This window comes from Manis pentadactyla, chromosome 18, assembly GCF_030020395.1.
Source record: "Manis pentadactyla isolate mManPen7 chromosome 18, mManPen7.hap1, whole genome shotgun sequence".
NCBI classification, from domain to species: domain Eukaryota; kingdom Metazoa; phylum Chordata; class Mammalia; order Pholidota; family Manidae; genus Manis; species Manis pentadactyla.
Window position 1 is genome coordinate 30,939,447 of NC_080036.1, and position 103,572 is coordinate 31,043,018.

A 103,572-nucleotide genomic window follows, 5' to 3' on the forward strand; every position below is an offset into this window, starting at 1 on the left:
TGAAATAGTGCTTTCGTATGTTTTACACACCTTATTTTCAAAAAAAGGTGGGGAACCAGGTAGGTTTGAAAACCACAGGACAAATGGTCTTTTGAGGTCTTTCAATTCCACAGATCTCCACGGGCCATGTCTGGATTTGCTTTCAGAGCCTCTGATTCCATGAGATACTAACTCAGTGACAGGACAGAACGGAGAATCAGACAAGAGCTGGAAAGCATGGCATCTAAGCAAGAGCAGCCCTGGGCTTTAAAGAAACGCCAACACCTTCAATTCACAGGAATGTATGATTACAATTTATCGTCATAAGGTTAGTTGTAAACAGATGTGAGATGAATAAGAGAAGTGCTCATAAAATTAATAAAGTAGAAAACTAAAGAGCCGGAAGTCAAAATGAACTACCAAAAAGAGTAAAAGAGAAAAGGTAATAAATACAAGGGAACCTTGTGGTTTTCTGTTTTATTTAATCAAAGACTGGTGAATAAACATAAATACAGAACAATTACTTCAGATCATTCTTCATATTGTACACACACAGACCGATGAACGTAATCTGAGAGAAACCTTCAGTCAGCAATGAGATGCGCACAGCTCTTCCTCCCCTCCCTCGAAAACAAACCTAAAACACACAAACTTAGAACCTCATCAGCACACAGTTTCCTGTGACAAATGACTCAGACATAAACAGTGGGCGCAAACTATATGCTGACACATGTGTGACCTTGGTTAATGGAAAACAGAAGCAGCCATAGCGATTGGGATACATTCAGCCACGGTCACTGGATATGCCCCGGAGGGCGTCATCAAGAGGAATAGTGCTGCGGAGAGAAGCTATACACACACAATGAGAAATAAACTGCGAGATTAACGCATGCATGTTTAATACTGGAAAAATCACACCCTCCAAAATTTCTCCACGTTTGTTATAAAAGCCCTCTGCATTCAACTAAAATTAAAATGATCTGAAAAGGATAATACTTGTAAAGTTTACTTAAGTCTTTTTAGCCACAGAAACTGCAATGGACATAAATGTTCAGAGTCATTTTCAGAAAACAAAAATCTATTCTTCTGATGACATGCATGATTAAAAGGTCTATGCAAGATACACTGCTCTACATTCCCAATGACTAGGAAAAAAAAATCTCAAGTCAGTTTTTAGTTTGCAGATGGTCAAAGGATTTTGTATTCCAGCAGGAGTTCAAATCTTCTGGATCTTTTCGCCAACAACTACTGGATTTTCTTTTCTGATCTTCTCAGCAGCATCAGCTCTGTAATTGTAAGAGCAACTGTGCACGTCTGAGTAGCGATGCGCACTGCAGTAAACATTCCCGCACCGGCATTCAAACCCTGCAACGGAGTGGCACACATGTGAGCGGGATGGAGGTCTGGATGGTAAGTTCCTTACATGATTTATCTTAAAATGTCACGTATATAGGGCAGAGATGGGAACTAAAGAGTAATTCTAAACAAGCAGTTTCATGACCTAATAACGTCCCAAGACTCACTGACAGCCTCATTTCTTGTGCTCACACAGGCTTGTACCAAAGCAAGTGACAACCACCCCTCCAAACTCAAGTCTCTCCGTCTGTGACACGGCCACAATTACAGCCTGTCAGCAGAATCGCTAAACTGAAAATGTGAAACATTTCTCAAACCCAAATGCTAAGATGAAAAATAAGCACAGTCAGCAGACAGCCTCAGAATCCAAGGAAGTTGAAACGAAACTTCTGATGGAATGCTGATAAACACGCAGCACCCACTCTAGCTTCCCTTGGCTGTGCGCCACCACGAGACGTGAGCTGTACTTGGCTGAGTGGCCAGGGCACGAGGTCTACAGTTGGCTGCTTACCTGCCAGCATATAGGCCAGCCTTACACCTCTTTGACATCAGCTGTAACCTTTTTCCTCTCTACCTACAACCTATTCCTCAGCCAGAGAAACCCCCCTACAACGTAATATTGCACTCTCTCATCAGCTCATCTGTGAAAGTTTTCTGCATTCAGCACAGTGCCTGCACACAATGACAATCAGTGGTAACAGCTGTGCGTGCCCCCACCAATCACCCACAGCCCACCAGCCGCCTCTTCCAACCAGCCACAGCATCCATGTTCTCCTCCACCTGTTCTGTGCTTTTTCCCCCTTCAAGGTCCATTCCAGGCCACTGTTTCCTTTCTCTTGAGCTTTCCTTCGGGCCATTCTTTCTGCCCAAAATGTCCCTATTTCCATCAGTTACAAAGCCTCCTCATCTTTCAAGACCCAGCTGAAACAGTCTGCCTTCATACATTCCTCGATGGGCCCCTGATCCCCTCCCTCTATATAAATTAATTACTGAACCAGTCCCTGAATTCCCAAAGCAATCAATTTGACTGCCATTAATGAACTTTTTTTACTAAACACCCAAGAAGCAGCTTGAATATTGTCTCCTCCCTCTCTCAACAGCAACCCCACCTAGCAGCTGTTAAGAGTCAGCACGCACTGCTCACTCCTGTGGGGCAGCCCCAGGCCCCCTGCCTTCCTGTGTTAACTCACTGAACTCTCCCAACAACTCACTACCAGCCATTTCACACCACGTACTTCACCTCATGCCCCATTTCTGACTCTCCCATGGCAGGAGTCACATGTCTGCCAGCAACTGGCATGCTGACCTTACTTGTCTAATATGCTCAAATTCAGGTGAAATGCTTTTTTAAAAGAAAAGCTAATTCATTTCATTTTTAGGTATATAATTAAAGCTACTTTTATGCCTTTAAGAAGATTCAGAAGCTGAAGTGTATCCAGGATTAACTGTCAGGGGAACAGAAACAACCTTAATTGAAGCCAGTAATAATAAGGCATGCATTGTTTTAAAATGTGATCTTAATTTCAAACCATCTGATCTAGGCCCTTACCGGTAAGTCCCACTTTCTTCCTGCACATGAAACAGCGGTTCTTTTTTTGTTTTTGTTTTTCCAGAGACGTGCTTTGCTCTTCAGACGGCGGCCGTGCCGTGTCTGGCGCTGATGCTGACAAAGACAGGAGGGTGCGAAACCTGATCATTCAGGAAGACTATTGGTATGTGGGCCTCCCCCACTGATCTGTTATTCAGCGGGTAACTGAGGAGTTTATGTATTCATTGGCATGGAATAAAGATGCTCACATCAGTTACCAAGTAGGTCACATAACACGCCCCCTTTCTGTTAGACACGGGGTAGGTATGGATGCATGTATGCACACGCAGGAAATCTGGAATACACACTGAGTGTTAACAGTGACTCCACAAGTGCTATTCTTTCTAATTTCTCTAATGAGTATGTATTTGACCAACATGAGACACATACACACAAATGTCACTTGGGTATTCTAGGGAAACTCAAGACAATGGCCATGTGCAAACTTGCAGACATTGCTGGTGTTGGGATGACGTAGATTTCTTGGAGAACAAGAGGAAAATGCTGAACCCAGGAGTCAGACTACTGAGCATGTTTAAAGTTCTCAGAATATTCCACCTAAAACCTTTAAAATGTTAGGAATAAGATATATTGATTAAAATGTTATCATTAGGATAATAAATTGATGCATTTAAGTCGTGAAACCAAGGCCAGCTGCATCCAAATTCAGGTCAAGCTCCACCCCTAAATTCTAACAGACGTGACCCCCTCTTGTCACTGACCGCCTGGCCTTCCTGAACGCTGTCACCAGAGTTGGCAGCCATAGTATGCCCTAGCAGACGTGACATATTCGTGACCTCTCCGATGTTACCGCTTTGGGAAATGACTCTCAGCTAACTGTGCCAGAAGCCGCCGCTCACACCGTTAACAGCCGATTCAAAAGGGTTTCCTTTTTCTCCCTAGTCTCACCTGGGTCCTCTTCCTCTCTTTTGAGGTTAAGCTTCAGTATCTCCCTCCAGGAACCCAGTTTCCATTCTCTGCAACTTTCGCTCTGATTATCCTGCACTCCCTGAACGGTTCTACCCAATAACGGGACTGCACATGTGCCCCATCCCAGTCCTTACCACCTCTGCACAGCCTCCAACCCCTGCCCACAGTGAAAACCTAATGATGCAACCCCCCCTCATCCCGTGATACTCCACCACCTCCCCACCGACCTCCGGAAAAGGCCCAGGGGTCCGTCCTCATCTTTCTCCAGCTTCGTCTCCCCCCGGCTACCCGGAAGCACCTGGAGTGCCCTGTGCACCCTCTGGCCTTTGGGAAGGCTGTCCTTTCTGTGCAGAGAACTTCCCCATGCCCCTCCCATCCCCCTCTCTGCCTGGCTACCTCCAATGTGTCTTTTCTTGTTTAAGCTTAGTACCACCAACTCTTACTCCAGCCCGCCCACCACGCCACAGGCTGGGAAAGCTGCTGCCCCCTCCCACAGCACGCGCAGACTGCCGCATCTCCTCTCGACGGAGCCCGGCTGAACCGCGAACTCCCCCAGGGTGGCGCCTGCCCAGCGTTCCTACTGCTCGGCGGGTGCTCAGGGCAGAGCTGTCGGACTGAGAACCGAATTACTTCACTATCACGGTTATGGGCCCCTTCTCCGCAGCCACACTGTAAGCCCACTGGGAGGGACGGTATCTCATTCCCCTCCAACCTCCAGCACCCGTCACAGTGACAGGTACAGATGCTCAAACATCGTGATGTAATGGATTCTAACCTGCTTATGTTAACACATCACCTCATATTTTAACAAAATATGACCCAAGGCACAACACCGCAAACTAACAAGGAATGCAGAGAATGAAGAGCCTCGTAACATGATCATCCAACTAGATATTTTCTAGACGGGGGACAGTACTAAAATAAACATTTTTGAATAGAATATGGACACACAAAGCCCTTTTTTTTTCCTAAGTAGATGCCCCCTAGAATGTAAGCGCCATGGTCGCCCCCAGCCCCTGGAACAGCATTAGGACAGGAGTGTGTGTGAGTAAAGAGCTCAAGAGCAGCTGACCTTGCAATCAAACAGTCTGTTTTATTTACTGTCTGATACCTACAAGCCTAACATCTAACCTGTTCTCCCAAGGAACTCTGATAATCAAATACAGCAATACAAGCAATGCTTCAATGGCAGCAATGACACGTCTGCAAGGTGACATTTTAAACAAAACTTGTTTAACTACTGAGACACAAACCCTGAATGGTACAGGGAACTGGAGAAGAGCAAAAACACACCTATCTGCTACCCACACCTCGACACAGACCTTTCACAGTGCCAGGCCTCAAGACCTGTCCAGGGAAAATAAACGGTCTCTTTCTAGCTGAGGCAAATGCACAATCTTTCATTTCAAGTCAAGGCTCGGCAGGAAATCTAAAAGCTCATGAAGCTAGGGCTCAGATCTGGGGCCCATCGATGTCCACTAAGTCTGCGTGAGACTGAGGTGACCTCTAGTCACAAAGGCAGTAGGTGAGGGGCCAGTGGCCTGGGCTCAAGACATTCACCACGTGAGCCCATGGGCAAGATGACACAGCAGCGCCCAGGAACCCACGGTTCCCAGAGATTACCCCTAGTTCCTCGGTTTACGTGTGAGATTTAAGACTAAAGCATGCCTTGCGACCCTCTATGTAAAAGGAACAATTCATTCTTTTAAAAGGACCCAAGGACCATACAGGGGACCAAAGGTCAAAGGACTACAATCTTATCGACCCTGAAGCCCAAATAAGGACAGTTTCCTTAGACCCAGGCAGTTTTCATACTGTGAAACGAGAACTGGAGAGCTCACTGGTTTGTTAATGATTAAGAAGAGGTGGTGACCTATGTTTAGTCTACTGACCCTACAGGTCTATTTGGGAGACCTATGCAACGGGGTAAAGGCTGTGAGAGAAACTAAACAGCACTTGCTAACTTCGGTTCTAACTCGAATCCCAGCCGGACAAAGTCCGCTGCCCACCCCTTAAGACACGTCTAAAAGCACCAGGCAGGCAACACTGGTTTAACCACCCACACAGAGGACCACACTCAAGAGGAACAAGGCCCTCTGCTCTGGGACCTGTAAGAAAAACAAAGAAAAGAAAAAAAAGTACAAATACAACGTAAGTACATAAAGCCATTTACACTACCTCTGGGGCCATGTTCATGAAACACCATGAAAAATAAAACTGAACGCAAGGTGACATTAAAAGGCAACCCCACCTTACCTTACGGTAGACGCAGCATCCGTGACCGTGACGCGTGGCCAGCCTCCTGCCTCCAGGCCAAGGCTGTTTCCGCCCCCTCTGCTCACCCCGCACGCAGTGCGGACCCAGGGCAGCTGCTCAGTGGTTACTGAATGACTGAACATGCACCTCTCCAGTGACCACTGGAATAAAACTGGTTTCTCTATTCTGGACCTTACTTTCTCATATGTAAAATGAGGGCTTGGACCAAATGATTTAAGTTACTCCTAGTTCAAATATTCTTTAAAAAATGAGAAAAATTTAAGTATTCAAGAGAAAAGCCTGTATAGTAGCAGGGTCCAAAAGAAATATGAGAGTCAAGCATATTTTCTAGCAGCCATGTTAAAAAGTAAAAACAGGTAAAATTAATATATATTAATATTTAAACATGTAATCAGTATAAAATACACAGAAAGATCTTATATTTTGGGGTATGGGTACTAAGTCTTCAAAACCCAGTGTGTACGGTGTAGGGGAGCAAGTATGCAGTAATTCTCCCGGTTTACTCGCCACATCTCCAGGGCTCTGCAGCAACGCGGGGCTGCAGGTCGCCTTACGGGCAAGCAGCCCTGTCCAGGGCAGATGAGGCTGGTTTCTATTAGCAGCTACCTGGAGGCAAAACCTGTTGAATTAACTCTCTTAGATACAACCTGGTGTCATCTTCAAACAAGCAAGCAATCTTCAAAATACCTCTCTCCCTGTGCACTGATGAGAAGCTGGTACCTGAGGGACTGCCCACGATCTGGCACTGCACCTTCTGGCTTTAGTTCCACATAGAGCGGAGCTGGCTGCTGCGGCAACCCTCGTCCTTCCTCACTGCCGGCCACATCCCCCACCTGAACGCATGTGCTCTTGCAACCCCTCTCCAGCAGGGCAGCCCTCGCCAGTGCCAGTCCTTCCATGCAAACGAATTCCACGGTATGTGGCCTTCTGCACCTGGCTTCTTCTATTTAGCATGTTTTCAAAAGTCATGTGTGTCGTGGCATGTATTAGAACCACTCCTTTTTATGGCTATTCGAATAACATGCCTATGTATGGATTGGCAATGTTTTTTTTTTTTCCCATCACCTGCTCATAGCCATCTAGGTCATAGCTACATTCTACTAATTGTGAATAATGCTATTATGAACATTCTTATGCAAGTTTTTCTATGGATACATGTTTTTAATCCCTTGGGAATTAGCAATGGAATTTCTGGGTCCAGTTAACTGTTTAACTTTCTGGGTTAACTTTTTCACTGCCAAAGTGTTCCCCAAAGTGGCCTCACCAGTTTACATTCCCCAAAATGCAGGAAGGTCCCAATTTCACTATATCTTTAACAACACTTGGCCATTTGTGTAGCTTCTTCAGAGAAATGCGCATTCAAAACCTTTGCCCTTTTAAAAATCGGTTTGTCTTTTTATTTTTAAATTATATTTCTTTATATATTCTTACCATGTATATGATTTGCAAGTATTTTTTCCCATTCTGTGGGCTGTCTTTTCACTCTCTCAACAGCATCCTTGGAAGCAAAAACAATATTTGATTCTGATGTAGTTCAGTTTTTCTCTTCTTTGGTCGCTCACGCTTTTGGGTGTCGGGTGTACAGAAACCACTGCCTAAGCCACGGTCATGAACATTTACACCTGCTTTCTTTTAAAAGTTTTATGCAGTTTTAGCTCTTATCTTGAGGCAGTCTTTGATGTATTTTGGGTAAATTTTTGTCTAGTATGGAGTAGGGCTCCAACTTCACTTAAAAACAATGTCCCAGCATCGTTCGTTGGAAAGACTGCTCTTCCCGTTGAGCGATCTTGGTGCCTGTGAAGATCAACCGACCATATACTATGGTATATTCTGGACTTTCTGTTCTATTCCATTCACCTGTGTGACTATTCGCATGCTAGTACCCTGTGGTCATGACTGCAGCTCAGAGTAAGTTTTGAAATTGGGAACTGTTAGTTCTCCAACTTTGTTCTACTTCTTCAAGATTGTTTTGGCTATTTTCACCCATTACTTAAAATCAGAAGGAATTTCTGATTTTTACTCCTAAAACAAATGAGTACAAAGGAACTATTCCTCTCTGATGGTTCTGAGTAACTGACTGACTGACAGGTCACCTTTGTGTGGAGCCGGGGACTCCCAGAGCTGCCGAGAGCCTGGGAACCCTGCTCACCTGCCCCTCGGCGCCGCAGCGCCCCTGCTCTGATCCGGACCGCGACTGGGCTTTCATGCGCTGCCTCAGTGGTGCATAGCTCACCACCTTGGAAATGGAAAATCTGACATTCCTAAGTGATACCACTAAGTGACGCACTGCCATTTGTTAAAAAGCATCATTAAATGAAAAGCATGTGTAACATGCTAAATTCTCAGTTAAACATGAGAAAATTCTTCAGTCATGAGGATAACATGAAAGCACTACCACCCACCTGGTGGCACCATATCCTAATTATAAGCAGAATACAGGTGTATCTGAGAGAGACCATGGGTTTAGTTCCAAATCACTGCAATAAAGTGAGTATCACAGTAAGGTGAGTCAAATGAATTTTTTGGTTTTGCAGTATGTGTAACAGCTATGTTTACACCATACGTGTAGTCAATTCAGTGTGCAATGACATTCTGTCTAAAAAAAGTATTTATCTTTATTCAAAAATACTTTACTTGCTAAAAAGCTGACCATCACCTGACCTTTCAGTGGTCACACTGCTGCCAGGGAGGCTCCTCCCCGATGCTGATGGCTGTGGACCATCAGGCTGTGGCAACTTCTTAAAGTAAGACAACAATGAGGTCTGCCCCATCAATCGACAATTCCTTTCATGAACAATTTCTCTGCAGCATGTGACACTGTTTGATAGCATTTTACCCACAGAACTTTTCAAAATTAGCCAATCCTTTCAAAATTGTGCTATTGCATCAACTAAGTTTATGTAATATTCTAAATCCTTTGTTGTGAATGATCTTCACAGCATCTTCACCAGGAGCAGATTCCATCTCCAGAAACCACTTTCTTGGCTCCTCCATAAGGAGCAGCTCCTCACCTGTTCAAGTTTTGTCATGAGACACAGCCATTCAGTCCCATCCTCAGGCTCCACATCTAGTTCTCTTGCTGTTTCCACCAAATCCGCAGACACCCTCCACCGAAGTCCTGAGCCCCTCAAAGTCATCCAGGAAGGCTGGGATCAACTTCTTCCAGAATCCTGTGAATGCTGATATTTTGACCTTATCCAATGAATCACAAATCTCAATGGCATCTGGAATGGGGAACCCTCCCCAGAAGACTTTTGACTGCCCAGATCTAGCAGGGGAATCACCATCTACAGCAGCTGTAGACTCAAAAAATATATTTCTTAAGAAGACTGGAAAGCCTGACTCCTGGACCCATAGGCTGCAGAGTGGATGTTGTGTTAGCAGCATGAAAAAATTATCTCATTGTCCATCTCCACCAGAGCTCTGTGGTGACCAGGCACATTGTCAATGAACATTAAACCTTTCAGTAAACCACACTGTAAACAGCTGTGCTGTCATCCGGGCTTCCTCGTCCACAGAGTACAGAGGGGGTTCAGCATGACTCCGAAGGGCCCGAGGACTTTCAGGACAGTAAGTGAGCACTGGCTTCAACCTAAAGTCACCAGCTGTACTAGCTCCTGACAGGAGAGTCCGCCTGTCCTTTGAAGCTTTGAAGCCAGGCACTGACTTCCCTCCAGCTGTGGAAGTCCTAGATGGCATCTTCTCCTAATAGAAGCCATTTCATCTGCACTGAGAATCTGATTAGTGGGGCACCTGCGTGAAGGATCTCAGCCGGGTCTTCTGCTGCTCCACCTGCACTTTTCTGTTGGGAGAAGCTTCTTTCCTTAAACCTCACGAACCAACCCCTGCCAGGCTTCACTTTTCTTGTGCAGCCTCCTCCTCTCTCTCTGCCTTCGTGGAATTGGAGAGAGTTGGGGCCTTGGTCTGGATGAGGCTGTGGCTCAAGGGGATGTTGTCGCTGGTTTGACCTCCTGTCCAGAGTCTGAAACTTTCTCCACATTAGCAATAAGGCTATTTCACTTTTTATCACTGGCATATGCACGGAAGGAGCTCTTTCAATTTCCTTTGAGAACTTTCCCTTTGCTTCACAACTAGCTGACTGTCCCGAGACGCCCAGTGTTGGCCTATCTCAGCTTTCAACATGCTTACTCACTGGGCTTAATCATTTCTAGCTTTTGATTTAAAATCAGAGACATGCAACTTGTCCTTTCACTTGAATGCGTAGAGATTACTACTGTATGGTTATCAATTGGCCTAATTTTAATAATTTTATGTTTCAGGGGAATAGGGAGGCCCAAGGAGAGGGGGAGAGAGAGAGAGATGGGAGACGGCTAGTTGGTGGGACAGTCAGAACACACAATAATTATCAATTAAATTCAACATCTTAATATGGGTAGTTTATGGTGCTCCAAATAATTACAGTAACATTAAGGTCGCTGATTGCAGATCACCAAAACAAAACAATATATGATAACAAACAGTAACGAATGAGTTTGAAATACTAAGAAAGTTACCAAAACATGACACAGAGACATGAAGTGTGCAAAGCTGCTGGGAAAATGGTGCCGAGAGACGTGGACGCAGGGCTGCCACGAGGCCTCAACGTGTAAAGCGTGCAGCACCTGCAGAGCACAATGGAGCAAGGTCTGCGTGTATGTACAGAGAAAAGGACAATGTTGTGAAAACTGCAATTAAAACTGTTGGAAATTCTGGCTGAGGCCCTGCTGCTACTCAACCCATCTGGAATGGTCTTCCTCCTTCAGGAAAGCAAATGCGGTGTAAGGAGAAGCAGATCTGTGGGTAGGTCACTGAACCAGGTGACCCCACCCCATGTGGCAACAGGAAGGAACATCCCTGCCCACACCTCAGCCCAGGAAGTGAACAGCCGTCTGCTGCAAACAACGCTGGCCGAGACCCGGAGCCTGGGCTCAGCTTCAGCTCTAATGACCATAGACCTTGGGCCAAAATCCTTTTCTGTCTCTTTTCATCCATCTACTAAGCAGATGGAAAGAAAATCCCCTGCATTTGTTCCCATCCCACAGGGAGACCACAAATGCATGCATGTGCTTACGCATGCAGGGCACGTGCACACACAGAGGCTTCCACTACCTACAAGTCCACTTTGTGCCACCTTCACCTCTATAGCAGACCTGCGTTAGTACCTGTTTCACTAACTGAAAGAGACTCAAAAAAGGTTTTCACTTTTATGAAGCAATAATTGCTTCTGTGTGCCACTTCAGTTCACAAAATGCTTCACAGAAATGCTCTGCTTTCAGACAGCGGAGGAAACCTGTGTTTGTGTGCATGTTTATAAGAAAAGAAGACATTCTTAATTTGGCAGTATAAGCAAGCTCTTTAAAAACTAGGCTGTTGAGATTTTACACATTGAAAATCAATCCTCTCACACACAGATGAAACTTACACCTGATTTTCTGAAGATTCTCCAATACTGAGATTACGAATGAATGCTGTTTTAAAAAAGTACTTACATGTTAATACAGTTTAACCTGAAAGTCACTGAAATCATACATGAAGAAAGGAGTCTATACATTTTACAAGCCCTACAATTCTTCCTGACAGGCCTCAACTACGGTCTGCGCCGACGTACTCAGGCCAGGCGCGGGGAGCTAGGCTGTCCCTGTGCGCCGTGCGTGGCTACAGCACTTGCTCTGCTGGCCCATTGGACCCTAACCTTTGCTCTTTAACGAACTTGCACCGCGGCTATCGCGCCCTTCAGGAGGCGCCTGTTCCGTCCCAACATCCTAACACGGGTCCCACTGCGAGACAGAGAGACCCCTTCCCCCGTGGCAGCCCGGCTCCTTGTCCCTGACAGAGCCTCTGAGCCTGCTGGTGGTCCTGGTGCTCCTTGACACCTCCCCGGGCGCCTGTGGCCTCACACTAACCGGGACCCACAGGACGTCCTCCCCTCTGCTGGCTGACTCATTGCCTTCGTGCTCCTCTTCGTTTTGGCCTCTCATTTCTTGACCTGTCCCAAATTTCAGAAATACTGTTCACAAATTTAAATACCTGTTCTCTACCTACAACCACCAGTGGAGCTCTTTCAGTTCTGAAATCTGATCATTGCGGCGTCCTGCAGCCACAGCCGACTGACCGCGTGACCTCTTCAGCCCACCCGCCTAAGGCAAGCAGTCTGTGGCCATGGCGGCAACACCGAACACCTGAGTGCCACGCTTCTCAGGAATTTTTCTATTTCTGCTTTTAAAATATCCCTCATCTTGCCCTTCCTTAAACTTTCCTACAAAAAAATTACTCACTTGTAGTATTTATGAATTTAGAGCAATATGCTGTGTGGACTAAAATATTTATATTGGCCAGATAGTGAATTTTTTTTGTATAGCAAAATCTCCAACTAGGCAAATTATGTCAATCATTTGCTGGGCATAAATCAGAGCAGGGACAATTAGCTACTTTATCTGAACAAACTTCAGCAAACTTACACCTGCTGTTACACTCACAAGGTGGCAGATACACCTGCTACCACCTTGTGAGCACCATGGGTCACAGGAGGCCCCCACTGGCCAGGGCAGCTGCTGCTTTACATCAGGCCGCAGGTAAAACGACACACTGCTCATCGTCGTCTTCGCTGCCCACTGGTAGAGTGTAATTAGCTAAGCATAGATTGTTTAGCAGGCTCTAGTGCTCCACACTCAGAAGCCTTCATGCACATTTCCAGCTCTTCCCAGGTTACTCTGGCCCACAGAATGGGCAAGAACAGGAGGCACCGTGCTGGAATAGATACAAGTAGCTGAATGTGACGCCACCACCTGAATCACAGACGGGGAAAGCGGGGCAGCTGCCAGACTGAGTCAGTGCTCTCTTAGACAGTCTGGGTCCAGCAAGAGAATCCTATCAAACCAGCAGCCACAATTTGCTTCAAGAGGAAACAGTGTTTAGAGTAAACTGGCCAAAACAGTAATTAAAGAGTATAATGTACCATTCACCACTCATTATTTCTCAAACTCACTTATTCAAATGTCACCACTCACTTATTTCTGAAACTAAACAAATTTTTAGTCTTCTGTTTATGTTGATGATATGATTATATACAAGTGGGAAATGGCTCCCAACATCTTGGTCAATTAAATACTTGAGGATTTAAAATATTCTACTCATAAAGAATAATAAATCAAAAATATGTATTTTAGGTAGGTAATTTAAAAACTACATGCATCCAGGATAGTGCTTGGCCTCTAATACTCAAATGTTAAATAAATGACAAATAAATGCTGGTTCATATGCAAACCTGGCAGGTCTTCTGTTTCAGGTATTGCTTTGTCCACAGATGAACTGTCCACTTGGGAAGATGCTACGGATTCTGATAAAAGTGACTGATTTGATACAGGGCTAGAAAAGCAAAAATATTTAGATTTTAAAAGATGGCCTCTATGCATGAACAGTAACTACGGTGATATAGTAAGAGTTTGAGATACCTAAGTACATCAGAATTAACACAGATACTTTTTTGTCACGTAAACATAACCACAGAGCTTTGAACTAGAGACCAATTTGGACCAGAAGTTCACTGGTTTGGAAATAAAATAATAATGTGTGTCCTTGTATATGAATTCCCTGAACAAAAACTAGCATTCTACAGACATCCCTAAGAGCCCTGACAAAGTCGTGATGATGCATCAGCACAGCAGAGCCGAACACCTCCTGCCACCAAGTGGAAAAAGAAACCGTAGAGTACAAACGTACTATTTCTAGGAAACCACTGTTTCCTAACAGTAGAATAAAATTGGACCAAATACTGCTGTATTTTCAGGCTTCTAAATGATGTAACTTTGAAGTTAAAAAGAAAAAACACACTACAATAAATGTGAATACCACAATACTGAATAAGAGAACGTGCGAGAAAACTGTTAACACTAAGTGCTAATACTCGCAGAGGAAGACTGTATGTAAGCAGAGCTCAGAATGCTTCAAAGGACTTCCAGAGGGACTTGCATATATTACAAGGAAGATAAAGGGAAAACTGTCTGAACAGGGGACTTAAAAGGCAACCTCTCCACCCCCACCCCAATGTAAAAAACAACAAAAATCAGCCTTTTCTAATTAGTTCATATAATAATGAGACATACAATTTTAGGTCAGTTAATCCTGAAATGACTACGTAGTTTTCCTTAACAGACCTGGATGGATGCAGAACACATTATTTCTTGCAAGCCTGCCCACCCCACCCGGAGCCCACCTTACTTACCTTGGCTGCGCAGCTGGGGATGTGGCGTCTAACGCTGACTGAGCTCCCGGGACACTGCCTTCTGTGCACTGAACAGGCAGAGACTCAGACAGACTACTGACAGAGGCTGCTGTAACAGGACCACAGTTCCCATTAGTGACACATCTCATCTAAAAAAATCAACACCAGTTTTCCACAAAATAGAGTACATGCATTTTGCCCTACTATATAATATGCTGGCTGATTACTTTTAGTTTTTTATCAATAGTTTTCCAATGGGAAAATGTTAATTGAATCAAGAAGGAAACCATATACAAATTGTATATAGTAATAAACTCTACTCCTATTTCTCAGGATGAGTATTGCCCAAATGCTTTAATTCACGAACATTTTCCAAGTATTACTACAGAAACGAGATACTTATAACAAAATGTAATTTAGTGACCAGGCACATACAGGTTCAGAATTAAAACCTGTGCTCAGCATGTTAGGTAATATTACTTTCTGTTTTTCATACTGCAGAAATGTAGATGATTTAACTTAAAAACAACAATTTATATTCATTTGATGTTAGCCTTAAGAAAACTTGGACAAGTTTTGATTAAATGGTTCTACTGTTAGCTTGAACATGAAGACACGAAATTTTAAACGGATTAATTAAGTCTGCCCTCTAATTAACCAAAAAACCCTATCCATTTAGGCACTAATCTATAGAGGAACTACCCTAGATGATTACTATTAAGTCTGTCCTCTTGCGAAGCTTATTTCAGGATCCTGATCCTTCTTACACAACTACTGGACAAAAGCCCACCTCAATTCCAAAAGAATCCTTTGACCCAGCAGGCTTCAAGGCTCATGTGACCTGGGGCTGAACACCCCCGAGTCAGACTGCCACACCTCTCTTTCCTGAGGGAGGAAGGAGTTCTCTAAGGGCAGCCGTGGCTATCTACAGAACCCACTCTTCCCCACTCCATGCGTGCCCTGGCTTCACACGTCACATGGAAGCAGCAGGCTCCTCCCGTAGCCTTCACTCCCTCACGCCTTCCCTGCCGAGGCACCTACCTGTACTGCAGGTGCGCCTCCTTTTAATATAGGAACCGAGTTCTGAGGCACAGCAAGTAAGACTATGGAATGGATTTACAGCAGGTGTTTTCGGTGGGTAAGGGCCCTGTTTCCCCACCACCGATAATCACAATGATCACGTAGTGAGAAACCTTCCTGACACGAAAGTACAACATGATAGCAGAAAAGGGCACGGGGTGCGTTGTGCTACACCGCTGTGTCTCAACTGCAAATACTGCCATGTTTTAACAGAATTACTTACCAGGTGGGCTTATTCTACCATTACTACTGTTCTGCCTTTGAAGGTGTTCTTTATAGCACACTGAACACATGCCATTTGTGCGAGGGTTTCCATAAAATCCGCAGCCAGTGGAACAAAGCATAGGCACTTGGCTGTGATTAGTTTCTTGAGCCATGTTCTTCTGCAGCACACCTGAAATTTGCATAAAATTAGCAAAGAACTCACACACACACACACACATCACAATCATGCATTTTCCAAAATTTTTAATGTAATAAAAGGAAAACCCACATGTACTCCTCCCTAAATCACTCTATGCAGCTATCTCTAGACCCTGGGCTAAGGCAGAGAGAAAATAATGACCAGAAGGATACAAACTCAACTTTTAATCTTTAACTCACTCTACAAGAGCAGGTCCGTACTGGCTCGGAAAGTACAGAGAACCCCTAGACACAGGTGTATGTCCCTTTAGACTCCATGCCAGCAGAATGTAAAGAAACCTTGGAGTCCGGGCTCAGTTTTGGACTCCTAGTAGAAGAAATACACATTATATATTATACTATTCATTTCTAAGCATTGAAACTTTTGCTCAAAGTTTACATTTTAATTTGTGTAATTTATTCTGTTTAAAATGCATTTAACATAATATCAATGCTGGTGAAGATACAGAGAAATGGGCAAAATGAGAAATTGGTTCAGTATTTTTGGAAAGCAATTCAGCAATTCACCTCAAGGTCTTATAAAAGATTGCCCTCAGCCACTCTCTACTCTAGGGGTCTTCATCAGAGTGACGAGGGCACAGGCAGAAGAAGAACAAAGAATGACCCAGAAGGGATGTGCTTCACAGCATATCTGTAACGCTAACAAATTAAAAATAACTCAAGTTTCCAACATTAGGAGAATGATTTCTTCCCCAAAATCACACTGTCATGAAAAATACTTTAGAATACTTTTGACAGAGGCAAATGCTGAAAATGAATGAAAAGGCACAATATGAAATGTATATACAGTATACTCTAGGACAAAAAGAACATCTATTAATCATCAAAAAAGACAGGGAAGGACGAATCCCAGGATGGCAAGACTCATAATATTTTTCCTGATTTGTATACCTTTTCTTTATCTTTAAATCCTTTTAAATGAAGACAACTACTGGCATAATTGTGGATTAAGTATTTTTTATGTATTTAAAATGTGAAAACTAAGAGTACAGAGGAACTGTTTGGGAATCGCATGAATGGTCAATGACAGCAGACGAAGGAACCCTGAGCGCCATCTCCCCCGACAGCAAACGGACTGAACGCGGCGACAGGAGGCAGTGACGGGCTCTCTGGGCTCCCCGGGCGGACAACGCTCGGCTGGCGCCACTTCCTACAACTGATAAACAGTGAAAGGACGCAATTGCCATACCACTGACAGATTTTTCTTCACCTAACTTACTTGCAAAGACTGTTGTGAGGGGGGATTTAGCACACATTTCAAAACAAATAACAGTAATGTATTTGCCTGGGTTATTAAACAAAGCAGCAGGTTCAGCATTTGCCTTTAAAAGAAATGTCCTAAGACTGCGGGCAGTGTTCAGACTCCCAGTCTAGGGGACACGACACGGGCTCCAGACAGACGCCTTCCTTACTGGGGACGGCAAGTCAGTGCGGAATCCAGTCTCTGCTGCTCTGTTCTGTGCATATGCTGCCTGGGATTTGTCTCCCTCCTCCCCGCAGGTCTGTAAATGTATGTATGAAATTTAAAAGAAGATGAGATAGAAAAGCTCATGTCAAACATGTGCTGATTTTTCTGGCCTGTGCTCCTGAGGGACACTGTGCTTGTCTGGTCTCGCTAGGAGGGCGACTGCCCAGGTCACACACGGAGCTAAAAGTGCTGGAGACCAAGCACAGGTGGCCAGATCCCAAAGTCCACACAGGAAGGCGGTAGTTTTCAAAGTGCTCCTCAGCCCCCACAGAGGCCCCAAATGCTCACACTAGCGCTCACTAGTGCCCTGCCCTGTCCACCGTGCTGACGTGCACTGCCAGGGGTTCCGGAGCCCATCAGGCAGCCAGGCTGAGCAGCATCCAATACTGTGGCTTGTGCTCCTCCCACACATGCTCAGCCACATCACCAACTGTGTGAAATCGTGGCCCCACAAGTGTCGTGTTAACACTGTGTGAGGAACTGGGAAGCACACGTTAAGCATCCCTGCAGCACAGAAGGAAGGTGCCTGTGTGAAGAAAATGAGCCTGGGCCACACTTGTCGTGGAACACAGCTTCTGCTTCAAATAGATGACAGTTCTTCAGACTTGAGAACATGGCAAACATTTTCTCCAAAATGAATGAAGTGCACCTGGCACTCCAAGGAAAACTTAACAGTATTTATTGCCAAAGACAGCTCGAGTGGAAAAGGCTTGATAAGTATCCCCAATTTTTAGAGCATTTCTGATAAAAATCAGTGCTGATAATAGTGACATGTGAGTAACTGGTACTTCCCCAACGTTTGGAACATCTGCATGAGCCAGTGAACTGTTATTTCCCCAGCAGCCAAGACATGATGGTACAAAGCTGTTCACGAACAGAAGATCCACTCAGAGTGAAAGACGGCCCAGCAAATTTTCAGGTAACAGGACCGAGAGCTTTTTATACTATTAGACTCTATGCTGCAACTATCCCTTTAAGAAAATACAACCTGTTAAGTTTGGTGTTAACATGCAAGAACAACAGCCTCTATCATCTGGACAGGCTGGGAAGCCCCTGCCTTTTCTGCACGTCGTGTCGCATCCGGCTTTTCTTTACCACACGGCCAGACCGATGACGACTATGGGAATCCTGCTGTTTGCTCTCGGGCCAGACCTTCCACAAGGTTGCAGAAATGCGTGACACCACCACTTCTCTTGCTAAACCAACTGGTTAAGGAGACGGTTATTTTTCATAAGATATTTTAAAATGAATTAATAAACATTTTGTAATTTTTCTCAGCTTTAATTTATAGTATAAATACTGCTGGAAATAACACAAAAAGCTGGTATCAACCCAAAGCAAAAGCTCTTTAGGGTACTCAGTAATTTTAGAGAATATAAGGCCCTGAAACCAAAAATTCTGAGAATCTGCTGCTGTAAACCATGAATTCTCAGGGCAGGTAGTGTCACGGTAAACACTGATCTTTGGAGATGGGACCACAGAAGAACCGTACTATTTATGTGTAAAACAGATACACATGTAAAACATAAACAGACAGTACACCTGTGGCATTAACATTTTTATGGAGGTGGGAGGCCAATTAGGAAAAAAAACTATTTAAAAAGGCTCCTCAGAGAAAAAAGAATGGAGAGGCACCGTTCGGAGCCGCCCACCCCTCCAGCTGCCCATCGGCGACCCTGAGCACCGCGGGGCAGGGCGCGGGCACTTGCTGCCCGCCCTCACCAGTCTTCCAGAGCAGGGCTCATGGTCAGAAGGACCCAGAAAAGATGAATATACCGTTTCTATAAAAATTTTAATTAATAGTTCCAGGTTAAAAGTGCAATATGACCATTACGCCTTTATTCCACAACAGCAGCTTGTGAACAGTAAGGTTAAAGTTCAAAGTATGAAACACCAGCAATCTCCTCAAGCCAAACTGCCCTGCGCAGCAGCAAATTAACAATGGCTTTCTAGGCAGATAAGAAGTGCAAAGGATTTAATTGGTTAGTTAAAAAGAAAAAGAAAGAATCAACTATACTCATTATCCTTAGGCCATAAAATGTACCTTTCTATGAATGCTTAGAAAAAGACCAAAAACCATAAAGGGCACCTTTTGGTGGAAATGAGTGGTGGCAAAGCTGGGCACCTCTGGAGAAACAGGGAGGCCTGCCCCCCGGCTCCTGCACCCTCCTGGCAGATAAACAATTTGCCGGCCCCAGTCTGGCATTCAGGAAGGAGAAGGGGCACGGGGAGAAGAGCACTTGTCGGAGTCCCAGCTCTGCTGTTCGTATCACGTGTAAGAGCTTGGACGTGCCACGCAAGTTCTCTTAAGTCGCAGCTTCCTGAGGGATGCAGACGTCGTCCATCTAACCCGACAGGAGCAGCTCTCCGGTGCCTGGCACGGAGCAGTCACTGTCCTTAGCTCCGTTCTTCCTGGAAGCGGAGTCCTCTGCCCCCATCTGTTTTAAACAAATCACGCTCACTGCTGGACACGAGCTTCTGGCTCCCCCTGCTCCCTCCTCGGTGAACGCTGTCTGCTTCTGCCTCTGCTGTGATGACCCAGCCTGTTTCAGGAATCAGCTTGAATCCTATTTCTTCCAGGTCCATTTCTTCTGCCCGCCTTGGTCTCCTCTGCTTGTATTCCTAAAGAAGCTACTTGCAACACCCTTTTGGGACGCTTAAGCTCACCACTACTCGATCACTTTGTAAGTAGACAAGTCATTTCCCAGCAAAACTGCAAATTTCTCCTTCAAATCATCTTCATGCCTAATATGAATCCCCAAAATATTTCTTGAATAAACACTGCATTAGCATCAGACGTATTCATGTCAGGTCACTTCCCACTGTAACAGGGAGAGAACAGACCGCGGAGAGATGGTCGGCGCCGCAGGGCGCACGCTGTACAGAGACAGGCATCCCCAGGCAAGGACAGCCTCGGGCATTTTGTTCATTCCACTGTTCTTATCCCTCCTCCTGAAAGAAACAGGGAGGAAATACGCTTCATAAAGGTGGGTCAGTCCACTCTGAGCTGGTGCTGCAGGCGTGCAGTGGTAAGACAGGCTCCCCCGTCCCTGCCTTTTCAGTCACTGGAAAACCTCTCAGCACTGGCTCTTTGCAGTTCCACCAAACGGAGATCCCAGAAAGAGCAAGGTAGAATTTATGGTGTGTCCTAGTATCTTTTTTTTAAAAATAATCGCTCAAAAGAGGAGTACCCCTCCTGGCATAGGTGCTTAGATTTGTATTTCCTGGCAGAATACAGTTATTTCATACAGAGTTCTGAGCATCGGATCTACCAGCTACCAAATGGGCAATAGTCCTGTATTCTGGGGGTCAAGAATCTTTGCAGAGATGAAAAAAATCCAGCAGAGCATAAAGCAAACAGATGAGAAAGTGTGGCTGTATGTAAGGCACCTGGGATGAATGCCACTCACCCGAGTAACCACTGCATGGGACTCTGGGGCAGGGTCCCTACTGCGTGGGGGGTGCTGTGCGTCTGGCCAGCCAAATGAGGACATTGTCTCTGGGGACGCCGCGCCTTCTCTCCTAGCCAGTAATTCCCTCATCATTTTCGCACATGAGCTCATATAAAGGTGTGAGGCCCCAACATTCATTCTAGTAAATACAAAGCTCACTCTCCCAGTTACTGCTTGAAGGCAAGTTCCCATTGAGTGGTATGATTTATCTCACACAAAAGAGCCACTATTGTCTGCAGCTCAAGATGACAGGGTTTAGAAACACTCTTACCGGCATTCCCACCTGATGGATCTCACTTGTTGCATCCTGCCTAACAATGCTGAAATCAGAGGCTGGCAAACTTTTCTCTAAATAACCAGTGTTTTAAGCTTCACATGCCAGTCTCTGCTACAACCATTCAACATTGCTGTTGAAGCACAAAAGCGGCAGACAATATGTAAACAAATGAGTATGGCTGTGTACCAACAATTACTTATGGCCATTAAAATTTGCTTTTCAAGTAATTTTCACACCACCAAATGCTACTCTTCTGACTTTCCTCTCAACCACTTAAAAATGCAAAACCCATTTTTAGGTCATGGACTGAAAAACAGGTGAAGCAGGAGTTTGCCAACCTCTGGATTAAGTAAGCAAATGGCTGAGTGTGATCAGCACTAGAGACGTAGGAGAGTGGACAGACCTGGGCTCACCACGCAAAGGTGCTACTGTTAGGATCCTCTAATCCAAAGCTGCCTGTAAACTTTAAATATTACTTAATCTTGCGTAGCCTCATTTCTTTAGTGCATCTTCGTCACCCAATAAGGGGAAAGGACTAGAACAGGCCAGCGTCTCGTCCCGACCTGTACCCCAGGTGTGGCTTCCATGGAGAGCTGTAGCTGTGACCTGAGAAATGAGAGCGATGCTCCTGGGGTGCCCAGCACAGCTAAGTAAGCCCTCGGTGCCTCAGTGATCACACACTCACCTAACCGCTGAATCTGGAGCCCTGCTCCAGCTGCCAGCTCCCGTCTGCCGCACGCCTTCCCCCCTCACCGTCCCGGGACAAGCCTCTGTCGTGTGGGCAGATCCCAGCATCGGCTTGGGATGGGCCTCTTCCCTCCCCGGGGCCGGCCAGTCCGGCACCTCAGGAGGAGAGAACCTCGTCCTGTGGAATGGAGGCCTCTAGCCGTCAGCCATGTAAATGACTTGGAGGTGAACCCTTCAGCCCCAGCCAAGTGTTCAGACGAATGCAGCCTTGGCTGTCATCTGGACTGGTCTCTCAGGAGGCCCTGAGCCAAACCAAGGAGCCAGGCCATTTCGGGTCCTGACCAAAACTGTGTGAGAAATAAATGCTTGCTGTTTTAAGCCACTTAATTTTGAGGGACTTTGTCTGTAGCAACTGATGACTTATACAGCGCCTGGTATGTGCACTTCCTTGCTGCAATACTCGCCCTCCCTCGGTCTGTTTCCAGCACAGCAGCCAGTGGACCTTGCTGCTGGCCTAACCAAATCCTCCAACGGCTTCCCAGCTCGCTGAGGGCTCCTCCTGACCCCGTCCCCGCCACCCCACCTCGGCCCCTTCTCCTCCCAGATCCTAAGCACACCTCAGGGCCTTCATGCCGACATAACCTCTACCTCACCTCCCAGAAATCCTCAGGGCAGGCCTCCCTTGCTTCCTTTTGGTCCCTGTTCAAATGCCATCCTCAGGGACAACTTCTCTTACCATCCTATTTAAAACTGCCCCCACATCCTTTGTTACCCTTCCCAGTTTTTCTTTAGTACCCTTATCTCAATCTTAACTGACTATTAAATTACACTTATCAATTCTACCTCAGCAAGGGATTTTATCCGTTTTGTTCAACGATACTTAAAGCTTACCCACACGGTAGGCATTCTATATCTGTTGAATGCATGAATCTAACTGCCTGCCACCTTCCCATTACACAACCTGTTAGCCAAGCATTTACCACACGGCAAGAAATGAACAGGCTCTTTTGAAAGAAATTACTTACTGTTCAGGTGAGACCTAAGTTTGCCAGCAGGGGCCGCTACATGTGGTTATGCAGTTTGGGCACTGAGCAAAAGGGCCTTGGCCTGATGCTCCAGGGTCCTGGGCATCTTTTCCAGTTGAGTGCACTCAGAGAGGGGTTCATTTAGCAAGGTGCCTAGGCCAGCATGCCAAACACTGTAACTCTACAACTAACTTAAGCCGTAGTCAACTTCCGTACTCCCACACTGACCCAGGGTCCACACCGCTACACCTTAGAGAATTAGGCATAGTAACCACAGAACAGCCCAATACCCTTATTTGCAAAGGAGGAGTGCCCCACATTTCCACATTCATGCCCCAGACGACTGCAAGATATTCCATGTCTGTTTGTGGTTAAACATAAACCCTGGGGGGAGGGACGGTACACGGTGGGGAGAGGCACAACCACAGACCACTGCCAACACAGCCATGACACACTCAGGACACAGGGTGTGACGTGTGGTGTGGAAGAGTGGACGGAACAAAGAAGGGACTGAATCTCAGGCTGGCTCTGATCCTGCCACTCCACCTGGGGTAAACGGCCCGCCTCGGCCGCCTCAGCTGCAGAGTAAGAACGGGAGCCTGCCTTTCCTCATCCACAGGGTGTGGGAGGACCAGATGAGAGTGATGCAAAAACAGTTTTTAATCCATTCACAGTAACACTAAGTTCGTAATTAGGTGGCTTTTGAAGTCAAACACCTGCAGTTCTCCATGAGAGGAACATACGCAAAGTATCAGGTATTTAACAGTAGCTGCGCTCATAAATCCAAGACCCCTTATTTACCCACAACTCACAAAAGGCAGCTACATAAAAGGCCTCCCTGTCACAGACAGTGATCGCCAAGTAGGAGCTCTCAGTCTGTCTCACTTTGTGCTGAGATGACACAACCGTCTTAAAAGTGTGAGGGAACGACTTCTAACTTCCTCCTCACAAAAGGTTACGGAAGGACACATCAATTATTCTGAATAGCTGCCAACAAAAATTTACCAAGTGCTTATCCTTGGTCTTTATAATTGTGGGGGGAATAAGCCAAGCACAGTCACAAGGAGCAACTTACGAAGACTGCCTGGACGATGAGCATGCACGGAGGGTCCGCGCACGGGCTCAGCTGCCTTCAGACTGCTTCTGACTGGCCCCTTGCAGACTGGCTGGTGACTGCAGCAGGCCCCGGCACTACTGGTTCGCATCGCATGTAGTGCCAGTAAACAACCCCAGAAACTTCCATTTCACTTCACAGATTTTGATGACCATATCAAATTGTATTCAATTCACAAACTATAGATGAAACACTTATGCCATGTGAATCAAGACTGTCCTTCTGAGTAGCTGATTTTTGTTTTCTTTTCGATTACTGCACCTCTTAACTAGTCATATTCTTTACATAGGCTGCTGTGAGGAGCAGAGTCAAACGAATGGCTGACAGCCACATGCCCTTATGGGCACGCACTCCGCAGCGACAGTGTGCTTGACCACTGCCTGCTTTTCTCACCATGTTTACTTGGATACAGCATGCACTTTTAGACCTCTAAGTCTTTTCAGAACAACATGAGGTATATAAAAAATGACAGTGAAGTGTTAATCGTGTTTAACAGCCCTTACTAAACCTTCTGCCAATTCAGGGGGATGGGATTTCCCACTGCCTACAGGTTTAAATTCATACCTGTCAGCCAGGACACAAAGCCTGCAGGATATGGCCGTCCTGTTTCTAGGATCAGTTCCCACCATCCCCTGTGCCAGGCACCCAGGACTCCCTCTCCCGGGTACTGGATAACCCAAGATGCACCTGAGATGACCGGTCCAAAAAGGAAAAAATTGGGGCAAACTGAAACTTTGAGTTTTTCACTCCTTTTGAATGCAACTATACATATCTTCTTTTCTGCCATGTACCCCCTGATTACTTTCCTAAGATATTCATACATTCTTCATATGCTTTCTGATGGTTGTCTCACTCAGATTCTAAATATAGTCAATTTTTATTTTCTCTCAGCTGAGACATTTGTGAGAGTATACTTACTATTAATATTAACAACCTGACTTAAAAACAACTTGGGAAACAGCACCCAAACACTCATATTTCAGTCTACTTTTTAAAGTATCATTAATGCTAAAATATTTAATGCACATTGGCTATGCTACAGAAGACAACTAATGGTCTTGGGACTCACTGAGAATAACCCAGATGTTTCTTTATAAACTTACATTGTACACGTAAATGACTTAAGACATAATTCAAAAGCTCATAAAAGTTGTAATTTGACAGAGTAACTTTCACACAAGTTGGAATATTTGTCTAAGAGTCTAACTGTGCTTCAGCAGAACTCATCAAGACTCCGATTTTCACCGAAGGTTTCAATGAGCCTACAATACAACACAAGAGCTAAAAAATAAACTGTATCAACCTCAGGCTGTAAAACAAAAGTGTACTTTCTGTGTAATAATTAACATTTAACGAGTGATTATTGTGCAATAGGCACCATCCTGACAATTTTACCCGCACATTCGACCCTAGAAGGGAGTTGGTGCGGTTATCAGCAACTCTTTATAGATCATGGAACTGAAGTTTGGAGATATCAGAAATTCGTTTAAAGATCACACAGCTAGCAAGTGTGATCCTGAATCCAGATTTGTCTCCAAGACCTGGTGCTCCTAAGCATAGAGCTAGACGGATCACGTGCCACAGCGATCCACTGTACCGATTGAACACCTGGATCTGGTGCCCTAGGTTAAGCACAGTACTGATGAAGGCGTACTGTCAGGAAACCAACAGGATGGTACAAACTGAGGAAGCCATCTCTTACAATGGACTGCTGGAAATGAGAGTAAGTGACCTAGAAAAAAGACAGACATACCCTTTGAAGGGCTGTTAGAAAGAGCAGGGTCATCTCATGAGGCACAAGACGGCAGAGCTGGAAACAACGTGCAGGAGGCTCACAAGACAAACTGTTTCATCACTGACAATGCCTGATGGTGAGGAGTCGGGCAAGGGCGGCCTTGCTCCTGCACCACCGAGTTCACGGGACTGCATGTCTGACCCTCACCCGCCACAGCACCGGACTCAGGCACCGCCAGCAGGCATGTTACGATTCTTTACGGGCGGGACCAATGAGGAACAGTGTACATGGAGTCTCAAGGCATCTCCCCACAAATTACCTATTACAAAGGGAAGAATAACTTGTAAGAGGAAGAACCTGGTAGGAACCACATCAACCAAAAAGAACAGGGTGCGTGTCACTGGTAATGGAGACGGCGTGTGCCTCTGGTGCTGGCGCCCAGGAAGGGGAGCACCCGCCAGATGCAGTGTTCCTGCCCAAACCACGCTGCCTCCAGATCACAGGGACACCTGGGACAAACCCAGATCGAGGGGGCGTCTGTAAATAAATGGCCTGCCACTCTTCAAAAATGCCAGTGTCATACAAGACAAAGGATAAAGAAATGTCCCTGCTTACAGGGGTGTAAGGAGACATGACACCGACACAGTGAATTCTGGCTTGGATCCTGGACTGGGAGAAAAATTATTAGAAGAACATTACTGGGAAAACTCACGAAATGTGAACGTGGACTATATATTAGAGAATTGTATTATATCAGTGTTAAATTTCCTTAATTTGACAATGGAAATGTCTTTGAAAATACAAGACTGCCCCTGATAGAAAAGGTACCTAAGTATTACTTAGTAAACAGTTCAGGAAAAAACAACGCTGGAGCAAATGTGGCAAAATGACTGGGATCAGCGAATCCTGCCAAGGGGTGTGGGGGATTATGTATTATTAATGCAACCTTCTACATCTGAAATTATTTCAAAATAAAACTGGAGAAAAATAAATATGCGAACCTGATCTCCTAAGGACTCTGAATACCAAATAGTGAACCATATTTCCTCTTATCTCCATACGCTCGAACTCAAATCCAACAGCAATCTGATCTGTGATTATCTATTAAATGAATTATAAGAAATAGTGCTCGTTTAAAAAATCGAATACTGAGTGTTAAAATGACACGCGCCATGGTGTGACTCAGTGGATCCGAGTGGAGTGGACTCTGCCCCCTCCCAGCCTGGCTGCCCTCCTGAGACCTGCTCCCGGCACACTGTGAGCGGGGGCGTCTCTGCAGCATGGCGCTGCTGCCCTCCCCCTGGGAACGTGCCAGCAGGTGGGTCTCCTTGCTGAACACCCCAGGCCACGTCACTTCCTGGGTATGCCAGGCAGCAAGGCAGAAGCAAAGCAAGAGATAACGAGCGACCAGTAACGCAGGGAAGATACTAGGACACCCCACTTTAGACAGAACTGTCACACTGATGAAAGCGGACAGAACACACGCACTGCAGAGCACCTGGAAAAGTCAGGATGACAGAATGTTCATCTGAGAGGCTTAATACACAAGATCTCAGTGGCGTAAAACCCTACAACAAATTAAAGAGAGGGAGAAAAGAAAAGCAGGAAGAGAAAAGAGAAAACACAGAGAGGGAGACCGAATGAAAGAAAGTATCAAAGAGAAAATCCTGACGGCCAACCATCACTGTGCTGATTTCAAGTCCTCCTTCAATGGTTTAACATTTTTCCTCCACAACTTGACTTCTGCTTATCTTCCACTGCCTTCTACCTCACCCATCAGCAGAGTCAGTCTTTTGTTGAACAGCACACCTGTAGCCACACTATTTGCATTTATACCCAAACTCCATTTCTCACTCGCCAAGAGGCCCAGAACTGCAGTCTAGGAGGAAAATCTCAGGAGCAAGTCAGTCGCAAAGGGGCAGAATGATAGAAAGTCACCTACCTCACAGTCTAACAGAGAAAAAGGCAGGTAAGAACGCAGCAAAATTGAAGCTGGGCCTGGCCAGAGCCAGCCTGGGAAGAAGGGACGGGTTTTGGTGTCCCGTGTTAGTCGGGCCATACCACCTCCACCGGGTGCGAGCGCCCAACGGCACAACACTCACTGGGACTGCAGCCAGTCTGAGGCCAGGAGCCGCCCCGCGGGGCAGGCTGCCTGAAGGGGGCCTCTGGAAATCCTCTCTGTGACCAACCGCACCAGCGCAAACCCACAGGTGTAACAGGGACAAAACGGGCTAAAATGCAGAGATAAGATGTAGATTGACAGGTGAGCCGTGGTCACTGGTCAATTCAAGAGGTAATACCTGGAAACCAAGTATGTGCCGGATACTGCAGACATAAAAAATAAAAGTAAAAATGACCTGGGTTCAAATGCCTGCTTTATCACTTAACAGCCACGTAACCGAGTACGGTTCCAGCTCATTCCAAATGATTCATAAAAAATGCCCATGTATTTGTACCCACACACACAAACGTAACAGACACAGAAACAGAATACGATAAAGCAAATGAAACAAAGCATAAACATTTGAGAATCAAGGAAAATGGGATGGGAGCTCCATCACTATTCAGGAAACTTCTATATAAGTTTGAAATTAAAACTAAAAGTTACAGAAAAATTCAGTGGTATCAAAACATAAAATTATGTGACTTTCTTGGTAGCACTCAGCAACTTACTTTTAGAAGCAGAGTATATAAATGCCAGAACTGGTCCAAGATTAGAAGAATACTGGGAAGATAAGTGACTGGAGACAGAAGAGGGAGGGAGGACAAGGAGGCCGTGGGACCGGAGGTCTTGGCAAAAGTTTAGGAGTGGCAGGAATAGGAGAGTGAAAATCAGAATACCAGGAGGCTGGAACCATAAAGTAGGGTATTAGCATCCAAAATGAGAGTTATTAGTCATTTAAGAAATGCACATTAACCCCATGAGATACCATTCCACACCTACTAGAATGGTTAAAATGGTCAAATTTAGAAAGACCGACCACACCAAGTGCTGGAGACGCGGAAGCAAAAACAAACTCTCTTGCATTACTGGCTGCAATGTAAAGGCTGCGGTAATCTAGGAAAACCGTTTGGCTTCCCTTAACCATGCAGTTACCACATGACCCTGAAATTCCATTTCTTGATTTCTACCCAAGAGAAACAAAAACGTATGCCACACAAAAACTTTCATATAAATGTTCACAGTAGGAATAGTCAGACTAGCCAAAACCCAGAAACCATCCAAATGTTCACACCTGGTAACGGGTAAGGTGTGGTATTTATTATCTACATGATGAATACTACCCAGCAGTATAGAAGGACCAAACCAAGACCATTCAGTGGTGGAAAGGACAGTCTTTCCAACAAATGTTGCCAGGAAAAATGGATGTCCACATGCAAAAGAATGAAGTTGGACCCCTACCTGACACTGTATACAAAAACTAACTGGAAATGGATCAGAGACCTACATGTAAGAGCTAAAACTATGGAGCTCCTAGAAGAAAACATAGGGCAAAAGATTTGGCATGGATTTGGAAATGGTTTCCTGGATGTGATGCCAAGAGCAAAGGCAATAGAAGAAAAACCAGAAAATTTGGACATTATCAGAATCAAAATCTTTGTCCATCAACAAACTTTCAACACAGTAAAAAAAACCCGGCAGAATGGGAGAATATATCTGCAAATAATACATCTGATATGGGATTATTACCCAGAATATATAAAGAACTCCTACAACTTCACAAAAAACCCACACAACCCAATCCAGAAATGGGCAGAAGACTTGAACAGACAGGTCCCCGAGAATACACACCAATGTACGGCCAACAAGCACATGAAAAGATGCTCAGCATCACTAATCATCGGGAAATGCAAATCAAAGCCTCAATGAGTTACTACTTCATATCATCAGGACAGTTATTTTCAAAAACAGATTAAGGTTTTGGTGGGGATATGGAGGTTCCACCACCTTCTGCACTGGTAGTGGGAATGTAAAATGGTGTAGCCTTTATGGGAAACATTTTGGCAGTTCTTTAACAGGCCAGACAGGGGCAATCCCACTTCTGGGTGTACATCCAAAAGACGTGCAAGCAAGACCGAATAGGTATTTGTACACGAGTATTTACAGCAGCATTATTCACAACAGCCGAAACATAGAAACAATCCTAATGTCTGTGGACAGGTGACTAGATAAACAAAATGTGACACATATACATACAATAGAGTATTATTTAGCCCTTAAAAGGAGTAAAAATTTCCTACATGCTTTAACATGAACCTTGAGGCCATTATGCTATGTGAAGCCAGACATAAAAGGACAAATACTGTATGATTCCACTTATATAAATAACTTAATAATAGTCAAATCAGAGAGACACCAAGTAGAAGACAAGTTACAGGGGGTGGGGATGAGAGGCAGGAAGCGGGAATGGGGAGTTATGGCTGAATGGGCACAGGTTCAGTTCGGGATGACAGAAAACGCTCTAGCGATGGACAGGCAGTGATGGTTGCACAATGTGGATATACTTAATAGACTGAACGATATACTTAAAAATGGCTTAAATGGTAAAAAAAAAAAAAAAAAGATTTTATAAGAGAAAAAAAGGCCCAAGCTAATGAAAGGTGTTGAATGTGGATATACCTCAAAAAACATGCTACGCGAACCGAACTCAAAAGACCACATATCTTATGATTCCATGTGTATGAAATGTTGAGAAAGGGCAGATCTACAGAGACAGAGAACAGATTATTAGTTACCCAGGACTGGGGATGGGAACTGGACTGACCTGTTTACAAATGGGCTCAAGGGCTCTTTATGGGTAATAGAAATGCTCTACAACTAGAGTGTGGTAGTAATTACACAATTCTGTAAATTTATTAAAAATAATTGAACACTTATTAAGGGGGTGAATTTTACCTACCAAACTGGCAATCACTAAAAAAAATTAACACACCTAACTAGTGTGGGTACATATAAACCAGCTTTTATATACTTTCCTAGTGAGAATATACAGTAAGGCAACTTCTCAGCAGAACAAGTTAAAAATGCATATATTTTTGTACCCACAATCCCAATTCTATGAATTTTCCTAAGGATATAATCATGATAGCACTGTTTCTAATAAAAAAATTAGTCCCAAAGTAAAATGAGTAGGGGGCTGGTTAAACACACTATGCTATTTCATACAACAGAACACTCCATAGCCATTACAGTGATGCCATCACTACTAGATCACCCAAGCATCTTTAACACAGGGGCCGCTTCCCTGAATGTTGTAGCAACTGGCTACATACCTTGCACAGAGCAAGCATTAGTATGTTTTGGGTTAATAAAGAACAATTACATGGGAAGATTTCACAATACACCCTAGAGTTAAACACACACTCCACCTGGATTTTTAAAACAGTATGTACGTTGACTCTTCATTCAAAAAATTAAAAATATATATGCACATTCACAGGGGAAAAAAGCTAGAAAGGTATATACACAGAATATCAATTTTCATTTCTAGGTAATTAGATTATGAGTGTTTTTTTGCCTATCCATTTGCTGTATTTTTAATAATTGTGTATTATAATTCTGTTATCAGGAAAAAATTTCAGAGGTAGTATTTATTGTTTTGAGCATAGTAAGAGCAAAGGGTTAGTCTCTGGAGTGGAATGGTAAAATTCTGTGGAGACAGAGTCAAGGGAGTTTTTAAAAATTAACTTATTTATTTAGTAAATATTAAGTACTTCCTTTGTGCCAGTGGCTGTTTCAGGATCTGAGGATACAAGAAAAAACAAAACAAACCAAAACCTGCATTCACAGAAGTGGAAACTTCCTGAAGGGCCAGAGAAGGTAAACCAGGGGCCAGATCCTGAACCAACGTGAGGGTGTGTGGGGAGGGGTACGGGCAGCAGCGGCCAGGACAGAGCCAGCACGGGAGGAACGGTCTGTGAACAGCAGAGGGAGTGGGAAGCACAGGCCTCCTCCCCTCAGCCTCTGCTGAGTACAAAGAACCAGCAGGCACCGCCTGCGAGGACTCCAGGGAAGTGGCCACCTCTGGGGAGAGCAAAGCTGCAGTTAGGCCAGGCGACACAGTGATGTGTGCACAGTCAAGTATTGAGTCCACTAAGGGGGAGGAGGGGGCACTGAATTTGGGATGGGACCCGAGGGGGCACAGCAGGAAATCAATCTGACCTCAAAATTCTTAGCAAAGTTCAGGCTGCAGCTTGGAGGTATTTTGAGGCTCGGTGATGAAATGACACTGACATGGTCCTCAGGTGCTAGGAGAACATGTCCGTCTATCCCTGTATCCCCAGTCTAATAGAGAGCAACATCTGCAGGCTAATTCAAGCAAAGGCCCTTAACTGGAAGAGAAAATCCTGAACATAATTCAGTAACTTGGGGTGGTTTCTTTCAAGGGAACTATCATTATCCCTGCCAACCTGGCTTAACACCTTAGTCATTTCTGACCTCTCCGAATTCAAGTCGGTCATTAGGTCCTTAGTATTTCATATGCCACAATTTTATGCCATTATACCTGGTTTAAGCCCTCATCTCTCCCAACTTCTTGGCCAGTTATCCTTCAATCATTAGATGTATTTCATGATACATCTCAATCTTTGTCTCCTGAACTGATCTGACTTCCAGAAACGATGTGTGTACTAAGCTCACTTCCCCTGCCTACGTTCCTGACCAATGGGCCTGAACACTGGAGGTCTCTTCATATGATCTAGGCTTAAAGGGAAGCAGAATGCTAAAATACTGTCAAGACCTACATGGTTAAAAATAACCATTAACACATATAATGTTAAAAGTTAAAAATAACACATATAATGAAAAAAGCATGCACTTTAGTAGCTGTTCAGCCCATCACTGTTTTTATGTATACCATATCTATGTCAAAAGAGTTTTTATAAGAGAAAGTTGAGGTAAAAACAGATCAACTAATCAATAAATTTCTAGAAAAAAATTCTGATTTTGAGCTCACAGGAAGTCAAAGAAGTGAAAGTGAAGACTTGGCCAGAAGAGTCTGGGGGAAGCCTGGCCGGGTCCTCACAGAGGCCCCCCAGTGCTGGACTAGGCCAGCTTCTCCGGCCTGACACTCACCGAAATAGGATGAGGGATCGATCGGACTGCATTTCTCTGTCAATCTTTCTTACCTTACCCAGGAAGTCATTTCAGAGTCACCTTGAGATCACAAACCCAGGGTAGTATTTCTCAGGTTACCAAGGAGCTTCAAAAAACCCTGGCTGTCTCCCTGCCTTGAACTTCTCCTGTTCTCCAGCAAATCTGAACAGCAAGATCAGGCTCTGGTGTCAGACTTCCTACTTTTAATAAAGGCTTTGCCACTTACCCCGCAATTTGACTTTTGTCAAGATCTAAACTCTATTCCTCAGTATCATCACCTGTGGAACAGGGATGACAATTAACACCCATCTAGCAGTACTGCTGCAAGAACACTGAATGGTCATGTGGGACTGGGAAACTTCCTGAAGTTGTTAAAGAAATTTACAAAAATCCTGCAGCTAACGCCATACTTAATAGTGAGAAACTCGAAGCCTCTCTCACAAAGATAAGAAACCAGGGAAGGATGTCTTTTCTCACTGCTCCTTTTCAACATTGTACTACACGTACTAGCTGATGCAGTAAGACACGAAAAGGAAACAGCTCGCTACAAAGGAGGAAATAAAATTGTCTCTGCTTACAGATAACATGATTGTGCAGAAAATCTTTAAAAAAAAACACCCCAAATCACTCCAGGAACAAGTAAGTGAATACAGCAAAATTGCAAGTACAAGGTTAATACACAAAACTGCTTTCTTACACACTAGCAATGAACAAATGGGCTTTGAGATTAAAAACACAATACCATTTACACTAGTATCCAAAAAATGCAACACCTAGGTATAAATCTAACCAAACACACCTACAATCTGTATGAAGAAAAGTACAAAACTTTGATGAACAAAATCAAAGAACTAAATAAATGGAGTTATCATCTGTATTGATGGATAGGAAGACTCCATTCTATCAAGATGCCAGTTCTTCCAAAACTGATGCGATCCTGGTAAGAATCCCAGCAAGTTATTTTCTGGATACTGACAAACTGATTCTACCTTTACATGGGAGCAAAAAGGCTCAGAACAGCCAACTCAATATTGAAAGAGAAGAACACAGCTGGAAAATCGACACCGCTCGACTTCAAGATTTAGTATGAAGTTACAGTCATCAAACATATTGGTGAAAAGCACAGACAGATCAACGGGACAGAACAGGGCCCAGGAACAGTCCCCCCGTAAGTATGGTCAGCTGGCCTGGCAGAAGGGCAAAGGAGGTACCATGGAGAAGACGGTCTTTTCACCAGATAGCAAAGAACAGCCAGACATCCACATGCAGAATAAAACAGACTGTACACACTTCACAAAGTGGATCACAGATCTAAATAAAACCAAAACTGTAAAACTCCTGGAGGCTAACGAGAGCGAAGACCTAGATGCCCATGGGTACGGCAATGACTTCTTCGAACGCCCCAAGGCGTGATCCACGGAAAGCTCTGGTAAGCTGGACTTCATTAAAATTAAGAACTGCTCTGTGAAAGGCCATGTTGGGACAACAAGGCAAGACTGTAAGAAAACATTTTAAAAAGACACCTGGAAAAGACTATCCAAATTATATGAAGAACTCTTAAAACTCAAAAAAAAGGAAACAGTCCCATTAAAAAATGGGCCACCTCACCTCACCTTAGCAGATGCCTCACCAAATAAGACTCTAGATGGCGAATAAGCATACAAAAAAGTCCCACTCGTGGGTCTTGAGGGAATGCAAACTAAACAACGGGGCGTCACTACACACCGTGAGAACGGGGGCAGCTGGTGAGCATGAGATGCCGACAAAGCTGCGGGGCAGCAGGGACCCCCTCACCGCTGGTGGGGGCGGAAAATGGGCCAGCTGCTGTGGAGGACAACCGGTGGGCTCTCACACCACCCGACGCTCCCACTGTGCAATCCAGCGTCAGGGCCCTCGGGATTCACCCAGAGACATCTGCACGCAGATGTTCACAGCAGCTCCATTCCAGCCGAAAAACGCTGAAGCAACTAAGACGTCTTTGGGAGGTGAACGTGGATCAATAGCGTGTTGTGCAGCCACATAATGGGCTGTCCGTTCAGCACAAAGGAGCTGTCACACTGGAGGGACCTCCAATGCGTGTCACTAAATGGAGAAGCCACTCTGAAAATGCTGCACGTGGACACCAACTATGTGACATTCTACAGTCATTGGGGGGACAGTAACGGTCGTCAGAGCCGAGGACAGGAGCTGAGGGGGGCAGGGAGGAGAAACAGAGCAGTGAAAATACTGTCTGATACTATAATGATGGATCCGTCTCATACCTGTGCCTGAACCTACAGGTCACCAAGAGTGACCCTAATGTAAATTAGGGACTTTGAGTGATTATGATGTGTCAGTGTAGGTTCACCAATTGTAACAAATGCCCCACTGTGGGGGGGATGTTGATAATGGGGCAGACTCTGCATGTGTGGGGACACAGGTACTGTACCTTCTTAATTTTTCTGTGAACCTAAAACTGCTCTAAAAAAATTAAGCTTTATAAACAAGTTAATGTGTCTGATATGGCATATGAGCTGCAACTATTAAATTAATGCTCCTAACACTGCTGTCACTACTTCTCTGCAGCAAAGCCTTCAGCAGCTCACCAGTGCTGCCCGTCACACCACTCCCACACCCCCAGTCTCTCTCCTCCAAGCCTGGTCCGGCCTCAGGACCCCCAGGAAGTTGGCGCTTCCTGGGCGGGTGGAAGAGCATGCAGCCTGTGCCGGCCCAGAAAGGCCTTGGGGGGGCATCTGGATGCCACCTCTTTCTCTTTACTGCTCTTTCCCCTTCAGGAGAACAGAATGAAGCTTTTGCTCTACACCCAAAATTTTTGCTCTACACTTAGGTGCAGCTCTATCACCTAGGCAGCTTCAAAAATACTTAACTTTCAAGGGATGTCGCATATTTCACTTTTCCTAACTTCCCAAGTGCCCCAGCTCACTCTGATCCATCTCCTGGCTGACCTTCTATGGCAATCATTTATAATTATTTGTATCTTTTCCGGAGTGTTCCCAAAAACTGCCAGAAATGCTTTTTGGAAAATGTTTATTTTTTTTAAAGCATTTTTAGACTTAGGTAGTTAAGTTCTGAATATGCCGTAAGGGGTGGAATTGCCAACAGCTGCTTACAGGACAGAGAAAACAGTCAGAGAAGCAAGCAGGGGACAGCCTGGAAGGCCCACGGCTCAAGGGTTGGGAGAAAAGACTTTGGTCTGGCAAACTTAGGCTCAAAGTGGGCTTACCAGCTATAGCAACCTTGGACAAAGGAGTTAACTTTTCTAAACTGTCTGTTGTTAAATGAGGTAACAATACTTACCTCTTCAGGTTGTTTGGGAACTACCTCAGAGAAGGTTTGGCACAGAATTAGCCAGTGGTATTGTGTTATTCCCCGTAGGTAGTTAAGAAAGTTCAAAGGGCAACAAGTCCCTAAAGACTTTTTAAGCAGAGGAAGACAAACATGACTGCCTAGTGCAGGACGTACTTGACAGAGCCAAAACCGGGAGGCTGGGTTTTAGGAATCTAAATGAGAAACCATGGTGTGTCCGGTGCTACCGCGGTGAAGTAGATGAATCCAAGAGATTCTGCGGGTTTAAATTTGATGGGAAGTCTTGGTTAACTGTGGGTGAGGAATCAAGAGTCAGAAGGGCATCCCGTGTTTGTCTCGGATGGTTACTGAGACAGGAGGGGTAAAAGGTTTGAGAAATAATGTTGGGAGGACAAAAAATACAACTGAGTTTAATATAGGTAGTGAAACACTTCTGAGCTGGATGAATATGGATGTCAAGTGCAACCAAAAAATCTGGACTTAAGACACAGATGTGGGACCATTTGTGTGCAGGATGTCAACTCAAGTCACAGGACTTACAGGTCACCCAAGAGGGGCAGAGCCAGAAGTGCTAAGGTCACTCATTTCACATCAGCACAGTTCCAATACTTAATGGTTGTATAGGGAAACATTTGCAAAGGACAGAGATCACCAAGAGGCATAAGCCCAGGCAGTGTCATTAAACACTGGGAGAGTTTCAAGAAAGAAAGGAATAGTCAGCAGTGCTAAATTTTGCTAAGAAATCATGAGCACCGGTGGGGGAGGAAGTATCCAGGATTGTCATGGTGGAAAGAAAATAACAGGTATAAAGAGATAGAGGAATGTGTTCCCTCCTACTAAAACATTACCAACCACAAAAATGTCTCATCTTTCCTAACGACATCCAAACACAGAAAATCAGACTCCATCCAACTGGTTACAGGTTCATAGATACATTAGTTAATAAATAAGCACCTCCTAAAACACTACCTACTTTTATTAAGAAGCCATGTATGAAAAACACAGCAAAACTGTGAAGCCCTCTGACAGAGAACAGAGACCTTACCGGATACTAAGCCACTGTAGGTTCTTTCAAATTTTACCAACTTACTGCTATTAAGAAAAAAATCACTGCATCCCCGTGCATGGGGACAACAGACTTTGAACACAATTAATATCCTCACTACATCACTTTTTTCTCCATTCTACAAGAATAAAACAGAGCTATCACTATTCTTATCTTGCTTCCTATTAGGTCATTTAATTCTCCTCCCCCTCTAGAAAACCAGCCCCCACGTGAAACCAATGTACTAAACAGAATCTCCCCAATTCTGTCAACCAGAGACCTAGCAGAGATACAGCAGAGAAGTAAAGATGATCATTTCTCAAAGTCAGTACTAGTAGCATAGGTAACGCTTTTTACCTTGGGCACCCATTAAAATGTAAGCTCCAGCCAACTTGAAATGCCTTTCACTAAAATTGTTGCATTTACAATTATCTTCATCTCCATACAACAACAAAGCAATAATATTAATTTGTTAAGAAGAAAATCAAATACACCTCAAATTCAGAACAAAGGAACCACCCATGCCACAAAGGTTTAGGCACCAACACAAATTTAAATCTCCAAGTCAAATGCAAACAATTGTTCTATTCACCAAGTATTTATCTATAAATTCTAATACATCTATTAAATTTAAATGCATACCCAGAAAACATTTCATAAAAATTATTTCACTAATAACAAGTGATTAGTTTTAAGTTTTTCTCTATTCCAAATGTTAAGAAAAGCAAAGTGTCTAGAAAAATCACTCTTCAGTCATGACAAAGACATTTAAAAAAATCCCCCTGAAATACAATGAGCAACAATAAGCTGTGATAGTTAAATACTATGCTATCAAGAAACTTAAATAAAAACTTACAGAAAATAAATTATTTAAATTGCAAAATGAGCTAGACTAATCCAGTTATACATGCATCAGCGCATCAGAGCTTATCCATGGCCTATCACTGCCTTCCATTTATAAATTAATTGGTATATTTGTCTTGAATTCTGCTTTGAAACACTTTTAAAGTTTATCCTGGAACATTACTAACAAGTTCATAACCTGAACGGTTAGAGTTTGTGCCATTCAGCAGACCAGCTGTCAGAGCGCACAGTCAGCAGTCACTGCCCGACAAGAATGCTCTCACGCAGACAGACAGACCGCCTTGGGCCTGGTGCCACGGTGTGCACACAGTCAGTTCTTCACTTTAACTGAGAACCTGAGAAATACTGGAAGGGTGCTGATCTACTATAAAACCTAGATTTACACACAGTAATTCTGTCTAAATTGATGAAAAAAATCATAAGTACACACACAGTGACAAAGTTCAGTCTCTGTTCACAGACTGGTAATGTTAACTGGCACGACCTCAGGCCCCTCTCTAAAACTGTTCCTGATGTAATTTCTTAGAAGAAAATATTTCTTCTGGCATGTGTTTACCAGAAGCACATGCCGAGGAAAGCCGGCCGGAACAAAGCCAACGCGAGTCTCAGCCCCTAGCCCGACCGCGGTGGTGAGACGCCCGCAAAGGTAGGACTGCCTGCAGTAGGCAAGAATTTCCCCTGTTCCCTTCAGCTGGTATTCATGTCCAGAAAATGGATCCAGACCCACGCACATCTTGGAAAATGTAATTTAAAATAGGCTATTAGTTTAGGCAAAAACTAATCACCATGTCAGAGCGCTACAGAGGTACGGTTAGAACATTTAAGGGGCTGGCTGCCCATCACAGAAATTTTGAAGTACATCCTGCTGGAGGCAACATAAATCAGTTAAAACCTTTCTGAAAAACAACTGGGCCACTGGAGTGTTCATATCCTTTATCAAGGTAAGCCAATTCCAGGGGATTTTTCCACAAGAAGTAAATCTTAAAAGAAGGTAAATATTTTTAAACTTACATATACAAGTCTGTTCATCATAATACCATATAAAATGGTTTAAAATTATAACTAAATGTAAAACAGGCAAAAGACTAGGTAAATTAAGGTCCCACCAAGCTAAGAGAATGACGCAGTAATTGAAATTTAAAATAATTATTAACAATAGATGATACAGTTCAGTGAAAAAAAATGAAACGGTACGTATTTACAATTACGGGAAAAAGCAAAAATATGTGAGGTAAACAAGACAAGAAGAAAATGATCCTGTGGACACACGGGTGGCTGTCCTTGGTTTAAGCACTACAGCAGAAAGGCATTAATTTAAAAGCCTTTGCCCAATCGGAAGCAGCACAGCAAATAACAAGTCGGCCAGCTGAAATGCTTAGCAGGCATTTGGGCTGATTACTCAAATGAACTTTTACACTTTAATATCTAGGAGATCAAGAAGCCACAGTATAAAGAAAACAATGTCTGAAGAAAACTTCGGGTTCTGAAACAAATTATTTCGTAAGAGAAATGTCAATAGATTTCAGATGCTTTTTAAAAGTTTGGGTGCCTACTTACAGCATTTTAGTATAAACCCATTCATTTCCTGTGTCAAAAGGGTGTTAATTACTTATTTCCACCTTTGAATGAAATGAAATTTGAATAAAGGAGAAAGCAGTTTTACCTTGTTCTACATAAGATGAATCAATGACCTTTTCAAAAACAAAGCTAAAATTATGAGCATATTAAAATGTCAGCATATTGCTAAATTTAAAAAATACTGAAGTAAAAAAAAAGGCAGGTGGACTGGGGGTAAAAAAGAAAATTAAACAGCTGGCATTTCAATTCCTGAAAAAGATCAAATTTAAGCCTACCACATTTACCTGTCTGTCAGCAACTTAGTAACATCTTAAGTTTAAAGAAAATGAGAGATCAAACAGACCTCCTCAAGAGATCATTTATAGAAACTGACAAATGACTGCTCAAATATCCAATCCAAGAGAAAAGCCTGCTATTGGAGACGATTTTGATCCAAACATTTTAAAATGACACTCAAATTCTGAACTGAAAATAATGATAAAATAAAGTCAAGTTTGATTCTCTGAACACCTATTTCCTGTTCAAACAACCCTTTTGTTCTGCTTCCCTGCTTAATTTTAATGTTCATTTTGCATCAGAAAATAGCAACAATGACAAAAGCTGGCACCACAGAAGCATAAAGGAGCCAAAGCGCAAAGTAAAGGATCATTACAAGATTAGAACAAAAAGCCTACCAACAAAACCTCCCCAATTTTCTGTGTGCTTCCCCTCAGATGAACTTCACTGGAAGCTGCACTCCACAGCAACCGAACCTGAACGCCAGGCCCCGCCTCCCCAATCCTAGTGGCCGAGGACGGAGATCTCCTCCCTGTTGGTGGAACCAACCCCTGTGATTGGACACAGCTAATATCCATTATTTTAAAGAACTTTTCCTTGCTAGCATGTTAGGTTAAACACACTAAAACCTCCTGGATAAGCTGGTTTCTTAAAGGAACAGTTAAGTAATGTTTCAGTTTCCCATCAAGTGTTCTTTGCTTACTCTTTTGTCCAGGTAAAAAATTAACTAAGGGACAGCAATAAAATTTCACAGATTTAATTTGCAGTTTGGTGACGAGGTGTTTAAAACACAGTGCTAATACAACCTAAAACATTTTATATTTTTAAAAGCCAGGAAGGTGAAGTTATGCTTCATAAAGACAAATTCCTTTTTAAGAAGAGTTCATTCACATTTTGTTTGAAAATTAAAAAATGGCAACAGAAAACCCAGGGCAATAATTTGCTAAGAGGAATAAAATATTTTCTCTAAGACTTGAAGACATAACCTAAGTGAAAATACAGACACTTGATGCAGAAGGTTCATTTCTAGGCTAGCTGTCAAATTCACAGTACTTATGTTCTCAGTACAAGAACACAGTTAACATTTTCAGTGCCATCAAAGACTGATATTTCCACTTAAAACTGAAGAAAAAAGTGAGGCAGAATCTGTTCTTTCTATGTTATCACACCTACGGGCCTGACATGTTTTGCCAAGGTTAATGCTTATCCATTGCAAACTATTATCTATAAAAGGACGAGGCAGCTTGTTCCAACGACCTACTCAGGTATAAAGTTTAGGGTGGCTTAATTTTTTTTTTTTAGAAGGGTAGACACTATTTTGAACCCTCGAGTATTACTTTAAGAAGGCGTGGGCACCTTGGAGTGCAGCTGTAATGAGAACACCCCTGAAATACTAAGTTAATTAAGTGCTATTTCTACCAGAGATTTCATAAAGGCACGCTGACTTTTAAGCAGAAGGACATGTCACTTTATGTATTACTAAGTTTGTGGTACTTTACTGTATTTTTATTTTCCTTAGAACTGCTTATTTTAGTGGCTTGGGCCATCAATGAGTTGACAAATGTAGGAACCAAATAAACCTTTGTTATGACATAAATTTTTTGCTCCAATGTTAATTATTTGTATAAAAGAGAAATATTACACACACTAATATCACTCTAGGATGATTCTCAATCTATACCCAAAAGAAAAGACAGATATGGACTTACACTGTTCAAGATTGTTCAAAGATCTCTAGGACCTACTTGAAAGAATTGCAAGGTGATAAATTCACGCAGCTTACAGGTTAAAATTAAGGGTATTCTATTCCACTTCCAAATCATCAGCAGAACAAAATGACAGCAAACACAAATAAAAGGAAAGCATTACCACAAGGGAGATTATCTGATAACAAACAACTGCTTCCTAGGAACAAGAAGGGCAGCAGCCCCAGCCCCCAAACCGCATGAGGACCCCACTTTCTGAACACCAAGTATTCACAGGACGTATTGTGTATTCTTTGGGGGACCTCAGAGATTTTCCCAAACCAATAAACTGAAAACAATTTAGAACAAGCTACTGAATAGCTTCGTCTCATTTTCACTTTTGATGAAAAAGACACTATATATAAAGAATCAGTACCTAGACTACTAGTACTAACTCCTGGTATTTACAGGGTAAAAACAGAATTTTAAAGGACTGAGACTAGCTCAAACCATTCCTCCTACAACAGAAATTAATCCTCAGCATTACCTGAGCACTATAGGTAGTTTATGCAGTGAAAGATGAAGGGACCACATTGACATCAAAGAACATGATGGGTCACTAAGGATTAAGTCTGAATACCACCAGGCAATGGAGAAAAAACACTTTTAATATTTCCCTGACAAACAGGCACTGCCTACAAAGTGAGGTAGGCATGTGAGTCTGCAATTCCTGACATGCATCTTCTAAATCATTAAGGGAAAAAACCTCACAAGAGGCCAGGGTGGGTGGGTGTGGGAATGGCCCATTCAGCAAAGTAGAAACAGTAAGCAATAAACAGATAAGAAAGCATAAACTAAGAGATATCTTTCTGTAAGATAGTAAATTGTTTTAAGTCTCAAGGGTTTAAACAAGGTCACCAATAGGTATAAATTGAAAAGGAACAGCGATCGTAATACTGAGAACAAAGGATAAGGAAAGATCATCCATAATCCTCAACTATTAAGATTTAATAGTAAATTTTCATGTGCCAAAGAGCATACCATAGATCATCTAAGTCAAATGCTCTACACAGAAAAATGACAAAAAACGGACTGGCAGCTCCCTTTCTCCTAGCAGCTTATGCCAGGAAAAAAAGATAGAAAAATAAAAAGACAAATGATCAACACTATTTAATAAGGTTAATTTTTCATATAGCTATCAAAACAAAAGCTTTTCTCAATAGTCACAGAAAATTTTTAAGAATTACAGTCACAAAGAATAACAATTCTGAGAAGCAAAAGTTAAACAGGTAAAATTCTCTCATGATTACAGAGTAACATTCAAAGTTAACAGAAAAGTCTATTCATTCATCAAACCTTTGAACACCTGCTATATGCTGGGTTATCATGGAACTATTCCCACCATTGTAAAACTTACGGTCTAGTCCCACCAGTGCCGTCCAAAAGAAATATAATGGGAGCCACATGCAGTTTTCAGTTTTCCAGTAGCCATATTAAAACATTAAAATAAACAGTTAAAATTGGTTTTAATACATTTTATTTGACACAAAACATAAAATAGCATTACTTCAGTAAGTAATCAGTATTTTAAAAACTGGATTGGATTTTTTTTTTTGTACTAGAAAATAAGTTCATATTTCTTACTTAAAGTACATCTCAATTCAGACCTGCTATATTTCAATAGCCGGAAATTGTTATTTAAACTTAGAACACCATGGCTTTTAGCCACATGATTATTTATAAATTAAGATAAATTTCCATTATTGCAAAGACTATCTCTGCTGTCTTTATACAGCACCCACTAGGTATATGTGGCTACTGAGTACCTTAAATGTGACTAGTAAGACTGAGGGCCAAATTTTTAACCATTTAATTTTAATTAACTGAAACAGCCACAAGTGTTCAGTACCTACCAGGTTGGAAGCACAGCTCCACAGGAAGAAATAGGCACTAAAACAAATCACATATTTAATCAATTTCAGTTGTTAAACACCTTTACAACAGAAATGCCCAATATGCAGAGAGTACACAGGCCAGGAAGGACTCGACCTCTTCTGCCAGCGTCCAGGAAGGATCCTTCAAGGAGAGCACAATTAAGCAAAAGGGGACAGCTATGCAAAGGACCTGAGTGGGAGAAAACAGTAAATGCAGAAGAAATATGAAGGAAAGTACCAACCAGCAGAAGAGCCCAAGTTATCTGTAGGAGAGTGATTCAGATCACAGAATCTGAACAGGACAGGAAGGTGGAGAAGTAGAAACAGCCCATCTGTGAACCCACGTCTCCCAGGTAAGTCTTGCTAGAAGCTTGTCCCACTCTGCCCGGTGAACTCGTCACTCCAGTCTTCTGTGAAATCCTAAATCAAGCCAAGTTGCCTTCACTTGGAAAACTTCCCCCAGCTTTCTTGATCCTCACATTCAGAATCACAGTTCACATTTTCTAATAAAGACAAGCACTGGGGCAGTAATCCAGTTGGAAGATGGGGGAGGGGCTTGAAAGTGTTTGCACAGCAAAAAGTTTGACTAAAGAAATTCAGCCTGTTTTTTTTTTTTTAATGTTCTGACAGATTAGAGAAGCTAAATAAACTCTGGAAACGCACCTCAGTGCCAACCACTGGGCTTAAACGTTATAACCTCAGAGAGACATTTCTGAAAACATCTAATTAGCACCTTCCAGTCCCTAACAGCACATGGTTTCTCTTTGCTTCTAAGACTTGTCAGAATCTGGACATTCTCTGCAATGGCCTAGCTTTCCCAACAGACCATAAGCTCCATGAGGGCAAAGACTGCACTGTTCACCCGCTGCATTCTCAGCACTCGGTACCAAGTCCAGCTGGCATGGGGCAGAGAATGCAGACTGCTGCTGCAGGGGTGGGGAGTGCCCGTGTGTGAGACAAACACATTATATGTAAAAGTTAAGGAATGGAACTAAAACTGCTCAAAGAAAAATGCAGTGGCATTCAAACTTTTTTCATTATACAACATAAAACATTAAGGGCAGAAATAATAGTATTTTTTTTAATTAAAAAATTCAAAACCAAAAACCTGAAGATCCTAAAAAAAAAAAAATCAACTGAAAAACTGGAAGACTAACAAAATAACCAAAAATCTGGGGGAGGGAGAAACTTACAACACCAAAATGAAATTTTTACTCCTAGTTACTACAATGATGTGCACTGGTATCGAAGAGAAGCCAAAAGAACTAAGTATACATGCATTTAGTATGTGATAAAGGCAGCTTTATATTTCAAGGCAATGAGATTTTTTTTTTAATGCAGCTGAAATAACTATTAATTATTAAGGAAAAATAAGGGGAGTTATGTCACTTTACATATTATGTCAAAAAAAATCCAAGATGTACAGAAAGAGATAGATGTGAAAAATGGAATCATAAAACAATTAGAAGAGAACAGCTACCTGGGTAGGAGAATCCATTAAATATGAAAGTAAAGTAAAACCATAAAGAAAATATTAATCCAAATTTCTTGAAAGGTAAAAATCTCTTACGTGCATAAAAAAAAAAAATTCTGTAAGCAAATAAAAGGCAAACAAAGAACCAGGTAAAATACTTGCGGTACATGGCCAAGGGTCACTATTCTAAGTATACGAGACAATTAAAAGGGCATCCTGAACGTTAACACTACCCAAAACGAGCAAGACACGCTAGAAGATGTCCAACATGCACATCTACACCCATCATTATTAATTAGTCTAAAAAATATGTAATAAATCTTATGAAAAGGGAAGAAAAAAATACTGTTGGTAAAGGTATGGATGAAATACGTATTTTCTCATCCTTTCAGTCACACCTTTTTTTAATGGAGGTACGCAGAACAAAACATACAAATCTTGGTGTACAGCTTGATGAATTTGGTCAAACTTTTAAGACAAGATTTGTCAATATTTTTGAAAGGACAAAAAAAAATGTTCACATGCTTTGATTCAGCAATTATAGGTCGGACTGAATCCTAAAGAAATGAGAAATACAGACTTAGCTCTTAAGATGACCCTCACCACACCACCACAGTGAAGGATAAAGGAACACAAGCTCACATAACAGCTGACTAGTCAAATTTTAGTAATTTCCTAAGTTGAAATGGTCTGTACCCTCTAAAAACTGTATTTGTAATGTGACAGGATCTAATGGTAAATGTAAGTTTGGCTGCCCTCAAATAGTTTATATTCAAGCAGGGATACAGACAACAGCCAAATAAATCATTTCAGATGACAGGTTCTACAAAGAAAGGCAGCAGGGAAGGTGGTCTGCGAAGGCACCTCTGGGGTGACAGACAAGCAGAAACAGGACCGAGTGATCCAGGCAGAAGGCACAACAATTCGAAGCTGGGGGTGACCAAGAACCCCAAAAGACCAGTACAACTGAAGATGCATGAGCTGGGGGAGAACAGTCAGGGCCACGTCTAAGATGCTGGCAGGGCCAGACGGTCCAGAGCACCACCATCCAGGCAGCCGCAAGTCACAGGTAATACTAGGCACCCGAAACAAGGAATGGCCCAGATGCACTCTAAATGGAAGATACACCTCAGATTTGTGAAGGCTGTCTGAAAGAAGGAATGGGAAACATCCCGTTAGTAATTCCTTATCGCTGACTCCTTGCTGGAAAGATAGGATTTTTAAGATAAAATACAGTTCATCTGGGTTTTTCCCTTGGTAAATGTGGCTATCAGAAAATTTTAAGTTGGTACATGACTCCCATTACATTCCTACCAGACATTGCCGGCGTAGCGTAAAGGCACCATAGCTGTAAGTTTGAATGCTATTTGGTGTGCTGAGAAGTTACTGGAAGGTTTTGGGCCTGGGAATAGGTCGTCTAATTTATACATTTAAATGATTCTCCACTGGAGAACCAACAGACTGCAGGAGAGTGACAGCTGGAGCAAGGAGACCAGTTAGATGAGTCGTTCAAACAAATCATATTTGGGTTTGGAAGGGCAGGGCAGCCTGCTTCCGTTTAGAATTCAACTTTGCTTAGGAGATGAAGAGTATGCAGGAACAGAAAGACTGCGGGTACCTGCCAAAATGTTAACGATGGTTATTCATTCTTAGTAGCTTTCTATTCCTTCTGAGTCTGAAAACACCACCCACTGCCCTTATAGACACACACAAAGCTGACATTTTTTTTCAAAAACAGCCCTACCAAACGAAGCATCCTGGTATCTGTCTGCAAGTTATATATAAAATTCTATTTTAAAAAATCAAGCCATCTCTACTCCTATGCCTTTAGATAAAAACAGGTTATTGAAGGCTATACATAAACTATTAGTACACACACACCACTTCCAGGGAATTAATATTGTTCCCTATTAGTCACTGCACTGCAGTCAGCACGATCAACAGCTCCAGAAGCACACCTTTGGCGGCACTCCAAAATCTGAGGCTAAAGTAGTGAAAAGTACTTAAATGTGTGGTTAACTGACCCTGATAAACTCCCACCACACACCTTTCTCCAAAAATGTTCCAAAATACACAGTGTAATTCCAAGAACAATGCCTTGGTCCCGATCCCTTTCCTTAAAGGCTCTGCCTTCCTAAGGACCTCCCTTCACTGCAGTCTGAAAACTGGACGGACAAACAGCAACGACAAGTCTGAAGGTACACAAAGGAGGAGGGGAAAGAAAGAGTGACTTATTTTACATAAAATCAAGTGTTTTTTCTACTACATTTACTTTTGCATTGAAAAAGTAAATAGCAAATGGTGCCAGACTTCTTACAGTGTGATCTCATAGGAAGAGATTCATTATATGCAGACGAACAGGAATCTCACTTTCTCACGCAAATGTTCAACTATGAACCAATCACTGTAGCTATGAAATCTCCCATTAAAACATGAGAGAGCCCTAAAGTTTTTCATTCCTTTTATTTCTAGTACTTCAACCTATTTTACTCCAGACTACCTAACACTTCGAATGCACTAGAAAAGCTCCTGCCATTGCTTGTGCACTAGGAGTCAGGAAACAAGAAGTGTTCAGAGAGCGCAGGTGCTGATAGCAAAACAATCATAAAGAGCACCTAAATGCCCGTGAGTTACGGAAGACTAACACATTAGCAATGAAATGAATTAACTGCAGTCACACTATTTCTTTTAGGCTAAAAAGAAAAGCAAACGAAACACACTTAACACACAGATACATGTGACCCAACTATTTTTTAAGAAGGCAAGGTAGCGACAACCCCGCTGGCCCGGAATGACACCGTCGGCAAGGGGAGGCAGGGGCTCAGGAACCAAACTCCTGGGCGGATGTGATGTGCCAGCTGTGGGTTCGCGCGCAGTCACGAGTTTTTTCCGCGTTTTATCTCTTTATACTGGGTTATGCATTCTTTTGTGGTATTAGACACATTTTTCGGATACTTTCTTTTGCTTTTTAAAAATGGCTTTCTCGCGGTCACTGACGATGAACCGCAGAGTGTAGGAGACGGGACGAGCTGCGGCCGTCTGTCGTCGCTCCACCAACCCGAGCCTCCCTCCGGACCTCGGCTTACAGCGTGAAAGGAAAGAATTAAAAGGCAACCCATTTGGGAAATTTAAATGTACGTGTTTTCCAGACGGCGCTGTCCCGAAGCCCTGGACCCCGAGCAGCTCAGCGGGCGCCCCGCACCTTATTCCGTAACCAGCCTTCAAAGTTTCCGGCATTCAGGTTAAAAGCACCGGAGTCCGCCTGTGAAGGGAGGGCGGTGCGACTCTCCCCCGCGCGCCGTGCTCCGCCGCCCCGCGGGCCCCCGTCCGGCGAGCCAGGGCTCCGGGAGGCCGGCGGACACCTGCGCCGCCGCGGGCCGGGCTCCCGGGCCTCCCTCCCGACGGAAACGCGGGGGGGCCCAGGCCCGCCCCCGCCAACCGCCCCGGGCCCTCGGCCGCCCGCGCCCCTCCCCCGCCCACCGGCCCCGCGCCCCACCTGCGGCGGCCCCGCTTCCGGCTCCCCGCGCGGCCGCGGCGCTGCTCACCTGGCGGCGGCTCTCCCCGCCTGACGCGCTGCCGCCGCCGGTCGCCGCCGGTGAGTGGGGACAGGTGAGGCCGCCGCGCCCTGCTCGCTCCGGCCCCGCCGCCGCCGGCCCTCGTCCGCTGTTTATTAAACTTTTCTGTTTGGTTGTTCGGCCCGTGACGCGACGGCAGACGCACGCGGCCGATTGGCTGGCGCCCCGCGCTGACGCGGCACCCCACGCGCAGCTAATTATTAAGGCGAGGGCGGAGCCGCCCGTCGAGGGGCGGGGCCGTAGCTCGGAGCGCACGGCGATTGGCCTGAGCGGAGGAGGCGGGGCCCAGCGAGGGCCGCCCCTGCGCCGGCGCCGCCTCCGCCCTCCGCCCTCCGTCCCCTGCCCCCTGCCCCCCGCCCCCTGCTCCTGCCCTCCGCCCCCCATCGGCGGTCTCTCAGCCGCTGCGGGATTGCAGGGTTCCGGGGACCCACCGGGAATCCGAAAGTCCGAGGTCAGGTCCGGTCCTGTGCTGCATCGCGGGCAGAGGCGTGTTCCTGTCCCGGGTCGGGGCGCCGGAAGAAGCTGAGCCCCACCTGCCAGCCGTGTCCGGAGGCATCCGGGGCTCCCCATGCGCACTCCGTGCGCCCCATCTTTGCAGGCGCAGAGCCCGGGCTCTGGGCCCCGAGTCCGGGCTTGGCAAGGGAAGCCAGACGGCAGGAGCGCGTGCACGCGTGGGCCCACCGCGCGGCGCGCTCCCGAGGACAGGGAGCGTGTCCCCCAGGTCGGGCAGCGGCCGCCCGAGCCCACGTGCGGGCCCGGGAGTAGGGCGGCGAGTAACGGTGCGGATGAGGCCGGAGGGAGCGGCGGGCCGAGCCTCAGTGTGAGGGGCTTTTGCTCATGAATCTTTTGCACTTAGATGTTTAAAAAATGCAGTATTGAAGTTATTTATCTTGATTCCGGGGCCTGTGGTGCTCTATAAAGTTTATGCTTGAAGCGAGACTCACCGACCTCATTGTAGTCGGGTGACCCCGGGGAAAGATTTTGACGGGACTCTGAGGGCAAAGGTCAAGTATTTCGCACGTGAGCCTCGGGTACAAGACGTGGTTACCTGCAGAGAAGACACAGGCCGGAAGGCGGCCGGGGGAAGCGAGGGCCGTTGGCTTCTGGCCCTGAAGGTGCCCAGGCCTCAGGCACGCCGGGTCCCCGAAGACCGCCGTCCTGCACCCCCACCCCCCGAGGAGGCCGCGAGGGGTGCCCGGTGGGAGAGCAGGTACGACCGCCTCCTCGTGGCTCCAGGAGCGAGGTAAGCGCAGCCTCGGTAACGGGGAGCCCAGTGTACGGGGTGGGGGCGGTGGGGAGCCGGGGTGCTGGCCCAGGGCCTACAGGCATTCAAAATGTGCTTTTAAAAGGTCAAGTTTAATTTAAAAACGTTTCAAGGACCTGTGGGCTAAACCAACAAAAGAGGGTTTTGCCCAAGGATACCCTGTCCAAGAGTGTGGAGACCGAGTGATAATGGAGACTGCAGCTGGTTGGGGGTCAGTTATTAGAGATCTTCAGAGCCCAGGGGAGTAGTTGGCTTCCCCTCTGGTCAGTGGGAAGCTGTTCCGGAACTGCAAGAGCTCCAAGAGGGGAGGGAGCAGTGGGTGGTGACAAGAGCTGGTGGGGATTCTGCCTGCCCTGGAGATAATTTTGCAGCCTGGGGTGCTTGTAGGTCACTGCCCTCTTGTCTTTGGGTGGTGGAACTGTATGGAAATTACTGCGGGTCCCTACTCGTGTGTATGGCTCAGTGACATTGCGCAAAACCCGTACCCTCCCTGGGTCTCAATTTTCTATGAGTTTGGGAAACTGACCCTTTCCTTTACAGCTGTGCCATTCTAATGGGGGTACAAATAAAACCAGTGTCAGTGTGCTGGTGAGAAGATGGTAAGGGGGGAAGACGGGGGAAACAGCGGAGCAGGCTGTGGGGTTAAGGAGTAGTGGGAGTTAGGCCTCAGGGAGGAGGGGAGGATGTGGTCGTAGGAACCTGGGAGGAGAAAACTGCTGGGGTGCAGGCCTAAGGGCAGGAGCGGCAAGAAGCAGGCTAGGGGGCACGCGAGCAGGGGAGACCAGGAGGGCCTGTGGGGGGCTGGAGGTACTTGGCCTTTTCCTGCCAGTGAGAGGAGGTGCCAGTGGGCAGTTTGGAGCAGAAAAGTAACATGATCTTGGTGTGAGCTGAGAGCAGACTTAGAGGGCAGCAGGGGTAGCAGGGAGCCCTGGGAGAAGGGCATGGGGATCCGCACGAGGGACAGTGGTGACAAGGAGGCCGGGAGAAGCGGGCCGGTTCTGGCTGATGCTGACACCGTGTTTCCATTTATTAAAGCTAGAACCTCGTCATTTTCCTTTTTTTCCTATAAAACATTTTTTTAATAGTTTTATGAAGATTTAATACACATGCCACACAATGCATCCATTGAAAGGGTATAATTCAGTAGTTTTTAGTATGTTCACAAGGTTGTGCTAATATCACTGCAGTTTTAGAGCATTTGATCACCCCGGTGAGATCGCCACACCCATTCAGAGTCAGTCCTTTCCCCGCTGCCCCTTCCAGCCCTGCCCACCCACGAATCTGTTTTGTGTCCATAGATTTGCTTGTTCTAGATAACCATATATATGGAGTCATACAGTCTGGATCTGTGGTCGATCGTGACTGGCTTTTGCTTAGCACAAGGTTTTCAAGGTCCCTCCATGTTGTATCAGTATGTCTTTTTATGGCTCAAAAATACTTCTTTGTATGGCTAGACCACATTTTAACTTACCCATTCATCAGTTGTTGGCCATTTGGGTTGCTTCCACCTTTTGCCTCTTAGAAACAGTGCTTCTGTGGACATTGGTGTGCACGTTTTTGTGGGGCACATATGCTTTCATTTCTCCTGAGTTTATACCTAGGAACGGAATTGCAGGGTCATAATTGAGTTGAGGAAACCCCCTAACATTTTTTATTTAGTCTGATGAAGTCTTATCTCCTCTCTGTAATTATACTGCTATGTTTTTAGACATAAGTACAGGATTCTAGATTTATCCCAGCTATTTTTTTAGTAAGGACAGCCATATTCTTACTCTATTCTGTAGGGAGATCTCACCAATATAAACTCTCTTTTCAACTCTTTGAGGAACTGCTAGACTGTTTTCCAAAGGGGATCCACTATTTTACATTTTGTCAGCAATGATGGAAATTTCTCCATATCTTTGAAAACACTCTTATAATCTGTCTTCTGGATTTTAGCCACCCTAATGTGTATGAAGTGGTATCTCATCAAGGTTTTGATTTGCATTTCCCTCCTGGCTGCTGGTGTTGAGCATCTTTGTATGTGCCTGTTGGCCATTGGTGTGTCTTCTTTAAAGAAATACTAAGAAACTATCCAGATCCTTTGCTCATTTTTTAATTGGGTTACTTGTCTTCGTTTTTTAAGAGTTCTTTACATATTCTCAATACAAGTCCCTTATCAGATAATAATTTGCAAGTATTTTCTCCCATTTGTGCTTTGTCTTCTCATTTGCTTGATGATACCATTTGAAGCATTAAAGTCTTTAATTTTGCCTCCTCCTCCTCTCCCCAACATCCAGTTAGTCACAGATTTCACTGATTCTGCCCCAGGAATATCTCTGAAATGTACCTCCCCACTCCACCCCCCCTACCCCTACCCCCGCCTTGTGCCACCCTTTTCTCACCTGCATGTGAGCAGAAGCCTCCAACTCCCATTTCCTTTACACCCTGGACACCCCACCCAGTTGGTCCCCAGCTGCTTCTAGAAGGATCTTCCTGAAACGCGGATTGAGCCTGTCAACCCCCCATCAGCTTCCCGACCCACCTGGGACAGCTCACAAACTCCTCCAGGGAGAATACCTGGAGAATTAAGAACAATCCAGGTTGCAGGTCCCTAGTCCAAACAGTGTGTCAGACTCTGCAGGAGACAAGCCTAGGCATCTCTTTTTAATAAGCCCCCAGGTGGTTTTTATTCCCAAGTTTTGCTTCGTACAGTGTTCCTAAACCAGGGGTGATTTTTGTTCCCCAGGGGCAATTGCCAATGTCTGGAGACAGTTTGGTGGTTTCAGGTGGGGGCTGGGTGTCCAGCTGTCCCCTGAGTACTAGGGCTGCTGCTGGACTTCTGCAGTACAGGGCAGCTCCCCCACCAGGGAACCGCCAGCCCCGTGCCAGTCATGCGGAGAGCGCCGGGAGTGTTTATGGGAGATAAAATAGAAACCGTGTTAGAGGCTAGGCATCTGGTCCCCGGCTCTAGCAGAGACCTACTGCTCTGTAAGAGACATCCCCAGTGTAGTGGCTTGAACAAGATTTGCTCTTTCTCCTGGTTGTGTGGGTCTGGCCTATGCCCTTTCTCGAGGAAGGGAACAGTTCTGCTGCGGTACCTGTTTGACTGGGTCTCTCATTCCACATGGTCTTTCAGAGCCGGGAGGCTTGGTATACAGAGGGTGTGAATTTGAAGGCCACTCCAGCCATATTTTGTTAATCAGGAAGGTCACAGACTGACCCAGATTCAAAGTTAGGGAAATAGATTGTACCTTTGTAAGCAAGGAGCTTGCCAGCTATTTGTGGCCGTGCTAATCCACACAGCAGCCTGCCTTTTAAACAGTCTCCGAGGGCCTGCCTACTGCTAACCGGAGTAGGGCCTGGCCCCTGGCCAGGGACGGGAAGGGCCAGCCCAGAGCCAAGGAGCTGCTTGGGAGGAAGGACTCTCAGAAACCTTCTCAGAGACCTGTGTTTGTAGGGGTCTGCTAATGACTTCCCATGAGTCCAGCCCGAAGATTCCCACACTCTTTGGTCTAAGGACCTCCTTGTACTCATCATAGTCCAACAAACCCCATGTAGCCTCTGGAAAATTCCACTGTATATTGGTGAGTAAGTGACCTAGTAATATAATAGTTTTGGCCTCAGAGATGCCCTCAGGAGGTTTCAGGGACCCCCAGGGTCCATGCATCACACTCTAAGAGCGACCAGTCTAACCAGCATCATATTGACATAATGTCTTTAAACTGCTGAAAGAGTTCCCCCTTGAGGAGGGTGCTCAAGCAGGCTCCCTCGAATCCCAGGCGTGCTTCCGCCCCTCTCCTTGAATTCCTTACATGCAGTTGCCAGCCCTTTTCATGACCTTACCCTCGGATGAGTACTCTCTACTTACCCTGAACCAAACTCCTGCTCAGACCTCAAAACCCAGTATAAACACTTGCTCCTTGGTGAAGGTTTTCTTTACTCCTATAGGGAAAATGAGAACTGCTCCCTTCAGTGTTTTCACACACCTTATTCCTCCTTCTGCAATAAAACTTATGTTAAGTTGAAATGTATCAGTCTGTATGTTTGCCTCCTCTCTAATTAGACCAGAATGTTGTTTTTCTGAAGTTTGATGTTTTTTTAAATACTAGTATGAGATGAGCATGTAAATTGGTCCATTTCCAAATCTCTGACCAATTATAACAAAATTTCCAGTTCTCCCTCTCTTTGTGGTTGTGTTTGAGGCCTCTGCCAGTGTGAACTTTCTGTACATAATAGGCTTTTTCACTAAATCTGTTATTCTGCATCAGCATTGTGTTTATTTTCGTAAAGACCCATGATGCTTTAATCACATCACTTTATAACTAGTTTTAGCATCAGCTGGAGCTACCTGTTGCTCTCTTTTCTGAATTCTATTTGAAATTCTGATCTGTTTATGCCTTCAGGTTAACTTTAGGATAATTTTGCCAATTTTCAAGAAATATCTTGCCAAGATTTTAATTGGGATTACATGTGTCTAAAACATTTGGGGGAGCTGGGAGAGAAATGTGTATTTTCACAGAATTTGCATGACCCATCAAGAAATCTACTGGAGTTTTTCATGTATTCAGCTTAAAAAAACTCAATTATATTTTGTTTCTTTAATTTTATATCACTTAGTAAAATATTGAAAAGAAATGCACATGATCATAGTATTTCTTGTCAATAATTACAGTTTGTTGACACTGCATAAAATTATTTTCTCATATTTTCAAATTGGCCGTTGATATATGTTATAATACTACTTAATTCTGTATATCTAATTTATAACTGATCTTTTAGAATAGTCTTTAATAATTTTTCAATTGATTTGCTTTTTTTAATCAAAATAGTATTTTCCCTCTTTCTTTCCAATTTATCTACTTTCTGTTTTATATCTTATTGCTGTAGCCAGAATTTTGACACTCTGGATTAGTTTCTTACAAATCCTGATTTATTTGAAATAAACACTTTTTTAAAAGCTGATGCTGAGGATTTTTATTTTTATACTTAGTTTTTATCAGAAATGACTGTTGAATTGTGTGATTGATGTTTCCCATCTAGGAGGATAATTTCTAAGATCGTTTTGCTGTTTGATCCTTTGTTATAAATAGTATATTAATAAAATGATTTGAATTTTTACGTTGAATTTTTCTCATATAACAACACAACTGTGGCGAGTTTTTTTTCATTATGCTGTTTAATTTCATCTGCCGATATTTTGTATTTTCCCTCTGTGTCCGCTTGGCATAGCACAGTTCAGCAGGTGCCACAGGCTCACATTAAATCGTTGAAAAGGGCCGTCCCACCTGTGGTGAAGGTGCTTCACTCAAACCCGCCTTCTAGGATGAGTCCAGGTGACTGGCTCAGGCTGTGGGATACTCACCCCAAAGGGCAGCCGGATCAGCAGAGGGGTCTGTGCTGTGTGGCCGCTGCGGTCAGTGTCCTGGGGTCTCCCCCACGCTTGCTTTCTCCCCAGCAGTGGTTCTCTGCCCAGAGGGGAAGAGCTGGGAGGTCTGCTGGGGGCTGGAGGAACACCCCCCACCAGCAGCAGCCAGGAGGCGGCAGGTCTAAGGGCCCCCGCGAGCCAGCACCCCCTCCTCTCCAGGCCCCAAGCTGGACCGGCTTGGAGACGACCATATGTAGGGACCCCATCAGCACCTCTGCAAGTTTGCATTTTCATCTGTGAGGTTGATTTTCCAGTATTATTCTTAGTAAATTTCTCAGTCTCTGCTTGACTTACTGGTGCCATCAGGTTTTTTGCTCAGCATTTTATCGATATTAACAATATATTTTTAATAGAAAATGGTCTATTTCATTGAGATATGTGAGTCTGTGTTTTCGTACTGCGAATGCCTCCAAACACTCGATGTGAAACAGCCTGCTAGGAGTCCAGCTGCACTCAGCTCACGAGGATCTCGGTGCCGATGCTTCAAGGAGGCAGGCACTGTGTGTAGTTTGAGGGCCTCTTCGAGGGTCTGCTGAAGGCTGTAGATTCTCAGCTCAGAAAACTGCATAAACTGTGTAACGTTTACTGTCTAGTTAGAGAAACCCCATGTCCCCTAGTACCTGCCTGTGAGCCACAAGCCTATGTCCGTGATTCCGTAACGAGAGAGTGGCTCCCAGGCCTTCCACGGCTAACAGCCTTTTCCAGCGTGCTGATGCCAGAAGCAAGCAGTCAGCCAGAAGCCTGGGAGGCTGGTCACCGTAGAGGCAGAGACACAGCGGAGGCGGATATGACATCCACGGTCGTACCATCTCCGCTCTGTCGAAGGGGATAGGCAGCTTCAGCAGTTAGGTTTCATATAAGCTGGTCTAGCTGGACAGGCATCTTTATTATAAGAATGTTCCTCTAGTCTCTATGAGGCTGTTTTGATTATTAAATGCTCAATTTATCTAACTGACCTCCTTTGTTGTGAGTTAATACAGTTTTTTTAGCCTGGGTTACAGTTCTTATTTTTAATTTATAAATTTAGAGCTTGGATTTATACATCAGTCTTCACTTATCTAATGTGAGTCTGCCCATGAGAAAGGAATCTGATGACAAAATTAACATTCTGAGGTGAAAGCCTGAGGTCTGATAGGGGACCACATGAGGGCAGGGAGACCCCGTGGAGCCTTGGGACATCCGAGCCACACCATAGTGCCCCAAACCGAAGTCTCCTTACCCACCATGCACCCCTTTTCTTCACTCTGATGGTAGTTACTCCCACTCTTTGACTACAGTTCAAAGGAACGTCTGTATTACTATCATTTTTAAAATATACCATCTTGTATTCTTTATCAGTTCTTTTTATAGCTTCCAATTGATTTAAATACTTTATCTTAATCACTTTCTTCCTAATAGCTTCATTAGGATTCCCTCCCTTCTCCTGAAATCATAGACTGAGTGTGTGTTCTTTTGTCTTCTCTCTCATAATAAGCTTGGGAGAATGAGAGAAACTGTCTAGAGAAGCCTGAGGACACGTGACATCTAAATGCAACGTGGTATCCTGGGTGGGATCTTAGAACCGGTAAAGGACCTTAAGTAAAAACTAAAGAAGTCTGTGTAAAGTGTGAACTTCAGTTATTATTGGTGTATTGGTGTTGACTCATTGATTGTGACAAGGACACCGTAGGTGTTGGTAAGGGGGTGCTGGGTGTGGGTGCATGGGGACTCTGGGCCGTCTCCACAGCTCTGCAGGAGCCCAGGAGGGAGGGAGAACCGTGAGGGTGCACTGTTTATTCTTGGTGATTCTTGGGTGGCAGAGGGCTGGTGATACTCTTCTGCCAAGAGCCACAGCCCCTATCCATGTGGCCTTTCCGATCTGCTGCTCATCTGGGGCCCATAGCAGCCTTCTCCCATCCACTCTTATCAGCCCAGAGCACAGCCTTCACTCAGCACTGTGGCATTGAGCTTCGGCAGCCACACCAGTGCCTGGGTGCCAGGCAGATACATGGTTGCCCCACTGAGGCCCTCAGGACGTGGTTGTCAATAAATCACAGAATGTTAAAGTTACAAGGGGCCCCTTGTGCAAAACCTGTGAGGGCTGGGCACAAATCATGGCTCCTTCACTTACCAGGTGTGTGATCTGGGGCAGGTTGGTTAAGGTCTCTGAGCTTCAATTCCTTATCTGTGAAGTGGAGATAATAATGTCCTGACAAGGTTGACTAAATGAAAAGCAGTTTTTATTAGTGCTTATTAGCTCCGTGTCAGTGTCCCACAAAAATACATGCTCGGTAAACAGCAGTTACAATATTATCGAATTACCTAATCCATATCAGATATTGTTATCTAATTGTCTAATGCAGGTTAGAGAACTATTACCTAGTTATCCGATCCCATCGTGGCTAAAACAAGATGGGCTTTTGCAGTAGATCAGTGAAGAAGGACCCACAGAGAGTCAGCAAGCCCCTCAAAATAACCTAACCGGCAGTGGAGTTGGAAACGGTTCGCCTGCTCTAAACAAAGGCCCAGTGAGGACATGTCTTGCCTCCAAGCATTAGGAAATTTCTTTAACAGTACTTGAAGCTGGAAAGGGCACAGTGAACCAGGGACTCGAGTCTTTCAATGTGGGGCTCAAGAACGCCAGAGTGCGGTAGCTTTCAGAGTGCAAAATGCACCCACCCCATCCTAGTGGCCGCACTTTTAGTGTCCAGCTTACAGAAATGCACAAAAAAGTGTGAATAAAGAAGTTTCTAATAGCAGTCAGCTGCATATAGATAGATAGGTAGTAAGATAGGTAGATAGACACAGAGAAATGGAGAGAGAGAAACCCCTGTGATGTCCATGTGTGGCAGAAGCAAGCTGCCGGGCAGTGGGCACAGTGTGATTCCAGTTAAGTAAGTAGGTACACGTACATTGGCTCCTGGAAAAGAGACTGTCTCCAGTGGTGTTGCTTTCCAGGAACATGGGTGGTGAAGCGAGGAAGGCAGGCTGAGATTGCACCTTTTTCCCTTTATACTTTAAGTTTTTACAATGTGAATGTACACACATACTGCTCGTATGATTTAAAACAGGTTAAAATCAGGAACAACAAAGAAATGCCAGAACAAATTTCAACACCTGCAGATACTCAGTGGGATATTTCAGTTCGCAGACTGTAAGTACCTGTGAAAGGTGAGCAGAGCAGGGGAGAATATGAGACTATATTCTTGAATATATTCAAGATTATTGAAAATGTGCCAATAATGTATTAAGTGCAAAGAGCAAGTCACAGAACAGCACTATAGGATCCCATTTGTGCTAAAAATACAGATAACATTACACGTATAAGTAAAATAAATGCCTGAAAAGATAGACACCTAATTGAAAATAACATTTACTATCTCTAATGGATGGGTTTGAGTGATAGGAGGAAATTTACTTCTGAAGTGTTTGCATTTTCTAAAATGAATATATTGAAAACTAAATTATATATGAAAAAATGTATAAATTACATGTACTCACATATGTGGATGCATGCCTAGGAAAATAGATGGGACTATTACATACCACGAATGTTAATAGTTTTCTCTAATTAATGAATAATAGGATTATGATGATTCTTACTATTGGCTTTTTTCCCATGTGTTTTTCTTATTTCCACCAATGACCTTGTATTTTATAATCTGAAAAGAAATTTGTAAAAACCCAAAAGATTCAAAAAGGAAAAATCTAATAAGGCTGTGTGATCACTGGTTGGTGAAAGCAGAAACTTTGAACGTGGAACAAACTCTAGAAAAAACTAGAGTTGGTGGACATTTGGATGTTAAACATTTTTCTTCTTTGAATGTTCCGTGTTTACTGTTATGAATGATTATTATTCTGGTGTTGGAGAAAGCTTAATTTTTTTCATGGTTTTAATAGTGCAGTTGTGTGCTCAGGGGTCATCACTTAGGAGATGGAGGCGCTTAGGGGCCAGCGGAGACATTTGCTGCCAGGGGCTGCAGCCCAGGAGCCCATCGCACGACCTCTTCCTTTGAGGTCGGACGGTGCACACAGTACTGACTTGGGGAGACGCCCTCCTCACCCCCAGGCCCTGGTGGGCCCATCCTGCTAGGGAGGCTAAGGTCGGACACCCTGAGGCAGTGGCACGGGGTGACCAGTTCATCTGAGTGTGCCAGGGACGGGTTCCCCCGTTCTAGCTCCTGATGTTCTGTATGCTGGGAAATCCCAGATAGATTATGATGCCAAGGACACCACGCTGAGAGTGGGATGGGGGCCCCTGTTCTCACACCAGCGCCCCAGGTGGGAGTCACCTCTGGGCCTCGTGACCCTGTGCCCTCGGCCAGGGGCTGTGCCCAGCAGGTGTCAGAATGATTGGCATCGACTTCAACTTCCTCCCTGCAGCCATGGAGCCTTGGAAGCACACCACTGCTTTCCCTGCACGGCGGGCGCTCGTTCTGTGCTTGATGCCCAGTCATGCCCACCTTGAGCAAGGCAGAGACAACTCTGCCACATTCACCCACAGCTCCAGCCAACACACCTTCAGCTCTGGGGACGTGTGACCCCCCCAAGGTAGCTGTAGTCAGGCTCTACACTTTTCTGTAGCAGCCAGGGGTGGTTAACTTGATGTGTACACATGGCTGGGCCATGGGGCTCTGGTAGTTGGTCCAACATTATTCTAGATGTTCCTGTGAAGGTGTTTTTATTGATGAGATTAACATTTAAACTGTTTTGACTATTTGGATTTAGACATTTAAATGCTCTGAGTGGAGCAGATTGCCCTCCCTAAGTCGGTGGGCCCCATCCAATCAGTTGAAAACGTGGATGCTGCGAGGACTGACCTCCCCCGGGCAGGAAGGAGTTCCCCAGCACACGGCCTTGGAGCCCAGCTGCTGCCCAGGCCTGTCCCTGGCCCCACGGCTGCTGGCTGCCCTGCAGATCTTGGGTTCACCAGCCTCCCCATCATAGTAGCCAAGTCCTTCAGTGAGTCCCTCCTCTCTCTCTCTCTCTCTCTCTCTCTCTCTCTCTCTCTCTCTCTCTCTCTCTCTCTCTCTCTCTCTCTCTCTCTCTCTCTCTCTCTCTCTCTCTCTCACACACACACACACACACACACACACCTGTTGGTTCTGTTTCACACACACACACACACACCCTGTTGGTTCTGTTTCTCTGTAGAACTTTAGATTTTGCAGGCCGTAGGTCTCTGTCACACCCCCTCGTCCCTCCTGCAGCCGAGAGGCAGTCGTGGGCAGGTAGAGGCGTTCTCAGCCTTGGCACTGGTCACGGTTTGGGCTGGACGTGGGGGACCGTCCTGTGCACTGTGAGATGTTTAGCAGCATCCCTGGCCTGTACCCACTAGATGCCAGTAGACCCCTCAGTGTGACAACACAAAATATCCCTGGGGAGCATAACCCCTCATCCCGTTGAGACCACCTATGTAAGTGAATGAGTGCATCTGTTCTGATGAAACTTTATTTACAAACCAGGTTGTTGAGCCGGATTTGGGCTGCAGTTTGCCAGCCTGGGTAGCAAGACAGCCTATGCCTGGAGCTGTGCGCCATGGGGGCCGTGGCAGGAAGCCCATGGTGTTGAGCTTGATACCCTTACGAAGCCTCGGAGCCAGGGCCCTGGCCGCGTCTCGGTTGCAGGCTGGCGCAGGTGGCAGCCCCTGGCCTTGGTGGCCGTTGCTGCGGGGTGGGCAGGCCTTTGGGCCACTTTTCTGTGGCCCTGCGCACCCGGCTGGGCTGGGGCTGGAGAGATGCAGTGCATTGCTGGGGTTCCTGCCCTTGGGGGTGCCGCCTCTCCTCACCAGTCTCCCACCAATCAAATGGTGTTTCCAAACCTTTAATAACCATGTTGATTGGGCAGCCCAAGTACACCGGCCCATTGCATGTGGAAAGGCATTGCTCGTCATGCTTATGGGCCGGCGCTCTCTGCCCTGGCAGGAAGACTGGCAGGGGAATGGCGGGGCCCCCGCAGAGGCTGCCCTGCAAGGGGCTGTATTTACGGCCTGCCTGGTGCCCCCATGCTGGCCACCTTTCGCTCCGTCAGGTTCCGGTTAATGGGGGAGCCCGTGGTGATGTCTGTCTCACCAGAAGAGGGCTTTTCTGGTCACCTGTGGGTGAAGGGAGGGGCCCTGAGCCCCGCTCCAGCTGCATCTGAAGGATCAGCCACAGCAGCTGCTCCTGGAGAAGCCAGGCCTTCCAGGTTCCCGGACAGGGCACTGTGCCGGGGCTCAAGGCTGGCCCTGCCACACGGAGGACACAGCCATGGACTGGAGCCGAGTTCTCAGATGGTGGTGTGCGCCAGGGCTGCCTGGGGAGCCCACAGGGCTCGCTGAAGGAGGGGAGAGCCTGGGGCCTGTGTGCATCTGCCCTGGTCTCCAGCCAGAGTGTGAGGAGCACAGGGGTGAAGCCTTGAGAGCCTAGTGGTCTAAGGACAGGCTGCAGCGTCCGAGAGCTCATTGGGGGGCACCGCCCCCCAGCCCTCCAGGACCTGCTGGGTCAGTACTGCCGCCGTAACACAAGCCTTAGACCCTTCTGCGCAGTGTGCGCCTTGGGAAGCCCTGAATGGAATCATAGCCCACCTGGACCGTGGGTGGGCCTCCAGGACAAGGCTGCAGGCACAAAATGAGGCCTGGGAAGCAGGGCCAGCCACCGGGATTCTGTCAGGCAGGGTCCCACACCTGAGCTGGTGGGGACGTGGAAGGGTTCTCAGGTAAAGACCTGACAGGGAGGAAGAGCCCTGTTACTTAGGGACGTAGGTCTGGGGTCTGGGGCAGCAGAGAATCTGGGAGTCAGCACAGACCTGAACTGTGGCCAGGGGCGAGTCCCATCAGACCCTGCACTGCTCCATCTGCAGGGACTCGGGCAGCCTGTGCCCCGGCCCAGGCTTCCTTCTCCAGGCCGGCTGTCACTGGAGCCCTGAGCCCCTCGCTGCTCTTCCCCGCCTCCCACTCAGCCTTCAGATGCCACGACAAAAGCCAGTCTCCATTTTGCAGGTCCTGCGTCCAGCTTGGATGCCCTGGGAGTTGCCCCAGGAAACTGTCCTGGGGACCCTGCTCCTCCCGGGCCGCCTCTGGGCCAGGCCTCTGTGGAGCGGGTATGTGAACGTCCCTGGGGGCCATCGGCTCAGCCTCCCCTGGGACGCCCTCCTCCAGGCCTGCTGGTCCCTCAGGGCACTGAGTCAGATCCCTGCCAGGTAGGCAGGGGACTGAGCTGTGCTGGCTCTCCTGTATCCTACCCATAACTGGGCAAGTATCCTGTGTGAACCAGGCTTCCTCACATTACCCTGGGTTGAGCCAGGCCCCTGTTGGGACCCTGGTTGATACCTCAGGGAGCTCAGTTCCTCCAGGAGCCCACCGTGGGCACAGTGACCCTGACAAGGTCACCCCACTGGGTCACCCGGGCCTAGCAGGGCCCTCTAGGTCACCCCAGGCACAGTGGCCCCAACTAGGTCACCCCGCTGGGTCACCCAAGTGTGCCAGAGCCCTCTAGGTCACACCGGGCACGGTGGGGCCTGCTAGGCTATGGAATCCAGGCACTAAGGTCGGATGTGGCACCTGCTCCCATCTAAGAGACAAATGTGTCGGGAAAGCTTCCTAACCGTGGGCACCACCCAACCTAACCGGGTGCCAGGCAGGGGGCAAACCTCCCCTCCAGGCAGATTTGAGCCGAGGCCAAAGGCCGGTTACCTACAGATGCAGCCAGGCAGGTGGGGGGCACAGTGGTCGCACAGTCCCCACAAACAGCCCCACCAGCTCAGAGGCAGGTGCAGAAGAGTCAACACAGGTTCCCCAGAGAGGCAGAGAGTAAAACAGGGTGGCCCTCCTGGCAGCTGCTAGACTTGAGGCCATACTGACCAGAAGCCAGAGACCTGCCCAGGGCCAGGCCCCAGCACTGGTGTGGAGGTCAGGCAGTAACTGGGTGAGGTCCCCTCAGGCTGAAGGAGACAGAGAGCTGTCAGATCCCGGCCAAGGGTTCTGGGACCTCAGAGTCCCCATGGGGCAGGAAAGTGGGGGAAGGCTTGATGGCAGGCAGTGTGGGTGCTCTTGGCTGGTCCCTGGTGTCTGGAGGTCCTGTGCCCACATGGCAGCAGAGGAGGCGTGAGAAGGGAGGCATCTGGCACTGAATGGAGGGCTCAGGACCACTGCTAGCTTTCGTCATTGGCCTGTGCTTCAGGGAGCACCGTGCCAGCACTGAAGGCATAGTGACAGGAGCAGCAGGCCTCCACCCTCCCTCTCGCCCTCTGGCCTCTGTCGGGACTGCCCGGGCAGGCCTGGTGAGGCCGGAGTCAGCAGGCAGCAGGTCTGTGTGGCCTGCATCCTGGGAACTGCGGCTGGCAGGGTGCCAGAGAGTCCCATGCAGCAGCTAATGCCTGTCCCTCTAGGGGCCCCGATCCAGACCAGCTGCCCTGGAATGTGTACAGAGGGGCAAGTGCAGCAAGGAGCCGTGGGGCGGCCAGCTATCCTGCCTTATTACCCAGGACTGCAGATTTCCTGGGACAGTGCTTAAAACAGAACCAGTCCTGGGCACATTTGGACAGTCGGCCACCTTAGGACAAAGCGGTGAGGCCCAAGGCTTGAGGCCCTTGAGAAGGAGGAGTGGCCGTGTGAGTGGGCACCGTGAGGGACGGCAGCCCCGAGGCAGGGCCACAGGCTGACCCCGGAGGTGGAGTGCTGCCGGCCAGTGTCTGGGCCTGGATGCCTGGATGGCCGCAGCTGCGTGCTTGGGAAGCCATCAGTGGCATTCCTGACCCAAATTCCTCCGGTGGTGGTTCATTAGTCATTCTTATCTGTGAGGAAACGGGGTCAGGGAGACCTTGGAGATGGAATGACAGATGCTGGTGGTTTGGGTGCCGTGGGTGCTCCGTTTTCATCCCTCGGGGCTGCACGCGGCAACGACCTGGCCGGCCGGTATGGCCGGTTCTCCTGGGGCACCCTGACCATCGAGCACATGACAGGGACTCAGGAAAGGTTTCATGAGTAAGTGCACGGGGACGCACGTCAGCTGCTGTGGGAACTAGGGGCTGACAGGACAGCACCAGGTGGTGATGCTGATCGATTTGAGAGGTGGTAAGTCAGACCGAGAGGACCAGAAGAGTCCCATAGGAAGCCTGGTTTCAGGCGAGCAAACCAGAAGCCCTCAGACAGCAACCGCGCAGTCACTGTGGGGCCCGCATCGCTGGATTTCCTGCAAAGGTGCTGCCTGTTTAGGGGCCTCCCACCGTCCGGTCTGACTGCAGGTCCAGCTCTCGCTCATCTGCTGGCCATTTCTTCCTCCAGACAAAGTGCTCTTCCCACAAAGCGGGCACCTCGCTCCCTGAGCACTGGGCAGGGTGTTGGCAGCACGTAGGAAACAGAGCCCCCTCCAAGGGTGCCTGTGTGGCCAGGGAGTCCGCACAGGACCACCTCCTCGCCCCCTCAGTGCAGAAGTGAAGTGAGGCGGTACACGGGCAGGTGCGGGTGCTCCCCCTGTAGGCCGTGGTGGGACCTGGCAGCTGTAAGGCAGAACCTTTAGGCAGCCAGAGGGACCCCGTCCCCCAAGACTGGGGCGTGCCCTGTGGCTCCTGGAGTGTCCTGCACCTGCGTCCTTGTCACCTCCACTGTCCCTGGGCTTGTCTACAGACACGACTCTGACGTGCCCCCAGCCTCTGTGAGCTTCACTTGGCTCAGCCTCCTTCATGCCAACCAAGGCTGGCAGATGACTGACTCCAATGCCCATGCCCCTGCCTACCCACTCATTAAATATTTAAACACAGCGCCTCCTCCACGCAGACAGTGGGCTGGGCCCTGGCTATGCTGGTAAACAGGATGAGTCGCTGTGCAGCTCGTGAGGGGATGAACCAGGCAGTCACGTGCAGGGTGCTAAGTCTCCACCGCGTCACACCCATGGCCATAGGGCGGAGGAGGGGCTGCTGGTGCCAGACAGAGCGGGGAGGCTCACGAGGGGCCAGCGGCGCTGTGTCTGGGCCACAGGCTGTGCGGTGGGCTGCAGCTGCCCCCCGTCACCCACCCCTTCACACGCTCATCCGTGGCTCGCTCCCTGGTGGCCGAGACACCTGTGTGCCAGACGTTCTGCTGGGTGCTGGGGACGCAGTGATAGAAGAGCCGGTTCCCGGGCCACACTGGGCATCCGGGCCCCTCCCTGCTCCCCGCCGCTGCCCAGAGGCTCTGCGTTGCAGCTCCCACCCCCTTTGCAGGTCTCCTCTGCCCTTTCGTCCTCTGCCCAGAGGTCACCCCCTCAAGGGAGGCTCCCTGCCCCTTGAGCAGATTACGGCCCGTGGTGAGGCGCCCGTACAACCTGCCATTTTCTTTCAGAGCATCTGCAGTTATGTCTTCTTAAGTGAGACTGTGTCGTTACGCTGATCCTCCCAATCATCTTGGTCAAAGACTCACTTATTACAGTAGTTACACTGTTTAGCACGTTAATGCATGTAACAAATAACAAGTTAAATGGATGTTTGAATGGATCGATGGATGGATGATTAAATGGATGGATGGACTGGAGCTGAGGTGGTGCTGGCAGGTGGGAGACTGACCCAGTAGCAAGGCCAGGAAAGAGCTGCACATCGGTGAGTGGGCCACGGCGGTGGAAGTGGGAATGCTGGGAGAGCGTCCGCAGGAGAGACCATGCAGGAGATAGTCTCTGACTGAATGTCGGGAGAGAAGCAGAGGGAAGAACGCAGGCTAACAACCAGGGTTCTGACGAGTGTGGGCTGGAAGATGGACGGGGAGAGGGGGCCAGTCGGGAGGTGTGGGCAGAGGGGATGACCTGCTGACTTGGAGATGTGTGTGGAGGCGGTGAAGTGGAAATGTTAAGCTCTTTTTGGTCACTGTGAAAGTTAGGGTAACACTAGCTGCTCTCAGAAAGGAGCTCTGCAATACTGGGGGCCTAGCACAATAAAAGGTTTTTATTAACTGTAAGAAAATTTGGGACCACACGGTGGCCAATGCAGGCATTCCGGGCCGGCGTGGTGGCATGGTGCCCTTGGTTTAGGGACCCTGTATCCAGCTTGCGGCCACACCATCGCCTAAGGCCTCGGAGCTGGAGAGACCGAGTGGAGGGCGCCCCTGCCTCTTACCTCCTGGCCCCGAGTACCACCTCGGTCCAGCCTCTTCCAAATTCCATGAGGTAGAGCCTGCCTCCTGCCATAAAGCCCCAAATCTGGGCTTCACTCTCAGACTTTCCTGAGCCCCCAGCGTGGGCTCTGTTATTCAGACGCTCCGGGACTCGGACGCTCTGATTAGCAGAAGCTGGGCGATTCCAGCGAGGGAGGCCGTGGCCGGTGCTCAGAGGCCGCAGTGACGGCGTTCCGGCCCCAGCACCTGCAGTTCAGTGTCAGCGCCGTGAGTGGCCCAGGGTGTCCTCTGGGCAGTTATGTGGCATGATCTTGGACACTGTCCTTTGCTGTGCCGCCCGGTTGTCCCTTCAGAGATTCTGTGAGGTACTTAATACCTTCCTCAGCGAGGTTTTTCTGCTTCAGTTTGCCGGAGGTGTCTTCTGTTGCTTGCAGTGGATGCTGGGTCTCACACGGACCGAGTCCAAGTGTGTGGACTGCAGTTGGACACTCAGGGGCCGAGTGTGAGCTGCCTGGGCCAGAGATGTGCATGGAGGTGTCCGAAGCCACGGGAGGGGTGAGACTGCCCCAGAGCCCATGTCCCAGCAGTGGGCGAGGGCCTGGCGGTGCCCAGACAGCCGAGCCAGGGGGAAGGAGCACCATGTTCCGCTCCGCTCACAGCCCCGGGGCCCTGCTTGGAGTGCGCTGTTGGGGAAATCACCTCCTCGTCCAGGGAAATCAACCGCTTGTCTCTTCGAGCCATGCTCTCTTCCACGTGATTTTCTGCTGCTTTGTCCGCCATGAGGCCGTCTACAGCACTTGCTCACAGAGTGTGACATTGTCAAGTGCGTGACATCTGTGACACCGTACTTACCTGTGCTCACCCAGTGCAAGCAATCTTGGCAGTCGCAACGGGCATTTCTACCTAACAGCTGCCTCAGAGTCCTCGACCCAGTGCCCCAGGCAGCCTCATGAACTCACGGGAGCTGCCTACTCGCTCGCTCAGGCCATTGGCTTAACGTTTTTCACGGTGTTTTTACATAGTCGTCTTGTCTCTTTCCATAGCAGCTTTACACAGTAGTTGCTACCGGGCCTATTTCATAGATGAGAACACAGCTAGCTCAAAAAATTAAGTGACTTTCCGAAGTTACACAGGTAAAGCATGGTAGGGTCAGGATCTGAACTCAGGGATCTTGATGCCAGGCCCGAGGACACCAACAAGGTGTCCTATAGGTCACTGGGGCGTCTCACCACACGTCAGGGGATGGGGAGTCCAGAGCAGTGGCTCCGTCCTGTGCTGCTGGCCCAGCAGACAGCACCTGTTCATCCGGCCGCCGACGTGGTCCTGTTTGCGGTAGCGGCTGCCGCCTCCTAGTCTTGGGCTGGTTTGGGCGAATGTTTGGCTCTGTGCTCTAAAAGCCGTGGGTGTGTGCAGCAGCGGACAGAGAGCATAAGCCTCCCCGTGGATCATGTCAAAGTGGATCATGGGGAGGAAATCATGGCCACCGATGCTGAGGGACAGAATTTTATCCAACAATTCACATGTTTAAGAAAAGAAACATGTCTGGCCCTTTGCAGACCCACGCGAGGCCCAGAGAACGGCTCCGAACCACACATGGTGGATGCAGATTGATGTCCACTCACCTTCTAATTGCGAGGCTGCACCTGAACTGGCATTTTCCGGCTTCCCCTGCCCCTGCAGCTCACGTCCTGAGTCCCTTCCTGCCCATCAGGTGGACTCACATGTGACGTGGAGATCTGCAGGGGCCAGGTGGACTCAGTGGCTGTGGTGGCTTCCCAGTTTGGAGGTGGCTGGGCAGCAGCGTCCAGCCTGGAAGCTCCTCGGTGTACAAGCCGCAGGCCCCGCCACTGCAGGTGGCTGCACTGTGGCTCCTGGGTCTCGTTCCAGTGTCTGTTTCTCGGACCCTCCAGCGGCTCAGTGACCTGCCTTTCTCCCTGAATGGGTGCCTTTCTGCTCAGATGAGCTGAGGCGCACGCCTCGCTCTGCAGCTGGGAGCCCCGACCCCACCTGCGCCCGGGAGGAAGGGACCTGCTGGCAGCCGGGCTCCTCCTGGTGATGCGCGGGCCTGCGTGGCGGGTCCTGGGCCTGGAGAAGGTGGTTGTGCTCTGGCTTGGGCTCCAGCCGAGTGTGTCCTTTTCTGAAAGGGCAGCCCAGGTTCCGGGGAGCCGCACGGGCTTCCTGCTGCAGGATGCCATCGGGGGAAGGAAACAGAGGAAGTGTGCATCCTGCTCCGCACAGGACGTCACTGCACTGAGCACCTCCTTGAGTAATGAGGCCCAGGGCTGCTATCTCTGATCATGCCATCCGTGGAGGGTGGAGGGTGTGTGTGAATAACGGAGGGACCAGTCCTCTGGGGAATTCACTCAAATTAAATACTGGGCCTGTCTATTAATCACACTCCTGTTTGCTGTGTTCTGGTGCTCAGACACCTGTGGCCTTGGTGACCCTGAGGATGCTGCTGCCCTAACCAGGCTAGCTGGGCCTGGAGGTAGGTGAGCAGCTGCCGGGCAGCAAGCCCTTCAGATGCAGATGAGCCGACTCAGAGCCCCGGACACCCACGGCCCGACCCCACGCCCGCCACAGCCCCACGGCCCCTTCGCTCCCCCCACGTCGCCCCCATGCCTTCCGTATTGGGCTCACACTCTGGGCCACTCATCACTGAGAGCTCCTATTGTGCCCAGAGTGGGCTGAGATCCAGATGCGCCATCCCAACCTTGCCTCCCGCCCACCTGTCCCTCCCTGTGAGACAGTGCAGCTCCTTGCCCGCTTGCCCCCCTGCACCCCCTGCCTCCAGACCCACCCCAGTGCCGCCCCGTGTGGCCCCCGAGGCCCCCATCCCAGCTTCTGTGAGTGCAGCAGACTGCTTCTCCAGAGGCAGTCGCCTCCTGATCTGGTGGCCTTGTATACTTAAAAAATAATAAAGCCTGTATTTTTTACAGCCATCTCTTCATTCATCCATCCGTTTAAAGAATATCCACTTAGTTATGGTAAACATAAACAATTTTTACCCTAAGTGTGGAGTATGGGTGGTCATTGTAGTATTATTTCAAATTTTGGTATGTTTGCAAGTTTCCTTAATAAAAAATTGAGGAGAAAAAAAAAAAGAATATCCACTTGGGCCTTGTACGTGCCAAGCATGGTTCCGGGCCTTGAGAATCCAGTGACACACAGGCATCATCACCGCCTTTATGAAGTATAGTTAGGGCAACAGATGTGAGACACATAATTAGACAAATACATGTATAATTAAAGCACATGACAAATTATGAGAAAAACATCTACGTGAGCATAAGGGCACAGGCTGTGGCTTCCAGACTAAAACCTGGCTTGGGAGCCAGGTGAACAGTGGAGAGTGTATCAGGAGTGAGGATGGTATGTGCAAGGACCCTGCGGCAGGAGAGGCGCGCAGTAGGGCGGCCAAGCATCGCAACAAGGAGAAGCAGGCATCAGTCCCAGGCAGGCTGGCAGAACTGGCTGTCCAGAGCTCGAGGACTTGGACTTCTTCCTGAAAGTAACGACACATCTTAGAAGGGTTTTAAGCACAGGGTTTTCTTGTCCAGTTTATTTTTTTTTTAAACCACATGGCTTCTATGGATGGATTAAAGGGAGATGAAATTGGCAGCTGGGAGACGAGTGTAAGGACCGGTGCCTGGCCCGGGGTGGGAGCAGCAGAGGCGGAGGAAAGGGGTTGGATGCGGGGTCTGTCCGGAATCAGAATGGCCGGGGCTTGGTGTGAGCGGGAGGGTGAAGTGGGCTGGAGGCTGCTCCGTCTGGGCCTTGGCCCCGCGCGTAAGGGGTGTGGGGGCAGGACCCTTGGTCTGACAGCCTGAGCTTCTCCTGTGTACCCAGCTCTGCCCAGCTCCAGGGGAGGCCCCGCCAGCCCCCCACCCCAGTCCTGAGCCCCACTTCTCCCGCAGGGGTCCGGGCGACCTGGCAGACGTCTGCCCTCAGAGGACACCCTGCTACCCTGACCCCAGCAGAACAGAAGCTTCTGGGGGTGGTAGGATCTGAACCCCCCACACCCCTACTGCCCCCGATCTGTAATGTTCTTCGAAAGGAGTCATGTGCCCTTTTGGGGGTGGGCAGGGCAGAACCACTTCTCCAGGATGAAGAAGACACCCCTCCTCCAGGGAGTACACATCAGGGAACTGGTTTTTCCCAGACTGGCCCTGCCACACCCACCGTGCTCCCACCTGCCTCCCCATGCATGGAGAGCTAGTTCTTCTGTTGCTAAAGAAATGAAGCTGGCTGCCTTTTTTTAAAAATCAAATTTACTGAGGTGAAATTTACATGCAATAAAAAATACACCCATTGTACGTGTATGACTTGATGTGGGTTTTTTTTTTTTCCAGCTCACTGTGTTTTTATAAGTGTCTACGCCCAGGTAACCCCGAGCCAGCACAGTCAGGAGCTAGGACATCACCATCTCTGAAAGTCCCCAGGGGCCTCTTTGCAGCTGGTTCCCGGACCCCAGCCCAGGAGACCACCAATCTGCTCCCCACCCATCACAAGGTCATAGGGCTGCCTGTTCAAGAATTTCGTGTGAAGAGAATCACATGCCTGTAATTTTTTGGTGTCTGGCTTCTACTTAGCATAATGTTCTAAACACGCGTCCCTGGTGTGGCGTGATGGGGAGCGTGTTCCTCTGTGTTGCTGACCCGCGTTGCACTCGGGGAGGCACCGTTCCGTGTATCTGTTCTCCCGTTGGTGGACATTGGGGTTTTTCCCTGTTTGGGGCAGTTCTGTGCACGGCTGCTACGAGCATGTGAGTACACTGCTGTGGCTGCATATATTTTTATTTCTCTTCACTAAAATACTGACAGTGGAATTCTAAGGTTGTATGGTACATTCATGCTTCATTTTACAAGAAACCCCCAGACTCTTTGCCACAACTGTCCCATCTACAGGCCCACCAGCAGGCACGAAGTTCCTGTCGTTCCACATTGTCATCATGCCTGCTGTTGTCAGACTTTGTTTCTTATTTCAGCCATTCTAGAGACACAGAGAGATGGCCCCTCAATGTGCTTTTCTATTTTTTTTCTGGCTTTATTGATGCATAATTGACGAATAAAGATGTCAAGTCTGTAGAGTATACAGCACGGTGACTTGATAGACGTCCGTACCGTGAGATGAGTTCCGTGAGCAAGCTGGCCCCTCCCCCGCCTCGTGGCCGCATGGGAATGTTTCAGGTCTCCTCTCGCCATCTCTTGGGTGCACACCTTTCAGGCAGTCGCCCTGCTGTGGGTCAGATCCTCAGAGCTTAGTCATCTTCTAACTGGAAGTTTGTGCCCTTTGACCAGCATCTTCCCAGTCCCCCTGGGCAAACACCAACCAACTCACGGTCTGTTTTTATGATTTTGGCTTTTTCGAATTTCACAGATAAATGAGATCACGTAGTATTTGTCATTCTCCGTCTGACTTACTGTACTGACCCTCAAGGCCCATCCGTGTGCAAAAGGCAGGATTTCCTCTTCTATGGCAGGGTGATTCTCCATTGCGTGTAGTCAAACCACATCCTCATCCATTTGCCCGTTGACAGACGCTTGGCTCGTCCCCAGATCTGGGCTCTTGTAGATCATGCTGCAGTGACCACGGGGGTGCAGGCATCTTTCTGAGATGGTGATTTTGTTACTTTTAGATAAATACCCAGAAATGGAACTGCTAGATCATACACTTTTCTCTTTTTAATTTTTGGGGGAACCTCCGTACTGCTTTTCATAGTGGCTGCAACAATCTACGTTCCCCACCAACAGTGCGTAAACGTTCCCTCTTTTCCACATCCTCAACTCTCTTAATGTGGTTTTAATTTGTTTTTCCATATCGACTAAGGATTTTGAGCTGCTGTTCATGTGCTTATTAACCATTCTTCTATTGTTTAGCTGCCTGTTCACATCTTTCACCCACTGAGAAGACAGTCGTAAATAGTGTTGGGAAGACCGGACAGCTACATGCAAAAGAATGAAATTGGACACTGTCTTACTCACGCCACACACAAAAATAAATTCAAAGTGGATTGAAGACCTACATATAAGACCTGAAACCATAAAACTCCTAGAAGAAAACATGGGCAGTAAATTCTTGAGCCATCAGCATTAGTATTGTTTTTAGATATGTCTCTCCAGGCAATGGAAACAAAAGCAAAAATGAACAAGTGGTTCTACATCAAACTACAAGGCTTCTGCACAGCAAAGGACACCATCAACAAAATGAAAAAGGCAGCCTAAATATGGGAGACTATATTTGCAAATGAAATTTCTTATAAGGGGTCAACTTCCAAAATATATGAAGAACTCATACAACTCAATTTTATTGTGTTTTTTTATAAACACAAATAACCTGAATAAAAAATGGGCAGAGAACATGAATATTTTTCCATGAGACATACAAATGGCCATCAGACACATGAAAAGATGCTCCACATCCCTGATCATCAGGGAAATGCAAATCAAAACCACAATGAGATACCGTCTCCCACAGTCAGAATGGCTGGTGTCAACTAGATGAGAAATATGACAAGTGTTGGCAAGGACGTGGAGAGATGGGAGCCTCATGTAGTGCTGGTGGAAATGTAAATTGGTGCAGCCCCTGTGGAAAGCAGTATGGAGGTTCCTCAAAAAAATTAAAAATAGAAATACCATATGATCCAGCAGTTCCTCTTCTGGGTATTTTATCTGAAGAAAATGATACAGATATATGCACCCCTATGTTTATTGTTGCATTATTTACAATAGCCAAGATATGGAAGCAACCCAAGTGCCCATGAATAGGTGAGTTGATAAAGAAGATGGGATACCTACACACAATGGAATATCACTCAGCCATAAAAAGAATGAAATCCTGCCATTTGCAACAACATGGATGGACCTAGAGGGCATCAGTCTAAGTGAAATGTCAGAGAAAGACAAATATGCGAATTCACTTATATGTGGAATCTACAAAAACGAAACATAAGCAAACAAAACAGACTCATAAACACAAGAACAGACTGGTCGTCGTCGCAGCCGAGGGGGACGTGGGGGCGGACAGAATAGGTGGAGGGAATAAAGAGGGACGAACTTCCAGTTACAGAATAATTTAGTCACGGAGAGAAGCGCAGCTCAGCAGTACTGTCCCATCTTACGGTGACAGGTGGTCACTACACCTCCCGTGGTGAGCATTTTGTACTCTATGTAATTGTTGAATCAGTATTTTGTATGCCTGAAAATGATGTAATATTGTCTATCAACTATACTTGAGTAAAAAATGATAAGTCTTTTGTCCAGTTTTAAAAGCTGGGTGTTCATCTTGTTGAGTTACGAAGTCTGTACATCCTGGGTGCAAGTCCTTGGTCAGATATGTGTGCCGAGACCTTTTTTCTTCTCATTTTCTTAACAGCCTCCTTTGAAAATTTTAATTTGTCAGTTTTTTCTTTTATGGCTTCTGAGTTGGGCTGGCTGGCTGGTGGCCTGATCAGGTCCTCCCAGCAGGGACCCTAGGGTCACTGTAAGAGAGGTGAGAGAATGAGGACTTCCGGTCTCCAGGGCAGAGAAGCGTGTGGGTGGGAATGTGGAGGAGCCTGGGAGGGAGGACGGATCAGCAGGGTGGTTCCGAATGCGGATCCTGACGCAGGACGTGGGGAGGGTCACCGCAGCTATGGACGTGTTGAGGGCTCGCCGTGGGGGGCCCGCTGTGGGCTTGTCACGGTACGCAGCACCCTGTGGGTGGGTGCTGTTGTCACCCGCTTTATGGGTGGGGAACCTGAGTCATGGGTGATGAAGTGACTTACCAGGCCCGGCTGCTGTGCAGCGGTAGAGCCCGGACGTGCGCCCAGGACCTGGCTCCTGGCCCTTAGCCACTAGGGTCTTTGTGTCCGTCAACTAGGGCTGCTGGCTGGTGAGTATGAGCAGCCTAGAAAGAGCCTGCTGCAGGGAGGACCCCAGGGACCCTTGCCAGAGCCCCCCACACAGGCTTCCACACCAGGGAGCTGCTCGGCCACCCGCTCCCGGAGCCAGCCTAACCCTCCAGTTCCTCCGGCTTCGCAGCAGCGTGGCCCGTGAAGACACAGAGGCCCGTGATCCTGCCTCTTCACCTGCGCCCAGGAGGTCCTCCTGGAGCCCCTCTCCACCCCTCCTCCAGAAGCCCCCCACTGCCCGCCCCTGGGAGGGCCTGAGGATGCAGTGGGCGCTGCGCTTCCTTTCCTGCATGCCGAGGGGGCGGCCATGCTGCGCAGAAGCAAACGCAGTGGACAGAGGGAGCATATTTCGGAAGATCATTTGAACAGACAAAACCTCTTTTTTCCATTTACGTTTTTAAGCAGTGAGAAAAACCCATAGGTTTTGAGGTTGTGACAGTGTCAGAATCGTACCCGGCTTCTTTGTTGCAGAAAGAACATCTGTGTCTCAGCCTTCAGGCAGTGGATAGTAACAGAGGAGAGACTAGAAAATGGGAACTGAAAAATTATTATGTATAATTAAAATCCTGTTCTCTGCAAAAATCTGAGGTTAAAAAAAAAAGACCTCAAGAGGTCCAAAGCCAGCAGACAATCAGGTGTAATGGAGCCTGAAGGGCCCAAAATGGGAGAGAAGAGCTTTGGAAATACTAACGAGGTCCAGGATGTGGACCAAGTTTGAGGCTGAGATGGGCTTTTAAGTGAACTCACCTTTGGTGAGGTTTAAGTGAGACCCTGAAGCCACAGTAACCTGTAGGTTTCATGAAGATTGATCCTTAATGGAAGACCTCTGACTCTCAGAGTGGACAATTTTTTACTTAATAGTTTCAAATTATATCCTTTTCATTACATGGTAGTTATACATGACCGAATTTCATTTTGAGCCACTTATGTCTCATTTTTCTTAATGTCATGCAAAATGTATTAGTACATCAAATCAGGAAGGCCAGGCTTTGAAGTATGGCTGTCGTCACCTCTGGTTTTCCTTGTGACGTGTTCGGTGTGGAGCAACCCATCCCACGTGAATGGGGCAGGGCAAAAGGGTCAAGAACCTGCAACCAGATGTGCCCAGCGGGCACCTGGTGTAGGAATGAGAGAGAATCGTTGCAGGAGGTGGGGGTTGTTCCAGCGGGTGGTCGGCTCCTGGGAACAGCAGGCAAGGATGTAATTGGACACAAGACATAATAGCGCATAGTATCGGCTACGCAACGGGATTCTCATGTCCTACTGTTCGGCAAACGTCCCATTTTATGTTTGGGGACCAGGTGGTTTCAGGCCCCTATGACCAGGGACTCGGGGGTGAAGATGGCCTCACTGCCGAAACCCCTCCATGCCCGGGGCCCCTTGAGCCTTCCTGATATAGGGGTCTGAGGCCAGTAGGAGTCAGATCCATGGAAAGGAGAGGAGGGCAGCGGGGCGCCTGGCAGGCACTGGCACGCTCGGGAGGAAAGGTCACCGGATGCGGCTTCCCATGCACTGTGTGTCCTCATGTCCGCCCACCCGTCCGACAGCTCCTGGAAGGGTGTGTGTTTATGTGTGGCCTTCTTACTCATCTAAGCGCGGGAAGGGAGTCTCCCAAGGTGTTCAGCCAACCTCAGACCCGGGGAGGGATTAAGGTTCAGGGTGGGGTTGGGGAGGGGGAGGACCCCCAAGGGGGGGTCCCAGCCCTGGTGTAGGCCCCACCCTGGTCCTTTGGGCACCTCCATCCACCAAGCCCGCCTGCCTGAAATCCCTGGGAACAGCCTGGCCTTCCCCTGCTTCCTGTGTCACAGCAGCCGGAACCCGTCCTGCCTGTGAGGTTGCCTCCCTCACCCTGTGAACCACTGCCCGGGCCCCGCCTCAGGGATGGTGGTATTGACGAGCCCTTAGCAGGCCTGGAGGCTCTCCGAGTGTCTGGTAACGGGGTGGGCTGGGGAGGTGGACTGCAAGGGGGCACAACTCAGGGGAGTGGCCCCCCCATTAGCCCAGGGAAGGAAGCTCTGCCCCCCTCCTTAGGGGTCCGGCACTGGGGCTGTCACCCCGCAGCACCTCTGGAGTAAAGTCGCAGATGCTGTCAGTATTAAAACAAACACTTCAAAACTTACAGGGAAAATGAATGAAGGAGGTACGGACCTTCCAGGAGGAATAGGTTTGTGCAAACAGGGAAGGGACTCCCTCCCCCGGCAGGTGCAGACCGGCCAGGCGGGCTCTGCTCTCTTGGCTGGGCGCCCACTCGGGGCCACGGTTTTCACAGTCGGCGTGGGCCCGTTCCTGGTCCTCCACAACAGGCCGCACGCTGTCCCGGCTTCTACTGCGTGGCGCTCGCGTTGCTGTGGGGCTGGCCGTGCCCCAGGCTCCATGGTCTGTCTCCCCAGCCACCCCCCTGCAAGACCCCGGGCTCCCCCGTGCCTGGAGACGTCAGCCTGACATAGCCTTCTTTTTGCCCCAGTAATTTTTAGCCTCTTTTCTTTTAATATTGTGAAATGTAACACGTGGAAAGGTGTATAAGACATAGTGCCCTGCTCCCTGAGTGAGAAAGCCGGCACCCGGGTGCCTGACCCTGGGGTCGTGAGACCGGACCTGCCCAGCGCCCCGCCGCCGCCCCTCCGCTCTGCGCCCATCCCCCGAAGCTCTTGCTAGGCACCGTGCTCTCCCCCTTCCTCCTGACTTTGATGGAAGCCACTTCCCGGCTTCATCTTTTCTTTTTACCCAAAGAAGTGCAGCCCTGAATTCTCCAGTGTTGCTGCGCTGGTCCCGAGCCCTTTGTGAACGGGTTCGTGCAGAAGGTATCCCCGCATTAGCTCCTCTGCCTCAGTTTCCATCTGTGAGACTCACCTAGGTTGCTTGAGGGCAGTTCACGTACAGTGTTGTGTGGATTCCCATTGTACAGATAGGCCACCAGTTACCCATGCCACTGTGCCAGGCACTGGATGTGCCTAGTTTCCAGTGATGGCGGATGGGGCTGCTAGGAACATTCTTCTGCGGATCTGCTGTATATGTGCATGCGTTTCTGCTGGGTACCGACCTCGAGTGGAATTTCAGGACTTTCGGGCACACACGTGATCAGCTTTGATGAATCCCGCAAGCAGCAATTGTCCCAGTTTGCACCCATCGTCTGCCCTGATCTGTTCCAACGCAGCCAGCCTTTCACATTTTAGCCTTTCTGGCCAGTAAGATGGTTTCATTTTGCATCTCCCTGATGATTATGAGATCAAACACTTTTATTTATTGGCCGTTTGGGACGCTCTACTGCAAAATGCTTATTCAAGTCTTCTGCTCATTTTTCTGCCCTGTGCTCTTTCTTTTTGTATTCTGGATATACGTGAAAAATAGACATATATTTGACACTTGTATGTATGTATATACATATATGTATAAAACAAAATATACTTACATTCTATTCATACATGTATATATACACATACACATATATATACACCCATATACTTGTCATATATACATCACAGTATGTATATTCACACACACATATATGCACATGTGATCAGGACATTATTTTGGTAATGTCCCTCCACTACTGGCTGTTTGTGTCCGGGAAGACATGCCCATGGAACGAGGTTTCTCCGGAAGCTCCATACTGGGTACCTGAGGGCACCTTTGAGAATATGCCCCCTGCGTGTGCCTCAGTTTCCTCGTCGGTGCACTGCCCGGGGCCCAGGGCGTGGTGCACTTCTGCAGGCCGAGGGGCAGTGTGCGGCCCACCCTGGCGCTGCCCCATCCTCCTCCTGACCCGCTGCCCTTCCCTGGCTGGTGTCGGCCTCTTCCAGGACTTACTGCCCGTCTCCTGCTGGAACGTGTCCCCTGAGCTCCAGACCCACCTCAGATCCTCAAACTCAGCATGTCCCAGCGGACCTCGCGCCCGCCACCAGAGGCGCCCTTCTCAGCCAGCATGTCCCTCAGCTGCCCAGCTGACCCAGCCGCCTCACCCCAGGGCCTTTGCTCACAGTGGTTCTGCTTCCTCGGTGCCTTGTGTCCTCCTGATCTCCACCTTATTTGGGTCCTGAGTGTCTCCCTTGTTGCAAGAGCATCACCAAATGACCTAGGCTCCCCGGCCAGCTTCCATCGTCTCTGGTCCTGCCCCATCCACCCTCTGTTCTGGAATGTTCTTTCTGGGATGCAAATCTGAGTTGGTGCCGTGCTTCAAGCCCCACACCCACAGGAGCAGGTCTACTGTTAGCGTGGCTGCAGACCCTTATACCCCGACCCTGGCCCACTTTCTCTTGTCCTGGCTTTGGGGCTCCAGCTCACGTTGAATCCTTTACAGGCTAGAGCACCTGCTCCCTGTGATCTCACCGGGGGGCTTTACAGTTCGCCCTGCGTGCTCCACCAGGGCACCTGGGATGCCACTGTCAGGCACGCGGCTGTCTCCCCCACCAGACCAAGCAGCTCAGGGGCCGCATCTTCCCTCCCCGATCTCCAGTGCTTACAAAGGGCTGTCGCAGACAAGGAGTCCCTGAGCACAGGAAGGCCATTTACGGCAAGAAGACGCAGCCACCCTGATGTGCAGGTGTTTGCCCATGAGGAGGCGCTGTTGCCACTTATCAGAGGCCTGGGGGTTTCTCAGGTCAGGCCCAACCCCTGCTCCTGGGACTGCTGAGCCCCAGCTAGGCGCAGAGAGGAGGGGCTGGGCTGCCCAGGCTTCACTTCCTCTGCGCAGTCCCCGCTGGAAACACGAGAAGCCTGTCCGGGCGGCTCCAGAACTTTCCCCGGGGGACTCCCCCAACGGCGGAGCCCCCAAGCCAGGGACGAGACTGATGCCCTTTTATGGTGAATGGAGCTCATAAATGTCTACATCTGTTCACTCATGTCCATATGTGAATTTCTCAAAATTTATACATAGCATTTCATCTGTACTTTGGAGTCAGTCCTGGATTTTAATCCTGACACTGCTGCTGCTAGTGGCGTGACCCGTGGGCTGTGGGTGTCGGACTCCTCCTCCGAGGGGCAGGGTTCATAATGCTGTTGATGACCCTTACATGAGACTAGGCTTGCAGAGCTCCAGCATTAACTCTGGGCTCACGCTGGACGTTCAGCATATATTCATCTTCCCTTTAAACATCCTTTGCCTCCCGACACTCACCGCTTTCTACTTGGCTTTGTAACGGTTCCCATGTCTGTCTGGGAGTCCTCGAGGGCTTGTCTGCCATCAGCACGGCTCTGTGCCGGTCCACAGTGGGCCCAAAGTAAGTGCTTAGAGGTGGGATTCAGGGGATATGCACCCCCATACCCCCAGTGACCTCCTTGGTCAGGTAAAGACCTAAATCATTCAGGTCTAAGTTCTATTTTGGCTTAAAGCACACATTTGGGGAAATGCTTGCTGGCTGCGCTGTGGGTGGGGTCTGGGAAGAGCTGACATCCTTAGAAGGCAGGGCTTCCGGGGATCCGCTTGCCACAGTGGACAGGAGAGCAGCCGCTGTGGGTAGACACCTGGCACCTGGTGGGCAGGAGGCAGCAGGCTGGGGCTTGCATCCTGGCTTGGCTGGCCAGGGGCGGGAGAGTGCAGAGCCAGAAAGGGTGGTGGGCTGGGGTTGCCACCCTCTGTTTGGGGCTCAGAGTCCTGCCCGACCCCCTATTCCTGGGGGAGGAGGTTCAGGCATCTCCGCCGGGAGGTTTTCCCATGCCTGGGAAGGGGGGGCATCCAGGTTGGCGAAGGGCAGTGGCCCAGGTCTGCCGGTTGAGGGAGGCCATGAGCTGGTGACTGCACTGTGGGCAGCTCGCTGGGGGGTCGGGCGTGGGCCCCGGGGCTGCTGCTGAGCCCTGACACCGCACCTTGTGTCCAGAATGCTGCAGAACGCAGCCCCCCGATGAAGCGGAGTGTCGGCCTCAGACCACTGACTGCCCCTGGCCTGACCAGGCCTCCTCATGGACTCTCAGCTCCAGGTCCTTTGCCCCCGCAGAGCCCCCAACTTGGCCAGGGCCTGAGTTTTCCCCTGTGACATTTCCCTGTACATAGGTGGCATTTCAAATGGCTTGAGAAATGGGAAGTGGGAATCGATCCTGGAACCCCCGAGCTCCTCTAAGCCTCAAGCGATGTGGTGGCAGAGGCCGCCTGGGGCGGCAGAGTCGGGGATCCCAGGAGGCACAGGGAGGGGATTCCCTTGGGAGGCAGCTTTGTTAGGATGGTCACTTCCTGAGGGCCCCAGAAACAAGGTCAGAAAGACACTGACTTCAGCGGAGCGTCCAGCTTTCAAAGTTAACACACAGAGGACAGAGTTTACTTGGCCTTCATGCCCCTCGCCCAGCTTCACAGATTTCCATCGTGCTGCCCACCTTGTTCTATCTGCCTCCCAAGTTTCTTTTTCTAGAGGAGTAGTAATTCAGTTTATTTTAGGAAACGAATAAAACCTTATCAAGATCTAAGGAGCAAAGGATTTATGGCACTGGGAGGGAATTTGGACACATCCTGGTCCATTTTCTTGGGTTACCGGTGGAAAGCTGAGGCCCAGAGAGGAACATAGGCCCAGGAAATCTGAGCTGGAGCCTGGCCTGGACACCAGGCTGTGTCTGGACTCTTCCAGCTCCGGGCAGTGAAGAGCCGTGAATGTCGTAGCAAAACCTGCCGGAGAGAAGGCGGTGGGAGGACGGAGGGATGCCGGCCTTGCAGGGCAGCTCACTCCGGGCCAGCTGGGCAGCACCCTCAACTCGATCAGAAGCTACGAGCGGGGGACACGGTCGCTTTGTTTCTCAGGCGAGAGGAATTCCAGAATGTTCATCCTGCTGGTGGGAAGGACCTGGGCACAAGGAGCGAAGCTTCTGGTCTCTGGGACGGTGAAGGGCGTTGGTGGGGCACATCCTGAGCACGAAGGGAAGGGCCCTGTGGCTCCATGTCAGGGCATAGGGTGGAGGGGAGGGCCGAGCAGAGCCCCCCAGACCACCAGACCCCCAGGGAAGTGCAGCCCTGCTAGGCAGGGAGCGGACATGGGGTAGCCATCCACGTGGGGAGCGAGAGACGCCCAAGGCCCCCCACCCCCATCCCACTCACCACAGCAGCTGTTCACCCCGCTCCACGAACAGTGTGTCTTTCTCGGGAGCCTTTTTTCCTGACCGTCTTTCTCACAGCGCTGAGGCCTGTTCTTCTGATGGCACAGCTGAGGAAATGCGTTTGATTGAAGCCCTTTAGTCAAAAACGACAATAAACAACTTTAACTTTGACAATAAGAAGAATTTATTGAAAGGACTCTGAGATGCCTCGGGTGCCTAATTATGGATGAAACAATTGGAACCAAGGGCCTGAGGGCCACTAGGACCCTCTCCCCATCTGTCATCTTTTCTTTCTGCATATGGGCTTCATTCACTTTTACCAACTTCCTTTCCAAAGTGAGAAACAGCCACTAAATGCTCCTGGGCCCCCAGTGGGAGCCTCCAGGCTGGGAGAATGCGGAGCCCTGAGGGAGAGCCCTTGCCGGCTCTCTTGGGCCCAGCACTTGGGCCCGGGTCTGTCAGCTGTTCTCAGGGGTGGGAGGAAACCTCGCCATTGGACTTGGGAGCGGAAATTTTCTCAGAAAAAAAGGAAGTGGTGTTCTAAAAGAAGGGAGGGTACAACAGACAGACAGAATGATGGACGTCCTCTATGGTAGCCATGCCAGTGAAGAGCCACTCTTGCCTTTACCAAGGGAGGGACTTCCGTGGTAGCTGGTGTGATAGTTTGGATTATCTCCAATGTCCCCTCCCCTCCCACTGGAGGACCGGCCACGCGACCTGCGTTGTCCAAAGGGAGGTGTTGACAGATGTGACTCAGGCCGAGGTTTGAAATGAGTTTCTGTGATTGGGCTTGTGCTCTTGTGCAGGAGAAAAGGTATGTCGGGCACTGGTCTCACAGGAATGAGGGACGTGTGGGGCAGAGCCGCCGAGCTGACCGGCAGACCTGGGCATGGTACTGGGTAACCACTGGTGCGCAGCCCTGAGTTCTGGGGACGTACATCAAGCAGCACCACTGTTGCATGGTTGGGCCAGAACAGAAGCTGCCGTCCTCAGTAAGACCACCCTGACAAGCTGAGGGTCCGAGCCATAGCCTGGCAGACCCAGGTGACCCCTCACGCTCCCCCCGTCCGCCGACTCCTCCTGAGAGGGCACCACCGTCACAGACTCTGAAGGCCTGGGTGGCTGTGTTTGCAGGGAAAGTGAGGCCCTTCCCTGCTCTGCCCGGTGAGTCCCCGTTGTCCTCGGAGCTGGGCTGGCTCCTCTGTAGTCAGGCTGCAGTCCAGGTGCGGCCTCTGGTAGGATCCAGAACACAAGGAAGGACTCAGTAATAAGACAAACAATTTTTTTTTAATTTGACAAAAGATTGGAATGGATGCTTCAAAAAGAAGATAAGCAACAGGCCGGTGAGCCCACACGGAGAGCTCTCTGTTACTGTCACGAAGACAAATTAAAACCATAGCGAGGGATCGCTACGCACCCACCAGGACAGTAAAATTAAAGAGACTGCCAACACCAGATGTTGGTGAGGACCCGGAGCACTCGGGCCTCTTACGTGCTGTGGTGGAAGCACAGGATGGTACGATCGCCTTGGGAAATGGTCAGGCAGTTTGTAATGAAGTCAAGCTCACCCTTACAAGAATATAATAGAACGCACACGAGCCGCTTGCCGCACGACCTGCCATTCCACTCCCACATATCTTCCGAGAGAGGCTGAGACACGTCCACACAAAGACCTGGACAGCCCCTCTGAGAAACACCTTAGCAGCTTCTTATAAAGTGTCCTGTACAATCAAACACGTGCTTCCTGTATCACATGGCAACCCCACTCCTAGGTGTTCACCTGGGAGAAATGAACACTTATGTTCATTAAAAAATCTATAGGCAGAAGTTTACAGTCACATTATTCGTAATAGCCAGAAACTATAAGCAACCCAGACGTCCATCTGCAGAACAGAGAGACGAGCTGTGGTGTGTGGGCATGACGCTGGCCATTTCCCTGCAAATAATCGAAAGGAACAAACCACGGATAAACTCAGCCGCACAGGTGAGGCCCGGCACCACAACACCAAGTACAAGAAGTGAGACATCAGAGCACGCGGCTGACTACAGAGGGGTGTGAGGAAATGCCGGGTGGCTGAAATGTTCTCTGTGTTGATGGGATGTTTACATGTGTCAAAACTCACTGATGTGCCCACTTCATGTGGATGTACTTTGTGTATGGAAATTATTCCTCAGTGAAGTTGATTTTAAAGAAATCTCTGTTGTCCTCTGCAATCCCGTCCCAAGTGCAGATCTGCTCAGGTTACTCTGCTGCTTAAAACCCTTACTTTTCAGTCGATTCCAAACTCCTCACCCGGTACTGGGCGGCTATGACGTGAGCTCTGCGCTCGGCATCCTGTCCCAGCGTCTGCCCAGCCCCGATCCTGCCTTTTGGCTTCAGAAGCTCGCGTCCTGATTCCCGTCGGCCTCTCCATGCCAGCGCCCCGCCCTCTGCCCGGCGGCCTCTTGCTCACCCACAGAGTCAGCCCGGAGGCCAGCCTCCTCTGGGAAGCCCTCTTTCTACCCCAGGCTGAACCTTCAGGTCATTTTGTACTGTGGCAGCTGACATTCTGCAGCCGAATGTTCTGGTGGTCTGTGTGAGACCCCCTATGTGGTAGGCACTGTGTGCGTGACAACAAAGCCCTCCATAAGCACCCCTGGACCCAGCACAGGGCCCAGCGTGTCTGTGGAGCGGGGGCTACGCAGCTGTTGGCCCTCTGTGCCTGCTCTCTGGGGCCTGCTGAGCTCTGGGCGCCCCGCAGAGGTCATGGCCTCCAGGGGCCTGGTCTCACCGATTGCACTCTGCTTCCTAGCCACACTGTATTCTTTCCCAGTCCACTTAGGGCAGCGGGAAGTCCGTGGCCCTCTGCCCGAATCACTTGAAGGTCCTATTCAAATAGGCTTTTCTCTTTCGTACTTCCCCCAAGATGACGTTTGGGGAAATAAAATAAAATTTTACTTTTGCCTAGCCAAGTAAAACCTAAACAGAAAAACTAAAATGGTGTCAGCCGTGACATCTGTCTGACCGCGAAGTGGGCCGTTTGTGACACGCTGGACATCACTGGCCTTTGTAACAGCAGAGCTCAGCCCACCCTGGGCCTTGGGTGGTGCAGCCACCGCGCGCAGCCGTCGGGAGGAGTCAGTCACTGCCACCGCCCTCTTACTAGGAGGGCCGCCAGCCTGGGGGCCAGCAGGGGGGCTGCTGCGTGAGATCCAACACCACACAGGCCACGAATTCCTGTGGGAGCTCACTGGAGATTTTCCTGCTGGAACAAGTGGCTTCGTTTGGGCCTCAAGGACAGGGAGGACCTGGGGACCCAGAAACAAAAGACAGAAAGCGTCTGGTTAGAGACAACTGGAAGAGCAAATTCCTGGAGCTGGGAAGGCACCTGAGACAGGCAGGGGATGGACCTGGTGGCCCTGACCGCTCCCTGCAGCCTGGGCTGCTCCCCCTGAGCCACAGGAAGCCCTGGTGTCCCGTACCCGGTGAGCGAAGGGCGTGGTCAGGGCCGTCAGAGCTGTCACTGCACATCGCCCTGGTCATCTGCCTCACCGGGACCGTTCCTGAGAGCTCCCTGCTCCCTGGCTTCTCCCCTGCCCTCTCTCCTCCTCCTCGGTGGCCTCTACAACCTTAGCTTAAATATCCTGCCCCCCCCAGCCGCAGTCGTTCACACCCCTCCCCTTTCTCCCTGCCTCTCAGCTCCCGGAGTCCGTGACCAGCCGCCTCTCCTGGACCCACTTGAGCCTTGCCTCCCTGTGGATAAAATGAGAGTTCCTGTGGCCAGGATTCTCCCCTGGCCCTGGTTGACTAGCTCACTGCACACCTGTGGGCAATACATGGCTGTTGACTCTCTATAAAGAGCTCCACCCAGTGCTCTGGGCGTGACACGGTGGCAGGGCTGCAAGGCTGCAGGAGAGCAGAGCAGAGGCTAGAGTGGTGGCAGCGCCGAAGACAGAGGCCCAGAGGATGGCTGAGCAGGACAGCTGTGCAGAGAGGCCCAGAGGACGGCTGTGTGGACAGAGGGGCCCAGAGGCAGAGACCGGCTTGCTGCCTGCAGACTCCCTCTGAGTGAACGGAATTCTAGTGACTGACCCCCACTGTGAGAATAAAGTTGGGTATAACCCTTTCACCCCAAGAACATTTTGCTGTCATTTCTTTGGTCACGCTGAATCCACAGCGACCTTGCCTGGGGCTGAACCCCATTGGCCAGACACCCCCAAACAGCAGAACGGGGGGACCCCACTTAGGATTTCCTGGGAATCAGTCTCCTCAGATAGAAAAACCAAGCCCCCACGCGGGCCCCTGGCGTCTCTGGATGGGGGGGACTTGCTCCCTTGTGTTTTGTGATCCAAGGGCCCCCCCGGGAGCAGGGAGCCACACGGGGCATGCGGGGGGCTCCTTCTGAGTACCGGCCCCGCCCCTCTGTGTCAGGATGGTGCCACGCTGAGGACCGAAGCTCTGCAGAGAGTTTGTTCTGGCCCAGGGCCTTGGAAGGGGAAGTAAGTCGTCACGATGGGCTCCGAGGAACTGGAGAGCGAACCAGGGCGGGAGTTCCCCGCGCCACTGCCTCTGAACAGCCAAAAGCCCAGCAAGTTTCCGCCCAGGTTCCGCCTTCGGGGAAAAGGGAAGTCGGCCTCGGCGGGCTCTCCCTGAGGTCACGCACCAGGACCCTCATCCGGGGCCCGGATTCCTCTGGCCTCTCATCAGCCGGAGCAGCTGCAGGCCTCCCTCCCGCTGCCCATCGAAGCTCACCTCTGTCGTCTTGCTGTCTGCTCCTGGCCAGAGCGGAGGGGGTTCCTGACACAGAGGGGACAGGGTCTCTGTGGGCCGCTGGCCTCCCCCACCAGAAGGCTGTGCTCAGAGTCTCCCATTCAGGGGCTTCTTGGGCCTGCGGAGCCTCGGGAAGTGGGGGAGGCCAGGAGGAGGGCTTTGAAGTACCTCCCGGATCACCCCAAGATTAGAGTTGCCTCCTGTCCTTTTCCAGCCCACGGGGGTGGTTTATAAACTTGGCTGCACACACTGACGCTCCTCTCATCAGTAAAAGTGGTCAGCGTTCCCTTGATTTTGCGTGGGCTCGTGACTGCTGCTAACAGTAGGGTAGGAATGGCGCTCTGTGAGTTCTGAGCTGGGCTGTCAACACCCTTCAGCTCCTTCACTTGTCACTGGGACATGTGCTTGCTCCTGGGACTTGAAGCCACCATGTGAGAAGCATGGCCAGCTTGGGATCGCCACGTTAGGGAGACCACACAGGGGGACCCTGAGGCTACAGCGGGGGGTGCCCAGCCTTCCAGCCGCCTGCACACCGCGGCTACACACCGGACATCCTGGAGCAGGGACCTGCACTCCTACCGAGCCCTGCCCAGACTTCACACCCACGAGAAAATCCTCCAGCTGTGGTTTGAGGCCCCTGAGGTTTGGGGGCTGGTTTGTCAGAAGGCGTCACATACTAGAGTGAACATGCACAGAGGGGGTGACCATGTGAGCACAATGAATGGACAGGAGGCTGCCCCCGTGCGTGTACGTGGTGACAGTCACACCGATGCAGCCGGCACATGGGGTAAGTTGTGAAGTACCTCGTGGGATGATTCACTGTCTCACTGCCTGGCTCATGGCAGACACCGGTGTTCCTCAGCCCCGGCAGGGACTGCCTGCCTCCTCAGCGGACTCCTGGGCAGAAGGAGGCTGGAGAAACCCGGGCGGGCCGTAGGTACTGTTAGGTGTGGTCAGATTCGGGGAGCCCTCTCTGTCACACGCCCCCGCCCCCTCAGTCCACCAGACGGGAGTCGCATATATGCATTTCCAGAACCTCAGTGCTGTTACAAGTCCACACGGCAGGCTCCAGGCCTCAGGGTGGGTTCCAGGAAGGTCCCGTATTTGAGGCTGTATTGCAACAACTTCCTGTGTTTACTGCGTGTGTGCTTCCTTCGCCCATATTTGGGCACAGTTTCCTACGCTGAAAACGCTGGAGGGGCAGACCCGTGTCTCCAGCACCTGGCACAGTCCCGGGTGCCCACCTGTGTGTGCTCGCAGGGCCCCTGAGTACAAGTGGTTTCTGGGCCTCCACCTGCCTGGCCCCCCTCCGTTCCGGCTGCCGGGCAGGGGACAGGGAACCATGCGCTGGTCCTTCCGGCCTGTACGTTAGACCCTGGTGAACGCAGACCCAAACTGTAGTGGTGCCAAGAAAGGTGCTCCTTTGTCTTGGCACCTGGTTCACACTCATCTGCTTGTCGCTGCCCCACATTGCCCCCACCTCGCCCCACTCCACCCTGCCACACCCCTGTCTTTTTGCACTTTATATGCAAAGAAATCCTTCTTTTTGGAAATTTTGTCTTTCTCTTGAAAAGTGATTATTTGGAAATTTTCACAATAAACTGAAGCAGGCTTCAACATTTAAGGATTTATAAAGCAGCACCTTTTGGGGTCCAGAGATGAGGAACACGGAGCCCTGGTTAGGGAGAGGAAAGGCCTTGAAGCAGGTCTTAAACCACGTGTCCAGACATGCCCAGCAGCATGGCCGTGGAGTGGGGGGCACACGGATCTCCGGCCCTGCTGGGTTCTCACGGTGCTGCATGGCGCTCTAAGGAGCGAGCCCGCTCCAGGCCCAGGAGCCCGCAGCCCTGGCCTGCGCGCAGGGAGGACTTTCCCAGGGGAAGCCCGGAGAAGTGGGCTGCCCGCGCCTTTGTTCTGTGCGGCCACTATTGAGCCGAGAAAGCCCAAGGGCTGGATGTGAGAGTTTCACTGGGGCCCAGCCGGAGGGCTGCGGGAGGCTGGGCCGGTGCTGGGAGTGGGGACGGAGGGTCTCAGGCCGCAGCGAGTCTGAGACCATCGGCAGGGTGGACGGTGGTCCCCGAGCCAGCCGCCCACAGGGGAGGCTGACTGGCAGGAGCAGGGTCGAGGGTCTCCTGCTGCCCGCTCAGCCACCAGGAGCAGAGGGGGCAGGTTCACAGCCGGGGTCACCCCTTGTTGATTACACCCCCGAAGGGGGGCTCAAGTCCAGGGGGCCCCCTTCCTCCTTAGCCCTTTGGTGACAGTCCAGAAATTCAGTGACAGGTGAAGCCTTCCTTCTGTCTGCAGCTGCCTGTAGGCACTGACACAGGTCACGTCACTCCACACGTGGATGGAGAACATCGAACTCAGTTTCTCAGGGCCCAGATTGTCTCCCTTCTCCCAGCCACTGCACCCCTACTGGCAAGGCTGGCTCTTCAGTGAAGGACGGGTGCAGCTGGCAGATAGGGAGAGGGTGCCCCACTGACCCGCTGCCACACGCTAGGGAGGAGCCTTGGCCCCCGACCCATGTCCCCAGAGCTGGCGACCCCACCCTCTGCCCCATTCCCAGAGCTGCTGCCGAGGTGAATGAAGGCAGGTTTGCTCTGAGGTGTGCAGGGACCAGGGACAAGCGCTGGGATTGACTTTTCCTGCCTGTGATGTGAAATGTGATGTGAAAGTGTAGCGAGAACAGGAGGGACTCCCTCTGAAGGCTAAGATTCCATTTTAAAGAGCAGAATGTTGAAGAAGGAAGATTCCTAACATACTCTCTGGTAATGAGACAATAGCCCAACAGCCTATCCTAAGGCAGGGCAAGCAGTCCTACCTGATATGTCCCCACTGCTTGAGGGCAACCACTGTCTTGGAGAAGAACGGGATGAATAAATCCCTTGTGTTGGGCTCATTTGGCAGAATCAGCTGAAGGGCAGGGGAGGAGACGGTGTCTCAACAGAGATAAGCACCTTGAGACCCAATCAAGCCTTCGCCCAACAAGCCCCTCTCTGCCGTTTGCCCCATTTCTGGAAGCCCTCAAAGACAGAAACCCCAAATTTTCAATGCATCTCCTCTCTGAGGACGCCCACACTCTCCTTTCTGCGAGTGTGCACCTTTTTGCCTTAAAGCTTTCTCACTGCTCGAATTATTGCGGTTTGTCTCTTTTCTATTTTACTTTATTTCCAGGTCTTCACTCTGTCTCTCTCTGCTTTACTCCTGATGAGTTGGAAGGGGCTGCTGAGAGCTCAGATCTGGGCCTGCACGTTTCCGTCGCCTGGGTGACCCGGACAGAGCTGCCGCTGTGAGATCTGCTCTCAGCCGCCTGCCTGAGAATCTCCTTTCTTTGGGAAGTTCTCAGAACATAGTCTCACTCCATCCTGTGCTCCGTGGCTCCCCCAGATCCTGGGCTGGTGGGGGCTCGTCCCCTCGCCGTGCTGATCCAATGGACACAGGATGCCAGGGGACCCTGGCTTCAGGAGTTGGCAAGGGAATCTGCCCTAGTCCGAGAACGTTCCCTCTTTCCCTCTGCACTTACCTGCTGTCTGCTGCCTGCATGGCAGCTGCCATCCCTGCTGCTCTTGCTCTAATGAATTCTCTCCTTACCTGCACTCGTCTGACCTGCTCAAGAATTTTCTTGCCCAGAGTCAAGAGCCCTCACCCATCCAGGCTGAGGTTCCTCCTAGCGCTCACCTAGTGCGCAGGGAGAGAGCCCCCAGATGCAGCTGCCCGGCAACAGCTCCCTCCCAAACTGTGCTCCTGGGGCCTTACGCCTTAACGGGAGCCCACTGCTCGTTCGTCCCCTGGAGGATGGTGGGGACCCGCACTGGCTAAGCTTCCATGCTGCTGTAGGTGGGGGACAGGCCTCCACCCTATGCTCGGTGGTGCTGCCTCATTTTGCAGCCCTGCACACAGCCTGTGGGAGGCACGTGGCCAGGACCACGCCGGGTCCCCTGACTCTGGGTCTACTGCTCTTGGGGGGTCCCACAGTTTCTATCCATACGTCCAATAATTTGCCTGACTGAAGAACGTGAATCAGCCGTGCTGGCTCAGGGTGGGACTTTGAGAAGCCCTGGAGGGATGGGAGGTGAGAATCAGAGGCAACGTCCTCTCCCTCCACCCCGTCCTTCCTTGGGTGCCAGGCTGTGAAGGGCAGCACAGCCACAGTTCTGCCAAGCCCTGTGCCCTGTCACCAGGCTGCCTGCTCGTCTCCATTCCAACTCTCACTGACCCAGGGGAGCCATGGCTGCATTTAAGGCAATGTTATTGGATGTGACATTTCACATGATGTAAAATGGCCTGTTTAAAAGTGAGCAGCCAGTGCCGTTCACAGGGTAGTGCAGCCACTGCCCCACGGCTTTCCAAACCACCTCACCACAAGATAACCCCCTGGGCATGACGAGCAGTCCCTGCCCACCCTGCTCAGCACCTGGCCACCACCTGTGTCTATGGATTTATGCATTCTAGATATTCCCTATAAATGGAATCCTACAGTGTGAGTTCAGACAACACACTGTCCGTGTTTGGCCTCCTTCCCTTGGCCTAGTGTTTTTTCAGGCTCATCCATGTCAGGCATCAGTACATCATTCCTTTTAAGGCTGAAGAATGTTCCTCAGTTGCTTATCCAGTCATCTGTTGATGAACATTTGGGTTGTTTGTACATTTGTCTGGGAGCAACACTGCTGTGAACATCCGTGTGTAAGCGGTTGGTCAGTACGTTTGTGGTTCTTTCTGGTGAATACTCAGGAGTGGAACTGCTGGGCCCACGGTAATTCCGTGTGTCACTGAGGACCGGCCCACTTTGCTCGGGGGCCACACTCTGTTACGGTCCCACCAGCAATGTACCGGGGTTCTCATTTCTCCAGCCCTTGCCCTGAAGACATTGAAAGTTGAATTGATCACTGACAGGTTGAGGAAGTGGCCTCTCTGAAACGTTTTCCTCTTTCACATTTTGAACTTTCTCTTTCACTCACACAGAGAGCTGAGCCTGACGGCGAGTGGGAGGAAGGATACTCACAAGTGATGCAAGAGAAATTCCAGCAGCCAGCAGAAGTCATGCGTCCCTCCACAGCTGCGAGCTGAGCGTCACGTTGCCCCAGCCGCTTCCAGGCGGAGGAGCCCGGCACCGCTCTCCGCCCGCGGACGATGGCCGACTGCGAGTTCGAGTACACTCACATGCTGGCCCAGGACTACCTGAAGTTCGTCCTGCAGATACCACAGCCCGGACCTGGCCCGGGCAGAACGTCCAGACTGTTACAGGACGTCGCGTTCTCAGTCCAGAACCAAGTCGAGAGGAGTCTGCAGCCATGCTTGGACCATTTTGATGTTGTGTCTGTAGCCAGTGCCAGAACAATATTCAATCAAGTCATGGAGAAGGAGTTTGAAGACGGTGTCATTAACTGGGGACGGATTGTGACCATTTTTGCATTTGAAGGTATTCTCATCAAGAAACTTCTCCAGGAGCGAATTACCCCAGATGTGGATGCTTACAAGGAGATCTCCTACTTTGTGGCTGAATTCATAATGAAAAACACCGGAGAATGGATAAGGCAGAATGGAGGCTGGGTATGTGTCATGGAAATATTTATTGTTCTTTACTTTGAAATAGAAATGGTGAGTGTCCTTGCTAATTAAAAGGTCTGTGAGTCTTAGACCTGTATAGGTGAAAAACACTTGTGGTTCCAGAGTTTATTCCTAACTGAATTGCAGGGAGCGAGGTCTGGGGACCAGGAAGGCCCCTCTCTGGTGCACCTTCAGAATGGACAGTGTGGGGGCTGCTGGGACGTAGCTCTGGCTGGAGCTGTCCTGACGGTATAGAATCAGTGCAGGAAGAGGTGGCGAAGCTGCTACATTGAGGTTTTTATTATGTTGCCAAAGACGGGTAAATTTTTGTGACTTCATTGTTGCAAATGGATTTTTTTTTTCTGTTTTCTACTACAACAGATTCTGGCTGTTAAGACTTGTTGATAAAAAATAATATACTGAACCACCAGCAAGTAACTTTATTCAAGACTTTCCAAACAAAAATTCACTTAATTTTCAATGTCTCAAAAACTAGGACCATGGGGGTGGGGGATTTATTAGAACTCATGCGGATAAGGGGACTTTCACAGCTAAATGGACAGGCTTTTCCTTAAGTCCCAAACACTTAACTTGCTTTTTGAAAGCACTTCTGTCTCTGTGGACCCTCTCCAACTTCCAGTCCTGGCCCTCCCTGCTGCCCAGAGGTAACCATGTTAATTATGTTACATGCAAAACATGCCTAGTGAATATCCATAGAAAATACACACAGTATGTCTTTTTAAAAATGTTTTATGTGTACAAATAGGACGTGGTACTCATGCTGCTTTTTTTCCATGCACGGGTGTTTGAAATAGAACTTTAAAGAATGCTACATACAAGCTGTTGTAAAGCACTGTTGAATGTCTGGGCTTTTCTGGCGGGTGGGTATTTTAGGTTATTTCCAGGGCTTGCCATCATGAACAGTACTTCCTCATGCATGTGGTGCTGGGACCCGGGGTGGGTGTTGGGATACAGCCTTGCTGGGCACTGTGTGCACAGTTTTGATTTACCGCATCCGTGTCCCCAGGTAGCTTTTCCCAGATTCGCTCCCCTCAGCCGCTTGTCAGACGGCCCGACGTGGCCCCAGCCCCGCAGACTGACAGTGGCAGTAGCAGTCTGTCCCCACGTCCCCACTCTGTTGAGTTAAAAGAATTCCTAATGTATCTTGTTTTAATTCTTGTTTCTCTGCTTGCATCTTTGCATATGTTTATTAGCCATCTGTAAATCTTATTCAGGGAATCACCTATCTACATTCTTTGCCCATTTTCCCATTATTTTTTTTTTTATCACTGATTCATAGGAATTCTTTGAATGTTCTGGATACTTGTTATTTTTATATATGTGGTGATATCTTCTAATTCATCAATTGTCTTTCAGAACTACAGATGTCTATGGTCCTTATAAATGGGGTAAAGTCTGATGCGATCATGTTCATCCTTTGCCTGGTGATGTTGTATTCTGTTTAAGACCTTGCTGTGTAATGACAGGGTTTTCTACAACCACTCCCCTTTCTCCGTCACCTTCTCTTCCTGGAACTCTTTCTAACTCAGCCTGACTTGGGCTGCGTGAAGCCTGTGTCTGGCCCTACTCTCTTCTGGCTGGCTGCCCCGGAAAGCTGTAACAGGACTGATGGGAATTTTGGCTGTGCTGGATGGGTTTCAAGCGGAGCCAAAAGTTCTCAAGCGCAGAGGCCCGCTTGGGAGCCTGCAGAGAAATAGTTTGCAGTCTCTTTATGGGCTGGGGCTCTAGTCCCACTGCCCTGCGTGTTATTTGGAACACACCGGCAGTGATAAATGTTACTTAGAAATTTAACTTCTTAACAATAAATTTTGTAAGCTCCTGTAACTTTTAATCACAGGGGCGTGGAGTTGTCTGAGAATTTCTAGAAGTGTACCCCCCTTTTGGGGGAGGCACAGGTATAATTGTGGATATGGCAGGATGAGCCTATCTTTAAGTAATTTTAAAATCTACATTAAGTGCTCACCCCAGCCAGTGCAGTCACCGTCCGTCGACATAGAACATGTTACAGTCACTGACCGCATTCTCCACGCTGTGCTCCCATCCCCGAGACTGATTGTTGTATGATGAGATTTTGTGCCTCTTTATACCCCAAGCACCTCAATCCCCCCTGTGGAACCGCCCATCACGTCCCAGTGTCACCTGCCAGGGCAGAGTCTACTGCTACCTGTTCGCCTGTCCTCATAAAGTGAAACCACCCAGTACCCGTCGCCCCTGCCCGGCCCACTTCACTCAGCACAGCACCCTCCAGGTCCATCCATGTTACCGCAAATGGCAGAATCTCTTTTTTATCGCTGAATAATATTCTATCATGTCTGTGTCCACATCTTCCTTTTCCATCCATCTACTGATGGACACTTAGGTTGCTTCTAAGGATAAACCTGTGTCAGGTGGAGATTCAACTATGCACACACACCCCCACCCCACAGCCTCACAAAGTCCCGATGTAGGTTGTGAGCTCTTGACTTTTACACCCAAACCTCTCAGGTCTTGGACGTGGCAGAGACACTCGTGAGGCTGCCACTCCCCGGCTCCCGCGGGACACCGATTCTGCTGATGGAAGCAGTGTGCTGCGTCAGGTCGCGCCAGCCCGGCAGGCCGGTGCCTCTCCCAGGGAGGCGGGCAGCTCTGCTCCGAGAACGAGCCTGCTCTCGAATGACTCACGCCAGGGCAGTGACGCAGTCCCGGGCAGTCACAGGAGGTGGGGCGCGTAGCGGGGCACCTGGTGACATCACCACCACACCGGAGAAGCGCCAGCCTCTCCCTTCCTACCCGCCTGAGAAAACTCAGATGCGGCACACGCCCTCAAGTCCGCCATCTGTTGTCCCGTCCATGGCCGCCTGTATGTGCTTGTCATTGGCCCCCAACTAACACACATCTGCAGCGAAAGATGAGAAGCGCATTTGGCCTCCAGCCGGACAACACCTCGAGCTGAGTTCAATTCCAATATGCCCGATACTTGGTGGGAGCTTGTCTCAAGGACGTGGTACATGTGGGCAGCCTGAGCTCCGGCCCGGAACGAGGTGGACCCGGGCATTCCTGGGTGTGAGTGTTCACCATGCGGTCACTTCACTGCTGCTCTGCGATGGGGAGAACATTGCTGCCTGTCTCCTGGGACGGGTGTGAGGCCTAGATCGGTCACTGTTGCTTGTAAATCACCCGGAACAGCTTCTGCAGATAAGGACTCAGGACGAGGGCAGGCTTAGTGTCGGTGTGGTGCCAGTTTGCCTGACCTCCCGACTGACACCCTCCCCACGGGCTGTATCAGCTACAGGGAGGGCCAGTCAGTGCCTGAAAGAGGTGTCCTCCCAGAGGAAGGTGAGGCGGGCGGTCAGGGAGGGGTTATGACCTCAGCACACACGCTCTCCTTTGTCAGCTTCAGTGACTCTCCCTCCCTTGGGTGCAGCTTCCCCTCTTTCCCTCCCTCCCCACCTCACCCTGTCCCATCCTGTCCCCTCTGCCAGGTTGAAGGCTGAAAATGGTGGGATCCGAGAGGAGAGAGAGCTCGTGCTACTTTTTCAGCCGCTTTCATCCTCGTGGGTGAAGGTGGTCCTTCAAAACCCCTGAATGTGCCCGGGGCGCGCTCCCGCCTCCCGCCTTGGGTGGCCTATCTTTCTGCACGGGTGACTCTCCTCTTCTCCCCACTGCCCACCTCGCTCTCTCGTCTGCCCGCAGGGCGGGTGGGGGGCGCAGGGGTTGGGGGTGAAGGACCCGCAGCCCCAGCTCCGCAGGAGGCGTGCAGCCCCCTCACAGCCCCCTCGCAGCCCCAGCGCACACGCCGTGCTGCACAGGGTCTCCCGCACAGAAGATGCCCAGCAGGTATTTGTGGATGGAGCGACTTAACGACCAACATCAGAACAGGTTTGGGTCCTGGTTTCCTATTCACTGGACATGTGATCTTGGGAAAGTCACTCCAGTGGCCTGAGACTCAGATTCCTTACATCATGAACGATGTAATTAATGTGAATTTCACACATAATATATAAGAAAGACAATAATACCCACCGTAGAAGGGAAGCTAATGGACTAAGGGACATTTCTGTAAGAGCGCTTTGTGAACTGCCCGATACAACACAACGCTGGAGGTTATGTGGGAAGTTCCAAGACATTTACCTTCGTAATTCGTTCAACCGTCTAGTGCCAACAGGAAGCCCCTTTGAGAGACGCGCAGTCGGAGCCGGTGCTTTCCGAGAGCTGGCAAACCGAGCGTGAGCCCCAGGAGCCAGGCTGTGTGGTTTTGTGTCCGTCTGTGATGGTCGGGCCCACTTGAGGCCGGTGGAAGGACGGGGAGACATGCAGGCGACCGACAAGTGTGCTGTTTCACAGAGGCACTCCCGCCAGCGTAGGGATCTAGTGGTGGGCAACACGCTCCCCAGCATGCTTATACGTCTCTTGATTAAGTCGATTTGGGGGCCACATTCTTCTCATATTTCTTTGGAACTGGAACCTGATACTTTTTTAATGATTTAATGGAAATAAGGTGGGACATATAATTCGAGCCTCCCTAAGGGTCCCTCGGGAACCGTGCCCGGGCCGTCTGTCTGACCTCAGGCGCTGCCTTTCCCTCACCCACTCCCCCGCTTGTCGTGACCCGCTGGCTGCACCTGGAAACGACATGCAGCCAGTGCTTCCAGGCCACCGTCTTCTCACTTGGGCACAAGCTTTCCACCTGCATCCCTGCCATGGCCTCTTCAGGGCAGCCAGACCCATCTGTTAACTCGAGTTAGATCAGGTCCTGGCTGAGTCAGAACCCTCCCAACACCCCCATCCCCGGAACAAAAGTGCACAGCCCTGACCTACACACCCTCACGCACATCTCCCTGTCCGGGTCCCGGAGGGCCGTACTCGAGACGCCTCAGGATCTGGCCCCTAACCACCTCTCTGATCTCTGCTATGGTCTCCTGTGCCCACCTAGCTCCGGCCTTCCTGGGTAAGCTCAGCACCCTCACCGCAGGGCCTTCGCACTTGCTGCTGTCTCTGCCTGAATGATCTCTCCCCGCAAGTCTGCGTGGCCGCCTGGTCCCTCCATTCAGTTCTCTGCCCCCCTGTAATTGCCCTGCCTGAGGAGGCACCGCCTCTCTGCGCCTGCACCCTGCTTTATTCCCTCACAACCGCTCTCTCGGCTGGGCATCCATTGCAGGTTTATTTGCTTAGCTGTTTTTGTCTCTGTGAGAGAATTTAAGCTTAGTAAGGGCAGGGATCCTGTAGGTTTGTTTCACCAGTGTGTTTCTGGTGCTTAAAACAGTACCTGTTTTAGCAAATGGTCGATGCTCAATAAATATTTCTCAAATAAATAAAGGAATGAATAATCAGAAGTGGGAATAGCATTGCGGTATTTTTCTGTAATTTAAAACAATTCTGAGGGTCTGAATCTTCTTTGAATTGTTGATACAGGGCACTATTCCATGCTTTAGGCTTCTTGAGCCAAGGTAGCTGAATTTAATAAACTATTCCCAGAAATAACCAGACATGGGCATTCCCCGTTCACTCTGCATTACTGGCAGGATATCGAATCCCTATTCAGATACTTATTTTTATATAATCTTTAAAAAAATATAATGGTTTTGAGATAAAAATAGTGCATTAGAAATACTTTTGAAAGACAGAAAGTCACTTCCACCACCCTAACATCTACCTGCATCAGCTACATGCAATTCTAATACCGTGTACCTGGCGCTGTCCACATGACGTTGTAAATACCGTACGCTCTGTGCTGACCTGATTGTCCCACCAATTCATGCACCAGGATTCACTTAACCAAATCCCAGTTATTAGACATTGGGGTCGTGAACCGCTCTCCCTTCTTAGAAATAATGCTTCAGTACTGAATGTAGGTCTGTTTCCCCTCCTCCATATTTAAGAAGACCACCCTGTGATCAACTGAACAGCAGGACGGCTGGTTCATAGATGACGCTGCTCACACTTATCAGAATATTGCTTTCCAAAGAATTGTATCAGTGGAAGTGTCACAACTTTACCCGCCTTGGGCAATACCATTAAAAATAATTTTGAGGGTTTCATAGACTTACAATAACAAGGTCAATGTAATAGGTCTAAAAAACAGTCAGATTGTTAATGCGTGACTCTGCTGACTTTCCCATACACGGTTCATGATTTTTGCCCCTCATCCAACAGGCTTTGCCTTTTTAACTATTAAGGGTAGATGATTATTCTCCTCTCTTACACTTGAATGAATGCTTTCATGGTAAATGTGAATATTTTCCTTGTTCATTGTCTTTTTCTTTCTTTCTTTGTTTTGTTAAAATACACATAACACAATTTTACCATCTTAACAATCTTTAAGCATACAGTCGGTGGTCCAGATACATTCACGCTGTTGTGCAGCCATCACTACCATCTCCAGAACTCTTTCCGTTGTGTAAATCTGCAGTTTACACCCATTAACACCAACTCCCCACTTTGCCAGCCCCTGGCAGCCGCCTCTACTTTCTGTCTCTATAATTTTGACGACTCTAAGTACCTCATGTAGTGAAATCACGCAACATTTGTCTTTTCGGACCGGCTTGCTTCTCTCAGCATAGTGTCCTCAAGACCACCCAGGTTGTAGCATACCACAGACTTTCTTTCCTTTTTAAGACCAACTAATATTCCATTGTCTGCATAGACCACTTTCTGATAATCCATTCATTAGATGGATACTTGGATTGATTGCATGCTTTAACTATTGTGAATTCTGTCATTCCTTCATTTTAGCTTTTTATCGTTTCTAAAAAGATTTAATCTTTATATAGCAGAATTTGTCAGGTTTCCCTTTATCCGCTTTCGCTGACTTAGAAGCTGAATGTATATAAGATGACACGCGAGCTGCCCAGTGATTGTTGTGATAGTAAATCATGTTGGAGCGCCTGGTCACTGTGGGGTCATGAAAGCCCCAGGCAGGGGAGCACTGCAGTGAGCGTGTGTGAGCATAGGGGAGGGAGGGGAGGAGAGGGGACGGGGGAGGAGCAATTTGTTCCCGCTGTGGTTATGCCAGGACAGGCTGCCCTGGCCTGCCTCTGCGCTGCCAGGGGTGGCAGCCGGCTCTCCTGGGCAGTCTCTCAAAGGGAATCTGTGCTGCTGATGCTCAGAGGTGAGTGTGTGCGAGGCCCTGTGGAGCCCAGTCTCTGACCATCAGGGGACACGCTGGGCTTACTCTTTGGGGTTAGTCATGCTGGGCTATGAACGGCTCCGTAACCCAGAATCTGTAACTCGCTAGAGGCAGAGCAAATGTTTACTAGAGGAACCCTTAAAAAATCATTTTAACAGCTTTCTAAACCGTTTGGTGGTTTTGCAAATTCATGGAGTGAAAATAACAGCATTTGCCTTCCGATACGGGTCCACGGACAGGCTGGGCACCAGTAGGTGACTTAGGCCTTTCTGGGCCTTCCTCAGCTGTGAAAAGGAGAGAGGCCATCAGGCTGGGTGACCTCAGGGGCACTGTTCAGTAGGGATGCTCTATGATTATAAATCACTGAGTACACTGTCCAGTTCATACTGTTTTTCAAAGACTGTGGTCAAAAAGAATGAATTGTAATAGAAACAATTAATGTTTTCATAGGCTCAGAGGCACTGATTTACTCTGATGGTCTCAGCACAGTATGGTTTACAATGTATGTTTCAGTGCCAGACAACTGACAGAGAAAGAGGAAAAATGAGACTTTCTGTCCTCTAGGTCTGTGCTGGATGGCACGGTGGCCACTAGCCACCTGTCCTGCTGAACAGCTAAAATGTGGCTCATCTGAATTAAGATGTTCTGTAAGGACACAATACACACTGGATTGTAAAGATTTGGTACCAAAGTGTAAATATCTCATTAATAACTTATGATTTCATACTGAAATCGTAATGTTTAGATAAATTATATATACTTTAAAATTAATTCTACTTATTTCTTTTCACTTTAAAAAATGTGGGTGCTAAAAAATTAAAATTACATGTGTAGCCGCACCACATTCCTAAGGGACATGATGCTCTCGGGGGGTCTGGAATGGGAGAAGCGGAACGAAGATGAGGGTGAACAGAATGAACTCCGTGAACGCACAGAGACTGATCTTCAGCATTACTGAAAGTTTCTTTGCTTTTCTTCCAGCAGAATTAGTCTCCATTGATTATTAAAATGTTAAATTTATTCTCTCACAGGAAAATGGCTTTGTAAAGAAGTTTGAACCCAAATCCGGATGGCTGACTTTTCTGGAAATTGCGGGAAAGGTCTGTGAAATATTCTCTCTCCTGAAGCAATGCTATTGACTGAGGACACTGGATATTGCGAAACCCCCTAATAGTCTCTACTCTTGCACAAAGTGTCACCAGCACTTAGTTCTACTTGTAAACAAACAACTTTGATGATGCAACTTGACGGTCTGGAGTTTTGGACATTTTGTCCCCATTTTAATAAATAAATAGTATTTGCCTCTGTATGTAGTTGAGTCCTGCCTGGGATCCCAGCAAAAGGGTGAAGCTCAGTCTTGGGGCAGGTGTTGAAATGAAAAGGGTTTTGACCAGGAAGGGGGGTCATCTTCTGCCCCTAAGGACTTTTTAAGGCTGTGCTCATTACCCCAGGGTCATCTAGAGGGCGCAGTGCGTGAGGTCTGCTCCGCTCCCCTCTGGGCCTCTTGCTTTCTGGATGTTTCTTGCATCCCTGGGCATCTAGGGTTGCCCCTGATGCCCTGCCCTGAACACTTCACTCCTTGGCCTCACATTTACGGTTGATGGATGCCAACTGATGTGCCGGATGCTCTGGGATGGTTTGAACAAAGACAATGAGGTAGATGATCCAGTGCCAAGCTTCGTTTAAGTTCATTACTTTCCATTAAAAAAATGCCACACGTTTTGTCAGACCCGGTATTCGTTTTCAGGTCAGCACATTTGCTGGCAGTCTGGGAGCACGACGCCTTGTTCTGGACCTTCCCGCCTCCTTGTCCTCCCACGGCACCACCTGTGCCCCCTTGGACCTGGCACTGTCCTGCTTGGGAAGCTGCCGCAAAGCCTGCTGGGGAACCCGGAGGCCGCCTGCTGGTCACGGGCACTGTCCCGGGCGCTCCAGGTAATTCCTGCGCCCCCTTCCCTGGGGCTGGACTGTGGGGATTAGGAACTGGGGCGAGTCAGTGGGGAAATGCCTTTGACAGAGCAGCTTTCGCTCATCTATCAGACCCCACCTGGGGGCAGCTTCTGTGCCAGCTGGGGCCTGTCTCACCTCCTTCAGCCAAGCGCCGCCCCTGCCCCTGCTCACGTGCATCCGGTTTTGATTCATTCTTGCTACGTGGTGAGTCAGTGTCTGTTTCTGGTTTGTGACCTGGTCTTTCAAACTGCAGCTCATGGTGTATTTTATTACTTTACTTAAAAAAAAAAGTCTTTATGAACCTCAACTCCTACTTCATACACAAAAATGAATGTGAAATAGATCATAGACCTGAATGTAAGTTAAAACTATAAAACTCCCAAAAGAAAATGGGAGAAAAACTTCACAGCCTTGGAGTAGGCAGAGATTTCCTTGCTACACAGCTAAAAAACCTGAACCAGAAAAGAAATACTGATAATTTAGAACTCACCAACATTTTTAAAGTCTACTATTAAAGACGCTGTTAAGAATTCAGAGGGTATGTGAATTATATCTCCATAAAGCAGTTAAAAAAAAACCTCAAAAGAATACACTCAATGATTCTGTAACATCTTTCTACGTTGATAGATAATAACTGCACTAGAGGCGGTGAGGATCTAATAACATAGGTGACTGTTGAACCCCTGTGTTGTATATTTGAAACCACTATGAGACTGTATATCAATGTACTTCAAAAAAAACCCAAAAACCTCAAAAGAGCAAGCCACAGAGGAGATACTGTATGTCGCACTAATATCTGACAAAGGACTTGTGCCTGGAATATATTATCTTAAGATTTAATAACAATACGACCATCAGCCTAATTTAAAACTGGGAAAGAGATTTGAATGTACATTTCACAGAAGCAGATGTTCAAAAGACACGGGAAAGATGCTGGACACCACGAGTCATTCAGGAAATGCAAAATCAGCCACAAGCAGACCACCGCACGCCCGCTGGAATGGCTACAGTGAGAGACGGGCAGCATCAAGCCCCGGGGCAGCTGGCGAGCACCTGGGGCTCCCACACCCGCCTGGTGATAATGCAAAATGGTACCACCACTTTGGAAAACAGCTTGGCAATGTCTAATAAAATCAAGCTCACCCTTACCACAGGGCCATCAATTCCACTAATAGGTGTTTACGCAGAATGAAATAAAAACATACGTGCCCACTATCCGTAGCAGCTTTACTCATAATCACCATAAAACCTGGAACCCGCCCACGTGTTCGGCTGTAGGTGAGTGGAGACACCAGCCGCAGCCTGGCCCTCGGAGGCAGCACTCCTCAGCAATAAGAACCAAGCGCGGATAACGTGCAATGGGACGGACGAATCTGAAGGCGCGCGGAGTGAAGGCAGCTGGTCGCAAAGTGCACAGGGCATCTTCCATCATTCACAGGAAAGCAGGGGACTCCCGGCGGCAGGAGAGGAGCGGTGGCCCAGCTGGGGTGGGCGGCAGTGTTTAGGGTGATGAGAATGCTCTGTCTTGATCGTGGAGGCAAAGATTTGCCAAATTTCATAGGGATGTTCACTTAAAACAGGTGTATTTTACTGTAGATAAATATCTCAACGTAGCTGATTTTTATAAAAGCTTGTTTTTGTGAAAAAATGATAGCCCTCATTATAAACAATGTCAACAATAGAAAACTACAAAAGGAGATAAAGACCCTTCACCCAAATGCCAATTTCCACTACTGCTGCCCATATAAAATACGGAAGCATGATTATTTCCTTCCCCTTGTCGTGTGGAAGGGATCTGTGCCACGTGTAAGGCCTGCTGGCAGTCCTCCAGGCCCTCGCTCCGTTCTGTGTCCTCCGTGGTGGTCTGTCCTTCTGTAGCGTCACTGGCCTCTTTCCAGGACCTTCCGCCACAGACTTACACGTGCTGCTCCCTCTGCTTAGACACCTCTCCACCCCTCACCTGACTAAGGCCTACTTGCCCTTCAGATTTCAGCTCAAAGGTCAATTCTTTAGGAAAGCCTTCCCTGGCGAGGTTAAAATAGTCTCTCAAAACACCATTATCTCAAAGTTTCACATTTGTTTGATTTTTAGGTAGCAAAAATGTAGATTTCTAGATCACTCACAGATTAACTCTATGAGGGCAGGAACCACGGCTGTTTGTGCTCAGCTGAGCCTAGTTCAGAGCCAGGTAAAAGCTCAAAAGGTATGTTTAAAAAATAAATGAATGGACACAAATTAATCTTGCAAAAGGCAGCCCACGAGGCCACGGTGAGGGCGAACCTCAGGCTCCCAGGAACAGCGTGAGGAGAGCCATGGCTGTGGCCTGGCCATTCTCCACGTGCTGGGACCTCTAGACGCCCCTTTAATCTTCATGCAGGCCCTGGAGTAGCCGTCACGTCACTCTACTGGTTGTAAAAACAGGCTCCGAGCAGGAAGAACTTTGCCCGGGTCACAGGGTTGGGTGGTCGATCAGGCTGGACCCTAAAGCCCACGCTGGCCCTCAGAGCCCTGGCCTCCCTGCTCGGTACGCCCTGGTCCCATGGGGCCACCAGGCCCCCCTACTTCCTTCTCCTCCCCACTGGCAGGTTGAGCTGCGCGTGAAGGCGGCCAGGTGGACTGCTTTCCCCACTGGTGGCGTGGTCCTCAGCAGCGGACCCTATTCAGCAGCAGACACCCTACCGAGGTGGTGTCTCTTTATGGTTTTGATTTGCACTTCTCTAATGATTAATGATGTTGAAATCTTTTCATGTGCTTATGCTCCGTTTCTACCATGTCCTCTGTGGTGTACACGGTATGTTTGCCCATTTTTAAATTGGATTATCTTTTATTGATGAGTTGTAAGAGTTCTTTACATATTCTGGACCTAAGTCCCTCATCAGGTATGATTTGAAAATATTCTTGTTCCACAGGTTGTCTTGTCATTTTATTGATGTTCTTTGATGCACAAATGTTTTTGATTTTGACATAGTCCAATTTATCTTTTGTTGCTTTTGTTTTTGGAGTTACTAAGAAACCATAGCCTAAGGAGATGGAGATTTATGCTTATGTTTTCTCCCAAGAGTTTTGTTCTAGTTCTTATATTTAGGCATTTCATCTATGTTGAGTTAAAAATTTGAGTATGGTGCTAGGTAAGGATCCAA

General features: G+C 48.5%; 2 protein-coding genes across 10 annotated transcripts; one reads left to right on the plus strand and one right to left on the minus strand.

Moving 5' to 3' along the window:
• Window positions 1-441: 441 nt before the first annotated feature.
• On the minus strand, window positions 442-48,900 carry ZFAND6 (zinc finger AN1-type containing 6). 8 transcript variants are annotated; one of them, XM_036916099.2, is made up of 8 exons: window positions 48,416-48,544; window positions 16,362-16,493; window positions 15,655-15,825; window positions 14,352-14,460; window positions 13,395-13,495; window positions 5,863-5,961; window positions 2,885-2,998; window positions 442-1,344 (listed from the first exon to the last, which is right to left on the minus strand). In XM_036916099.2, the coding sequence occupies exons 3-8, from the start codon at window positions 15,806-15,808 to the stop codon at window positions 1,196-1,198; spliced, it is 726 nt and encodes a 241-aa protein (XP_036771994.2). In that variant the 5' UTR covers window positions 15,809-15,825; window positions 16,362-16,493; window positions 48,416-48,544; the 3' UTR covers window positions 442-1,195. The 8 variants fall into 8 exon arrangements, with proteins under 8 accessions (XP_036771994.2, XP_036771999.2, XP_057350731.1 ...); XM_036916104.2 differs by lacking the exons at window positions 16,362-16,493; window positions 48,416-48,544 and adding an exon at window positions 48,877-48,900; XM_057494748.1 differs by lacking the exon at window positions 16,362-16,493 and having other exon boundaries at window positions 14,352-14,457; window positions 48,367-48,615.
• BCL2A1 (BCL2 related protein A1) lies at window positions 48,870-99,791 on the plus strand. Of its 2 annotated transcripts, none has more exons than XM_036916109.2 (3): window positions 48,870-49,688; window positions 90,772-91,359; window positions 99,514-99,791. In XM_036916109.2, the coding sequence occupies exons 2-3, from the start codon at window positions 90,940-90,942 to the stop codon at window positions 99,619-99,621; spliced, it is 528 nt and encodes a 175-aa protein (XP_036772004.2). In that variant the 5' UTR covers window positions 48,870-49,688; window positions 90,772-90,939; the 3' UTR covers window positions 99,622-99,791. The 2 variants fall into 2 exon arrangements, with proteins under 2 accessions (XP_036772004.2, XP_036772005.2); XM_036916110.2 differs by lacking the exon at window positions 48,870-49,688 and adding an exon at window positions 90,453-90,503.
• Window positions 99,792-103,572: the final 3,781 nt, after the last annotated feature.

Bases quoted from the DNA above. Each gene is read 5' to 3' on its own strand.
- ZFAND6 (XM_036916104.2), bottom strand. From the start codon at position 15,808: ATGGCTCAAGAAACTAATCACAGCCAAGTGCCTATGCTTTGTTCCACT. The intron at 13,496-14,351 runs GTAAGTAAGGTG...TTGCTTTTCTAG, and splicing joins TCCCCAGCTGCGCAGCCAAG to CCCTGTATCAAATCAGTCAC. The intron at 2,999-5,862 runs GTGGGCAGCGGA...TGTCTTTGTCAG, and splicing joins TTTTAGACGTGTCTTAAGGG to CATCAGCGCCAGACACGGCA.
- BCL2A1 (XM_036916109.2), top strand. From the start codon at position 90,940: ATGGCCGACTGCGAGTTCGAGTACACTCACATGCTGGCCCAGGACTAC. The intron at 91,360-99,513 runs GTATGTGTCATG...ATTCTCTCACAG, and splicing joins TAAGGCAGAATGGAGGCTGG to GAAAATGGCTTTGTAAAGAA.